Raw genomic sequence first — 144,179 nt, forward strand, 5'->3', positions numbered from 1 at the left:
CACTTCTAAGCTATGTCACATTTCAAGATATAGAATTATTGGTAATTTTGCCCAACACATGTTGTCTCCTCTTTTATTCAGAACAATGAAGTAAAGAATAGTTGCGACATGGAGAAAGTGTGACGTTCTAGTGCCATACAATACTGCATAACCACAATATTGAGGTGACAATATTATTTTAGACAGGCATGTTCAGATACAGAAATGGATCAGAGGGAATATGAGGGACACACTATTTTGATGTGAAACATGTAGCCAAGGGTATGTATATATTGCAATGTTTACTTCACTGAATGATACCATTTACTAAAACTTTTATACAAAGCAAATAGAGTAATATAACAATTCTATGTTTAAGGTTATATCAAACTTGGACAGTGAACAGATCACTAGGAATATTATCAGCCCGCCATTAATATTTCTGGCCCCTCCTCCCCGGCCCTGTATAAGCACACACATAAGAGAGACATTAAATAAAGCAAAGCAACTAGTACTTGAAAGATTTCATTCAAAACGAAGCTAGCACATACTATTTTATACCACATATTCGAAATCATATATCGCAACAAAAAGTAATATTATTGTTATTTATTCATTCATTCAACTATGATTTATATATATATATGTTAAAATGAATGTTGAAGAATCGATGCGAGGGTTGGGGGAAGTGATCGGGAAGCAGGAGTCAGTTGATAGACAGCTATTGCCACCTCTATGCAGCCATGTGTCTATTATGATTGAATAAGAATCTAAAAGAAATTATTAAACTTGAATACAATTATGTTATTTCATGTATCAAGGTTTTCTGCTACTTATTTCATGTTTTCCGAGTCATGGCCTTTAACATAAAATTAGATTTTACTACAGCCAGTGATACGAAGCTAAATGAGTCACGAGTGAACATGAATATACAGTAAAGTTTTTTATTTCATAGTATATAATCTGTTCAAGAAATTAAGCCAGTGTGGGCTTAAATTTGCACTGTCTAACCTCAACAAGCAGAATCTTCTTAAGTTTCATCACGTTCGCCATCTTCAAGGCATTCACCTTCATCACACGACGAAAATGAGCATAACAAATTTTGCCGTAAATTCACTTTAATCATCACTAATTTCAGCCATCATCACCACAAATCTGATATTGAGATAATTTCCGATAATACGTCACTTTCAGAAATCTTATTGTCACCGGAAGTATAAAAATATTTCCGGAGCGTTTTTAGAATAGATTGATAAATGCACAGATTATCTTCATTTTTTTCTCTGTGAGTTAAAATATGCATTTATAATGCACATATTTCGATAATTAAGCAAAAAGTAAACATTCTGATTTATTGCGTGTAGTACATTCTAATAGGCCTTAGTTCGATATGATATTTCATTGTCATATTATATTGCGCCAAATTGTATTATTTATAAAATTAAATTTTCCAGGTTGTTCAAGAGAATAACTATACATTATATTTCTTCATTTCTTAAAGCCATAAACTATGGAATTAAATATTTAGACTGCACGTTTCTTTTATAATTCAGTTCATTATAGTTTTAGAAATTTCTCAGATGACTACACTCTGTATCTCTCTACATTTTATTAAATTTTGTTTAGCAGGCATACCAGAACACTTTGCGATACTATTCATTTGGATTAATTATACAGTCAAAGAATAATTTACTTTAGTTGAATATTGTTAAAAGTTTCTGCAGAGTTTCGCTTTCCTAACACTATATACAACGCGAATAGTGGCATTATTAATGACATCAAATTAGATGTGCCAGAAATAGAAGATATTCACGCTATATGGATATATTCCCATCCTATTTGATTCCATGGATTTTTTTACAAGGTACAATGTGAAGTTATTTAAGCTCGGTGTGGTCAGTACTCACTGCCGAGTAAAATGTATTTGCTGGCATTTTCAATGCAGTACATTCAGATATTATAAGGATAGATTATTTTACGAGATTTTTCATAGAAATAAAAAATAACAGTCCAGTGTGTTCCGGTCATGTTATCATGTTCACGAAATCATGTTATACATTACTACAAGAGCAAACGATGATTGATCATTTAAATGCATAGACTGCTTACAGATTGTACGTTTCATTTCATATTACGAATATTATGTGACATTTAATCACATCCCTATATGTTGCGTGTCCTCGTACATTTTATCTAATAAGTACACTTAAATGAGATGACATCAATATATAACTGATTTGTCTTACAAAATTTATCACAGACCAAATCGTTCATGACACAAGGCGCAGGTTTTGTGCGTTTTTTGTGGTTAATATTCGACAATATGATATACGATTACTTCAATCAGAGGATACTTAGAAGAAACAAACAGCACAATGAGTGTCACTGTTTGAGTTTATCTTGAGATTGATAATTGCATGAGTTGTGGAACATACGTTTTACCGGACTTCAATCTTTTCATCCGCAGATGAAAAGCGCCCGGATATTCTTGGTCTAAAATACTACCTAATTTGTAGGAAAGAACGTGATTGTGGCTTATTAGTATATGCTCTAATTGTTCAATATATTTGCGTGAATTACAAGTTTTGTCCAAGCTCGGTACGGTATATGTTTCTACAAGATATTTTCCACTGGTATAGACAATACCAATATATGAAGCTTGATAAAACAGAAAAAGACTTCGAGCAATATAATCACCTTGGTTGTGTAATCATGTTGAAAAGTAGCAGATAAAAAAACCTAAATATTATGTATATCTATACTTTTTGATAACCTCTGATATATTCTTTATCTATTTCTTCAATTCTTATGCATTACACTATCTTGTACAGACTATATTTGTTTACAATTTACCTACGTGATCTGAGTCTATTAAGAACGTAATATCAAATATGATCTATAACTATATACTTACATATGTGTTGACAAATACTAAATAATCATAACAAGTCTTAATAGCGTCTTTGGTTTAATTTGTCATTGACTGAAGGGTTTTAGAGGTTTCTAGAAGAATGCACTTACTTCCCATTAGTTGGGTTAAGTCACATGAATTGGCAATTGTAAGTCAAACTGAGGTGTATGATCCATCACATGATGCTCATTGTGCAGTACAGTCGTAATAGACTAAGTGTATCAGAAGAGAACTGAACAATAAGATTCATTGCTATTCTTGTTTCTTGTGTACCATTTTTCAGAGTCTGCAGACATATTTTGTGTTGAACTTTTTATCATTCGAGTGGAATAACATTAGTTTGGACTGTTCAGTGGAAATAGAAAGTACTTATTATTTGGAAAATACTATTATTCACGAACTGTTGTTAAGTATTCTAAGCAGTTCTCGATAATGCCAGCTTGAGAAAATCATGAATATTAGTGGGCCAGTACATATCTGGTTTTGAAATTTATTCAGAACTTTTTAACTAATTTACAACCTTCATATAACCTTAATAGGCTTATTTTGGATCGACTTGATAATACTATATGTTCCTCTCATATTTGTACTGCTAAATTTGCTACTTAAAATCTTTGTTTTTATAAAGCATGTTGGTTGTGCTTTCTTATGTTACTTAGTGTATGACAATATAGGTGTAACATCAGCAGAAAACATCTATAGTCACCTCACTAGTTTTAAAAGACTGTCAAACAGTATAAATGTGTTGGAATAAGGTTACACCTTCGCACTTTGCTAGCAAAACAAAGCCAAACACTCTTCGCTGTTTTCGTCGCTATTACCCGAATTGCTGTACCTTTATGCAAATATCCATATGTAAAGATTAACGTCAACCGCTGAGATATGTCAGGAGTAAAGTGTTATTCAATTTGTATTTATTTTTCTTGAAGCTTAAGAAGCATGTTTAATGATTTTCAACAAAATTAAACCCTATCTATAAAACATATCACAACCAATTATTTACACTGATATGCACTGAGGAGGCAAAGCAGTTAACAAGATTACACCTTCTAATTTTACTAGCCCAAAAAACAAAAAAAAAGAAAGCAACACAATATGCTTTGTAAAACAAATAACTAGATGAATAGAAAAGTCATGTCATTGTCATTTTAAAAGAAAAAAATCTGCATTCATTTTTCAAGTTTCAATGTTCTTTTCTCTACCTGGTCTCTGATCTCTCCTCGTTATGTTCGCTTTCCTATTTCATGCATGACACCATTGCACATCATTACTGTGGTCGAATGTACATATTAGGCCACACGATTGCATTATTGGCGGATTATGAGCTTCTAAATCAAATTTTATTTTCAAAACTTATCCACATCATTGGATTCACCAGTAAGAAAAACAAAGATTGGTTTGGCGAAAACAACAAAGAAATCAAAGACCTGCTTACCAAAAAGAAATTAGCGTACCATGCCCATCTCGCACAACCATTCTGTTCACAGAAGAAACCAGCCTTCCACCTTATCTGCAGCTCCCTCCAGTGCAGTTTCAGAAACCTATAAAATGAATGGTGGACAAGTCTTGCAGAATGAACCCACTGACAGGGAGTAAATTCTCAATCGCTGGTGGTCACAGCACTTCCACACCCACTTCCGCACGAACCGTATAATCCAAGAGGCAGCTATTGATCGCAACCCACAACAGCCACATAAAATGGAACTTGATGAAGCACCCACACTCCAAGACACTAAAAGCCATAGAACAACTCAAGACAGAAAAGGCTGCATGAAAAGATTGTATCCCACCAGAGATATGAAAACGATGAGGCATAGCATTGCACACCAAACTGCTGCGAACGAGGGAAACTTCCACAAGACCTCCGAGATGCAGTCCTCATCACCTGATACAAAAACAAGGGCAGAAGCTTGACTGCTCAAAATAACCTGGGATAACTATGTCAAACATTGCAGGCAAAATGCTTGCTAGAGTATTGTTCAACAGACTGGTGCCCACCAGATGTACATGCTCCAGAGAGTCAACGTGGCTTCAGAGCCAATAAAGGTACAACTGATATGGTGTTCATGGGTCACCTACGGCCGCCATCTCCAACTCCATGAACGCTTGAATCAGTGCTGCATCCGCATCATCCTCAACATGCACTGGAGTGACTTCGTCACAAAAATTGAAGTCCTCAAACAATCAGGGATCACCAGCGTTGAGGCCACGCTCATGAAAATACAGCATGGCACGTGTCCAGGATGGAGGATCATCGCCGGTATGGTGAGATGTCAACTGGCCACCATGATAGATTGGTACCTCGAACAAGATATACAGACACCTTGAAAACGAGCGTCCTGTGGCATCGATTACCGTCAATGGGCATCAGAAGCTTCTTGAAAGCTGGCGACGTACTGTTCACCAGGCTGCTGAAACTTTTGAACAAAACAGACGGGCCATTTTGGAGAGAAAACGATGGCGAATAAAACACCGGGAACCATCGGCAGCACCGATCACAACCCATACATTCCCCTGCAGCCTCCACGGACAGATGTGCCTGCATTAAATTATCAAATGTTTGGTAAGTTACATGATAGGATCTTTATTGCCAAATAACGTGTTACGACTTTACAAAAAGTAAAAGAAAAGAGTGAAGAAAACAAGCTTTGTAAAAATTAACAAATAATTTATTCTCCTGAACAAAACAAGGTAAAAATGAGAAACAGAGGTCGAATCCTGATGAAACCAAAAACGGAAGATGATGACGTTTATTGTAACCTGTGAAGTCCTGAGGTATCATCAGTCTCTTGTAAAATGGCAAAAGATTTTTTTCCAGTTTTTGAATTCTGTATAAATTTTAATAACTGTCCTAGTCCAATAATTAATATAGAGCACTAGGATTTCCAAGGAAAACAATTACATGAATTCCAAATAATATAAAGACAATTCAATAGGTATGATAGGCCGAAAACAGGTCAAAACATAAACAATTTGATTTTTCGAGTGTTACGACACGACTGACTACTCTTCTCCAAACACCAGTGATTGGTCTAAATACAAAGCAAAATGCATGCCAGGATGAGGGTTACATGGTCATCTTTCTAAAACAAAAATAAAGTTGGTACATGAATAACATCACGTACTGCCAGGGAGGCTTTAGCTGAAAGCAATGATTTTTACTCTGGGAGATAATAGAAAAGAAAAAGTAGCAAGCTACAAATACCTGTATCAAAGATCTTACTATTGTTTTAGTTACATTTTCCACAATGAAACTGCCTCTGGAAATCTTGTTGACGCACACATTATGGTAAACACGCATTGGTTACCTGACTTGGGCATACGTAATGGACCGAAACAATCTACAATTATTCTGCTAAATGAATCATCAAACACAGGAATAGGTTGTAGATGAGCCTTGAATATTTTCTGACTGGCAATTCCTACCATTTGACGAGTATGATAAAATCTGCTGTATTTACAAAAATCACTATTAATGTTTGGCCAACAGAAGTTATTTAAGATATTGTGATAAGTCTCATAAAAATCCTTAAATGGCCAGCCCTAGGAATTACAATGGCTAAGCTATGTATTTCCTCACTGAATGATTTTGGAACTACAATAAATAACTGACCACTCGTTTCTATCAGGTACCTCGGGATTTCTAAATATTCTCACACAAATGTCATTTGTGATGAAATAAGGGACAGACACTTCAGTTGCTTCAGATTCACTAATGGCGTTTTGAAACTAACAGGAGTCGTTTGTTACCTGGCTCAGAATAAAGCGAATGAGTATTTAAAAGAGGATCACTGTGATTAATACCCTTTGATTGATCCAAACAAAGGAGTGAAAGTGACCTTATCGAAATCCTGACCAATACATGATCCAGCTAAAGGAATACTTTCCTGATCAGCAGCAATTCAATGTCACTACAGCAAAGTGCTGACTGTGATCTGGTTTAGAATACATCACAAAGGGTTATGAGTTGAAAGCAATACATATGTTGGATCTAATAAATTCCAGTCTGATTTTATTATGGATAATTATGAACCATTCATGCTGAATGTTTCTATGTCACTCTCGAATTATTCAGCCAAACCTATCCCTATCAAACTTGTAAGGGACACATGAGGTTCTTAGCAACTTTTATTATCAGGTAATTTGTCTTCCTTAAAGAAGTATTCTTCTATTGAGATTTTTCTTAGTCAGGTAATAGATTGCGGTTTTGTTTAATGTTTCTCTACATCGTGTTAATTTGTCATTACATTTAGTCTCAGGACCCGGGACAGTCCGATCAATCTTCTTTACATGTTGAGGGGACTTATGTATTGCTAGGCAATGACCTAGCTAAATATTAGGCTGTGGTTAATCAACCTGGAACTGCCAAGCCTTGTTATGGTCAGGAATCGATCCTATTGAAAACGAATTCCCTGATTTATACTCAGGCTGTGCAGTTACTAGAGCTATGGCAAAGAAAGTTCTTGAAAATGCTGCTGATCAGGAAAACATTCCTTTAGCTTGCACGTGTATTGGTCAGGCTTTCGATAAGTCACTTTCACTCCTTGTTTGGATCAATCAAAGGGTATTAATCACTTGTTGTTAAACATGGAAAAGATCACGAGAACTCCTGTTTGCTGCTCATTTCGCCCAGGTGCATGCACGTAAATTACAGGGGCAAGGTAAAATGGATGGTCAGGGTTACCAAAATCAATTGGACGTTTGTCCATGAAACATTTGCAGATAGTTACCGGACATCTGTCTGGAAATAGAGGGTTAGCGTACATTCTTGGCTTTTCAATTCTCGTGTTTTGTATGTCCTCTCCTGTCCTTGTCTTCGTCCGTCTCTCGTTAAACTAAATATATTCCAGGTTAAGTTCGCAATCTTGATTTAATGATATGTCTCACAACTTTATGTTTCTGTGTTCTTCTCCCCCTCCCCTTCCCCAAAGTGCAAAGTATTATTAAACCATAAAGTGTTCAGTAAACTTGACGGTGTGCTGGGACCCAAAAGCAAATATTTATACAGTTTCTTTTATGTCATCATCAGTTACGGCATCAGCAGTTTTGGGTTTGTTTCCTTTTTCTTTCTTCTTCAAATCTTTCTGTTTACTTTTTAGGGCCTCTCATGCTTGGTAAAATTCAGGGGCATAAACTAAGCTGCAACTGTATCTGCTTGTTTCAGATATCGTTCAAAACTTCCCATCATACCGAATAATAAATAATAATTAATTATAAAAGCCATGTACCTAGGTTAACAAACCTCTCTCTCTGTTTTTTATCATTTGTCATCCATGTTGGCGAGGGCCTAAATTGATTCATCAGTCAAGTTCTTTAATTTATAAGGTAATTTACCTTTTAAAACTATGAATACAATTCTTGTTCATTACATACTAATTCTTTGGGTAATTACTTATTCATTCTTGCACTCATTTAAAAATTAATTTATGTTTCAAACACATTGAATTTATATAAATTGAGCTACGCATCATTTTATTTGCTCATACATTATTCTTCAGTTTCAATTGTGTGTTATCAGTCAGTATGTATGCCCTTTTTTACCTCTCAATGTTGTCGGCTCATATTCACTTCGATCATTCTGACGAAATGAAAGAAAAACTCTCGAGAGAATGATGTTCATGGCAGGTGCCGGCACTAGATGTATAGGGCTAGTCTCCTTGTTTTTCTCAAGATATTCTTCTAGTAGTTTTATGTGTTCTAATGTTTTGCGTTTGGTATTCATATTTTCTTGCTCTAAAACAAAATTTGTGACAAATTGTTCGTCCACTTCTGTAAATCTACTCTCTTTGACCGTTTCAGTGTTTTATATTTCCACTCCTGATTTTGTTATTTTCTGGGACACATTTATTTCATTTGTTTCCCAGTCGTCAAAAAGAAAGGAAAGATCATCTGACTCATGCAGTGGTGAATTTTCTGAAATTACTAGTTCATGTTTTGCATATTTTGCGAAACTTCCATCGTCCAAAAAGCGCACTGTATACATGGAATACGTCACCAGTGGCAGGTAAACACTTACGATTTTTGCACTCCTACCTTTAAGAGTCAAAATGTCTCCTAGCCTTGTAGTCCATTTTCTTTTTGTCTTATATTTATCGTTTTCTTTCTAGATCTTCTTTTTGTAAGTTATTTTTTCTCTCTACTCCTAAACTTATTTTGTTAAATGTCCTAAAGTGTTAGCGTTTGTTTGATCAGAAAATACGTCCCTGATAAAGTAGTCCGTAGCGCGTGGACATCTTGACTGAGACGATTGGTCTGAGATGACTTGACTGAGACAGGAATAGTAAGGTTAACAAAGCAAGCAGATTTCTCTGTCGATTGGGTGAGAAAGACAAGGCTCTCTACATAAAATCCTGGCACAATCAGGGTGGAGTTCCTTACAACCATATATCAGCATATTTCGTCTTGAAAACAATGAACTAAAAGTATATTCAAATTGATCAGAAAATTTGCGATCTTACCATGATTTATGACAGCAGAATCAAGAACTTCGTAAACAAATTTGACATTGTGAAATCATGTAAAACAAATTGACAGATTGGAGACTTTGTTGTTGTTGTCGTAGGGTTTAATGCCATTTTTCTGCACAAGATAGTCTAAAACATGGCGGCCAGTATAACTGGTGGAGGAAGAACCGTGGAAAAATCCGGGTAGAACCACCAACTCACGAGAAGCTGCTGGCAAGCTTTTTCACTTACCCACATCAGCTGAGCCCGAGACTCGAACACAGGCAGACAGAGATGAGGTGGTAGTGATCCGGAACTGTGAGCGCTTTAGACCACTCGGCCACTAGATTAAACATATAAGTACACACACACACATACACGCACACACACACACACACACACACACACACATATATATATATATATATATATATATATATATATATATATATATATATATATATATATATATATATATACGACGCACACACGCATACAGCACACTCATGCATACACACACACATACATACATACATACATACATACATACATACATACATACATACATACATACATACATACATACATACATACATGCATGCATACATACATACATACATACATACATACATACATACATACATACAGTCAAGGCGAAAAGTAGATATTTGTTATGATGAGGTACCACACGTTGAGCAGTATGTTTGATTGCTCCAAGAGGAACGCAGTGAAAATTTAATACAAAGCCGTAAACAGATAGTCATCTAACCGTCTCTGTTAAAACCAACAATATTTCCTGACGTGAAAGAATCGAAGAACAGTTTTTAGGATTGTTCTCTCCGGAACTCTGTTAAAATTTTATATAATGTAGTTATTTAAAGAAATTGTAAAAAATTATATTGCGATTTTTCAGTGATTTTGTAAAAATGGATACTATTAATTCAAAATATTCTCTTTTTGTGTAAATAAATGATAAAAAAGAAAATGCATTCACATTAAATGGCTACAGTACTTTGAACTAATAAAACTCCTTCGTGACGGCAATATTTGTTTTTAATGTCAGCTAACCGAACTATGGACAGCGTTTCCCGAGTGAATATAAAAAATAAAGTTTCTAGAATTGCTCCCATTCGGAATTCAGTAATAAAGTCATCAAACGAACTACTGTCATCATAAACATTATTCTGAAAATGTGTCAATATTGCCTGAGGAAACACCAATGGAAAACTGAATATAAAATATTTCCCTTAACATCGTATTACTCAATAACCATGAAGTAAACTAAGTCAATTCTAGAAGTACGTAATATATTTCCTGAGCTAAAAATTATTCAAATGTTCGAATATTCGTTTCAGCTCAGATATATTTTAATCTTTGCTTTCCTTTATTTCTGAAATTAAGTTTTCTGAAGCAAAACTCAATTATTGCTCTAGTGGATCTCAAGTGAATCCGTCTCCAATACTGCATTGTTCAAATGTCGACACGATCGCTTGTATACATCACCCTGGAAAACGTTTTTATACAATAACACCTATTATATATGTTTGATCTGTATTGTGTGCTTGACCTTTGTCCATGATGGAGGATAAAGTTATGTCATGTATCTGATTTTTATCTTGTTTCTAGGATATAAATACTTATATCTTATTTTAAAGTCTAACCTTGATTATGACCTTAGAAGGCTCCTGGAAGTTAAATTGTTTATGGTTTTGTGTACATTTTCATTCCCATGATTGATTTTTGTTTTCGAAAATGGTATTTCGACATAGGTCAAGTGGGGATGTATATAAAAGAGGTTTATCAAAAAGTCTTCATCCCTTCTTTAAGTTCAGTCTGTATAATTATTTAATATTATGTTAATATATAATTGGATAAGAATCATTTATTTAAATTATTCGTTTGAATTACGAAGTGCTCATTTGTAATTTGGGCAGAATCTCTATTTCGGGATTATTGTGAATTTTTCAAAGATATTCCGTATTATGCCTTGGTGAGGTATCAACACTATTCTCACATTTGCTGATTAAAGATAAATTGGTACATAAGTACATCCAATATTGAAATTTATTCAGAACACTATATTTCTGGACATGTGATAGATCTTTCATGATTATTTTGGATTTAATCTATAATACTGCACATTCATCTTAAATGATCACTTTGCTACCTAGAAAATTACGTTTATTTGCTTATTGTCATAAACTTTTAAATTTTGCTTCTTTTTATTACTTATTTTAAGACAATTCTGTCGCTTTGCTTCAGACAATACTTTGACTTAGCTTAAGTCAAACCTGTTACTTAGTTCAAGATTATACGGTTAATTCGTGTAAGATAATATTTATTTTAAGACAATATTGTCACTTAGTTTAAAACCATGATGCTTCTCAGTTTTAGACAATAATGTCACTTAGTTTAAAACCATAATGTTACTTAGTTTATGACAATACTGTCACTTAGTTTTAAACCATAATGCTACTTAGTTTAAGATAATACTGTTATTGAGGTTAAGATAATAGATTCGTAACTCCAAGATATTTATTATTCTCCAGTAAGAAGATGTAACATATTTTGCAATATAAAATGAATCACCGGTACCAGATACCCAACGGTAATTGTAACAAAGTTAATAGGAGACATATAAATTTTACACTGTATATACATCTCCAGTGACATACCTATTACCATAGATCCTTTGGCAAATCACCTTCTCATTATTTCTGTATGTTGTCATACTGTATGTTTCTCGCTCGTTTAACATTTCATTTGGATCCTCGTTTGCTCAGTTGGTGTGCCGCAGTTTCGATCACATGGGTGCGGGTTCTTATGACCAGGCCGAGTCGGTTGCAGTAGCATGACCCAGGGGTAGATAATTCGCTCAAATTACACCAGTACGATATACACTTTATTGTGTTGATGTTCCGCTAAATGTTATAATATAAGATCGATATTTAATCAGTTAGTTTCAATTCTAAACAAATCTTATTTTAAAGATACCTTTTAATGTGTAATTTTCATACATATTTACATGGTATATTATTATGTTCTTTTTCAAAATTCGCAAAATATTCAGAATGGCTTAAACTCAATATAAAAATGAAGGCTTGTCTATCGAATCGTCAACGTTCAACATAATAGGAACATAACGAAGTACATAAAAACGGGTGTTTTACGATTACTGTCGACCTTGTTTAAATAGATGGAGGATCAGTCGAAACAGATGCGACATCATATAAACGAAACGACAATCTTCATTCCCTATATAGAAATTATTTTTTTGTTATAAAAAAAAACTTGACACTAATGCCTGAAATGGATGCGGCACAGGAAGTGACGGGATGAACAGAGACTTATACATATTACTTAACCTTAAAGTGAAACACAGCTTAACAGACTGACTGAAATTCACGCTACATGAACTCATAATTCGTGCCTCAGGGGTATTTTTCATTTCGCTTTCTATTACATCGCAAAGATCATTCATCAATTTTCTTAAAATACTTTATTTCTGCACGCGACCGCCCCGGTGGCCTTGTGGTAGAGTGTCCGCCTCGGATGCGGGAAGTCGCGGGTTTGAACCCCGACCAAGTCATACCAAAGACTTTTAAAAATGATACTAATACCTGCCTCACTTGGCGCGCAGCATTCAGAGATTAGTGTTAGGAAAGGTCGGCCTGGTGTCAGGATAATGTGTCTGTGGCATGATGCATCAGTGCTAAACATCACTATAAACTGTCACACTGTAGACATCGTAGCGATATGACTGAAAACTTGTTAAAGCTACGTTAAAAATCGAAATCACGCATACGTACACACACACACATATAAACACACACATTTATGCACGCAATGATCTTCGCCAGTTATATAGAAATGGGAACCAGACGTGCTTTCTTCGCGACAACACAATCGTTCTACGGGACACAAACCGGTCTGCGTTGTGTACCATTTAAAATGTAGGTATTGTTGATACGAGCTCATGGCTTAGAAGAAGAGTATTATGAAAAACTAATGACCTGGCTACAGCTACAGTTAAACAAATATCCTCATTAATTGGTCAAGACCTAACAACTTAAAGGGTTAATCAGAGAAAACTATTATATGCATTAAGTCGATGGTGTTCATTTTGTTTTTCATCACTTCATTTCACCAGCTAATGTAAAAGTGGTTCGTAACTGGCCAATGTTGCCGACAGAGGTTTCCCATGTTCTAGTACATACATTCAGTGGACTGAAGTGTCTCAGAAGAACTTTAAGATATACTTTGTCACTGAATCAGCACTGTATACAGGCTGTCCGATCTACGCTATAATTGCATACACATTTAATTCTATATGGTTCATCTGACGTTCGATAAACAGTCCATAACAATTTAGATGTTTACGTCACAAATGTCAGTGCGTCGATTTTCTTAGCACAAAATATAACTTACTGCTGAATCCCAATATTGTTTGAATTCCGTATGCAATTTAACCACAAAAATTAATTGGAAATCGTCAACGAAGAGGTATGAAGAGGTATGTACAATCGCAATCATGATTTGTTTCGAGTCAGGGAAAGAGTTGTTTTGATAGGTGTAGAAATACATCTTTATTTCAAAGCATCAGCGTGCAAACAAGAGACCTGAAATCGTTCTCTACTCAGAACAAATAACTTCTGTTGCTTTCTGTAGGAATCAACATTTCTAATAGTGTAGGTGTCTGTAATCCGAAGCATCAATGTATATATGCAGTCAATAATATCTAAACGATTTGTTTACAAAATACTCGCAACAAATGAAAGCTAATACAATCCATAACTTGAGGGGGAATCTGAAGTAACAGTATGTATTGTGCTCTTTCAAATGGAGGCAATACTGATATTAAATAAATATTATCTTGCAATAGGGCTACAACCATGGATAGGGATGAATGTCTATGGAAATTAATTTCTTCATATTCTGTTATTAACGGCTTGCGTGATTAATGCTTTATTTTTCATGTTAATTCATTCCTATAAATGTTAAATTCAGCTACAGGTAATTTTACGTTTATCTGGAGAAGCAGTTTTTTAATGAACAAGATCTGTCTTGATTGTAAACGTCCAAAACCTGGGACCGAATTATATATATATATATATATATATATATATATATATATATATATATATATATATATATATATACAGGACGTGCATATTAATATTCTGGCTTCAATTCAAACATGCATTACTTTCTGCCATGTCGTATCATGATACATCTGGTAACTGTTAATTATGCTTTTATTATTTTCTCTTAACACGAAGCTGAAACGAATCTAGTTCTAAATAATAACTACAAATTCATAAAATGTTCTAGCATTTGCTTATCACTAACAGGTACTAACTCTAGTTTTTGGTAAGGCTGCTGCATTCTTGTTTGTACCTTGGTCCAAAACCTGTGACTGAATAGTGTTGATATATACAACAAAGCTGTACAATGGTCGATGTTGATGAGTTTGCATAAGCCACGAACATGATGACGTGTTCTATCAACAGAGGTATCTGAAGAGATAGCGAAAAATAAAAGAAAAACAAACAACTCGGGTCTTTAAAAGAGGTGCACATGGAAAAGCTGTGGCACGGGTTAAAAAGGAAATCACACTTCAGACAAATCATAACGAATACAGTAATGATGTAAAACGTCTTTGATACAATATCTCCTCGTGTTACATCGTTACGTTGGGGACTCGAAATGTAGTGTTGGAGGACACTCTGAAGCTAAAACGATCTTGATTTCACTATCCATTTCCTTTTTGTTGCTCCAATCAGTCCATTAAGATGTATCTGAACCTGCACTAAAGAATACCGTCTTCTCTTTGTTATCTTCAAAATCATTTGTTTCAATTCTCAATTTAATTTATTAAGTTCAATAAAATTGAAAACCGTACCTTAGATCAACTATGAATTTATTGTATTAGATTAAAAATTATACCATGAGATATAGGACGAATTATTATCCGTTTCCTCCATTATTTTCGTCTTCAGTCTCCCGTTTCCTAACTGAAGATTCGGTAAGCTGAATGCGTGTTTGTGTGTGTGTGTGTGTGTGTGTGTGTGTGTGTGTGTGTGTGTGTGTGTGTGTGTGAGTGTGTGTGTGATCTGGAGTTTTAACGGAGCAGTCATATCGCTAAGATATATGCAGAATGGTAGGTTTTTATGATGTCCAGCACTGGGGCATCATGCGCAGGCATGTAGAATGATGTGTCACCCAGTGACATTATCTTGACACCATGCCGACTAGTCCTAACGCTAGCATCTTCATGCTGAGCGCCTAGCGAGGCAGTTGTAAATATCATTTTGGTTTGACTATACTGGGAATCAAACCCGCGATCTTCCCATCCCGAGCGGTCGCAAGTTGAATGCAAAATATTACCTAAATAAGCATGTTCTTCATACATGGTAACCTATGTGCAATGAAAAGTTCAGAAACAAGCCACAGAACATCAAGCCTACCACAGGAGAACAGCAGTTCCCTTGTAGAACATATCGCATAGACAAGGTTATAATTTTCCGATTGCGTATCGGACACAAATACTATCTAGTTCACACCTCTTAAAGGATAAACCTCGACCAGAGTATGTTAGTCTCCACTAACCGTGGAGAACATTGTTGTCCAGTGTGTTGACTTCAACCCTGTAAGACAGAATTATTTTTGTGTGAACTCAGTGAAACGCTTTTCCGAAGATGCATAACCCTTGAAAGCAATGAAGTTTATATTAAAAAATTTATACGTTTTCATGGATTTTGTTTACATATTTTACCTTTATCGTTTACATACCCTGTGCATAATTTTAACAACTTTATCTGTTTTATTTGGTTTTCATGTACTACACCTTGTTATTTATTTTGAAGGGTTTATCGTTTAGTTTTTGTGTAATTATTTTTGTGTACTTTGTTAGATCTTAACATACATGACACTATATAGCCATTATTGTGCTGAGGTTCTGGTAAATGCTAGTATATACAATATACAATATTTGCACGTGTAAGTACATTTTAAAACTAGTATTGTTTGTTTTTTACTTCATAGTAACTAATATTGGCAAATACCAATTCTGTCATAGTTGCTGGAGCTGGAGACATGCCTTTCTTCTTTGTGTATAAGTTTACTTTAACACAGAAACAAAATGAAAACAGAAAATGCTCTAGTCTGCTAGAAACTAATGGAATGTAACAAAGTTTGTAGAGCTCTGTAAAGTCAACATCTATAAATAAATCAGCTCAGTTCACTTCAACTGTATTCTTCGTCCGAACACAAACAACAATGTTCATTCGGAAAACATGGGATATTTCTGCGAGACACAATTATGCCTCGGATATATATCGGTGTGGTAATTTGCCAAGAAAGTATTGGTTTGTTCCCCTGTAATATATCACAAGAGGAAACCGCAAAATTTTCAAAGAATTTTGACTTTTTCGATGATTGGATTGAGCGGTTGTACATTTGGACCCAATGGGCTATTTCTGCGAGACAAAATTATGACAAGGATGTGTGCCGAAAATTGACATATTTAGTTAGCCGGAAATTTCATCGCAAGAATGAAACAACCATGGTTATTTTTTTTAACTTGATTAACATTAAAATTAACGGAGAAATTGCAAAGAAAGAAAATAGTTGTATGCATTCTTTACTTCCCCGGTTAATCTTTGTTTTAAAAAGTAAAAGTGGTCCGAACGGTACCTATTGATATATATTCTAGATTAGGACTGACTGAGAAATTTTGAATAATTAGGTGCTATATCAAGTTAAAAGTTTAATACAGATTATTAAAACTTAGTGGGAAATTTAAAAATCTTGACCGTCCAGGATAGTTGTTTTCCACCCTTCAGAAAGAAACACATTTACATTGTGTCGTATTATGCTCTATATTTGCGGTTATTTGGAAAGTTTTTTCTTCCTAAAGATTGTTTACCTCTTTCCAGGTTTTCATTTCTGCAAATATAGAACTTGCCATTTTAAAGGCATCAAATGGACAGTTTTGTACTGAAGTCCTTGAAACACCTCAAAGCCGAACTCTCAGTATTATCAGAGTTATAATGACTGAATGTTTTTGGGTGACCCAATTTTTCTTCTCGTCATCTATATGAACTAAAGGGGTATTTAAACATTATGGAGTAATTCGAATGGACTTATCGCGGGATTATAAAAGTATCTCGTTCTTCAAATTTTTCTTCTAACAAGGACTGCATGTCTATTAATGTGCTAGGGTGTGAGTTCAGTAACGAACGTATGTTGTTCAGCTAAGGTATCATTAAAAAAGTAAGAGCTTTCATTAATGTGAAAATGCTAACACACACACACACATTCTCTGATGATCTATCATATATATATATATATATATATATATATATATATATATATATATATATATATATATATATCCTTCTCACTCTCATCACATATATTTTTCAATTTCCGAAGAACATCAATAAACGTATTACTTTTAAAACCCAAATCATTTGTTATATCCCAAATGTGTCCGTTTTTCACGCATTACACTGAGCATACGCTATTTTCATATTTAAAAAACTGGATTATGTATCTTATTTGAGAAAGAGAATTCAATATATAAAATTTGAGGCAGCGTTTTTATATGGAATAAAAAGACATTTATTATTCAAAGATAGTCGGACTTGAAATCCAAAGATGGCAGGTTTTAAATTGTTGGCTGCCTTGTTGTGTCCTTGTGAAATACACGTTGTTGCCATTTCATACGCATGATACAGCATATAAGTGTGCTTTACATGCTGCTAAAAGCAAACGAGAACAGCAACAGATCTTCGTTTCTGGAACGGTCAGAAGAGAAACAGTACCCTAAGTGATTCTTAAGCGGCAATTGTGTTGATCATGACACAAAAACATTGTTTAGACTATGTTGAATCTGTCATTGATAAATGTGCAACATCAATTAAAGTAATGCATTCTGCATATGTTGAAAAACAAAGCACTGGACTTAGTTCTAATGAATCGTGTTTCACAATGAAACCTCAGACATATGTTAAAAAAGCTTAAATATCCAAAAGGCTCTGGGAAAACGCGTTCCATACCGGATTTGCCCAAATGTAAATATGTCCGAGTTTACTGCATTCTAGGATCCATTAGTATTCTATTAATCAATTATGGTTTCACTAACATAACAGTATGTAAATATATATTTTGATTGCTATTGATGTTTGTTAGTCGGTTTGAAAGAAAATCGGTAAAAGTGTTATTGATAATTGTAAGTTTTTTTCCCAAAAGTGTATGGTTTGTGTTCGAAATTTCGGCAGTGAATTTGATTGAAGGTATTGATCGGTATAGTGAATTCGTATAGTTTTTCCATCCTGTCGTTCTGTTTTATTTATACGACATCAATGAAACGTACCTGCTGAAATGGTTTATGGCTTACATAGTCGAGAAATTGACTTTCTAATCTGCCCGCACAGGTATTTGCTTATGATGGGACCATCTTAGTCCTCATGCCTGTACGGTTATCTGGAGCTAATTCTTGTCATTAAACTCGAAGTGGATGAGTTTAAGAACCAGCCCCAGGATTTTGACGAATAATTCCTTGGGAAGCGTCTTCTCAGGTTTTGTTTCCTAATCATCTGTACATGCATGTATTCCATCATCATGCGGAATGCTGGTATTAAATGATTGTAATCAAATGAAACAAGAATTGTGTCGGGTGGTAACGGTTCACTGGCTTTTCTTTACACGGGATAGGTTCTTGTGTTACGAAAGTAGGAGGGAAGTGTACAGATGTAGGGCGTAAGCATTCAGATGTTTTTTTTTTTTTTTTGTTTTTTTTTCGGTTGGGTGACCGTTACTAGAGATAATAGGCCGACATAAGTTTCCTGGCTTGTGTATTCTGAATAGTAAATATGGTCTCCCTGCTCTAGGGTTTTCAAAATACGATATTCCATGGTTTCATAGTTTATATGTCCCTCATTTATTTTTTCATTAACGATAAGCTTATCAGTCTTAGGAGATTCATGTGTTGGGTCAAGGTTTAATTCCTGGTAGAATTCGATATCAGTAGGTTTATTGTTTGCTTCCTTGATACGGTATTCTCTGTCCATCAGACCCCTTATATCTGGTTTGATTATGATGTCTATTCTTGCTTTAAGTGACTTAAATGCTTCCTTTTCCTCTTTGTTTAGGTTTCAGCATTTACGTGTTCGCGATCTGTGGTTCTCTTTTGATCGATGAAATGAAAGCATCAAGGCTAGCAAATGAACTCTTAAGCGAGGACCAATCAATAAAAGGTGAGTTATTCCATGATGAATTATGAGTTCATGTAGCGTGAGTTTCAGTCGTTCTGCTAAGCTGTATCTCAATTTACCGACAGCGGTCTTTAACGTTATGTAATCTGTATTAGTCTATGTTCATCCCGTCACTTTCTGTGTCACTTCTACTTCAGGCGTTAGTGTCAAGGTTTTACAAAAAATATTTATCTAAATAGGAAATTGAGACTGTCATTTAGTTTATAAGATGTCTCATTCGTTTCGACTGATCCTCCGTCTGTTTAAACAAGGTCGACAGCTAGTCATAAAACACCCGTTCTTATGAATTTCGTGATGTTCCTATTATGTTGAACGTTGACGATTTGATAGACAAGCCTACATTTTTATATTGAAATCGAGACTTTCTGATTATTTGGCGAATTTGAAAAAGCACGTAATAGTATATACCATGCAAATATGTATGAAAATTACACATTAAAAAGTATCAAAATATTTCTTTTCAAAATTGAAACTCACTGATAAAATATTAAACTTATTTTATAACGTTTAGCGGAACATCAACACAATAAGGTGTATATATTATTATGTTGTCACATTCTATTAGTTAGGGCACTTCAACTTGTGAAGTTCTATACATCCATTTTCGTTAAGAATTATTTCCTGTGGTAGACAGGGGCACATCGGCATTTGGTCTGCTTCAATAATCTGTTTGCTCGAGTTCAAATGAACTGTGGTAATTTGAGTCATTTGATATCTCAAGAAAGGCAATGTCAGTAACGTCATTCAGATTTTAAGGCAATCTCGCATATTCTTCCATGATCTGCATGTCGAACCCATCGCAATACAAATCTTTAATATTCATAACTTCGAATTTATTCATTTTGAGGGAAACCAATTTATTTTACCAGATATGAACTTCCATAAATGTGCTGTATTATTCAGCAAAGATTTAGTATGCGTTTCCCAATTACAATCTTGATCCAGACAAACATTTCGGCTATATACGCAACTTCAGGCTTGTGTATTATATCACATGGTTGCTATGAGAGTTTGAAATGGCGATTACGGTGACACCCCATTAGACACTGTTAGTCATAAAATCAAATTTACAGATAATAATAATAATAATAATAATAATAATAATAATAATGACTGTATAGAGCCTAATCTTTAGAAGCTATATGCGTTTACAATACTAAACAACACCTGTTACATAAAAATACATATAAAATTATATAATTACAGAAAACAAACACCAATAAATTAGAAAACATACAAAACATGCTGAAAATATTTAAGATAGGTAACGTTATTAGGTTTTTTAAGTTTGCTCCTGCAGTCGAAATAGGTGAGTTTTAAGAGCACTCTTGAATGGGATCACTGTGTCTTTGTGCGTAAGTTCATTGAGTAATTCATTCCACGTTGCTGGGCCTGTTAAGCAAAAGAACCTTGTTCATATGACTTCGTTTCCATGTGGGAATAATGAGTATACGATTGTCAGAAGAGGAGCGTAATCATCTTGATGGGTGTACAACCGGGTGAGGTCGGATATGTATGTTGGACTGGAGCCCGTCAGTCATACGTATCGCAGAGAACAAATTTTGTGTTTGATTCTGGATCGAATGGATAGCCAGTGTAGGGTACAGAGCGATGGGGAGGTATGTTCTGATCGTGGTACTCTAAGTATGATCCGAACAGCTGTGTTTTGAACTTTTTGAAGTTTCTGAAGTAGATATTGAGATGAAGCAGAGAGAATTGAGTTACAATAGTCCCGTCTTAAAAGTACTAATGAGCACAGAGTTGTTTAGTATCATCAACTGACATATATTTGCGAATGGAGCTGATGCGTCTCAGCTCAAGATATGCAGTCTTGCTTATGTTCATGACATGTTGGTGCAATGTGAGAGTACTGTCCAGAGTAACACCCAGGTTTCGCACTGACTGTTTCAATGTAATGTTGGTGTTGCTTATTTTTTATATTTCTTTGAAGGTAAAGGATATGAATGAGAAAGTCTTTGTATTTAGTTCAAAATGGCATCAGTTTTATCACATTCATCTGCAGCTTGTTACATGTCGCCCATGATTTCACATCAGAAAAGCACTTGTCTTCATCTTGGATGGTAGCATCAACTTCAGTTGGATGGCTAGATTTGTATATTTGGGTGTCGTAAGTGTACAATTAGTGAGACAGCGGATGGTGATCGATGAAACTTGAAAGCGGCTGGGTGTATAGAATGAAGAGAACAGATACAAGAATAGACCGCCTTTGGAACACTACAGCATATATCAACTTGGCTGGAGTGTATTCCATCTGCGGACATAAGTTGTGTCATGTTGACCAAGTGGAACTTGAACCACAGTAATGCTGTATAATGAATGCCAAATACACGCTGGAGACTGTAGAGTAACATATCATGGTCTAGTGTGTCAAATAATGCAGACAAATCAAGGAGGGTGAGGACTGTAATCTTTTCGCTGTCCGAAGCAGAGGGAATGTCATTAATAACATTTAGAAAAATAGCTTTAGTACAGTGGCAATTCAGATTGTACATTGCTAAAACAACTGTTTGAATTTAAATGTTTTTTCGTTGAAATCAACGGCACCAAACGATTAGTAACAAGAAGTACTGTAATGCAAGAAAACAAAGAGATCAAATGATAAAGATCAAATTATTGCAGCTTATGAACATTGGCATAATGTTTTTATTGCATTTGTTTTATGAAGATTAACAGCTATGATTAATAAACACATTAATAAACACATATGCATCAAGCATGATGACACTCTCCCATAACTATACATGCTATGGTGAGTAATTATATCTCCCAGCATGAGCTGCAAACATTTTGTGTCATTGGCTTAAGGTTTGTGCTTTATGCTTTTGTTTAATGTCTTCATTCATCTTATTCCTTTATAATCGTGTTGTTATTGATTGAAAATGGGTCAGCGTTTAGATATTATTGAAAATTCCGAATTGAAGCTGGTCTTTTCTTCTTTACATTATTTTCATATATTACATAATACAATAGTTTAGCACAGCAAACGTGATATTGTTTAATATAGAAACACAGTATAGAACCGCTGTTTGAAGCACGTAAACTGTAACACGTGTTTCATTTAATGGCAATGGATGCATGACATCCACACGAGAAAGGTTTTGTACAATCAGAAACAGGTGTCTGAAAAAATAGAGACAGTGCAAGGTATATAGTTCTCACTCCGATTCCTATCATCGTCCCATCATTCCATTTAAATTTTAATGTTTGTTGATGGGACTAGAGATGCACAGTTGTATCTAAGTTTTATTCTGAAATGTAAAGGAGTAGACTAATTTCACAGTGCGTATCAAGATTTTCTACCAGTTCATTAAGCTACAGTCAATAAGATCAAAGGATGCAACAGTAGATTATCTAAAAATCTTTTTAATGTTATATGTCTTTGATTGGCTTATATAATATCAGTCTATTTAAAAAGGAAAAAATCGGTTATTAAAAAAAGCGTGTCGATATTTTTTAGTTAATACATTTTTATTTATATAATATTTTTGGCTTTGTACCGCTCACTAGATAAACTATAGAATCAAAGATGCGTTTCAGACACACCTTGTTTTTCTATTATCTGTACAACGCCATAATTCCACGTAAAACTGGCAACACAATCAGCATGGACCGAATAATGCACCGGACGACCTTTTTAGAAAACGATCAATTCTGCTGTCATGTTATGGAAAATTTGAATACTTAATGCGCCCATCCAATTCAAGAGACTACATAAATGCTTGGATCATGCGTGAAGTGCAGCATTCCTTTACAGACACTGAAGCCAAAATTTCACAATAGAAAACTATTTGTGTGAAGGAAAAGAATCCAAAGGTAAACTCTATGCTGTCTGTCTGTGTTTGTGTTTCTCTCTTTAAATATATATATATATATATATATATATATATATATATATATATATATATGTGTGTGTGTGTGTGTGTGTGTGTGTGTGTGTGTGTGTGTGTGTGTGTGTGAGAATATATGTACGTCCGTATGTGTGTGTATCAAGTAGATTACAGCAATACTCTCATATAACACAGTTAATGACTGAAAAAACATTTGTCTGTTTTTCTTCAAAATAATCGTCATTTGGCACAAGGTATACATATTAAAGGTACAGAATTTACGATTTAATACGGGGTTTGAATAGTAACCGCTTAATGTCTATGTTTTCATAACTTCTTGAGATTCTATACATTAAATCACATATATATTTAAACCATACTTCTGTTTTGATATATGTAAATAACACAGCTTAGCATTTTACAAATAATAAGAACAGAGCAAACTTTTAATGTAATCAGTTACGAGTCTGGCGTTCGATTTCATTTAAAAGTAGGAATGAAAACAATTATTGTATAGTCTTGATATATACACTATTAATTGTATGTCATTTGATGCTGATTTAAATAATATTAGATAGGCAACAGTTATTTGTCAATTTAGGCATTATACATCCGTTTAATTACAGTTCACTGTTGATTAGGTACCCAAAAGATCCGTTCTCTAATCGTTTACTGCTATTTTAATTATTGTCAGATACCCGACAGCTCTTTTCCTATCCACTGCAGCCCTTTTGCTATTTGTATTAATTTTAAATAACTGGTAGCCCTTTTGCTATTTGCATTAATTTTAAATATATGGTGGCCCTTTTGCTATTTGTATTCATTTTAAATATCTGGTGGCCTTTTGCTATTTGTATTAATTTTAAATATATGGTGACCCTTTTGATATTGTATTAATTTTAAATATCTGGTGGCCCTTAAGATATTTGTATTAATTTTAAATATCTTCTAGCTCTTTTGCTACTTTGTATTAATTTTAAATAGCTGGTGGCCCTTTTGCTATTTGTTTTAATTTTAAATATCTGGTGGCCCTTTTGCTATTTATATTAATTGTAAATATCTGGATGCCCTTGTGTTATTTATATTAATTTTACATAAATTGTGGCCCTTTTGCTATTTTTATTAATTTTAAATATCTGGTGGCACTTTTGCTATTTGCATTAATTTTAAATATCTGGTGGCCCTTTTCCTACTTGTATTAATTGTAATCAATTGGTTGCCCTTTTGCTAGTTGTATTAATTTTAAATAGATGCTGGCCCTTTTGCTATTTATATTAATTATAAGTATGTGGTTACCCTTTCGCTATTCCAAAACTATTGCATTCTGACTATTGAGACGGTTATTCCATCGTTAAATGCTGCCACTAAATGAAACGTGAAAGAAATATTTAAGACATTCAATTATGTTTTGAGATTTGATCTATTATAACTTTATTCCTTGATGAGTGCGTGAATGATTAATGAAAAGCTCAGTTTGTGAAAGAAAACTAACTAGGTTGAGTGAAACAGGAGCAAGAACTTTAAGCCTGATTAATGTATTTCGTAAAGCAAAAAGTATATCTAAATATTTGTCGAAATATGCAGAATATGTTGGATATAAATGGTGAAATTTGTTTCGTGTCTTGGTACAATATATAACATTTTAACGCGTGATATTTCAAAAATGTTCTCTGTCTGTCTGTCTCTCGTATTGACTTGTAGATTAAAACGTGATCATTAATACAATTAGCTTTCAATTATATTTACGAAAGCTTCCATTTATAATTGTCAGCACTGAGGACATTGCCGTTAAATTTCATGTCTTTCATGTTTAGCATGTTCGTCGCAGGAAAATTGTGACATTTCAAAATTTTTGTACAACATAGTACGTAATTATAACAAACGAATATTTTCGTTTATTGATAATATTGACTTCATTTCCTTTGAGGGGCCTCGAGTGGCCGAGTGGTCTAAAGCGCTCTTCGTTACGGATCACTGCGATCTCACCTATGTCTGCGGCGGTTCGAGTCTAAGATTCAGCCAATGTGAGCATGTGAGAAAGCTTGCCAGTAGCTTCTCGTGGGTCGGTGGTTCTTTCCGGGGTTTTCCGGGTTCTTCTTCCACCATTAATACTGGCCGCCATGTATAGCCTATCCTATCGTGTGCTGAAAAATGGCGTTAAATCCCACAACAACAACAACATTTCCTTTGATTCGAAGCAATAGATATGTCAACATCATTGCAGAAGCATAACCTAATCGAAGTTACATTTTGTAAGTAGGATTGATTTTTTTAAAGCGACGTCAGGCTTGAATTTAGTAAATTCTGATAGAGAGAATATACAACAGATGGATTCATTAGAGTTAGTTTTCGTGTTATATGGGACACGAACACATGTAGGCATACTGGAGTCGTTACAGTCAGAGTGCTTTCATATTTTAATTTTTGATCCTGAAATAGGTTGACCTCATCATATCCTCAATGAGAGTGTCCCGCGCCGTGACTGACCTTGATAGCTGATCCGAGCTGATCTGATTGTGGGATTCGAAGTCGCGCACTTTCGGATGCAAGCTCGGCACGCTTGCCGACGAGACAGTGCAGCACATAACCATGAATGGAAAATACACGTTCTTTATTATATTAGTTTAACATCATTGATTCCCCAATTAAAACAGTCAGTTGGGTGATTGGATCAAACTCGATTCAATTTTACGTTTATTCAATTTTACAAGCAGTATCGCTACGTTGAAAGATGAAAAGATTTTGAACGTAGATGCTGAAACCAAAGCTGAGATTCTTTGTGATGGTACACACACACACGTACAGACACAGACACAGACACACATATGTGTATATATATATATATATATATATATATATATATATATATATAATGCAATGAAAATAATATTTTCATATGTTTAAAGACGAGAAACCTCCAAGAAAATACATTCATGCTAGTCGATAAGCATTGTGGGAAGTGTAGTCCATGGAACATTTTTGTCATGGAGTAAAGCCTCGAATTTGCCGATTCATTTCTTTGAATTCTTCAACGATAGTCACTCTGATATTTTTTTGTTTAATATTCAAAATTACACTTATCTTGACCAGACATTTTAGACACATGGTATCACACCAGACGAAAAATTATTCATCAGTAAAGACCATTTTAATGATAGTAGATAGATAAACCAAGGTATAAAGACCTAACAATGAAAGACTTCTACCCGCTTTAAAATGTATTGCTACCCTAACATACTTCTTTCATTTGTATATACATTTTAATGCATCCAAGCAATCTTACGTATGTACGTCACTAAAATGGAACAAAACATCCAGTCAGAATGAGTATGTTGAATGGTATTATAAAATGTTCATTTGATTCAGACCACGGTAAATTTTCGTGCACGTAGTGACGTTGGCGGAAGAGACCGAATAGCACATGCTTGCTTTGTCATCCTAGTCAAAGGTATAGACGTTGAACTTAAACATGTTATTACTCTTTCGACTTTAATGCTATATTCATCGAATGCAAGTAGTTTTCTTAATTAGTTTGCAAATCTCATGGAAAAATCAAAGAAAAGAATAATCTGAAGAATGATTTTCCTAAGGACTACAACAGGATGCAACATCAGCGTGATGGCCCAATCATTTTAGTTGTATCTAATAGTCAGGTGATTTGTGTATCGTGCTTCCAGGTGTTTTCGTATTTTATTTTAAGTCTAGGTCTTTAAACAGATATGATGTATAGTGTGTATTCCATCAGCGAGAATGCAATGGTCATGTATATACATACTTGGTTATGTATAATTTATTTTCGTGTTTAAATTTTATAGAATTTGTCGATTCTATTTTCAAATGTTTATATAGAAGATGCTGAAACATTTTAATCAAGTAGATTTCGTAAATAATAGTCTTTATATATCCAAATAATTCGATCTTATTGTAATCAATAAAGCTACACACATAGTTGTCATATTTTGTTCTGGTAATATTTAATAAAATGTTATCACTTCTCATCTTTGATGTTCGTATGATGAATTGGATGTCAATAATCTCGTTGTGGCAGCGGTGAATGTTCTGGATTCGGTGTGGGAGCCAGTCGGAATTGTTTTGATTCACTACGGTCTCACACTATATCTTACAACGTCATTCATAACAAAGTGGCAGAAAGAAGGAACTATACATTAACTTCTATTAAATCCATGGTTGCATTGTAATAAAAACCCTGGCATTATTACTATAATTGCATCAGTTATCTATATTAAAAATACATTCATATTTTTTCATGTTAAGGTACCGTTCTGGAAAAGAAATTAGAAGGGGAATTTAACTGTAGAATATAACAAGAAGAACGAATTGTTCTTTCAGTTTTGAATAGGTTTAATTTGAATCATACGGAGCAATAACATAGAATGTGTCAATGTTGTATATGCGTTAATGTAACAATTTACTTTCCTCTTCAAAAAGTGTATACTATGTTGACAAAAAAAAAGGATTGTATCAACCTTTCGACTCTAGTTGGATTGAAATAGTCATGTTGTAAAGGCTGATTCATGAACACATTAATATAATACACATCAAATTACTTGAAACAGCTGAACTTTGGATTCAAAAGACGCATAAACGCAAAGTATGGTTCCTACAGCTTAATATATAGCGAAAGCTGAAATCAATAAAACCAAATCCGTTTTTGCTTGCAGCTTCATACCAAGCTCTACTACTCCATCATTGTTTTAGTAAACGTTAGAGACGAGGAATTGATTGATTTAACATATGTACCTTCTGTAAGGGCATAAATCAAGGCAGAGTTATTATTAAAAAAATTCTGGTACCAAATATTCAGGATACTGAGATGAGTATTCTAGCTAACTGGCATTACCAACAAATATAACTTGATATGCACCGAGTGCGAAATCATTCTGGTACAAGATATTTTTTACAGAAAACTGACAAATGAATACTGCATTTGCTCAATTACCATCTGGAAGTGTGGTAATTCAACAAACCAGTTACCGTCTATATCCACATAGATTTGAAAATGATTCCCAAAGAAACAGAACAAATCGAGTTCGAAACATCCATGAATCTTGAGATCGATGATTTTTTAAGTATACTAAGCACGCCATTATGTCTAGTCCTATTAATGATATTTCAGTTACGGTCTGGTCAATTCATACACATTTGTATGTCGTTTGAATTATAATGAAGTTAGGTAAGGCCGGGGAATCCAAACACCATCTAAGGAGACTCTGTTTCCTTTCATTGTATTTCATTGTATTTATTTTAACCTTATCAACCACAACTGTCCATGTCAAGTAATGCCTGACCGAATGTTTCTCCAAACAAACACAAGGAATTCTTAGTCATATAGCTGCGTAGATCTGCTCTTCAGGAAGAAGCCACCAGCCATATATGTTCCTCACATTTAACTGTTGAAAATTCCGAAATACTATGCCAATATGACGGCGATCGCAATAACAACATTCTTCGACATTGTAAAGAATTAAATTATACAGTCTATACAAGTTGTTATTGTCGTCCCTTCTACGTCATTGAGGTTATTGCTTCTGCTACTTTGATTTAGTTATGCCAAGTTGAAAATGACCACGCAATTTTGCCGTCATTTTTGTGAAACTTTAAACTTGATGGCAAAGAGATTACACACTATTCCCTGGGCTAAATTCCCTTTGGTTCGTATGACGACCATAATTCATGCCTTGATTGTTTTTGCTAATTCAGCCGATTATCTTTCAAAAGAATTCCAACGTGAGCCAACGTTTCGCGCATATTTGCAACATGCGCCACAAATGACTTTAGGACATCCTCTCCTCCCGTAAACATGCTCGTAAAATTTATAATAGACTTTGAACCGGCAAACCTTGCAACATCTCTCATGTTGGACTTTGTGGTATGCAAATAATAACCATGGTAATATCTCATCTCATTCATTATTGTTGTCTGCACATAACTTTTGCAACCCTAATTACATTGTTCTGTTAAAGGGTTCTACAGTTGTATTTGCTAGCAGGGGAAAAGGCTTTGTTATAACACCACGGATACCCAACAGATCATACAGATGTTTCAATAAAGTGTTAGTGAGGTTGGTCCTACTTTTATCAGTTAATATGGCCTTTGGAATACAAATTCGGCTAAACAACTCCATCAGTGCTTTAGCCAGAAATGTTGCCTTAATATCCTTCAGAGGAAAGGTATTGTAGCAGCATGATCAAACACCGCCATAATGTCCATATGTCCAGACGTTGTTCTAGAAAAAAACATAGCAATATCAACTGAAAGTTTTGTTTTTGAAACAAATCTGTTATGACCAGGGGGTTAACCATTTAGTGTTTGATTGGTTGTTCTTCGATGCTTGTTTCCCTTGCTACGTTACATTCTTAACGTTCGTATTGTTAGCGCAGAGCTTACATTATCTTGTTTACGAAGACTGGTTAGAATGTTGTAACGAATGTACACATTTTAGCCACATCAATTTATCTAAGGCTTGTTCAAAATTATGTGTCTGATCTTGCGGTAATGCTGTTAGGATCAATTCTCTAAGAGGAATGATAACTCGGTCACAACCAACCAAGAATCTCTGTATTTATTGATCAATCCTGGCCATCGTTACGCAATACATCTAAGTAGTTTCCTTCTTCACACTCAACAGCTCAGCTTTACGGTCGTTTTATAAAAAAAGAGAAAACAATTAATTAATTCAAGAACTCCATGTACTTAGCCCAAGAGTTCCTTCCTTGTCTAGCCTTATCTATCAGAAATGTTCTTAGCTGTGATACTTTCAAATCCTCGGACCATTTAGCCTGCTTTACAACTACTTCACATTCAGCATGAAAGGCCCAGATTTCTTATACTCGTTCATGACCATATGCTTGAAGTTTTACCTAACACGGCAATGAATGAAAACACGTTTTCATTGTTGTGATGTCATGTGATTTTGATTTTTAACGTAGCTTTAACAATTTTTCAGTCATATCGCTACGATCTCTGCAATGTGGCAGTTTATAGTGATGTCTAGCACTGGGGCATCATGCCGCAGACATGTAGCATGATGTCCCACCCAGTCACATTATCCTGACACCAGGCCGACCAGTCCTAACACTAACCTCTTAATGCTGAACGCAAAGCGAGGCAGCTGTTAGTACCATTTCTTAAGTCTCTGGTATGACTCGGCCGGGGATCGAACCCACGACCTCCCGCATCCGAGGCGGACGCTCTGGCCACAAGGCCACCGGAGCGGTTTTTCATTGTTGCATTTTCTTGTTACTTTTACTTATTCTAGTTAAATCTATAATTGTTTCATTTCCAAATCATGTTCCATTCTTAAAGATTCTCTTTTGAACTTAAACTTGGACTTTTTATTCATAATTCAAGCTCATTTTATTATAACTCTAACTCATTTTCATTCTTCTTTGACACAGGTTTTCGCATTATTGAATTGGGTGTTATCAAGGTGAAGGTCCTTGTACTGACACTGTTTTTCTTCTAGTTCATCCTATAGCATATTTTTCTCCATCAACTTTGTTGTGACCAGAAACAGACATATGGGTAACCTATATGCTCATGCTGTCAGTTCTGTCACTGTATCCAGACCCAGTTGTCTAGACTTTTGTATTTATTTATCGCATTTCTGGGCTTATACATGTACACTCGTGGTAGTGATGCACAACATACTTTTATCGTTTAATAACTGCACGTTCCAAACTATGTATAACCTGTCACTGCATGAAACGTGTACAACTTAGCTCGATCCACACCTCCCAGAATTGTCAAATAGAATCCCATCATAATAATAAATAATCCCCCTCAAAACATAAATGGCTTTTAATGGAATCTCTTTCAGGTTCAATGAACACGAAACACACAGAAGGCAGTTCTTTGATAACGGTAGTTCAGTCGACTCAAACTGAACATGTTGCCTCGTGTTCTGTTATCATCAGCGTGTCAAATACATGACATAGTTTTGCCAATCTAAACATTTGTTTTCCATCATTATTGTAACCAGATACCTCCACACATTAGGATAGAGTGTTTGTGCTTGCTATCACTTTCAGGCATTTAAAAGCATGTGCAGAGATAGATATTTTATAATGGTCTCATAATATTTGTTACAATGCTTATTATTTATGGCTAGTTGACTTAAGTGCTTTAAAACCCTTGAGAGAGGTTTACAGACTTTTCTAAATAATTTATGCTAATCGATTTGTATAGCATTTTCGTACATATATTAAAGTGTAAATCTGAGGGGGGGGGTATTATAAAGGAGAATATAAAAGAAGCACGCTAATAACAGTAATACGTATTCTGTCACTAGTGCATTGCTTCTAAGACTGAAGTCTCCATTCAAAGCTTATGATTCATCCTTTCAATCATCATGCAAAATTCTTGAGAACCTTGAACAAAACGAGCACTCACCAATATGACTGTACGTCATAAGCTCATGCAGATATATCTCCTTTTCATGGACTTTGCGCTTGATTATACCTGTGTAATTTCGCTCCATAGACATGCCTTCGTTTTATTTTTCTGCACGTATTTTGGCAGAATTTTCTGCATTTCTGTTATGTATAAATGATATACCTCCAGGTCTCTTGTCAGTCTTGTGGATTTTGTTGCGCTGTGCTAAGTAACAAATGGAGCCATCTTTAAATTATTCATTTCATTTCCGGTGTCAGAGAAAGTAAATCATAACTTTTCAAGTTTCTGATAGTCGTTTCCCTCAATTAATTGTATTACAGGAATATGTTTTACAGGAATATGGATATACGATTTTACTGTTCGGGAAACGTGTTTTCCTGAGTTCTAATATTTCTTACTGAAATATTGTTCATAGTATTATTTACTGAAATATTTTTTGGAGTAATTTTGAATTTCAGGGGCAAATGTTTCAAAGTATATACATGTTTATGCATACTAGGTCCTTTGGGATACCCACCTACTTGATTAATTTGCAAACAATGTGTATAGACGTACGGCTATCGGTGTTTTTTATAGTCTGATAAACTTTGATATATTTTGCTGAAATAGGCGAACTTTCAAGGGGAGGAAGAAAGGATGTTCGTTCGAAAACAGCAAGACATTCCTTGTTTATCTAAATGACGCTAAAGGTAAAGCTACCTCGAACGTCGTGTTTTACCATTTTAATAACCGTCTAAAGCTTGCTCTACTGGAGTCCTAAACACTCCTCTGAGTAGGATGCTTCAGAGGTGCTAGACGATTTGAGGAACTATCAACGTTCCGGTGGCCTAGCGGTTTAAGATTCCGCCTCGGATGCGGAAGGTCACGAGTTCTAACCCAGCCGAGTTATTAACAGCTGCCTCGCTAGGCGCTCAGCGTTAGAGGTTAGTGTTAGGAATAGTAGGAATGGTGTCTGGATAATGTAAATGGGTGGGACATGAAGCTGCATGTCTGCGGAATCATTCACCAGTGTTAGATATCACTATCAACTGTCACATTGCAGACATCGTGGCGATATGACTGCAATTTTGTTTAAAGCTACGTTAAAAATCTAAATCACACACACACACACACACACATCAACGCCGGAGACAAATACCAGCTATCCTATTGTCTATTGACATCATCAGTTTCAGTCGTATCTGTGCTGTGTGTCCTACAGGTGATCAACCTAGGCTTACAAACTCAAACATCGACAGATGTTCTGTATTTCCATCGTATAAATAGTTCCAGCAAATTCACATATTTCTAAAAGTTGTGCGTATTATATCTTTAAATGCCGTAGGCGCTGCAACCCTGTTTTGTTTCTGCGAACATTTTGCATGATGAGTTGACGCGCTTGATAAAAGAAGTTTCCGGGCATGTTTGGCAACAGTTAAATTTACGATGAAGATCAAAGAAATGAATTCATTTTGAAAACAAAAAAAATTTCATACTGTTTCTACGTGCTGTAAATTTAATTAAATTTCTAATCTGTTTGTGGACTCCATGTATGGACTCAGGGACATTACAGCTGAAATGCCGACCTGTTATGCTTGCCAGTCTGCCTCCATGGTCATTAACATGATTACGAGTCCGAGATCGGTACCGATGCTGATTGTATCTCTCATTTCTGCCAGGTTTAATGAAGTGTTGAAGTGTCATAAAATGATAATTGACATATATCAATACATTACAAAAAAAAAACAGAAAGTGTCCAAGCAATGCTAGATGTATCTGTCTGACAGCACTGTGTGTAGCTGGGCGAGAGTTTCAACTTTTCCATGTCAATTATATACGTACGAAAACGGTAATGATTAATACGTATCAGATGACAAGTATCCACAGACCGTAAGGCAGTAATGATTTATGCATATTTGATCTCAGCATCTGTTAGTATCAAGAGACCATAAGGCAGTAATGATTTAAGCGTATTAGATTCCAGCTACTGTTAATATGCACAGTCCATACAGCAGTAATGATTTATGCATATTAGATGCCAGCTACTGTTAATATCCACATACCATAAGGCAGTAATGATGTATGTGTATTAGATGCCAGCTACTGTTTATATCCACATACCATAAGGCAGTAATGATGTATGTGTATTAGATGCCAGCTTCTGTTAATATCCACATACCATAAGGTAGTAATGATGTATGCGTATTAGATGCCAGCTACTGTTTAATATCCACATACCATAAGGTAGTAATGATCTATGCGTATTAGATGTCAGCTTCTGTTAATATCCACATACCATAAGGCAGTAATGATGTATGCTACTGTTAATATGTACAGACCCTAAGGTCTGGATTATCTTACTTTTTTCGGACCTGTATTATGTAGACGAAATCAAAAGAACAGAGGAAATGTTTTATAATTAATTTATGTTATGAATGATGGACACACACATGGACAGCCGTCACATATGGCCATGTACCTTCGATAGCATAAATCTCTGCATATGGCCATGTACCTTGGATGATAACATATTGTTCAGCATAAATTATTTTCTTACTTCCATCTTAGATCGCGTGACCTATCTGTGTGAAAGTTCCGTAGCATGTAAACTCAATATATATATATGTTTATTTTCACTTTTTTATATTTTATTTCCAATTTCAGAAAATGGAACTCAAAATTGTGTCTATCCTGGCAACCATCATTGTATTGTTCCATGTGTCAGGGACACGGCCTCAGATCATTGATTTCCCAGAAGTAGATGATGATCAAGTAGGGTCACGTAAGAACCATATAAAACATACACATAGACAGACACGCACACACTAGAGGGGGATAAAGAAATAAGACTCATTAAAAAGTAAGCCTTTGAAGTCTCCTTATGCAATTTGCAAAATACGACAAGCAACGTTCTTTGATATTATTTTTGTAATGGTGTTGTAAGTCTATTTGCAGAAGATCTATTCATATAATTAATTTGAATCTAAATATAAACTCATGCTGTATCGTATTATATCTTCCAAGCCAAAGATGAACCTGAATGCAAAATCATGTTCAAATGTACCATACCACTCAGGCCATATTTAAACTTGAATACAAATTCATGCTGTAATGTATTATATCTTCCAGGCGAAATTTCAGCCTGAGTGCAAGGTCATGATCCAATGTACCATACCATACCGGTCTAATTTACACCTGAATACAAACCAATGCCTCAATTCATTACCTTCTGGCCTATAAAATTATCCATCTGTATAAGCATGAACTCAAACACAAGCTCAAAATTCAAAGATATACAATTAAATGTTGAAGTAACGTGATATTGATATTTTGGATATTATACATGAACTGACGCGTCTGCCTTTGCACAATCCACTGTGTTACATCACTATAACTTTGTTTTGTTTATAGTCAAACTCTTGAGTATGAGTAAAACCCTGAATTTGAATAAAACCTCGAGTCCAAGTAAAACCCTTAGTCTGGGAACAAAAGTTCTATCTCAGAATAACAACACAGTCTGAGCAAAACCCCAAATCTGCATCAAAACCTTGAGTCCGAGAAAAAACTTAAGTCTGACAAAACCCTAAAGGAGTACAGACCATGAGTATGTGTCAAAACCTGAGTCTGTGTAAAATTCATAGTCTGATCCCAAAACCTTGAGTCTGAAAAAGCTTTGAGTTTAAAAGAAACCTTAAGTCTGCGAAAACCGGAGTACAAAGATGAGTCTGAGAGGACACCTTAAGTCTGAGTAAACGCACAGAGTCTGAGTAAGAGTCCAGAGTCTGATTAAAAGCCCCGGACCTGAGTAAAAATTGTATACCAAAAGATATTAACCTGTTGGGGTTGAACTCTAGGTATTAAGGTACATTTCAGTTATTATGCACCCTTGTAAAATTTTACAGATAAAACTATACATTAAGTGTCTACTGTTAATGGAGATTTCACAAAATATGATTACACCAAATATGTACAAGGTTCATAAGTGTTTCCGTTGTATCTATATACCATACAAAGCTATCCAAGGGATATAAATGTTTCTGTTGCATTAATATACCATAGAAAGACAACCAAGGGCTACTAATGTATTCGACCTATACAGAGACATTATTTGAGGACACGATATTACCATCTTTAGACGATGCAACAAAACTCAAATATTAAAGGATTGCGTTTTCAAGTCACAATACAGAAGTAGACTCATTCTGTCATTTAATTCATTGAAGACAAAACAGTTTTCTTCAAATATCGTCTGCGTTGTTGATCAGCTCCATACACATTACTAGCTATTTTGTGAAGTCAGGAGTCAAGGTCGATTTATTGTTAGTTATCATCGGGATTCATATGACATCTTATAGGCCGTGCGGTTTGGACAATATAATGATTGTCCAAGTTGTAATCGTAATTTAGATAAGGAGATCACTGAATGACCACTGAATGATCACTGAATGATCAACTTGATATGATTTATATTGGCGCCTCTAGTGGAGCACAACATCCTTTTTTGCACCAGTCTCAATATTAACATAACCTACACAGCACGGTACGGTATATTTATCAACCAAAATTTACTTTTAATGAAATGTGCATTCATCCATTAAAGTTTACCTGCACGACAGGACAATATTGGCTGTATGGTTCCGATCTATGTATACTTCTTATTATGTTCAATGGAATTCAGCAGCATTTAATTGTGGTAATAATGTGTGAACTTTTTGTATACTGTCATACGCCCATGAGTATAAATATTACCGATATTACGTTTTAAATCTTCAATTGTTTTTTCAGTTTTCATATTTTGGTATTTGTATTAAAATGAACGACATTGCACTATATTTGTTAGAAAATAAATGATGTGATCCCAACTTGTACATTTTTATATCCAGTGGTAATTGCTGACAAAGCCTCATTAATATTTAGCCTAAAGTTCAACGTAGAGCAATTTATTGTGGGTTGCTGTGACTTATATTAGATGACCAAATTCGTTACCGAGATGATACGGGTAATTTATTTTGCTCTAAATACCCTTCCTGTATTGCTGTGCCGTAAAACACTAATACCAAATGACTGACTTTTTATTTGTAACATTTTGCACGAACTGAAAGTAGTTCTGGAGAATATTACGCCTAAAACTCGGTAATTTTAACATTTTTCTAAGCCTTAAAATGTATCTAAGTTGGGCATGATGTAATTTTGTGAAATGGATTCTCAGTTAACTATGCATCTCGAGGTAATTTATTATCCGTATATTGTGTCACAGCTCATTGCAAAATGGAGAACAAAATGTTATTTGTGTATGTCACTATTGGTGGGCTTCTCAGAACTATTAATATATTATTTTTAGTTGTTTTAATGTATTTATTTATTTATTTCAAGAAGGAGATTATGGCCACTAACAAACGACCCAGATATATGGACCCAATTGACCTCTTGACCTTTAAAGACCAGCTCCTTTACAACATGAAAGAGGTAAGAACAATGGTTTTGTTACACATCTTGTCAATACTGAGTGTTGGTAAAGTTTAACTATCTCAAAGAAAGGTCAGCAAATAATCCCTTTGAAATGTGATATTCTGAATTATATATGAACATAAAACGAACAATTATACAATGAAACTCACTTGGCTTTTGCAAGATCGTTAGACTGGTTCTGTGCTACTCACTTCTAGAGGAACAGTTTGAAACATGGAACATAAGCAATCTGTAACACTAATGTGAGGGTTAGTTCCACTAGTTCTCACTTGACATATCTATATGTTGTACTCACATGTTACATCTTAGCCAGTGATGTGTGCACATTTGTTGTTACATACTAATAAAGGAAAATTATTGTGGTTTTCTAGGATGGCAATTCTGTTGTTAGATTTGTTTCTCTCGCTTGATGTTTCAGAAATTGACATCTGAAAATGTTCAAACAGTGCGAGGTAATGTTTTGAATCTATGTTTTGAATCCTAATTTATATAAAACGATTATGTGAAGGACTGATCACATTTGAAAATGTACATCTGCTAAAATCTAAGCTATTTCATACAACTATGTAAATAGGATCATTTGACTTTTACTTCTATTCTTGTCTGTCGAAATCAGCCTAGACGTACATTTTTCATGTATTATTTATCCCTGTCCAATATTATAGATAGTACATAATTGCCATTGCCATTACATTATTTTAACTCTAGTTTAGATGTACATTTATATCCTTCATTATGGACTTTAAAATCTCTATATTTCTTTAAAACACGTTTGTCTTACATATATATATATGTGTGTGTGTGTGGCAATTATGAACTATCTATAATATTGGACAGGGATAAATTATACATGAAAAAATGTACGTATAGGCTGATTGGGGGGTGCGTGGCCTGGGCCTGACGTCCCGCTTGCCAAAGGAAAGTGAAGCGTCTCTCATAGCCTCTCCTTCCCAGGTGTAGTGATCGCCGCAGGACCACTGTCTCGCTCTGCGGGGCAGGAGGTTACTTGCATATGGCCTCTCCTACACTATTGTGTCCACAGCAGCACCTTCACGCGGTGCCCCCTGTTTTAACAGAGCCTGCTGTGTTGCGCGACCGAGTACCCGGCGGTATAACTGGGTGGGCAGACTGGGCTCATTAGCCTTGGCAGGCAACCAGTCTAAGAGAAGGGAAACTCTGACCCCAAACCCGGGCAGATGAAGCTCGTTAGCCTTGTCAGGCAGTTCATCTAGGAGAAGGAAACTCTGATTCAAAACCAACCAAGTCTCATCCATTGGATTATGGCTCCACTGCCTTGTGGATATCTTCGGGAGAAGGAAAGGCTACGGGAGTAAACCCAGACAGAAAATCAGGAGTGGAGCCCCTAAGGCGGCTGGGGGTCGACTACGACCTCCTTCCGGCAGCTCCTGCATCCAAACTGGTGCCAAATGTCATGCTCAGCATTCCTTTAGACCCCACCAGCAAGGACGAGAGGGGGATCCTGACGTCTGGGCAGCCCAGGATCTCCATATTCCACGCCCAGGCTTGCGCCCTGGAGAGGACACTCCAGTCTCGCTACTGAGTGAGGAAACAACACGGAAGCTGACAGTTTACGGGTTATAAGTCCCACCCGATTGGCGTAGGGAAGGGGCGCCACGGGTCAGCTTTGACGGCGGGAGGGATCATCGTGTCCCACTGGCCAACTATCGCCCGCCTCAAGCCGGGCAGCCCCCGGTCAATAAGGTGTTGACCCGCCATCGTCTGCCTGCTCCAGTGGGTGTCTGGAGCTCAGTGTGTTGTTCAGCATGACAAGCAGACGGTAATTCCACACCAGACAAAAGAAACAAGAAACCAATAAAGAAGACTCCAGCTCTTCGATTTGCAAGCTGGAATGTGCGCACCATGTGTACAGGCATCTCCGACGACCTCAGAGAAGTGGACGACACCAGAAAGACGGCCATCATCGATAGAGAACTCACCAGACTAAATATCAGCATAGCTGCCCTCCAGGAAACCAGGCTCGCCTCTAGTGGCTCCCTCAGAGAGGAAAACTACACCTTCTTCTGGAAGGGTCGAGAACCTGAGGAGCCCCGTCAGCACGGAGTGGGCTTTGCCATCAAAAACAATCTCCTGGCCTCGGTTGAACCTCCAACAGGGGGCACTGAGCGTCTCTTGTCCATCCGCCTCAGCACTACTTCAGGTCCTGTCAACATCATCAGTGTCTACGCCCCAAAACCCTCACGTCATCAGAAGACGTGAAGGATCAGATCTATGGGCAGCTGGACGAACAGATCAAAGCATGCCCCAAAAATGAACCACTATTCCTCCTCGGCGACTTTAATACCAGAGTAGGTGCGGACCACGAGTCCTGGCCTACCTGCCTCGGATATCATGGCACTGGAAAGACCAACGAAAACGGCCAGAGACTGCTGGAGCTATGAACCTACCATGGCCTGTGCATCACAAACACCTTCTTCAAGTGTAAGCCACAACACAAAGTGTCATGGAAACACCCCAGATCTCATCGCTGGCACCAACTCGACTTGGTCATCACCAGGAGCTCTGCCCTTAACAGCGTCCTCTCCACCAGAACCTACCACAGTGCAGACTGTGACTCCGACCATGCCCTTGTGAGCAGCAGAGTGCGACTACAGCCACACGTGCTACACCGCACAAAACCAAAAGGATGTCCTCGCATAAACACTGCACAGATGTTAGTCCCTGCCAAGGTGGAGGAGTATGTGTCTGCCCTGAACAAGGCTCTCCAGGACCTGCCTGAGTATGACGCTACAGCCAAGTGGAACGCCATGAAGGGTGCCATCTACAGTACAGCTATGTCAACGTTTGGCAAGAAGGAACGACCCAGCCAGGACTGGTTCAATGCACACCTATCAAGGATGGAACCACAAATCGAGGAGAAACGAAAAGCCTTCATAGCTTACAAAAAATGCCCTAATGAACGGACGCTTGCTGCTCTCAGAAGTGCCCGAAGTAACACCCAACGCATTGCTAGACAGTGTGCGAACGAGTACTGGCAACAACTGTGTGAAGGGATCCAGCGCAGTGCCGAGTCCGGACACATCCAAGGCATGTACAGTGGCATCAAGAAGGCTCTAGGCCCTACAGTGAAAGGGGTCGCTCCCCTGAAATCCCTGACGGGAGAGAAGATCACAGACCGTGAGCAACAGATGGCCAGATGGGTGGAGCACTACTCAGAACTATACTCCAGAGAAACGTCAGTCACTGATGCAGCCCTCAGCAGCATAAAGAATCTGCCCACCATGGAAGAGCTCGACAAAGTGCCAACCTTAGAGGAGCTCAGCAAAGCAATCGACTGCCTTCCAAACGACAAAGCACCAGGTAGTGACAGCATCCCGCCCGAAGCTATCAAACGTGGAAAACCAGCATTGATTAAACCACTGCACGAGCTACTTTGCCGCTGCTGGGAGGAAGGAGTAGTCCCCCAAGATGCGTGATGCCACAATTGTGACCCTTTACAAAAACAAGGGCGACCGCAGTGACTGTAATAATTACAGAGGGATCTCGCTCTTGAGTATTGTTGGTAAAGTGTACGCCCGCATCATACTCAACAGGCTGCAGTTGCTGGCAGACCGTGTGTACCCGGAATCACAGTGCGGCTTCAGAGCAGGCAGGTCGACGACAGACATGATCTTCTCCCTACGACAACTCCAAGAGAAGAGCAGAGAGCAAGGTCAACCACTCTACATGATGTTCATCGACCTCACCAAGGCCTTTGACTTGGTCAGCAGGAAGGGCCTTTTTGAACTTCTGAGTAAGATCGGTTGCCCCCCAAAACTCCTCAGCATGATAATCTCTTTCCATGCAGATATGAAGGGAACAGTCCTGTATGATGGATCATCCTCAACTTCCTTCCCAATTAACAGTGGTGTGAAGCAGGGCTGCGTGCTGGCACCAACACTTTTTGGGATCTTCTTCTCCCTGCTCCTGTCCTACGCCTTCGACACGTCCACGGATGGCATATATCTACACACCAGGTCTGATGGGAGCCTGTTCAACCTGGCACGACTGCGCTCAAAGACCAAAGTGAGAGCTGTGCTCATCAGGGAGATGCTTTTTGCAGATGACGCAGCTCTTGTGGCCCACACCGAGGAAGCCCTCCAGAGACTGGAAGACCGTTTTGCTGTTGCCTGCACGCACTTTGGTCTCACAATCAGCTTGGAAAAAACAAATGTCAGCGTGCAAGATACCACCATTGCCCCTTCAATCAAAATCAACGGTGTCACCCTGGAAGCAGTCAACAACTTTACCTACCTAGGGTCAACCATCAGAAACACTCTCTCGATTGATATGGAGCTGGACAGAAGGCTTGGAAAGGCAAACACCATCATGGCTCGATTAACAAAGAGGGTTTGGGAAAACAACGCGCTGACAGAGCACACCAAGGTCCGAGTCTACCAGGCCTGCGTTCTCAGCACCCTTCTATATGGAAGTGAAACGTGGAGTACCTACATGAGGCAAGAACGCCGGCTCAACTCCTTCCATATACGGTGCCTAAAACGCATCCTGAAAATCAGCTGGCAAGACCGTGTTCCACACAGCGAGATCCTGCAGCGTGCAAGTACCCCCAGCATGTACTCCCTGCTAATTAAACGCCGCCTTCGATGGCTGGGTCACGTCCGACGCATGGAGGATGGAAGGCTGCCAAAGGACATCTTATATGGACAGCTGGCCACTGGCATGAGAAGAGTCGGACGCCCCTCACTCCGTTTCAAAGATGTGTGCAAGAGGGACATGAAGGCATGCAACATTTCACCCGATGGCTGGGAAGAGCTGGCTGAGGACCGAGGCACCTGGAGACTGATGGTAAACAATGGCATATCAGTCGCTGATGCGAGGAGAGGCCAGTTGGTGGCAGAGAAACGTAAGAGAAAGAAGAACGCAACAGCAACCACAGTAATGCAGACTTCCCAGTATGTCTGCACCAACTGCAGTAGGGACTGTCACTCACGTATAGGCCTGCACAGCCACAGCAGACATTGCCAACAGAGACAGGTAACACCCCAAGGGCGCTATTCGCATGGTCTTTCGAGACCGAGTCGCCAACGATGATGATGATGATGATATATATATATATATATATATATATATATATATATATATATATATATATATATATATATATATATATATATATATATATATATCTGTGTGTGTGTGTGTTACATTTTCATACAAGACCTGTTCGTTTGTAATCTGCAGAGTTTGACATTTGTGATGCAATCATGTTAATGTGGTCAGTTTCATGTCATGCTTTTCTACAGTTGGTTAGTTTCAGTGATGTTTCACTATGATCAAGTGAATAACTCTCACCAGTAGAGCACATGTTGCTGTTTTATGCCCAGTCAGAACATTAGTGAAAATGGCATCAACTGCAACTGTTAGGATGGCAATTTGCAGTAAATTGTATTAAAAACAATGTTTTCTTCTTGTACTAAAAATGTGTACCATTTCAATAAAGATTGTGTTATTCACACGCTTGCACAAAGAATTGGTTTGAAGATGATATGAACTGGTATGGTGACGTGTTACCTGGATTAATCCACATATAACACGGAAAATATGAGACAAACAGTTTCGTCCTGGTGGATCATAACGTGTTAATATTTCGTTGTATAAAAATCGCGATTTCCGTTGCTGTTTGAGAACGCACGGAAAGCCTTCACATCAATGTGACGAACTGTCTGGTAACCGTCCAAAGGTTTTGGCGCACACAAAATGTCCCTGTGCTGCCGAGAAAATACATCTTCCGGAGGCAATGGGTACAATGTGGTCTTTCGAACATTTGTCTCGTTTAATGAGTTGACATTGAGAGCATGATGTAATTTAGTAAATACTCATGCACATTCTGATACATTTTAGGCCAAACATGTTTTTGTTTGATAGCTTGATATGTTATTTGGACACCTAAATGACAACCACGTGCTTTTGAAACGTGATAACACAGAAGAAAGTCGTGTCTCAAATTTGTTGGCAGAGCAGCTTGTTTTATGAGTATATCTGAGGAAGTTTTGTGTCTTGCTTGAGGCTGGAAAACTTATGTAAGACACCATTGATAAGTTCATACTGCCTTGCTTCACACGGAATAGATTTCGCACGATGAGTATTTTCTGGTAATATTCCATTCTCTAAGTAAAAATCTATATCCTTAAAATAAGGGGCCTCGCGCTGATATTGGGCGATAGCTGATAGTTCTGAAGAAGGATAACTAAGTGGGCTATCATTGGAGTGTACTGCACAATAAGATTGTGATATATTCATTAGTGTAATATACCGTAATTTCTGTTAAGTATTGCTAAATAGACTGAACAGCTTGCTCTTATTGAAAATTGTTTTTCTATTTAATCCGGAGATTTCTTCGATTCCTGGTGGGTGTTATCAGTTTGTTCGTAGTGTCGACGTGAGAGTGTGTTTTACTGTCTTAAGCCACACTTGTGATTTGGGATCTGAAATGATAGTGAATTTCTGATGTGATAGGTAAATATGATATGTCCTGATACCTTCCAAACAGCTAAACATTCTTGTTCAGTAACTGAAGAATACTTTTCAGCGTCTGTTAGAAGCTCTGTTATCATAAGCAATGTCATCAGTTCCTATTGAAAACAAAAATATACCTTACAGCGATGCCGCTAGCATCACATGTTAGTCTAAATGGTTTGTTAAAATCAGAATAAGCCAAAATAGACACTGAGTTCAGAGCTGTCTTAGGAGTTTCAAATGCTTCTTGACACTTATCTGTCCAAGCGAACGAAATGTCTTTTGTGAACGATTTATTTAATGCTGTTGCTATGGTAGAATAACCGTAAGCAAATTTTAATTGCACAAGGCCAGAAAACTCCTAACGACTCTTTGTGTATTTAAGAACAGAGAACTGTGAAACTATTTATTTTAGATTCATCTACTTTGATTCCTTTGTTGAGAATGTATGACCAGTATAAACAACTCCAGATACTGCAGATACACATTTCGAAGGCTTGAGTGTCAAGTTATTCTTCATGTAAGGAATGAAAAATTAGTCAAGATGTTTGATGTGGTCTTCAACTGAATTGGAAAAAATGATAATGCCATCCATTTATGCAAGACACGTTGACCATGGTATAACTCTAAGAACATGACCTAAATGAACACAATAAGTAGCGGGTGCATTTCTGATTCCATATGGCAATAAATTTTATTGGTAAAGACCACGTGATGTTATAAAAGAGATATTATGTTAGGTCGGTTGCCCAATTTTAATTTGTCAGAAATCTGAATTTAAATCGAAAGTACTGAAAAGACATGGCTGAGTTTATCCAAAACTGCATCAATGACATCTTCTAATCCTGGAAGAGAAAATGTCATCGGTTGCGTCACCTGATTATGTTTTTTATTGCCAATAACGAATCGACATTTACCATTTTTCTATTTGACCTTTTCACCTTTTACTTATTGTGTACATTTATGTATTATTTTTTCGAGCCTCAAGGACTCGGCTCAAATGACCCATAGGGTATTGTTAGGATGGAATTTTTCGGTAAATTCTATTTAAGTCAATTTTTATTCTTGTAATATAAATGTGTACTATTTCAACAAAGACTGTGTTTTTCTATGTGAAATCAAAACAATCCTACACAAGGTATAATACTAAAGTATGCAAATTAAGAACACTGAAGCAGCAGTGTTAGATAAGCAAATTCCTTTCGGTCAAGTATATCACTAAGGATTCACGTGTTCATGGAAAAATCTGATGACGTATATAGACCCAGACAATAGTTGGCAAGAAAAGATGCTTCATTTTGAGATTCTGGCGAAACCCAAGAAATAATACGTATCACCATATTTGGTCGCGTCTTAAGAAATTGTGTATAAGAAACGAGAAAAATTGCTTGGCAAAATTAGTCCGTTTCGTAGGAACTCAAAGAGGCCTGTATCATTACAGGTAAGCTACCGTATGCGTACAATTTTCTATACAGTATTGGGATTATTAATGTTAAGATGGTAAAGAAAGAGTTCACTCTATCATCGGTACATTTGCAACATTGAATTTTTTAAATATTTTTTAACTGTTCTTGGAAAGTTTAATTGTTTGAAGAACTTATATTTATTTGTAATCATATTATTGACGATTGTAAAAGGCGACGTTTGCTACCAACTTCATACTCAGCAATAAGTAATTCAGAAATAAAATGTTCTTTAAATAATATAGTTTAATATTTTGGTATTTTAGCTTAAATTCAGTAAAATTTATTTCTACTAAATAATTGCGGTAATAATCTGAAATATTGAATTTTCGATTCTTTAGCTATCGTGAATTTATTCGATATGTAGCTACCTGTATTATATTCTAAAAGGCAGAAATTATACAAATGTATGATGTTGGGAAGTGAACTAATATTGTAGTTTTATATGTATATATTATATCCTAAATTTAATTGTATGTAGATTGATATTGGAACGTAATTTTATATGTCGAGAATTTAAATAAAATTAGTCCATTTCGTCGGACGTCAAAGAGGCTTGCATCATTACAGTCGTTCCCTCCGTACCTCCGCATGCGATATTCCCCATGGTTGGTAGCCGTATCTACACGGTTATGAGTGACACCTCCTTTAGCAAGGCTAAGAGTTTATGAGAAAAAACAATCTCATAAAACATGCATAATTAGCGCTTCGCCACATGTTGTCTTAAGTAATTAACAATGTATTAATTCACTACACACCCTTACTTTAAGAGCCGTCATCATCTGGATAAATAATAATAACAATAATCTTTATTTGTGAAATAGTTCACCGGTCCAAATTACATGTATGCGTTAATTATATGGTACAACATCTTTAGGATAACACAATGGCTGTCTAACTTTTATCACTTTTGCTAGATGCATAACTAATTATGCAGGATAATATAATTAGCATTGATTCTCTGGATAATGGTATACAACATGATCTGATTTACATTACAATAAACTAATGAAAGTAAAAATCCCTTTATCTTGCTATAATACTTGGGACAAAATAGCAAAGTGAAACTCATCTTCCGTTTCTGCACAAAGAGGGCACAGTCTTTCAACATAGGAGATAATTTTATAACTGCCTTTATCCTATATTTACATTTAAGGGATAGGTTAAATTTCTAACCATGTATAGCAAGTAAGACTGTAAAGTGTTCAAACAATCTATCGACAACTCAGATCGTTTGAATCTTGCTATACAATCGCAATCTCTCTATTGAATTTAACTCTCCATTTTGCTCTTGTTGAAAACCATATTTACTACCTTGCTTAAACACAATGAAAATGAGTTTCTCATCACCAACCCCATGATTAACCACAAACGTCTTCCATTTCGCATGAAAAACGTAGATTTCTTACCTTTACTCACCCAACAAACACAGTGTGCGCCCCATGTCAGTTGTAGTTGATCTGTGTGTGTGATGTAGACTTTTAACGTAACTTTAACAATCGTCAAGTCATATTGCTAAGATGTACGCAGTGAGAGTTCATAGTGATATCTAGCACTGGGGCATCATGCTGCGGACATGATGCATCATGTACCATCCAGTCACATTATCCTGACACCAGGTCTATCAGTCCTAACACTAACCGCTTAATGCTGAGCGCCAAGCGAGGCAGCTGTTAATACTATTTTTATAGGTCTTTGGTATGACTCGGCATGACTCGGCCGAGGAATCAACCGGGTATCGAACCCACGATTTTCCGCATCGGAGGCGGACGTTCTAACCACTAAGCCTATGGAGCGATCATTATTTGCAGTTTATACCGTTGTTTTGGGAATCTATTGCCAATCATCTGTAATAATTTGAAACAGTGCTTAAGAATTCCTCAATAACTTAATAATTGTACTAGAATTCGGACTGACTCATTATAAACAAAAACATTTGGTGTCTTTTTTATATCAATGATATATTTAAAAAATGATGTATGTACAGCTTAAGTGTCATTTACTTTGTAGGAAACGAAAACGTCCGACCCATAATTCAAAATTAGGGACAATATGTGTAATATAATTGTTGTTGACAGGTTGCCACACCTATCTGATCTAGTCTTCAAACTCTAAAGTGCTTTCGCCGCTTGTGCTGTTATCGTTTTCGACACATATACCACAATTATGTCGAAAAGAATATACAGCCAAGATATATATAGTAAGATACTGTCTATATCACTCAGACACCAAAATACCTTTCATATCCTCACAAATATCCTCCTTTTTTAAAAACTAACAACTTAGTTTTTTTCCTGGTTTATCTTTAGTTTCCAGATGTTACAGTACTCTTTTAGTTTACTTAGAATCCGTTGAAGTTGACTAGCAGTTTTTTTCAAAGCAACCTAAGTTATCTGCGCTGAACAGAGCAAAATACTTTATAAATGATTGTGTTAAGCTATTATTCTGCTCCGAAATGTGTCATTACATAATTTAGAAATAATGACAATAAAGGTGATGATAAAACAACCTTGCCGTACCTCATCTTGGCAGATTAATATTTCTGTCTAGCCATTTAATATTTTTGTACAAGCATAGACATTTGCATATATAACGTTTAGGTTCGTTAGTGTTTCACTCATAATATTTTCATTTACTAATTTATGATAAAGTAAGCCCCTGTTAATACAACCTAAGGCTTTTGCATAATCATCAAATAGAAATACAAACATTAAACCTACCTCTTTATTTATTCAGATATTTACATATCAACGTGCTTAGAGTACATATATTCTATACAGTGGAATATCCACTTCTAAAACCATCTTATTTCTATCCCAAAATATCATTAACCTCGATCCATCTGGCTAGTCTCACATATAAAATTGAGTTACAAATTTTGCTGAAGACCAGTAAAAGGCTAAACCCTCTATAAATTTCGGACATATTTATATTTGCCTTTGGTGAATGGGTAAAATACTCGTTGTGGTACAACATTTCGGGACATTTCCAAGATCAAATAATTTATTGAAGATATACACTAAGAGACGTACAGTAATGTTTTCATTTTCCTTTTAAAAGCGATTGTAAGTTTATCAATTCCACATAAATTCCCCTAGTTTATAAGTTGTATAGCATTTTCCACTTCTACTTCAGTTATATTACCGTCCAGATTTTCATGGCAAATATTTATGCATATTAATCAATACGTAATGGTACCATCCGGTGATGTTAAGTTCTCCTGTCTCTGTATTTGCATATTGTAATGTTTCCACAAGCATTTGGAATACTTGTATGAAAGTGCATTTTAAAGACCTACCTTTTCGTTTTCTCTGTATTAGCTGCGACTGTGCCTAGTTGTATTTTTGTACATAATTCTATACATTTCTACAGTGCTTTTAAGCCAAGCTATATCATATCAATATTTCACAAGTTTTTATGTACATCAAGTGCGCGATATTTTGCTGCTTTACTGTTTGCATCATACCAAGTCTGCTTGTTGGTATCATTTTAATACACTTTCACTGTCTGTGCTGATTTACAAATACTCTCCATTACAAAATGAAAAGCAGCATTGAGTTGATTTTGTTCTATCAGTGTGAATATAGTATTATATTTTTCTGATAGTGCAGGAATTACATTTTGGACAAAGATAATTCTTTGCGTTTCATTTCTCCGTTATATTTATCTTGGATAAATACCTTAATTATTTTCATTGTGATGGTAATAGGATCAGCTATAACCATGTGAACTATTATTGATTGATGAAAGGATTCGATATTATTACCAATTCTTAAAGTAGTTCCACATGAATATAATGGTCAATCTGATAATAAGTTGTCTATGGTTGTGACAGACGTATCCTATAAATATGTAAAGTTTCCAATACCTTTATCATGGGGCCCCGAGTGGCCGAGTGGTCTAAAGCACTCTCCGTTGCGGATCACTGCCATTTGACCTCTGACTGCGCCTCTTCGAGTCTCGGATTCAGCCAACGTGGGTAGATGAGAAAGCTTGCAAGTAGCTTCCCGTGGGTCGGTGATTCTTTCCGAGGTTTTCCCGGGTTCTTCCTACACCATTAATACTGGCCGCCATGTATAGCCTATCGTGTGCTGAAAAATGGCGTTAAACCCCACAATAACAACAGCAACAACAACAACCAATACCTTTATCATCTCCACACCTACCACTTGCAATCCTCATTACAGATATAACTGACGACATTTAAATAAATTCTCACCATAGTGAGTTACCTTTTTTCTATCCTTGTTTGTTTTTCCTCTTAAACCTGTATCCTGAAGATGGACACTATTTGTATCAATCATCTTATTAGTATGATATAATCTGGTTTTGTGTAGGTATAGACATTGAGATCTTCACCAGTAGTAAACAAGTTGTTTGGATACAGAACTTTATAACGTACTGATTCGCCTTCTCTGAGGGTAAAACTGTCTTCTTCTGCATGTATTGACGATTATCGGGTAACATATTTACTACACCAGGTTTTCATGAGCGGTTGGTATACAAGATGAAAACTGTATCCAGGTAGTACTTATCATTGACTCTCGAGTTGATAAATATTAACATTATATATTAAATGTTCATTCACATATACGGCAATACCTTAAGTTCATTTATTCATACTGCAATAACGTTTTTCATTAACCTCTTTATTTCTGACACTTATTTAACTTGCAAAACAACTTATGTCATTTTTATCATTGGCCACGTCTCGACCAGTGTCAAACTATCAAAATGATTCATACAAATAACGAAAGCAATACAATCATGTTACGTGTCTAGGATCTCATAAACAGCAACAAGAAAAAATTGAAGACAACAAGCTTTGTGAAATTTAACAAATAATTTATTTCCCTTGAAAAACAAGGTAAAAATGAGGACAAGAACTTATGGTTCTAAGAATCAAATCGAAATATAATCCAAGAATAATCCTGGAACTAAGAATTAGAAGTCCTAACAATAAAATGTTCTAATAAAGTTGAGTTCCTGTCCCGATGAAAATCCAAAATGGAAGGCAATGACCTAATCTGTAATCAGTATAGTACTGAAGTGTCCACAGTTATTTGTTGAACCACAGAAAATAACATTCCAGTTTTTAATTTGAGAATTTGAATAAATTTCTTTGTCCAAGAATTCTGTATGAGCACTTAAGTATTCCCAGGAAAAAGAATTAATAATTCCATAAAATATAGTTTTAACTCAAACTGATCAGCAAGAAAAAATTATGTCCAAGTGTTAAAAAGCCCCACTGAAATTAATTCTAAAACAATCATTATTAAATCTTGCTACTGCGAAAAACAGACGCCTGGATAAGGGTGAACACTCCGGTAAAATCAGACTTAAGAAATAATTGCTACATGTTTAATGTCACGTACCCCCACTACAGTCTCAATTTCATTCTATGAATCCCCCACTAAGAATGAATAAAAATGTTATTTACTTCCAATCATGAAATAACGTCATGAATTAGGTCAGCTTTTAGATACAAAGTTATAATATTAGGTTTTCAAAAAACTGAACTAAATTTCTGGACAATATCAAATGCAGTGAAAATTACATTAGAATAGCATGTAACGGAACAAAAAAAAAAAAGTTTGGAACTTACAAACAATCAATTCAATCAAACTAAATATAAATTAAATCAAATATTCATTTCAATCCAAATTCGACAGTTCATTTGATAGTTTTCTAGTTAAATCTGAAATATTCCAGATTCAAAAGATAGTTTCACTAGTCCTTTCCACATTATATATATATATATATATATATATATATATATATATATATATATATATATATATATATATATGCAAAACATGATATGGTCAGACCCTTGTTAATTATTTATACTTACAATATCCTGCAGTGCATCATTAATCACATACCCAGTTATATTAATAAGCCGTTTGTCATATTTCAAATAAGGCTACTTTAACTACCCCGACTGCCTGGATGAAGAAGGGAGAGATAACTGTTCGTGCTTGACATACCCTTTCTGGGACCTTCAGATTCCCCATTATGTAGTTCAGGTAGCTCTGAAACATTTGGATTTTGTCAGTGCCAGCTGCTGCTCTTTTATTTTCACTTTCTTCCACATAGGTCTTGTTTTGGGCCGTCATGTTAATTTCTCTCTACATTTAAAACAATTATTTTCATGTAGTTAGAGCGTGAAAACTTAACAATTTCTGGCCATGGTCTCCGTTTCAAAAGTAGCATGTACGCTCTTTAGATTTCAATTTTTTAATCGTCTTTTCCCAATAGTTGCTTTATATATTCTCTTAAAGTGCTTTCCATGTCTTTCCTCTTTTCACTTTTGATTTGCGTGATTGTATTGCTTGATTCTCAAGTTTTTTTTATCGTTCTTCAAAACGTTTTATTGAAAGAACTACCATTGATTCATTGAGATTATTCAGTTTTACTTGCAACTTGCTGTTGTGCGCCTTTAAAACTTTATTTGACCTTTTTAGCCTTTTCGTTATATCTTAAAAGCTGTCGATTGTATCGTTTAGGGATACCACTCATGATCTGTATGAGATTGTCTGATTTGTGATGGCTTTCAGAGAGGATTGCTGTTCTGGTTTCTCTTGCTGCGAAAATTGTGACTGTGTAAAGTGAGGCGTTGATACCCTGGCTGAAAAGAGGTATGCATCGATACCGACTGAACCGTGCGTTTATATTTGAACCAGTCCGTATGTTTAAAGTCTCTCCGTGTATCGGTGCCGTATCCTCTCAGACTCAAGCATGCATGATTTATTGGTGGCCTCCCCAGTCTGCCGGCCTAAGCTCTGGGTTTGATTCGATTCCATGGATAACTTAAATACAAAAAGTAAAATACGGATCAATAAAGAAATATTGCCTACCCTAAGCACAGACAGTGCTGAGCGTATCTTCACCGGTTACAAAAAGTATCCTTTCTGACCCTTCAAAGCTCGTTGTTCACTCCCAAGCTTAATTTATGTCATACGCTATACAACTGAATGTACTGGCGTGACATATGTACATGCATGCCTTCAGCGTGTATAATGTGCTTAATGTATAAGATTAAACAAACCTTAAAAGATCAGAACAGAAGTATTTAATAAGATGCTTGTTAATACATACTTCAAACCATATCTGTAAGTTTTTTCAAACTTAATTCATTCAAAAAGAAAGTGAATTTGCTAAATAATAAACATCAAAATCATCAGTGCGTATCCTAACCAGCTCACGTAGCGGATGGTACTACTACTACTACTAATAATAATAATATGTTATGTATATCAATATAATGATGTGCTCTGATAGAACACTCTGTAACTATTATATTAGCCAAAATATCTTATTCTGCCAACCAATGACTAGGAAAAGAATATCCCGACTTATAGTTATCCCGAATATGCTAAACATGAAAAGAAGGTCCACGCTTTAAAAATATATGACTGACCTACTTCTCACGCCCATTGCCACTATATTGCAAGTTTTCTTTTCTCCAAACCAAACAAGCGTAATAAAACCTGTTAGAAAACTAATACTAGTTTGTGTACTTTTAGCTTGACGAGGAGGGCATAATGAACAAGGAACTCGTGGTGCCCAAGTCAGCGACAACACCCGAAGACAGGGTAAAACGGCGGGGCTTATATAAAACATTGTGTAGATTTCGAAGTGCGACCGACATGAGCTTTGCCTCCTGCTGGAAATATGGTTAGTTGCTATTTCTTAAGCCATCTACATAACATCTACATAAATTAAAACTACTGTTGACAATTCGTCTAGAGTCAACGATGTTTACTTACTGATAGACCACACAATTAGTATGAAGAAATAGCATATGTTTAACTTGTGTAAAATACGTTCAACGAATGTTCCCACTTATATGTCAGACATGTGTATATGAGACACACATGTTAAACATATTTGAAGACATGTGAAGTGTGCATAACGATCACATTGTTCACTTTAAAGGGGTTTTGTATAGCAGAATACGGATATATGTTTATCGCATGGCATGATGTCATGGAAATCAAATTAAAAATTCTACCAAATCCAGTTAGACTGTTTAAGTCACATCATGTTCCTTTCCAGATTGCTTTGGCTATGTTTGTAAACAATGGCCAAAATGTACTTAATGCTATTTATTTATTGAGATTTGCTACTATTTCTATTTCTGCTTGGACGTCACATTTTACAGGATTCACGAAATCTATGAACTGCAAGATTGTTGAAACAATACGCATGAATGTTTTTGATCTACAATGAGAGTATTGAATGTGAAAATATTTTCTGTTTTGGTTTGTCATTGAAAAAGGCACATTACTCAAATTGACTTGGCACTAAATAACCTACTGATGCTACGTGTGCCGTTAAGCACCACAACCAAACATTTCTCTTTATCAAACAGGTGCTGTTGACATTTTACTGCATATCGGCAGGTATATTATCTTTGTGACAGGTTATGCACCTGTGCATATACATGTTAGAGTTTTCAAATGGATTATAAAATGCAGCCTTATTTTTAATACTAGCTGAATGTGTTACCTTGTACCCAAGTATTAATCGTCTCGAAGGGAACTAGTTCTTTGGCTTATTGTAACTTCAGCTGATACATATGTTTCGAACTTTAAACGTATCTTCATGTTTGACATATGTACAAAATGTTATCAAAGCTTCTATTCAGACAGAGGTAGCGGCTTAGACTTTATGTAGAAGGATCTGCACGGTCTGGAGGAAACCACCAATGTTGAAGGGTCGACCAAGTCCCATACAATGTGGTAGAACTTAGCACAATTTGTATCATCTTTGTGTTATAATATTTTCTAGTAAACTGTCTGGTCCCAGGAAACATTTTTGGAATGATAAATTATCGTATCATCTGGATGTGTACACAAATTATGAAAATATAACAGGAAAAGGAATATTCAGTGACACTGGGGTCTCTATTTTACTCTGAGAACAATGCAAACATTATCCGGTCAAAACGTAAATAATTAGTCATGTATCTCTCAAATATCACATTTATTTCTACGTTTACATGGGCGATACAAGTCAAGTTTTATACAGTAGCCAATTTAGTCATATAAAGATCTCCAGGATTGGAGTTCATAAAACTCTGCGATTAATCTTGAGATTGGTTTCCACTCTGCTAGTCAAAATGCTATTAAATAGTAAATACCGTTCTGATTGGGTCGAACTGTAGCTAATAGGTGAATGATTTTCAGGCCTGATCTCCATCATAAATTATGGATTTGGCTTCGATAGCATTAAATATTGTTCAGTTCATCAATGACATATCCGCTCTAAAGCAATGAATGGGAATATTTAATTCCTTATGCATACATTCATTATGGCAGTCATAAGTGTACAGTGACGTGATTATATCCGCATGAGGAAACTTTGATCTCAATATTAAAACAAAATCTTTAAAGGGCAAAAAAAAACCAATATGCATTACATGTTTGCTTTTTGCACTTTTAGATAAACTGGTGTTTAGTTATGCATATCGTGTTGCCGTATTTTTAGCACAACCTACTTACCAACAGCCCTGAACCAAATACACAAGTACATAAACGAACAGTGGCAATGTGTAATGGTTAGTTCAGAGGATTACTACATGAATACAGATAAATGCTGAAAAGTACATCGAGCTAATATGGAGAAAGAATAAACAAAACGAATATTGCAAATGAGCATAATACAATTGATTTAAAAGAAACAAACGGAGGAGAGGAAAGGGTGTGGGTAGAGAGTAAAGGGATTACTATGCACGTCTAAATTGGCTCAAACAGATTAAAGTGTGACTCTTCTTTTATGACAGACTTTGAACCTTGAATTCCTCAGCTGTGTACATATATCACATATATCAATAATAGCTACATTCACGTGAAAGTTATGTATAGAAAGTTTAAACTCCATAAATGAAAACAGCGTGACATCATTATACAAAAATTGTTAAATCATATATACATACATATATATACTTACCGCATATATTTCATCTTGTGGTGCCACCAAACACGATATATTTTAACATTTGGTTTGCCACTCGTTGAAATATCACATACACACACACGGAATATATATGTGCTTTTCTTTTTTAACATATGAGAAAAATATGCAGTGGCACAATATATGTTCACTGCTTCTTTTATATTTAGAAGCTGACTACTTATTAAAAACAAACTTATATAATTTAGCTTAATATTCAGACGATTATTGTTTTGGTAAGCCTTATCTTATGTCTTTTGTATAGATGAAAGAGATCTTACACCATTTTAGTGTTTAATATACTTCTCATGTCTTGTCATTTCTTTTTCAGGAAGGTAAACAAGCTAATCCTGGCGGAGCTATTTGAATCAAAAGTGGCCGTGTACTACATTAATGTTTTTTTTTTGTTTTGAAGCGAATAATTATTTTTATAAAAGCTTTCAAGCAATTCAGTGGTTATGTTTATGTTACATATTTACGTGCTTTTTTGTTTTTGTCACTGTAAAAGTTTCAAATTTGGAAAAGGTCCCATTTAATGTTACCAAGAGTCTCAGAGGTTGAAATAATACATTACTCGGGCTGTTTTGCATGTGTTTATTTTCAATCGTAAACCTTTTCCTTTTGTTTAAAAGCAAATGAACCCTATTTGTGATAGTGTTACCATGAATAACCTGATATATCTATTCCCAATAAGGAATCTTATAAAAACAAAACGGAAGGTGGATGCATTCGTTACCTTTCTATGATATGAATTTAATTTCCATTCACTGTGTTGATTTCGGACATTCACATCGTGTTCGATATTGACATGACCAGGTAACTAAGGTTGACATGACCAGGTAACTAAGGTCAGTTCTTAATATATGATAAATACGGTAATTGGTTTCGGATATGTTAATCTCTTTTCTTTTCCCCAAGCAGTTTAATAAATTGGATACTTTCAACATTTGCCGTTCTCTTCATGTCACGTTGAGATACATTTCTTCGTGCAAAAGATGGCGTTTTATTCTCATCACCAAATACAAGGAGCAAATAATATTGCATAGAACTTCAAATCAGCTACATAATTGTGTGTAGTAGGACAATGGGTCCAAAATACATCCTTTCTGCTACTTACAAGTTTCAATAGATCTGAAAATCGTGAAATTTTCTATACCACTAGCCTATTAGGGGCAACAGGCAGAGGTTCTGTAGTGAGGTACAAATGTTAGACACATTCCCATCAATATTTTGAATGATACTTGAAAAGTCTCATATTATTCAAATCCAACCTCTATGTGGATAAGATTCCAAATAACAGAAATAAAATGCAACAATTATAACTCATTTTCAGCCATTTGGAATAGTTTTAATGGAATACTTGATTAATCTATGCTGTATACAGATGGCGTATATCGTTAGTGGATGAAACATTCTCCTGCACACAACCTAGACACTTTTATGTAGAAGTAATTACCGACCTGAAGCTTTCAGTTTGTAGCCGCGTATTATAAAAGTAATGACGTGACTTTCATTAATTAATATACAGTACCAATTATTTTCTGCACGAAGAGGTTGCATGTATAGTGTGAGAATAAATACAAACAATCAAAAAATTCAAATATGACCGTGCTAAATTATACATTGATTTGGGCAATAAAAGACCTGGTATAAAACATAGTATGATGAATATTAAACATTTGATAGATCCAAAACAATGCATTCCTATAATTCGATTAGGACAAAGTGTTCGACAGTTTTTTTTTCGAGAACATAAACAAATTATGTTCACGTATGTGTATTCTAAAGAAAATTGTTAATATTTGTAGGAAATTGAAAGCTTTTATTATAATGATATTTGGATGATAATTGAATATTCAATACAAATTATCTTTGTACATGTACACAAGGTTCTTTCTAATGAAGGTCTGTATATGATTATTTTTTTAAAACATCTTATTTCTGTTTTATTAGTTTTGACTCAAACCGAAAATGGTTATGCAAGTGAATTTAAGTGGATCAGTTCTTAAATCGTTCAAAGTCATGTTAAAAAAATTAAATTTAACCTGTGTGTAAGAGAATATCTACTTTGTCGTTTGATAAATATTACTGGGTATAATCTACATAACTAAGTTCTTCTTCTTCTCGGTATTATTCGTATTATTATTATTTTTGTTATTATTATTATTATTATTATTATTATTATTATTTCACTGTTTCTAGCGAAATAAACAAGAACTCTTTACCGACCGTGTGTTGGTTTCCATTGTTGAATTAGTACTATGAATATCTTATCTTCCCGCCATTATTACAAGTAGCAACTCTGGTTCAGAACATATCATTTGTCAAATGTTTGTAATTCATGTATGTTTCATTAATAACTTTGTAACAACAATAATTGCAATTGCATCAGTTGACAAATGAAGGGAGTATTTGCATTGGTCACAATAAAAAACATGTGATCAGATCCAATTGCCTTTATTTCTGTATAACCAATACGGAGAACTAACTTCTATAAATAGAGTCACGTGCTATGTAGCTAGTGAACCACTGGACTGGAAGGCACACACACTACATCTCTTTAAAACGAAACGAAAACATTGGTTTTACATTTTATTTAGAAACGAGGGTAAACTGATTCGACAGAATCAAATAATACATTTTTGTTGTTTTTCTGGATTTAAATCATTTTGTGCTTGACTAGATTTGGAAAATATAGTCTGGAAAACTCAAAATCTGCCAAGGACATTAGGGATACAGTACATTTACTGCAGCTTGTTGCAAATAATTTTAAACAATAGGTGAATGGATATAGGAAACGGATGGAAGCGGGTTTCAAAGACTAACTTTATATCAATTGGATTCACAATCATATGATGAAAAACGCCAACATTGATAGTTGCAATGTGGGGATGGAATGAAGATCCGCTTCACACACACACACACCCCATCGTAACTGTCAGTGTCTATGTTTTTCGCTGTTTGACAATTGGACCCCATCACTTTTACAATGTACCTATATTTTTATTTTCATTTCTAAGTAGCCTCTGTAGGTAGCTTAAGCTGTTAATCAACACCAAAGTAGATTTTAAGAGTCGAACAGGAATAAAATCTGGAGCTTTCTAGTGCAAATTACTTTGTCATGCGTCGCACCTATATAACATCCTGTAATATGGCAATGAATTTTTACTCGATCATCACGCAAAGGTTGTTTACAAATTTAACATTAATCTGTCGTATTTAAATCCGTTTCTTTTTCGCTCGTCAACCGTTTCATTCTAACGATTCTGATGACATTTGAAATACGATCCGCTTCTCCAGGCAACCGTTTTGATAGTCTCTTTGCATGATCCGTTCCTCGATAAACTTTACTAGGAACTATAAGCTACAATCAGCTGCACAAACATTTTTATAAGCGACGCCACAAAGAACGTGATTTTGTGCTTTCATTTAACTTGATTTATCAAGAGTATTTTCTGCGCCAAGTACAGGTTGACGAATACACTCGAAATCGAACTTAATTAAAAACGAAACTTTCATTTTATGTCTGTAGTTTTTGAAGTTTAAGATTTTATCTTTCTCACTGGGCATTGTTATTACTTGAACGTCAACGAAATATTGGAGACGATTTATTAAAGTTTAATTCTGTTTCAACACCGTGCAAGCAACTGTAACAAAAACATTTTCTTTATTTGTGCTTCTTGTACTGTTTTCCAACTAACCGGTTGAAGGTTTTAATCCGAACGTAATGATTTTCATAAAACAGCAGATTAACAGTTGGGTTGATGTTTTTGAAATATACAAAGAATACATGCTTTTTCGATTATCAACTAATACTACAACCCCATTGGAAACATCTGTCGTCGATGTTCTTAACGTTGATACAGCATTTTTGTTTATTTTAGTTGGAAGATCAACGTATGGATTACCTCTTATCCGATTTTATTTCATTGTATGAAATATTATTTCGAAAATAGCCTCAAACTTCTGACCAAAGCAAGATGCAGTATATTCTTCAGTCTTTATCCAAATGTCTTGATGAATTTCATCTGATAATATTTTAAGATCTGTTCCGACTAGCACAGTTTAGATTTCGTTGCAATATATGGATCAACAAGTTCTTCGTCAGAATCTGTTTCAGTTACATTTAACTTTGATGACATAACATGAGCTTGTAACAGGACCTTACATGCCTTATGTTCGTTAAGTTCGCGTTTTACAGTTGGATCAGATAAAATAGATTTGTAAAAGAAATGTTTCTTAGAACAGTTTGATTGTCACATTTAAAGCTGTTGTCGAATCCGACGAATGCCGAAGAAACTTTTATTGGGGAAAATGTTCAAAGTTAAGCTACTTTTCTCAATATATCGCAATTTCCACATAATATTTTATAGGTTTATTGTTCCTCTAATTAAGTATAAGATAAACAATCAAATTAATGCTAAATATTTATCAATTAGAGATTAGTATTTACTATACAAAACACGTCATGGAAAAATGCGATCTTCTAATCTTAGGGAAAGGGCTAATGAGCAAAAGATATTCTACGAATATCAAACATATAACGTTTTGTCAGGAAATATTTTGGCCGTTGTTATTAACAATACAACCAGAGCATCGTTTGGTGTAAAGACACAGACATGGTATAAGACAAAGGTTAAACAGAATGCCCATAACAAATACCTTGAAATGCTTAGATAAAATTTCATCTTCACGCTGTGCTGCGGCGACGTTCCAGATGGAATGCGAGTGTTTCACGTTAACAGAGACGTTACTGATGATAATATTACAATTTTAAGTTAGGAAAACAAATTTTAACCGCATCAGTGATTTGATCTATATGAATCAAACGATCAAGGTATTATCAGCAACATTAAAACGAAGGAGGTTACTGGAAATTTACAAAACAACGGGATATTTAAAAATATTGGTTAGAAGAAATAAAACTGATTTTGTTCATTATCTTTCAAGTTGGTTTCTGTTTGAAGTTGTCCGTGGCTCAAGTCCACTTGGTCTAATTGTGGATCACACCAACAACATAGAACTGACAACAGGCTAGCAATTCTTAATTTAACAACAACAAAATAAAATAATAGAAGAAGCTTAACAAAAAAGGTGTTAATTTTAGAACTGCTATGCCTAGAGTTTCAACAACGTTAGAAACTGAGAAGAAATATAATTTGTTTCAATGACAACTGCGTGAATACGTTTTAAGATTAAATTTAGTGCAGTTCGATTTGTATCTCATGCACAAAGAAATACCGCTACATCACAATCAACGTTAGACGAAATAATTTTCAGATACATAAACTAAATTAATTTCTGATTTTGTGAACAGGTGAACAAAATATTGACTTAAGAAACCTAAAAACTCTGCAAATGCCTGGATTTACTAAGCTCATTATTTCACATGGCCTTTGACTTCATCACCCTGGTGAAATAGCAAATGATACCAAATTTGAATCAGTAGTAGGATATTGTAGAGTCATGTAAAATAATAAAATTGCTACAGCTGAAATGAAGAGAGATATTATAATTTATTACTTGACAGTAGTTGGGATCCCAGTCATAAAACAGTTGCTCACACACCTCAGATGTTTGTCATGCTAGTTTTATAATTTTAGTTCAGCAAACACCGCCGGCTCCCCCTTCCCCCGTGTTTTGCCATCTCAGGTAAAATCACTGCCCTGCCACTCTCTTTAAATGCTATCAACAGCTGTTACCTTTGATCTTTTCACACCAGAGACTCTTCCCTCTGTTGGAAGTAATTAAGAAATGAAATATGGTTACCAAGCCTAAATTTAGACCTTTATGCAAACAGGCTTTTTGTTATGTTTTCCTTCATTCTTGAAACACTCAAATTTGTTGCAAAAACTATCAAGAAAGAATATTATTAAAAAATGGTATACCTATTAAAATAACATGTAGACAGTATTGGACTCGCATTTCTGTGCTACAGAAAACTGATAACAGAATAAGGACAAAAGCTGTATGTATGTATGTATGTATGTATGTATGTATGTATGTATGTATATATATATATATATATATATATATATATATATATATATATATATATATGTATTTATGCATGCATGTATGTACGTACGTAGGTACCTACGTACGTAGGTAGCTACGTACGTAGGTACCTACGTACGTGTGTGTGTGTATGTATGTATGTATGTATGTATGTATGTATGTATGTATGTATGTATGTATCTATGGCACATCTGCAGAACCATGTCCACCACATAGAATCAAGTTAATTTGGTAGCAATAATGTTACGGTACAACTTAATAAAGAGCAAGTATTCAAACTTCCACATAAAAGGAAGACATGTAGACCTATCAGCTAAAGATGAAACATAACATAATTACCTAATGAATCAGTTACTCATATCTTTTTATTAAAAAAAAATATTTACTATATATACACATTTGCGCCCACCTATTTTATTCAACCTGAACAATAGATAATACCATAGTTTTCACTTGAACTGTTTACCGATGTGTGTAGCAAAGAGTGTATTGATTGCCCATAGTTTCTTGTCTCACAAAAACGGTTGCAATGACATACAACCTTAAGGCATTATTGCAAAACAGGACAAAAGGACTAGATTGTTGTTGGAAAACTTTATTGCAAACATATAAATTATATAATATGTATACTACTTAAATTACTACTACTACTTCTACTAACAATAATAATAATAATAATAATAATAATAATCTCAGTTTAATCTCTCTTTGTCAGATAGACAGTTGAAAACCAGCAAATCAACACATTTATTTAAGACTACATTATTAGAAAAGGATTTTTTTAAAAAACTTTTTAAAAAATTGTTTTGACTAATCTTGCTAAAACAGCTTCTTCTAAAAGGTGAGTGTGTTTGTGTGTGATATGGATTTTTAACGTAGCTTTAACAACGTTTCAGTCATAACGCTACGATGTCTGCAGTGTGGCGGTTGATAGTGATGTCTAGCACTGGGGCATCATGCTGCAGACATGTAGCAACATATCCCACCCAGTCAGATTATCCTAATACCAGGCTGACCAGTCCAAACACGAACCTTTTAACGCTGAGTGCCTAGTGATGCAACTGTTAGTAACATTTTTATGTCTTTGGTATGAATCGACAGGGGTTCAAACCCGCGACATCCCTCATCCGATGCGGGCGTTCAAACTATTAGGCCACCACAGCGTTCCTTCTAAAAAAAATATTTTTTGAAAGGTAAACAAATGTGTAAATAGAATGGAACAAAATTCTCTCAAAAACATAATACCTTTTATACAGTCAATTTTGGTTAGTAATTCAAGATAAAATCGTTTTTTATTTTAAACTGCGGAATGTTAAAACCAGCTCTGATATTCTACAACAATAACAGGATTTTCAGTTTAACTGCTATGTTGGACATGTTGGAAAACACTGGCATCATTATCATTTGGGACCAACAAGATGTCTAGATGTCTAGAGAAGTCTTCTGATGGAATTTCATGTTGATATGAGTTTCTATGTAAAAGACGGTGGTCAATCTGGATTTTGTAATGGCAGCATTTCCAGCTTGGAAACATATGAAATCATAGGACGTATTGTAGTGAAAATACAATAGAGGTAACACGATTTTCAAGATAGCTAAAGTGCTGACCATATAGGAAGTCAGATTTGCACCATTTTCATTTTACAACCAACTCGACTTCATAGTCATTATGTGAAAACCCTATGCTGATGTGACCATTCATTCAGGAAAACTGATACTAGTGTCATGATTGCCACTGTAGTCAACTAAAATCAACAATGCATCATTCGAATTTTTTTTTTAAAACTCCCATGGCAATTGATTCCTTTCAAAAGGAGAAGCCATAACAAGATTTTTACGATACTGCTGTGGCAGCCATATTGGACATCAGTACAGTTCCATTTTTGGGGATCAACTGGACATCACAAAAACACTTTTAGTGGAATCAACATGCTGAAGGGATGAACCATACAGGAGAAGTAGCAATAACAAGATTTCAAAAATGTCTTTCTGGATGCCATATTGGATGTCCACCCAGCACCATTATTTTTTGGGACAAATAGACCATGGGGTGATTGTGTGTGTATGTGTAAAATTACAATGCAGCCGTCTCGGTGGTTGAAGAGAAGTAGTAAGAACAAGATGGAGTTAACATATGGACAGACAATGTAAACCATCATATATAAGCACACCTGGTATGTGTCAAGTAGCGCTAAAATTGATGATATGTCCTAAAATCGTTACTTCCATGTAACGAATTACTAGAGAATGACAGGTATGAAAATTTAGCCATGTCTCTGTTAGGGTCATGTTTTTCGTTCACATTTCCCCTCACATCGCCTCTCACTCCTCTAATTTCGTCAATCATAACATTATTTTTGTCATTTATTTTTTTTAAATTTGTATTGCTGAAGGAGTGGGAGTGCTAACCCAGTAAGATCAAAGTTTTATCTTAAAACCCAGCCGGGCAGGTACTTAAGCATATTATGAAACCTGGTCTGTACCTGATCATTTCAAAAAATTAAAATATAAATGTTCGTGGGTGCTGTATATTGCTACTACATACAAATAAATTACTTCAGTGAAAATGTTTTTAATAGGAGTCTGGTCTTAGGATGACAACTTTGTGTACACTCTTTAAATTTTATGATTAGATAACTAAAACATTTGCTCCATTCCATGAATTTACATTTCCTAATATAAGTCCTCTGAGTTAGAAAATAAACATTAAGTATGTACTATTAAATTGCCTGGACAGTTATTGCAATAAAAGAGTGTAATATGATATCATCAGACCTAACAGACGAAGAGAGCTTAGAAATGTTTAAAAACTTGCTGCTGGAATTTTTAATTATTTCACAGTGATGAAGTCGATAATAATAATAATAATAATAATAATAATAATAATAATAACAATAATAATAATAATAATAGGTATAATAGGAATAATAACGAGTGGTGTGATGTCTAATTTGGCCTCTTATTGTGTTTCTACTGTCGCAATACAGCAAATTCCTATTTATAATGCTACGGAATCATTTTTATTTTTATCTAATGGGGCATTATTGATTTTAAGCCAAATTTGCAGCCCAGTAATAGTCAATATATTTTACATACATAACTGATATCGCTAATCAAATATGCCGTTTAGAATTGTTTAAAAATGCTAAATGAATACGAATTCGAAAATCTAATATAAAATATTCATCCTCATTTAAAAGAAAGTAATTCACTAATTTATGTTAACCTATTTGATTTTAATTATATTTTTGGAAATTACTTTATAAAAAGGTTGCATATAGCATTAGTGTTCTTCTTTTCCGTCACTTAAACAAAGATGTTTTTGGGGAAAAAATGATCGTCTATTGTCTCCCACTTATGTTTGGGCTTCAATTTCCCCTACAGTCTCACTTCTCTGAGGATTTTTTTTTCTGTTTCATTGCAGAAAGGAGAGGGATCAAAAGCTAGCTCTGGTCGAATATAACGACATACAACTTTATCTGGGCATTTTTTTTCAGAAGACACTGCCTTTACATTTCGTGAAGCACCAACAGGAAACGTGCAAAACAACGACTTAGTATACAACAGCAGCAAAATGGCAATACAATTTGATACAAAGGACATATAGGTTTTCTGTTACTTATATTTTCTGGACATGTTACAAAATTTACAGTTTTTATGAGACAAAAAATAAGAAGGAGAAAGTCGAACCTAAAATAAGAAATTATTTGAAAAGGCCAAATAGTATTGTGACTTGTCCCATAAATGGCCATAGGCACGTGACACAAAACTCTGGAAAAGATTTGTGCGATTTACTTTCGTTTGGACAGTTTGATTCTTGCATGATATCACTGTTTTGAGCAATGTTTAAACACTTTTTTCAATCAGGACACAGTCTAGATAGATATTATGTTTGTTGTTGTCAAAACTGTATTTTGACACTTGCTGTAGATTGGGCCCGGAGTGGCCGAGTGGTCTAAAGTCTCGAGTTCGGCCAATGTGGGTATGTGAGAAACCTTGCCTGTAGATTCTCGGGTTCTACCTCCATCATTTTTACTGGCCGCCATGTATAGCCTAGCTTGTGCTGAAAAATAGCGTTAAACCTTACACCAACAACAACAACAACTTACTGTAGTTCGCTTCTCTACAAACAATTGATCTCACAATGGTAACCATTACTGTCAACAGCAATGTACATTTTTCAGTTTTGAATGCCACAATTCTCAGGGATCTCTCACTGCTTTGATCATGCAAAGGAGGCTTACCATGGCATTGAGGATGATATACTTGATGTACAAATGACATCTTTCTTGTTTCCAGATATGATTTCAAAATAAAGTCAATAACTGTTCGCAGCTAACACGAGTAACTGTTCCAACCAGCAAATATTAAATGTTATGTACATGTATTCAGGAATTATCATAAATATAATTAAGCATGTTCTCATACAAATTTCATGATTTATATATGTATCAGAAATGCACTTATATGATTTTTCATGCTTTATTATTGTGGTAACAAAGTCAATGGACAAGTACTAAGGACACATGAAAAAGGCAAAAGACAATATGGAATTGTTTACCTGTTGCTCATTTGACACCCCTGTAAGTGGATAAAAAGACTATAGTAACTACAGAATGTCAAGTTTGTATCGATATACATGGTGATAGTAGAGGTATAAACAGCTGTTTATAAAATTGTAAATTTAAATATCAATACTTTATATTAAAATATAATATTACTACAATGAGTTTGATTTGCTGTCTAATATGCATGTCTAGTCTAGGTAGTAATCTTGTTCAACTGAGTTTGGAGATATACATATTAGTAATATGATTGTGAGTCCGCCAACGTTTTATCTGCTATCTAGTAATAAACAGTACAACTAGTTCATTTCATCAGCTTTATAGACTCATTTTATTCAAAACAAATATAGGCATGCATAAATAAATATTTTATACATGCCAAGTGAGAAATATGAAGACTACATGCGTATACTAACTTATTTCTCAATTCAACATTATTCGTGAAAACAAATATCAGATGTACCACCAAGTCACTAGGCGCACACCCCCACACCCCCACCCCCACAAACACCCCATATATATATATATATATATATATATATATATATATATATATATATATATATATATATATTACACTTGTTTCTCAGTTCAATACTATTCATGATAACAAATATCAGATGTACCACCTATTCACTAGGCATACACACACATATACTTTAATACAAATACTGCTATCATACAGGTTAGCGAATTTTTAAATCGTACTCTACGAAGATTCGAACCCAGGTCCGCAGATAAACGGCACACATCGCCTTGCCTGCAAACACGAGCCCATATTCCCTCACGACTAAGCACACATCACAAAAAATTATATTACTCAATTGGTGTTATATGCACTCGTGTGTAGCAGACACACTCACATGACGACCTAATGACTAGGTCGTCATGCGAGTGTGTCTGTTGCACACGAGGTCATATATCATGATGACTTCCAATCTACGTTATGCTGACTCCAGCATTAGGAATATATTCTGGGCTGTTATCAGCTTATCTATGCCAGACTGATCCCAGCATGAAGAATTTATCTGATTTTAAATTGCATTTGCATGCATCCTAATCAACTCAGCTGACCCCAACTAGGCAATATAGCAATATTCTCACAATTATGTGTATGATTGTATTTTCCACTTTAAAAAAGAGTGCAGGATTGCTTGCGCCTTCTTCACACCTGACCCTTTATCATGACTTCTGAATGTATTGACAATTTAATGGAAGCATAGTGCACACAAAATGTTAAACACTTGTTGAAATTTTATATTCCCAATAATCAAATTAAACGATTTTTGCAACATATTTACATATTACGTTGAGGAGTGGTTTAAGTCTCACAAACATGTTTAAAACCGATCAACATAGCTACATGAACAGCATCTATAGTTCAATTAATACTTGAAAAAGCTGTTGGTGTAAATTGATTTGTGTTTCAAAAACTTATATTCTCATTATTTTGTCTGAAGCTTAAATCAGTTCTTGCTCAAAGTTGAATCGAGAACTATGTTGTTATTATGTGTCTGTCTTGATTAATCTTATCAATAAAAGTGGACTTCATATTGTGTTCTCTTGATACCTAATCAATGCACAAGCTTTATTCAGCACAGACACTATATATTGCAATTAATATAACCGTTTTAACTACTGGTACTGGTTTTTGAAAGTTGAAATGTTTTTAAATGTCAAAGAAAGTTAAAGTGAATATTTTTGTGTAAATCTAACATTTTATGCTATATGTTGTGATATGAAAATTTTCAGTGCTTGTTTTATATGTTGGAAAATACAGCATTATTTACAGTATGCCTTTTTGACATGGACTACCCTTTCTAGCAAAGAAATGTGAGAAAAAGAATCCGTCATTGTGCAATAGTGCAGGATTGAAAATTCCATCTTTGGATTACAAATCTTCATTACACTCTCAGCACATCATTCTGTATGACTTAAAAGTCAACGCTTCGAATAGAATTTTTCTATTCTACACAAATTTATATGATAGGATATATCATTACTACATTTTAACATGGAGATGAGCACTTTTTTTCTTGTGGAAGGTAGTCACAGTTGATAATCAGGAGAGTAATATTACTATGTGTGTGATTCGGATTTTTAATGTAGATTTAACAATATTTTAGTCATATCTCTATGGAGTCTGTACGGCAGTTTATAGTGATGTCTAGCACTGGGACATCATGCCTAAGACATGTATCATGATGCCCCACCCAGTCATGTTGACCTGACACCCGGCCGACCAGCTATAACGCTAAATTGATAATTTTCTTTCTTTATTTTATATTTGTGTTGGTCTCCAATTATTCCATTCTGTTGTTACTTCGCAAACTGCATGATCATACCAGATATTGCAAATATTGAAAACAATAGTCACGTGTATTTACATCCCTCCACCATTCCATTTTTTATTCGACAAGTGTGGTTACGAGATCGTCCAACTCTAAGACTTTCTAACAGTTTTGGATCTCTGTGCGATTTTGTGTAACCTCTGTGTCGCCGTCTGTGGTAGCATTGGTTCTGAGGTGGATACTGATGTTCTCGTGAATGACCAAAGTTTTGCGGCCAATGGGTTTGCAGCGAACTTGGGTGGGGATCTAGGTGTCCTTCAGCAGATTGGTAGGGGAGCGTCATGCGTGGTGGTTCTTCAATGATTTGACAGGGATGGGACTGAAAATAGTTTTTGGTGGTTGACTGGGTCCCATGAGTTTTATATTCCATTTTTTAAATATACTAATATCTCTATTTGAGTGAATATATATATATATATATATATATATATATATATATATATATATATATATATATATATATATATATATATACATATATATATATATACATATATATATATATATATATATATATATATATATATATATATATATATATATATATATATATATATATATATATATATCCTGTGGATGATGCATCATCCGTATATGTACAAATTCTATTCTTTATTTACCCTTGGTGAATAATCGTCACTTATAATTTTGTCAATCCGTACCTTGTTAATCCTATATGATATATAACCGTTGTCAATTTGTGAGTTTAACTTCTAAACACTGGTCAGCCATGGTGATAGATCCATAAGTCAATCATATTTTGTTATATTTTATATTTATTGATGATGTTGATTACCTGTTCAAGTTACGTACTATGTATGATTCGTCCTTATGTATGAGTTGATTAACTCAATGCTAATCATTTTGATTAAACAATTGTTGGATATTATGCTCAAAAGAATGGTGCCAGAATAATGATTGTTCAATTACATTATAAATAAACTTATTGTTAACGCAAATGATTTTTACAGTCGCTGATATGATTTCACCACAAGCAGGATCATCCTGTTACAACTGTGCGTAGTTGTATCAGTGTAGTTATGCATACAGGACAGGATGGGAACTAGCCTAGAAATGAGTGAACATAAAATAGAGTATGAACGAGTTTGGCTGGCGATGATTGGTTTATAATGTTCGTTATCGTTTAGGAAAAAGAATCTTTTCAGAGATTATCCTACTTGTACGTGACGAAAACAAAATAGAGACGTTCCATTGGTGGAATTTCAGTCCTTGAACAGTAGTTTTGAATGCTCATTGCTATAATTAGCACCTTACTCTTTGGTGCGGAATTGAAAGCACACGTTTCAAACAAATGCAGATGCAATTACCAAAATTGTCAAGGATATACAACATCCTCACAGTTTTGTTATCTGCTTCATCAATCAACATTTTCTAAGCGGATTATTGCCAGGGGACCATGACATTGTCATCCATCACAAAGTAGACTGCCATTTAATGCTTATCGATTGCAATTTGTAGCAGAAAATATTTATTGCAAAGCTTTCATTTGTATTTGTAAATTGTAATTGAGAATGTATCCGTTTCCAAAATATACATAAATTTGCGTATCCTGGTCATCGTGTGAGAAATAAAATGTCTGCGATGTGGAATAAAATTGGTTAAAGAATATAATGAAAGCAAAGAATCACAAAATTTTGCACAAACTTTCTTCTAACTTAAAAATTTGCAATAAATTTATACCTTAAACACATCCTAATTAAGTTTATGTAATTTAAATATGTCCCTCACCTCCTATTTCCAGTCACTGATGAATTCATTGATTTCGCATGGTTCAAATTTTTAAACTGGTCTCAGAATGCGAAACTATACGTCGCGAAAAGGAATAAAACATTAAATTGATGGAAAATAAACAACAAGTTTGCAAATTCTACTCAGGACATATTTCAGATAGTAAAATTTCCGGAAATATAGCACTGGGAAATTTCCCCGTATGTTCCGTAATTTAATTGTTTCCCTGAATAACTGATTCCATAGGAAATATGACTAAGATGTTTCTGGAGAACTAGGAAATATTTTTTTAGGGTTTTTAAGGTGTCTGTCACCGATACTTTGTATATATGATGAGGAGTGATATTTAAATCTTGAAAATGTTGTTAACTTTATGTTAGTAAGCTGGTTATTACCATCATCGACTGCAATGATGCACAGTCAATTTGTTTACAGTAATGGCTGTTATACTGACAGAGCATATTACTCCAATGCAGAGATTGTTTGTTTTGCTAGTGATTCTCAAAACAATGTGAGACCATGTCCAATCATTTCTCAGGAATTTACTGACACTGAGAGGGTGCGGATGGGTGGGGATGAATGGATGCGCTATGCTTTCCATGTTGCCATACGATTCAAGTAGATTCTCTATTATAATCCCGAAAATGGGGACATAACCATATCGACATTACGCGACACTACACACCGAAAGGGGGGAAACATGTATAAATCTAAGACATATCATGGAGACAATATTTACAAGGAACCAATTGTTTCTCCTTTTCCTTGAGAACTTTTGATTTATTTTCATTTATAACGTTGAGAAACAAGTAACTCATATTAGACTCGACTTAAGGACATGACGACCCTGACAATTTAGCTTAATGGGACAAAATAATGTGTACAACAAATGCAAAGCAAACACATCGTTACGTAAAAATAACAATATATATATATATATATATATATATATATATATATATATATATATATATATATATATATATATATATATATATCCATGGCAACACGAGAATGTTTGAAGTATAATTTAGAGTTAGTGATTGTACGGATGGAAACCTAGTATCGGGAATCTAAACAAGGACATCCTTTCTAAAATTAAGATGAACCCCATTTGAAAATACTTTTTGTTTCTGTTCGTGTATAATTTGTTTGTAGTTTATAAAGTAATAATAGCGATGCGGTGGCGGGGCATATAATAAAACATTATAACACTTCGTGGCGTTATAATTATTGGGATTCAGCTTAAAGGGTCAGCTCCTTTTCTCTGTAATATTTATCAAACGACTAAATGTATATTATCATACACACAGGTTAAATTTAGTCTACGTTTTAACAATTACAAGCGATGATCTACTTCAATTCACTTTTATAACAATCTAAGGTTTGAGTCAAAACTAATCAAAAATAAAATCTTTTCCAACAAATAATTATATGCAGTCGTTCATTATCAAGAACCCTTGCGTATGTGTACGAACATAATTTGTATTGAATATTCAATTATCATCCACATATCATTATAATAAAAGCTTTCAATTGTTTTAAAATATTACCAATGTCCTTTAAAATACACATATTTGAACATAATTTGATTCATTTCTTGGAAAAAGACCGTCGAACATTTCGTCCTAATCAAATTATAGGAATGCATGGTTTTGGATCTATCGAATATTTTATATTCATCATACTATGAATTTTTTACCAGGTTTTTATTGCCCAAATCAATCCACAATTTAGCACGATTGTATTTGAATGTTTGAAATTGTTGACATTTATTCTCACACTATACATGCAACCTCATCGTGCAGAAAATAATTGGTATATTAATTAATGAAAATCACGTCATCACCTTTATAATACGGGGCTACAAACAGAACTTCAGGTCCTCAATTACTTCTACATAAAGGTGTCTACGATGTGTCCAGGTTAATGTTTTCATTCACTATTATTATATATATCTATAGTAATTAAAACTTCTGACAAAGATCATTAGTGATTAGGCAGATCCATTATTATACGCCAGCATAGACCAATCAAGTACTTCATTAAAACCATTTTTTATAACCATTGATTCAGAATATGTTAAGCTAACGAGATAGCTGGAAACGAGAATTATATTTATATTTCTGCTTATGGAATCGTATCCTCATAGAGGATGGATTTGAATAATATGAGACTTTTCAAGTATCATTCAAAATATTGATGGGGATGTATCTAAAATGTGTACCTCACTACGGAACTTTTGCTGTTGCCCCTTAATCGGCTCGTGATAAAGAACATTTCATGATTTTCAGATCTAATGAGACTTGTAAGTAGCAGAAAGGGTGTATTTTGGACTCAGGTGTCCTACTAAACAAAAGTATGTAGCTAATTTTAATCTCGATATTAATGCAACATTATTTGCTCCTTCTATTTCGGTACCACTCAGGTAGCCTAGTGGTTAGAGCGTCCGCCTCTGATGCGGAAGGTCGTGGGTTCGATCCCCGGACGAGTCATATCAAAGACTTTTAAAAAATGGTATTAACAGCTGGCTCGCTTGGCGCACAGCATTAAGAGGTCAGGACTAGTCCGCCTGGTGTCAGGATAATGTGACTGGGTGGATGATCATACTACATGTCTGACTCATGATGTCCCAGTGCTAGACATCACTATGAATTATTACACTGCATACACCGTAATGATATAACAGAAAAATTGTTAAAGCTACCTCAAAAATCCAAATTACACGTACTCACTCCTTGTATCTGGTCGTCAGAATAAAAGGTACCAGATATGCGGCCACCTTTTGCAATAAGAATTAAATCTCAAACTGACATGAAGAGAACGGCAAATGTTAAAAGTACCCAAACCATTAAACTGCTTGGGGAAAAGAAAAAAGAATAACAAATCCAAAACCAATTTACCGTATTTATCATATGTTAAAAACTGATTTTAGTTACCGTGTCATGCCAATATCGAACACGATATAAACATCAGTCATAAACAGTATGAATGGAAATTAAATTTATATAATAGAAGGGTAGCGTGTTACGTGTTTAGGCTTAAATAAACAGTAAAACAGACAGAGTGAAAACAACAAGCTTTTTAAAATTTACAAATAATTTATATTCCTGGAAAATTCTGTAAAAATGAAAAAAAGGAGAAGAACTTACGGTTTCAAGAATCAAATATAAATAATATCTAAGAATAATCCACGAATTAAATTACAGAAGTCTAGTAATAAATGTTCTAATAATTTCAAATTCGAATCCGAATGTAAAATCCAAGATGGATGACGATGACGTATGATGTAGTCAGTACTGTGTGTATCTACAGTTCCTTGTAGAAATACAATTAATGGCACTCCGGCATTGGAAATCCAAATTAAACTTGTAAACAATGTATTTCCAAACTCTGTGTAGCACTCTTCAAATATTTCCAGAGAATAAAGAATGAATCCTTTTGAAATCCAAATCATCTGAAGATAATTAACTCAAAATCTGGCAGCAAAAATGAAAATGAATTGATACCAAGTGTAAAAGCCCTAAAACTGAGATCTCTGTCTCTAAAACAAATGTTATACTGTATCATAAGACGCAGTTTCTAAATTACCCCAAGTTGTGAAATCACAAGGGGTTTCACGTGATCGTGTTTATATCAAAGTACACAGAATATGGCCTTGATTAGAGCAATAAATTTTCTCTAAGAAATAAAAAAAATTAAAAAAATGTTGTTTACATCTTAAATCTAACCCCATCATAACCTTGGAAACAATACTTTTAAAATAAAATAAAACTTTGTTTACTAATATTGAATCACGGTCAGATTCCAGGTTGGCACCTGGTGTTTATGAAAAGAATGATTCAGGCCAGCCAATTTTTGAAAAAATATATCATCTCTAGTGGATAAATTTACATTACAATAGCATATAAGTTTTTTTTAAACTGACAAACAAAGAATTAAATTAAATTATATATATATATATATATATATATATATATATATATATATATATATATATATATATATATATATATATTAAATCAGATATACCTAGCAAACGACAACAGCCAGTTTCCATTTTTGTAATGCGATCACTTATTGGCAATAGGTATATCAGGTACTTCCGTACAAAGATAACAGAATTAGTGTTAATTTGCTTAAAATCACAAATAGGAGGTTTGCGTCTGAAACAAAAAAACGTATAAAGAAAAAATCGAGTAATGTATTATCTCACCCTCTGAGATTATTCGCAACATTAAATAGGGCCTTTTCCGAATCTGAATTTTTTACAGTGACAATAAAAAATTCACGTAAATATGAAATATAAACAAAACCGTTTAAATGCTTAAAAGCTTTTATAAAAGGTAATTATTAGTTTAAAAACAAACAGACGTTAAATTGATACACGGCCACTTTTCTTCAAATAGCTCCACCAGGATTAGCTTGTTTGCCTTCCTGAAAAAGAAATGACACGACATGAAAAGCATATTAACCACTAAAACAGTATAATATATCTTTCATCTATACATAAGCCATAACAAAGTGCTTGCCAAAACAATAATCGTCTGAATATTAAACTAAATTATAAAACAATTTTTTAAAGAAGTAGTCAGTTTCATGAATACCTCTGTATTTAACACAAGCAGTGAAGATATATTGTACCACTCCAAGCCAAAAACAAAAATACACATTCACAGATTATATATATATATATATATATATATATATATATATATATATATATATATATATATATATATATATATATTGACGATGATATAAGACGTTTTATAACATGACTGGATGAACGAAAGTATAAACAATAAATTGTGATGACATGTACGACACATTTATGAGAATAATTAATGATCGAAAGTAAAGAAATATTAAGCTTGCTGAAGGAAAGAAATGTATATAACTTAAATGACGTTATATTATACAGCTCCTTTCCTTCATCGAACTGTTCATCTTTCCAAGGAAGTATTAGATAAAGAAAATAACAGAAAAGCATCCTAAGTGGAAAGGTTCAGTGGAACATTTAAGTCCGGAAGGTGGGCGTGTTTTAGTGAAATGTAAACCATAAAATATTCATATATATTATCAAAATATACTGAGGAATATAAACTGTCATAAGAAACATCTATCCGTTTGAAGAATAATAGTATAGCAAGAAATCAAAAATATAAAATAACTTATCTGTTTACCTTACATCAGATGCCTTTGGAACATCCCGAATAGAGATTAGGTGAGACAATTAGAATCCCAAAACAAATCTATATTTGGTAATGGTTATCTTAATAATTTCACGAAAAATTGTTTTACAATCAGAGAAGTAATTTCAGGATATCCATATAATTCTGTATATTTAATTCGGGATAGCATATTGTGGCAATAGTTGCGAAGAAGGGATGTCGTGTTAAGACAAGCAAGCTGACGTCTGCAAGGATCAGGACATTATAAAAACTGAAAGTAAAATAGAACGTCAGAGACATATGGAAAGGATATAATGAATATTGTAATAGGAGTGAGGTGAAATAAAGATGTTGTATCACTAATTATAAATAACCATAGTTCATTGGTTATGTCGCTTAATGTATGATCTATTTCTCATGTGTATGTTGCTGGTACTTCTTCTTCCTGAGGTTTCAAGCCTCATCTGGCTCGACTCTTGTTCGTTTTTCTAAACGCATTGCTGCAATACACAAGCGTGTGAAACTTTTTATTGTAGTATTGTTGATATTGTGAATAATGTATATAAATTCGTTGGAAAATTCACAAGTGTACACATAAAATTATGCCGACCCATGTTCAAGCGATTCACCTGATGAAAGTTCATATTCAATGGATTCATCCTATTCAAATTCTATTTGCCTCTCTCTCACTTCACGGATTTCCAATTAATATTGTCCGTAATGAATGAGAGAGAGAGAGAGAGAGAGAGAGAGAGAGAGAGAGGGAGAGATGAAATTCCGCACGATGTTTAATTCAGTTTAAAACAGGGATGACATTTTTTCTCTTAATTTTCCAATGTCACTAATGATTAATAGGTAGAGATTTTCAAGAACATATAGAAGCAATAGCCTACTGTGAAGTCAGTATTTAAGAACACATCACAATTCGTTATATCAACAGTACTGGTGTATCAAATTGCTTTTTATATATACGTGTCAGAGCGGAAAGTGTTTACGTTTTATTTAGAGGGAGCGCATGTGGATTTGTATGTCATGTTGCCCACAGAGGGAACGCGCTGAAAACTTGATGCAAACTGTTAAAAATGTAGTCATCTAACCGTCTCTGTTAAATCAAATAATATTCCCTGAGGTAAATGTAATAAAGAACAGCTTATACATATGTTGGCTCGGGAAACTCGATGAGAACTTCATATAAATTAGTAACCTGCCATCACTGAAAGAAGACACTATTCTTCTATTACGAATTAACTTCGATTTCCAAACATAGATATAACAATAATTCCAACATTTTCTCACGTAGTGTAAATAAATGAAAAACAATGGTGCATTCAAATTTACAGGTACATTACATGCAACTGACTGAACGCCTCTTGATAGCTGAGTTGATTATAATTTTATCTAACCCAACTATGGGGAACCTGTCTATATTACCCGGTGGATCAATAAAGCTGATCAACTTGCTCCCTATGGGAATTCATTACAAACGTCGCAAAAAGCAGTGACTGCTGTTACACAGGCGTAACTTTGAAAATGTGTAAATATTTAATGAGTAAACAACAAAGGAAGCTAAATATCTATTTATTCCTAAGGGAGATTTCCGAAACTCCATATTAACTATCCTTGTGAAACGTCGTACCAAACAATGATAACCAACCTCCCCATTTCACCAGTCTGCGTACCTGGAGTTCCGATTATAAGGTCAAAAGTAACTGACAAATATAGAAACAGACATCAGGAGGAGGCATGCAGGGACTAATAGACAAATACTGCCTATCACAATTGATATGCAAGCGCGCAGATTCAATATAACAGGATTCATTATTTCCCGAGGGTAATGTAATAACGAAGAGTAAATCAAAAAGTTCCTTGGTAGAACTTCTTCCAAACCAAATATTACTAAGTAAATATGCAGTCATATAACTTTGCCATCCACTAGGTCTACATTTCAAGGGGAACATTTAATTAGTACGTACACAAAATTAAAGTAGACAACACAGGAAACTGAATGAGTATATCATTTCTCAAGATAATAAATAACGTTACAAGAGCAGAAATGAATACCAGAATGTTCGACTCTGAATTTGTTTTGATCGGATTTGAATTATCGCCTATGATAATTACGGCTTCAAATCCATCCCTTTTCTTTGTTTACGTTGGTATTTATTGACACCGTTCACCACCCCCTCCTGTCAATCAACATTGAAAACAGAATAAACGCAGTCTTCGAAATCTAATTAGATGAGACTTTGGGTATATTTAAGTATTATTTGTATTGAGGATTCTAACTAGATGTCATTTCTTTGTTGACCTCCAAAACTCTATATGACCATAAATGTTCCTGTGGCAAGACGGACTGGCTTTTCAACGACAATAAAATGCCCAAATTGGACTTTAGGAATTTATGCTAAGTAATAAGAACTGCATATTTATACTTAATAAACATTTTTTTAAAGTGAAAATTATCCACGTGCATTGTCCTCATGTATAAGATGTGCATAGCGATACACATGAAATGGCATCGGGGATTCTATGATTAGCGTAATATGACCTTTACCAGCGCCACATGCCAGATAATACGTTTCCTGCTTCCACCAAGTCTGGAATTATGATAATACCGCTTTGTGTTAAAAAGAGGGATTCCCAGTAAAAGCAGAGAGAAGCAAGTTTTATTGTAACAGGGAAATCATTAACCCCTACAACTTGGCAGATTCTGCTAGAGAATCATGTGAACTGGCTCATGTGCATGCTAGTGATGGATTACAGACCTTTACGGAAAGAAAAAAAAGTGCCATATTAAACGCATGTTGATAATATCATACCTGATTAATGATTTAAACTTGAATAAAAACCGAAACATGGGACTATATTAAACTCAGCTCTTATAGCAATGATGATTGGACGGGGAATTGGTGTGGGTGGACCGGTAACGATATGCGTGTGTGACTACGGCTGCTCCCAGGCATATTGGAAGTGCAAGATGAAAACAAATGTTAATTATTGTTTTAATATTACATATTGCAGTTAGAATTTCAAACAATAACAGCATCTTCGTGAAAACTAATGCCATTTAAAATCTGATATCGAAAATAAATATGAAAAAGATTATCTCTCTCATATATATATATATATATATATATATATATATATATATATATATATATATATATATATATATATATATATATATACATATATATATATATACATATATATATATATATATATATATATATATATATATATATATATATATATATATATATATATATATATATATATATATGTCTGTATGTACGTATCACTCACTTCATCCGTATCGGAATCCAGCAGGATGTTGATTATCATAAAACTTTCTATACCAATTCAAATTTTTGTTTCATGATGAAATCTCTTTCTGCGGTAGTATTTTAAATTCATCGGTTAGATTAAATATCACACCTTCCTAGACAACTCATCCGTATATTAATCAAACCAGCCTACTGTATGCATTATATAATTTATTTTATTTTGTGTTCACAATGCAAGTATAGTACAGTCACATTGCAAACTACTTTACATATAGATTTACTTGCTTCGTAATTTAGGAAGGAGCATTTACGATGTTTGTAACGATGTTAATTGGAGGCGAATGAATGTTACATTGTATTGATATTTCCAATGAGATACCTGTTACCGTAGTTCCTCTGGCATATCATCCTCGCATTAAATCTTCACGTGGTCGTACTGTATGTCGCTTATTTTACTTTTATAGGACCCTCGCGAAGTAGGTCAGTAGGGTTCGGGTTCGGATCATGCATAGACCAGGCCGTGTCGACCGCAATGACAAGTACCTGAGTTAGGTGTTTTGCTTCAATTACATCGGCGCGATAAACACTTTCACGTGTGAACAAACAAAACAAAGGACAAATGAAAGAAAGAAAAAACTTTACGTGCCTTTCTAAGTCGCAAAATAAATAGACATCTACAGGTGTGTCCATCGAGCCGCCAAACAAATAGGAAGGAAACGAATGCGTAAGGATGAGTGCCTTGCGACTACTAAACAGATGGAGGATCAGTCAAATGGGAGAATGCATCAGACATACCAAATGACAGTCTTAATTCGTTATTTAGGGTTCCGGTGATATTTTTTATAAATTAGCCATTGTTAAATTTTTTAACTTAGGGCACTGGTGTGACATTTTCAGTTATCACATAGTTTGTACACATTTGCCTATATCGTGTGCAGTTTCGTATATTTGGTATTATAACATTCGAACATATCACTTTCTTTGATTCTGATGGGTCCAAATAAGTTCATGAAATTAATGTGCAGTATTCTATTTGCTGATCGGCTGCGATTGTGGGAAAACTTTTTTAACCCAGCCTTCTGGAATGTTTTGTTTTCAATAAATACATCAGTGTCAATTTTTTGACTTGACTCAAGAAACTGAATTCGGGAAAAATGGTCTCGTCTGTCTGGATATGGCCAATTTATGTCAGTTTTTTATGTCATAAATAACATTATCATCATATGAAAATCAACATAAAACCCCAAGACAAGAACAACAACAAGTAAAACAGTATATTGCTCATTTGGTAATTGGGGTTGAGGGTGGGGTAGGGTAAGTGGAGGGGGCATCTATATATGTAACATAGAAGCAACCCTATATACAAGCGTGGTTTAAATGTTAACTTAAAAAAGTAAATTAAATCATCTTTGTTCACATAAGGATGTGGACATAAAGTGGTCTCCAAGCTAACAGAACTTTATCTAATGACATCATCTTTACACGGTAAATATGTGATGCAAATATGACTCAGAAAGAAATTTGTTTACGTCTTCTGTACAGTCTACTGTTCCAAATCAAATAATGCAAATATCCGGTCACAAATACTTTGTAGTAAATATCAGAATATTTTTATCTAGTAAACCTTTCAAATGAATATTGCAACAATGTAATGTTTAATTATGAAAGTGACACGTATGGTTACATAAACATTGATCGTCTACTGCACTAGCTGGTACTGCATCAAACAATCAGATATCACGCTCATTTGAGATTCTGTTTTGAAAATCGAGTTTGTCTTTGTAATATGTTCTGTCTATTCAGAAGGACGCTTGTTCTTGAACTTACAATTTGTAAGAAACGTATACTCTACTTTCAAACGTTGATACTGGTTCAACTTTGTTCAACTTTGTCTGGGACTATATCTTACGCACAACAATGAATGGTGCTACGTCTGTTAGAATGAACGAAATTATTTGTTCTTCTTTCTCTCTAAATAATTTCTACTGAAATGAAAACTGTGTGGTTAAAACAATCTCAAATGGGTAATGTTTTAATGCTGAATTTGGCGAGGAAAAGCTGGACATTATTTAACCCGTTCATACATTCATTATTAAATCATTACCCGTTTGAGATCTTCTATATAGTATTGTTTAAAATTAAAGATATGGATATAATTGTGAATAAGGTATTTCGAGCTTGTGCTGTTTTTGAAACTGGTGTGAGGCATATACACCTCCAACAGTTTCTCTACACCATGTAGAGATTTAAATAGGAGGAAGAGTTAGCCACCAATAGCAGCAGACATGCGGGTTCGAGGCAAATAGACTATCTAAAAACGGCTTGGACGGCAACTATCTGAACTGCGTGAATTGTATAGTACATATTGTTTTTTCCCCCAGAATTATCGGCTGGGAAAAGAGCTTGTGTAACACTGGTCACATAGTGTTAAATAAGACGTACAGAAATTAAAAATGCAGGTTTAAATTTGAGTGTGGGTTGTATAAACTTCCTTTTCGATGAACTGCCATTGAGTTTTCAGGTTAAATTATTAATATTGGTATGCTTTGATTTAGTATAGCTTTCCAAAACTTTGGTGATGTCGATTGGTATATTGTACTGGAGTCCGTCAGTGAAACGTAGGGTACACCGAAGGGGGAGGTGTGTTCGAATCGTGGTGCTCAAAGAATGATCCGAACAGCTCTGTTTTGAACTTTGTGAAGGTTTTGAGTAGATATTGAGTTGGCTCAGACATAATTGAGTTACAATATTCCAGTCTTTAAAGTACTAATGGACACACAAGTGTTTCAGTGACATCAGCTGAAAGATATTTGCGACTGTTGGTGCAATGTGAGATTACTGTCGAGAGTAACACCTAGGTTTTGTACTGACTATGTAAATTTAATGTTGGTGTTGCTGATATTTATTGTCTGAGGTAACGGATTTGAATGAGAAAGTCTTTGTGTTGTGATCATAATGGCTTCAGTTTTATCATCATTCATCTGCAGCTTGTTACATGTCATCCATGATTTCACATCACAAATGCACCTCTCTACACCTTGGGTGGTAACATCAACTTCAGTTGGGTAGTTATATATGTATATTTGTGTCATTAGCGTACAATTGGTGAGACACTGCATGATGATCTATGACACTTGAGAGCGGCTGAGTGTATATAATGAAGAGAAAAGGTTCGAAAATAATCATCTGTGGAACACAACAACATACATCACCTTGGCTGGAGTGTCTTTCATTTGTGTCTTGTTGACCAAGTAGGACTTGTGCAACAGTAACGTTGTATCATGAATGTCAAGCAAAGTAATATTTTCGCTATCCAAAACAGAGACAGTGTCATTAACTGCTGTTAGAAACGTAATCTCAGTACTATGGCAAGGGCGATATGCAGAACGTACATTGTAAAAAGGACTGTTTGAACTCGGATGAGATACAAGTTGGAATAAAACAACTTTTTTCTAAGATCTTATATATGAATGGGAGATTAGAAACTGGGCGGTGGTTCCTTAAATCGTTATGGTCGAGTGTTGGTTTATTTAGCAGAGCCTTTACGATGGCAATTTTGAAAATGAATGGGAATTCCCCAGATGAGAGAGAGGTTCTAATAACATCAATTAGTGAAGACAATATTGGATCTAAGCACTCAAACATCAGTGATGCTGGAACCTGGTCAAGTTCACATGACTTTTGTGCGCTCCTCATCGCGATTGTACGTACTGAATATATAGAGACAGGTTCAGATGGGTATAACGGTTTCCGCTGAAATCCTGTATTGCAACTTATGCTGACGACAAGTCCACTGAAAGTGTTTTATCAAGCTAATCGCTAATGGTTTGTACTTTGTCACAGAAGAAATTTGCAAACAGGTCCGGAAGGTCGACTGGAGAAAAGGTAGTTGGAAGTGGTGCATGAATTTGTTCATTGACATTTGCTTGTCAGTGATCTTGAAGAGTTCTTTGCAGCTGTAATTTTCCGTGATCTTAGTACTGTAGTGGGCTGAGTTCGCTGCATGGATTATCTTTGTGGCGTTAGTCTTATCGGTTCCATAGATTTTCTTATGAATAGTGAGTCTAGTTGAAAACCAAAGCCTCTCAGCTTTACGGCGGTCTCTTTTAGTAATGCGAAGCTGGTCCCTAACATTGCTTTACCCCGGAGAACATTTTTGAATTGATATTATGCGCTTGGTTGCTGGGGCATGTTTTTCAAGCAATGAATGCAGGTAATTTCTGACTTCTTCTGCTGTAGGAGAGTAAGACAGTTGTTAGTTTTGCTTGTATGACATGCAATAGTTTGATTCTATCTATCATACGGAAGATCCTCTTAGAAGCAAAAATGGTGGAGTGTTAGGGAATAATACGTCAAGATGGCATATAATGCAAAGGCGATCTGATGCACGTTCGTGGGATACCAGTGAGGACCGTTGAAAATTGTCATCCGGTCTATGTAGAATCCAGTCTAAAATGTGTCCATGTTTATGGGTGGGTTGGTAAACTGACTGTTTGAGGTGGAAAACATGAATGGAATCTAGGAGTTCTGTTGTGTGTGGGTTTCCATGACAGTCAAAGAGAAAATTGAAATCTCCAAAAATAATCAGGTTGCCACCCATCGAATTTCCATACTCCATGAGATTCGGAAAGTGCTCCAAAAAGAGAGATTCAGTCAGCTTGTTTTTTTTTCCTACTAGGAAGAGGGCGGTAGAGATATGAAATATTTAACTGACCTTTGTTTCAGTGTGAATGTGGTTTGGACTAGTTCAAAAGAGATGAATTCATGTTTAAATTTTAATTCAGGGAAAACTGGTTCAGGATTATGCAAGAATAACATTGCTTTTGTTTTGGTTGGATTAAGATCATAAAATCAAAACACCTTTGCGTCAGTTTGATAATGCAATAGACCACGCCATTAAGATGGGTAGAGCGGCTGTGTTGTAATCATGGTGTGGCACGCAGTATGATGCTATGCAATGGGGGTGGGTGTAGTTGCGATAAAGGTCTCATTGCAGTTAAAACGGTTCCATTATTAACAGTCTTATTATACTAATACTTGTAATATTGTCATTAGCAAAGAAAATTCGTAACTATTCCTGAAATACATGCTATCAAATGGAAAATTTGCTTGTTTACATTCCATTTTTTTTTTGTTCCTCTCTTGTTATCGTATGCCGCGTTTAGGGAATAAGTTGATGCTTTGTTGTATAATTAGTTATTTTTCAGTATTTGTGATACATAGTTATTGATATTATTTTGTGTGAGACACTCGTGACACTGGGTAAATTAGTTGTTAGCATTTTCCAGGATAGTCATTTGCAAACCCATGGGAGGATGGAGTGCTTTCGAAAGCATGACACAAGGATGAGGCTTAATTTGTCTGGTGGTCTTCAAAACAGGGAACTAATAAACCAAAGTATTACATCATTTACATTTTACCTTGAATCAATTACAGCGATACAAAGTAAGTAGTTAGAGATTAAATCTTATGATGTTAATTAATAAAGTATAGAAAACTAAATTGTCAAATCTGGTAGAATAGATAGAGAAATAGATGGATGTACAGTATGCACATAATGACAAGTGAGCTGATAATAACATAATAATTGACTAATTTTGATAACCTGTCAGTCGACATGTGAAAGAATTTTACAGTTACTGGCTCATAGCCGATCCCATCAAAATTCTGATAGTAAAAGTAAGCAGACCATAAAGCTATCACGTTTTGCGACAAAAATATCACCCACGTCTCAAACTGCACTCGTGAAGGACGTTGAAACTAGATTCTAAATGATTTATTCAGTTTTTCCCACAGCATTTGTTTGTTTTCCATACTATTTAAATAATCTGATACTTCAACGAAAACAGGGGTTTTGTTTACTATCCATGTGGGCTCTGCGTCGGCGTTTGAGACAGACGTAGGATTTTGTCTTATTGGTACAAAAATAATTCTGCATCAAATTAGCAATAATAATCTCTGTTGTCTACACCTACACTCCGGATTGACCGATTAGATTATGTCTTTAGGAAACGATCAATTCCGCTATCGAGATACGGAAAAACTGTAGTGAATAATTAATGCTCCCTCCCGACTACATAAGTGCTTGGATGATGCGTGAAGTGCAGCATTCCCTTGCAGACGGTGAAACCAAATCTCACAGAGGCAACAGTTTGTGTTAAAGACAAGAGACATATGGTATAAAAGTCAATTTCTCAATTTATCTCTCTCTCTCTCTCTCTCTCTCTCTCTCTCTCTCTCTCTCTCTCTCTGTCTGTATGTCTTTCTCTCTCTCTCTCTATATATATATATATGTATGTATATATTCGAGATGCATGTACAACGTTGTACATAATTATAACAAAAGAATATTTTTATAATAATAATAATGATGACCCATTTTATTTGTGTTTGTATAAAATAGATCACCAAAATCCTCTAGAAATGCATTTAGTGGCCTTGTAAACATATTTTTCAAACTAATATTGAGTTGACACAAAGTATGCGTATGAAATGTATAGATAGCATTTTCAAATTCATTTTATATTGAGTTTGTGTAGTAACCGTTTCAAGTCTGACATATTTCCTAATTTGTTGGAATTCTAAGCATAATTTCCATATCGTATTATATAAATTAGGTTGATTTGTATTCATTTAATCCCAGAAAGACATTGTTCTATAGTATTATTTTGGCGTTTAACTGAATTTAAAAGAGAGAATTCAAACAATTATTTTACATTCCTGTTATATGCAACAATACTTTTATAACTTTTTCTGCCAGTTTAACTAGTTTTAGATGCCCAAGTGCTGTTTAGTACTGTCTTTTATATTAATTTTAGATACCATGCACCAGTTGAATTACCGCTTACTGTTTTTGTGTATATCAAGTATAGATACACAAAGATCCCTTTATTTACGGTCTACTGTTATTTAATTAATTCCATATACACAGTAGCAACTTTTCAAGCAACTGCTGATATTTGCTATACTTTAAATATTGTATTTCTCTCTATTGAGACTATTTTATTTCTTATTGCTAAGTATTGCTTTTTTTCACAGATTAATAGTAATTGTTGAACTATTATGTTCTGGCACGGGGCGAGAGTTTTATTTTCGGCCGAAAAATTTAGCCTTGAAAGAAAAAATAAATATTTAAACCAATGAACTAGAAACAATATATTATGATCAGAATTCGATCGATTATGATTTTATTTTAATCCTTGATGAGTTCGGAACGATCAGTAAAATATCATTTTTTTATCCACATTTGTATGGAAAATATTGCAAAACTCAGTATAAGAAAGAAAACTTATTATCTTGACTGAAACAGAAGCAGAACTACACATAGTATGTACTTCTAAGAGATTGTCAGAAGTAGGGTGTAGTTTCTCGCATTTTGTAACGTGCATAAGGGAGAGAATGTTTGCGTACCTTTATGTTACTTGCATATAAGTTGCCTGAACTTTCTTTGGATATTGTGCATGTATAAATGGAGCATGATCTAAGCACACGGCTAACCAAAATGGCTGCTCCAATGAGCTCAAAAGGTCAGCTTGAATTAGTCTAAAGTACACTATCTTCAGCAGGAGTTAAAAAAGACGAAACGCATTTTGCCTGACAAGACAGTACCTGCTCCTGAAAGTACAATAAATCAATTAAAATACATCAAAGTTATAAAGCAAAACATGAAACTGTAGAGCGCCATCGTTTATCACTTGATATGAAAACCATACCGCTAGAGATTACTCACTGACACATACATGAATTCGTTTCTGACTCATACAAATCTGCTCTAACTAAAGAATCGGAAAATAAGAAAAACATTAAAAAAGGAATTGCATTTCACACGTGTGTGTCAATATAGGGGAATGGCGGATACCAAATACACTACTGCGTTATTCATGTGTTGAGTTAGTGCAATAATTCATTTATTTATAATGCATGGATTCCCCATCTCGAAAATAGTTTTATTCATTATAATCTGTAACTAAATTTTCATGTCTATGATTTGTTCTTTATAAAATCGTAAAAAGTTGTCATATAAATTCTAATAATGATGTATCTAAATTTTCAAATCCGACTCTATCATATATGTATGTATGTATGTATGTATGTATGTATGTATGTATGTATGTATGTATGTATGTATGTATGTATGTGTGTGTGTATGCATTCATGCATGCATGCATGTATGTATGTATGTATGTATGTTGTGTGTGTGTGTATGTATGTATGTATGTATGTATGTTCTCTGTGTGTGTATGTATGTATGTATGCATGCATGCATGTATGTATGTATGTATGTATGTATGTATGTATGTATGTATGTATCTATGTATGTATCTATGTATGTATCTATGCATGCATGTATGTATGTGGTTAATTATCGACAATACAGAAAATATTTCAACGTAAATTCATAACGGCAAGAACAGAAGCCTTGCATGGAATCCCAGCTCGTAGAAAAGACATACATAACACCTTGAATATTTGCACTTGCTACTCTCTATATTGGGACCTGCAAAACGGATTAAATGACACATGCATTATATATTACAGAGTGTCAGATTATTTAGCTGACATGATTCACGAGAGAAATGGAACAATGGCGCTAACCGTTCACTTAATAAATGAATAATATAACGGTAATTTCTATTTCAATTCTAAGCAGTAAAAAACGAAAATCATTATTTTTCAAAACAATCGTGTACACTAGCTTCGTTTTCCAGCTGCTTAACGTTGTCGTCATCCTCATGCACATTTTGACAACTTGAAAAGATAACGTTAATGCCTTATTCGAGGTATAAAGACTTACAGTTGTATTTGCTTTATATATTTCCAATGTGGTGGAATTGTTTTATGTTGTTTTGTTTTACTACTTATGTTTATGTTTGCGATGCTAACCAGGATGTACAGACTATGTTATATCTTGGTCAGAGATTCAAGAGTTAAACCTCTCGTTTCGCACATTCTTTTCCATGAATTGTTCATCAAACGTCACTGTGATGTTTGTTGTTTAAGATATAAAAATGAACATATTAACATCAGACATAATACCCGCACTTTAGAACAGAAGACTGACAATATACATAACTATGTATTTAGCTACCCACGATATTGATTAAAATTTCCCATGTAACGTCCATTTAAATGATACCAAGTATACTCAGGTGTTAATCTAAACAGTTCCTGTGTGTTACACAAGCTTCGTGGAACGTGTTATCTTAACAATACAAGAGACAGAATTACAAGTATGTTTTCCATTATCCTCTGAACTAAGCAATGTTATATGTTCCCATTTTTTGCATCGATAATAACGCTTATTCTGATGGTTAGATCGGTTATTCTTCTGTGTTTGTTTTGCTTGCTGCTGTACCTTCGAAACATTGGCGCTGTTGGAACTGAACTTGCATTACTGATTTTAGGAATATTAGATGGATCCAATCTTCTTTAGCTTCAACAATTGATCTTGGGGCAAGGCTTATAGGACACATTCCTCATGGAGACATAACTGGGTCACGAAGAACAAATAATCAATTTATGTGTTGATGAGTTCTGGCCATCATACCGCGATACCAAATTGGCCATGTATGATGGCAACCCAAACTGGAACATGTTCATACTGTTTTTCTCGATAGATTGAAATAAATGCCAATAAAGTAACTGGTAATACAGTACTAGTTTTTCCACGCGTGTTTTATTTAAACTCTTTGAAATACGAATTAATAAGGTGTCCGTTGCTATAATTTTCAACCGCTGCTTTAAACTGATATGTGAGATGTGAGATAGAGAGAAAAAGCAAAATGCATAAGGTATTGAAACAGATGCTATTCAAAATAAAATAAGGAATAAGAAGAAAACTAGTATGTGGAAATCAAATTTAATACTTATTGAAATAGATCCTTCATTTGAGTGAAATTGTTGTCAAAAAATTGAAATCGTCACTTTTTAGTTTATTCATGTATTATTTTCTAAACGAAAAACAAGTCTTTAAAATTATCTTTCTTGAAGACCCATTGTTAATGAAACACTGTACATGCACTCATTATAGCAGAATATTAAAGGTCAAGCTTCAGTGAGATTTAACGAAGCCACTTTACCAACATCGTGTCAATCAGATATCATGATACATACAAACTATTGTCAGATAAATAATCCACAAATTGCAGAATTAAACAAGTACAGATTTTCCAACACTATTGGTAATTAGGTCAGATTTTTATGTCATTTTCGCGTGAGCTGCACTTATCCATTCAGCATGAATTGGTTTTACTAATGGCTTAGCCAGGTTTACTAATAGAGTGTACTGATTCCTTTTTCCGTGATGGTCTTGCTCTCATATATAGCATATAAGTTGTAGAAGTGTTATTTTAATTCTTCTTTGTACTCTTTGTAACAAATGAGTAATTCCAATGCCTTTCAATTTAGTTAGCATCTTCGCAGTTTTTTTACATCGGCTTCATTTGATGTTGAGTACTGAGAAGAAAGCACGGTGTTAGTGTTTGGTCGTGGCAGTTGTCTTATTTGTGCCTAAGTTGTGGAATATATGTTATTCTGACGACAACATGGCGTTTGTATTAAGTTTGTCAGATCTTATATATGAGCTTATGTATGTGGCAATATTGTTTTCATATTAAAGTGACCAGCCGTTGGCATAGTGTTATCCTTTTGTATTGATTTTATGCATTCTTGAGGATAAAGCACATGCTTAAGTACGTACTATATGCAGGGTTTGGCAAAACCACAAATGTAACTGGCAAGAAAAACGTCATTGATAAAAAACTTTGAAAGTTGAGCCACATGAAAAAGAGATACCCTAGTACCATCAACCTGTCACACAGAGCAAGCAGCTCTGAAGCCTAGTACCATCAACCTGTCAAACAGAGTAGGCAGCTCTGAATCCTAGTACCATCAACCTGTCACACAGAGTACGCAGCTCTGAATCCTAGTACCATCAACCTGTCAACAGAGTACGCAGCTCTGAATCCTAGTACCATCAACCTGTCACACAGAGTACGCAACTCTGAATCCTAGTACCATCAACCTGTCAAACAGAGGACGCAGCTCTCAATCCTAGTACCATCAATCTGTCAAACAGAGGACGCAGCTCTGAATCCTAGTACCATCAACCTGTCACACAGAGGACGCAGCTCTCAATCCTAGTACCATCAACCTGTCAAACAGAGGAGGCAGCTCTCAATCCTAGTACAATCAACCTGTCAAACAGAGTACGCAGCTCTCAATCCTAGTACCATCAACCTGTCAAACAGAGGACGCAGCCCTGAATCCTAGTACCATCAACCTGTCAAACAGAGGACGCAGCTCTGAATCCTAGTACCATCAACCTGTCACACAGAGGACGCAGCTCTGAATCCTAGTACTATCAACCTGTCAAACAGAAGACGCAGCTCTGAATCCTAGTACCGTCAACCTGTCAAACAGAGGACGCAGCTCTGAATCCTAGTACCATCAACCTGTCAAACAGAGGACGCAGCTCTGAATCCTAGTACCATCAACATGTCACACGGAGGACGCAGCTCTGAATCCTAGTACCATCAACCTGTCAAACAAAGGACGCAGCTCTGAATCCTAGTACCATCAACCTGTCAAACAGAGTACGCAGCTCTGAATCCTAGTACCATCAACCTGTCACACAGAGGACGCAGCTCTGAATCCTAGTACCATCAACCTGTCAAACAGAGGACGCAGCTCTGAATCCTAGTATCATCAACCTGTGAAGCAGTGTATGCAGCTCTGAATCCTAGTACCATCAACCTGTCAAACAGAGGACGCAGCTCTGAATCCTAGTACCATCAACCTGTCAAACAGAGGACGCAGCTCTGAATCCTAGTACCATCAACCTGTGAAGCAGTGTATGCAGCTCTGAATCCTAGTACCATCAACCTGTCAAACAGAGGACGCAGCTCTGAATCCTAGTACCATCAACCTGTCAAACAGAGGACGCAGCTCTGAATCCTAGTACCATCAACCTGTCAAACAGAGGACGCAGCTCTGAATCCTAGTACCATCAACCTGTAAAACAGAGGACGCAGCTCTGAATCCTAGTATAATCAACCTGTGAAACAGTGTACGTAGCTCTGAATCCTAGTACCATCAACCTGTCACACAGAGGACGCAGTTCTGAATCCTAGTACCATCAACCTGTCACACAGAGTACGCAGCTCTGAATCCTAGTACCATCAACCTGTCACACAGAGTACGCAGCTCTGAATCTCTAAACATTTTCTCTTTAGCATTGTAACCAAATACATCCACACGTTAGGACAGAAATGTCGTAGTCGATATTAATTTTCAGGCATTCAAAAGCAACGATCGAGACAGAGAATTGATAATGGCAGATGTAATGTCATCCGTCATTGCTATATTTATTAATAACGATTCATTGAGACAGGTTTACAGACTTTAATGATGTATTTATTTTCATCAATGGATGTAGAAATATCGCAGATATATCACTGTAAGAACTCGTAAGAGGGACTGAAAAAAGAACGATTTCAGTTTCGTTTATGTGGATATTCAGATCAAGCAAATTATTTTAAACGTTCAGCATTACGTGTCTTAGAGAATGTAAATAGAACAAGCACATTAACAGCACTATTGTCCAATCTGTCACTGATCACCGATGCATAGCTTTTACTACGGAGTATAAAGTACCCCCTCAAAGCTTATCATTCCTACATCCTATTAAGATGCAAAGTTATAAAATACATAAAGAATATGAACACACTCCAATCTGACTATAGGACATAGCATTGCGAGTCTATTATCTTAGAATAAGCAACAGAAAAGGTGAAAGACGACAAGCCTTGTACAATTTAACAAATAATATTATCCCCAGAATACAAAGTCAAAATGAGAAGAAGAAAAAAACAAATTACGGTATTGCGAAAGAAATCCCCAAATAACTCAAAAATAACAGACATAAGTCCTAGTAACTGTAATTCAGTAAAAAACAAGAACCTATCTTAAAACTGAAGTTGATGACGTGTCTATGGTAGCTATTAAAGTGTTGATGTACCAGCAGTCTTTTCTTGAATTACAGAAATATAATTCTAGGTTTGAATTCACGGCCTGAACCTCACTATATATCTACATAGCAGCGTCTGAATCGTGTTGTGAAGCTCAAATGGAGTAAGAGAGCGTCTTTGTTTCTATGGAGAAGAAGCTACCGTTCACATAAACAATTTGGCAAGGCGGAAAGTTCTTGTACCTATACAACTATGTTTAAACCAGAAAAATAGTTCTTGTGTTATGGTCGGAACAGAAAACATGCTGATAGTGTACCATAGACGACAACATGACCCTCTCTTTATGTCGAAATTTGAAACCTCTTACGTTGGAAATTTTCAGAGGGAACCTCAAAAGGAATTTTCTCGCGGACAGTCTGTCCAGAGAGGTCAAGGTGGTACTAGCAGAAAGGTCTGTACATCAAGCAGTAGCTAGTTCTCTATTCGTGATGCTGCGAATAACCTTAATGGACTTGTTTACAAAGAGACTGAAAAACAACCTCCCCATTTATTTTACCAATTCCCAGATCCGAATGTCTGGACAGTGGACGCATAAAGTCTAATGTGGGGTCCAGCGTCTGTTCGTTTAAGCTTTTATGCCTAAGCCACGACTTAGTTTACTAATAATATTTTAGGAACCTAACCCGTCCCTCAACATATTTTGGATAGTTTAATTTTTAGAAAGAAATTTGTGTGTACATGCTCAATAACACAATTAATATCTCAAATCAATATAACTATTACTCCAAAAAATACGTAATAACAGTTTCAATTGAAATCTAATGACAAAACGAATGAATTGCTTATTCTTTTGTATACGAATAAAATAAACCATTGTATTAAAAGCAGCCACACATACAAAAGCTAAAAAGTTATTTCCGAGCGATGTTTCAAAATGCAAAATGTAGGCTGTTAGATTACCTCGATGACATATATTTTTTTTTGTTCTCCTCAGAATTGACATTTAATTATCATTCTTTATAGTATGTATAAACATCCTTCAAATATTTCTGAAGATCTATTAGTTCTCTGCAATAATAGTTTTTTTTAGCATAAAGGATTATGCTGACCTTAATATCACAAAATGAACATTATATATATATATATATATATATATATATATATATATATATATATATATATATATATATATATATATATATATAAAGTTGCGAACTATCAAAGAACAAACATCATCAGATGCATACCCTTCAATGCTTGCAATTTCATATGCGTTGAATGTTCTCTGAACATAAGCACCAATTAATCCGTAACGTCTGTAAGCTGTTCACTTGACATATGAATACTAAGCAGTCAAATCAATTAATCACTTTGAATAAGATAGTAAGTATTATGAGGGAGACAATTATGATGTCAACATAACTTAATTATTTTTCTCCTTGTAAATACCTGAATATTATTTTAAAAAACACAGACATTATGTCCCGATATGCGAATGTATCGGGTTACATTACAAATTTTAATAAATGTTTAGGGTACTAGAACAGTGTGATCTATTTAAGAATGTGATCTTAACAAAACCCGAACAGCCTGTTGCGTTTGAGTCGTCTGAACCACCTGTGTCACAGGACTGTAAGGGTGATAAACCTTTATTAAAGCTAAATCTACAGTCAAATTCATTTTCGCCTATAGCACCAAGCCCATCCACCTGTTTGTAATATGACTGTGGCACTGTTCATGCTGGGCTTAGATATAAGGAAGTTTAATTTGTGTTACATACGTTCCTGGTCTAAATGTAATGCACAGTTGACGTTGAAAATTTCTGATATCAAATATCCAGCGTGCTGAGATTAATGTCTAGCCAACCGTGACTACCAGCAGTTAAAAATTTGACATACACATAGAGTGCAATTATCATGATAACCTTATTACAGCACCAAACTATATGTTACACTTATAGACAAGGCTAAATATTTCCACAATATCTACAATAAAAATGTTCTGTATAAATAGTTCAGCAAATATATATATATATATATATATATATATATATATATATATATATATATATATATATATATATATATATATATAGATATACGTATAAAAGCTGTAGGTCTCATTGCTTTTGTGCATTAGACGCTACCTCCCTGTTTTGTTTCTGAGGGCTGTTGTACCCTGGGTTGATTCGTTTGATGACATACGTTTTGTAAGTCCTTTCTGGTATAATGGACAATGGCTACATTTACGTTGAATGTGAATGGAAGAAATTCATAACAAATCAAAGTTGTAATAAAATCACAGACTTTATGCCTGCACTTTGCAGCTGCAAAACCGACCCATTAGCCTTTCTAGATTTCCTGCATTGCATTCACAGATTTACAAGATCGACATCCATTACAGTTTCTGGCTATATAGCACATTTCTGTCCGGTTTTAAGAAGTGTTGAAAAGTCACGAAATGATAAGTGACAAATGCCAATACCGTAGAAGATACGTCATAAACTCTATATCTACCGCTCTGGCAGCATTCAATAGTAACTGGTGGTCCGGTTGAAACCCAGTTTTAATGCTTTGAGCATTGAATCCGGATGACATTCCAGGATGAATGTCAGGACGAAATGAATACAGTGTAAAGGTCCACTTACTAACTAGTCTAGTTGGTTCAGACTGTTTAGACAAATGGTATGAGTTCCTGACACTACTACAGACGAACTATGTACTTCCTTCATAACAGTAGATTATACATTTTTTTAACCTTATCGGTTTCCAACACTCGGAATTGCGAATCCGTGTGAAATTCCAGGAAGATTGTCTAGGTAAGAGGCGAGTAATCTAGCGGTCTGCGTATACGAGATCACTTACTAGCTAGTCTAGCTGGTTTCGACATTCTATTTTTGTTACTTGTGTTTTTGTGCTCCTGACCGTCGGGCAAACGAACCCGATTCAATTCTGCATGGCGAACGTTAGACTGTGTACCCTCCTAACGTTAGAGTAAAGGAAACAATCTTTTTCTTACCTTGTATAAATGACACGACGATATTATAGTAATTTGAGTTCCAAAAGGCAATTGTCCGATATTATAGATTGTCACTAACATTTACCAATACTTGTATGGCTGCCAAACACGTTTATTGCTCTAGTGGCATGATGTATGCAAAATCGTCACCCGATATTCACTAGAAATATTGACCAGTATCTTTTCCGTGCATAGAACATTTGACTTTGTGTATGTATGTATGTATGCATGTATGTATGGATGTATGTATGTATGTGTGTATGTATGTATGTGTATTAAACAAAATATCTAATAAACAACAGAACAAGGGTGGTGCGAAACCAGCCCAAGCACTTGCAAAATCTATTCTTTCTTTCAAGGAGGCAATGCCTAAAACGACAATTACATAAACATAAATATAACCGAACACAAAAATGAGTAATATACAAAATCTACACTATGTATGATATAGATAAGTACAATTAAATACAAAACAAAGGTTAACTGATGTTGAATGTTGTCGAGTTTTCGTGCTTCCAAGGCAGGAATGACTAACACAACGGACCCCAATCACAATGTTATGGAGGACAACAATGAAATGTTTGCGCTATCTACAGCAATATTCATTTCAGATACAATATTTTCATCCACTGGATCTAATATGTTGTTGAACCGACTCATTGGTAAAACTTGCACAAAGTTATGATCTAAAGCTATATTTCAACATTGAGTTTGTAATATTTCATAGATTAGTGACCCATGTGTTTGATAAAAAGAATGTACGTATGTATGTATGTATGTATGTATGCATGTATGTATGTATGTTTGTATGTATGTATGTATGCATGTATGTATGTATGTATGTATGTATGTATGTATGTATGTATGTATGTATGTATGTATGTATGTATGGCAGGAAAATGCGATTTTGGTAACCTGTACATTCTTAGTTACTTATGCATTGGTGAAGGGCCGGTTTGTTCATCCTTATTTAAGCCACTGGGTTTGTGTGGACACAGCTGGCGAATCCAATAAGCTTCTTTGGTTTTCCTAAAATTCTGTGTTCCATATTGAGTTATTGGCGTTCCCGGTCAGGATTACAGGAAAGTATGACCTGGAGAAGAGAAATGATTCGACATTGGGCTCCTTTCCACTTCATTGGTTAGATTATCTGATCTGTGAAGATTCGTTCTAATGTTCAATTTCTTCGTTTCCCCAAAGCATTTAGAGCTGAATATCCTGCATATAATGAGGTATATCATATTTATTTTCTTACATTTTATAGTATATTGAAAATATTAAATGTTTCATCAGTGAATGTGTTTGAAAATGTGTTTTTCTTTCTTCCTGTATTGGCACTTCTTGCATTGTTTGTTTCCACAAGGCTCCAATTTCCCATCTATTGTCTATTAGTTGGCTTTAAATTTGCTCTTTCTCTCAAATTTTGAGGCATGCTAAATGTTACTACTTGTTTGAGTGGAAAGATTAATATAATCGGTTTACACTTTTCAGTGATTGAGCAATGTCTGTATACATCTATATAAATATCTACAAGGCAAAGGTAATTTTATGACTAAAACAATAATAATATTGAATATTTCTAATAAATGATTTATTTGTCTTATGATATCTCATCATTTTATAAATTTAAAACATCTTTCGTTGCATTTTGTGTTTTAATTATACGCGTATTTAAACTTGAACCAGTCATAAATCATGACTCATTATAGCCACCTCACCTGGCGTAAAGATCATAATCAAGGTAAACATAAACCACTGACCACTATACATGTGCATGAAAAGACGTGTACTTAAGTGATGGCACTGACAATCATTGCTAAATAACAGAAATAAAAACGTTTCATTTTCTATGGTAAACGTCTATGCATTCTGGAATCTCAACTACGGCGAAAGTTTTTATTTATGCATGTTACAATCCAGCTACTGTTAATATGAAAATACCATAAGTTCTTGATTGTTCAGCTTGTTATTGTTTCTGTAACAGCCTGCAGATGAAATAAAAATAACCGATGAACTATCTCGGAACTAATTCAAGTTATGAATAATGCACTGACAAATGGGCAGCGGACAAAAGTGGTCACGTACATTGAATACTATCAGTCTCTGTATGTGGTCATATTGGTCTAGTACCTTGCATAGTATCAATCTTGGTGTATGGTCATATTGGTCAATTACCTTGGGTATTACCATTTACAGTATATGGTCATATTGGTCAAGTACCCTGGATATTATAAATATTTGCTAAAGTCATATTTGTCAATTACCTTTGGTATTATCATTCACAGTATATGGTCGTATTGGTCAGGTACATTGGATAGTATCAATCTCTGTATATCAGTGGTGCACCGCCTTTTTCGGACAAGGGCCATTTTCTAAGACCAGTCAAGGGCCGCAAACACTAATTTCTTTAATACAATTACTGTTTACGGGCCAGCTTTCTGTGTTGTTTTAATTTGCCCTGAGGGCTGGACAGAACACGTTCGCGGGCCGTATCGGGCCGGCGGGTTACGGGTTGTTCACCCCTGCTGTATATGGTTATATTCTTCTTTTATATTGTACAATATCAATCTCTGTATGTGGTCAGATTGCTCAGTATAAATGACTTTCTTCCTTCCTTTGTAGTTAACGTGACCTATGTATGTGAAAGATCCTTGCTTTTTAAAGACAACATGTATCTTTTATTATTTACCCCTTTTTAATTTTTATCACCAATTTCAGAAAATGGAATTCAAAATAGTGTATATCCTGGGAACCATAGTTGTCATGCTCCATTTATCAGTGGCTCGCCCTTATCTCCTTGATACGCAAGAAGCAGACAGTGAGCAGGTAGGATCACAGGAGAACCACATAAAACACACACACACAAACACACGAGAGAGAGAGAGAGAGAGAGAGAGAGAGAGAGAGAGAGAAATATAGAGAAAACTCAAAACGAAGGATTTGAAGTCCATTCATGATTTTGTTTCGAAAACGACAAATGATGAAACGGAACGTCCCTTTATATACTTTTATACTTTTAAATATAAATGTGAGTGTTGCGAGCTATTGATTTGTTGGTCGTTAAGCATAAAAAGGACGAGTCTGCCTTGGTACAATTCATTATGTTCTTTACCATAACTTTGTGTCATATATTGTCGAAATATTTAGTCTTCGTATAAACACTAGGTCTGAGTAAAAGCCCTGAGTCTGATGAAAACCCAGATTTGGAGTAAAACACTGATTTGGAGTAAAACATTGATTTTGAGTAAAACCCTGATTCTGAATAAAAGCACTAGAATCGAAGACCATACCATGCTAGGTTTGACTTTGACTTTATAAATACTTTTTCAGCTACTCAAACCCTATGATACACAAGAGAAATCCTGGGATGATATGGTAAGTTTAACTAAGGTCACATAATATGTAAGAGTCCTTGTACAAATATAATTATTGTGATGGAACTGAAGAAATAGCTGCTTTCCTTTGTAAGTATTTATCATGCAGATATATCAAAAGGATACGAGTGTATCCGTCGTATCCTAGACTTTAATTTATGGATAGTGAAGGTTTAAAGATACATCTTTGTGTAATATATGCTTTCATGCATACGATCTGTCATTTTGTCATAGAATGGTTTCACTGCGCGAGTAAAATTACAAAGTACACTTATAATAGAAAAAGAAAACTTTTTGCAACACAACGTATAGGTTTTGAACATTTTTCTTTCCATTCTTACATATGATTGAAAAGAGGAATTACAGCGTTGTACGACCGAATGAAAATTTAAATCAAATCACGAAAATTGAAAATGAATGAATTTCCTAACAGAACATCATTTTTAATTCCAATGAAACACACGTCGTATAAAATCCATTGTCCTGAAGACCAAACTGGTATACACATACACACAAACACAACACGCATACGGTAAGGAGGATGTATTGAGGTTTATATTCAGTCAAGGTTACTGTAGAACCATACCAGGCCATCTCTCTTTATTGAGGAACTGAATATCAATGTTTTATACAGGAAGAGATAAAAACTCAAAATTAAGGGATTACTTATTCGATACTACGATACAGAAGTAGGCTCATTCTGTCATTGCAAAGATGTCATTTAAGTGAGGATTAGAGACTAGAATGTTAAACAAGGAAGTGAAGGCGATTTGTAACCGTTATCTCTTATCTCTCTCATATTCTATTATATTGTTATTTATTTTTGGACTCTATTGACATTTAGTAAACTGTGAGATTTGGACAATATAACAGCTATCCATATTTTCTCTGTACTTTAAACAAAAAGGTTTCTGAATGGTCGGCTTGCTGTGCTTTGTACTGGCGCCTTAAATGAAACACAGCTTATTTGTATACCTCTCTGTATAAGCATATGGCACATAGAATGGTACAGTTCTTGCTAATTAACATGTAAAATTTAATTGTAAATGAAGTATGCAGGTATATAATAAGGCTTAATAGTGCGTCAGGACAACATTGGTTATAAGGTTGCAATCTATGTCGAATCCTAGCTCTGATTTCCATTATTCTGCGTTCTTTAATAATGGGAACAATGTTTGTGTTTTACGTTCTGTGTCCATATGTGTAAATACAGTTGATGTTACAGTTTTAATATTCAATTGTATTTTCATTATTTAGTTTTGATAATATGTATTAAAATGAACTATATTTCCCTGTAGTTGTAAGCAAATAGATGATGCGATTCCAACTTGCACATTTTTTCCAATGATAACTATTGATGAAGATGCCTCATATATCTTTATTCTTAGTTTTTACGTAAAGCGCATTGTGCTTAGGAGTCTCTACGACGCGTTGGGTAGCTTACCAGAGATGGCTTGGGTTCAATTCATATTATCGGATTATCACAGCCGTTATCGTGGTGTGTTCTTGGTTTTAAAAAATGCTGAAAATAACCTACATGCCTTAGCTGTGCCGCAAAACACCAAAACCAAACAAACCAAATTAATGTCTTTTTAAGTTGAGATTTTGTTCTGAACTGATATTATTCACTAGAAAGAATAGCATGCAAATCAGTTATATTATCATTTTTTAAAAACCTTTATGATCTTTTTTTTTTTACATATATATACTGCAATTGGGTTAATCGAAATTTGGAATTACCTGTACCCATATAAACAATTATTGTGTGTGTTCCTTTCGTTGTGAGTATCAGAACTATTGATTTATGTTTGAATGTATATATTTAGTGTTTTATATAGTGGATATATATATATATATATATATATATATATATATATATATATATATATATATATATATATATATATATCTGTGTGTGTGTGTTTATTTCAAGGATGAGATTACGGCAGCTGACAAAAGACCCTACTATACGAATACAAATGACCTCTCAGCATTTCAAGACCCGGACCTTTACAGCACGGAAGAGGTAAGAAAACTGTTTGTATTATATATAACACAACAGTTTTAAAAACTAAATAGTGCAAACTATAAAGAATCTTTTAGAAAGACCGCCAGCAAGCCATTCCTATTAAATATCCCTATGATGAACTATGTATGAACAAAACACATTACATCATCAGAAAGTTAATACTATGAAAATGATCCAGTGGAACTGTGTTATCACTATTGCCTGTTACGAGATAGCTCGACTTGGCCTGTATTTCTCATTTCGTGAGAAGCAGTTTGCAATATTTTACGCGATGCATACTTCTTTCAACTTAGTCAAAGTAAGGTGTATATTTGTTGGCACGTACTGTTAATGAAAGATTATTGTGGCAAATGGGATGTCTCTCATGCCGGTAGATGATTTTATGCTTCGTATTTCAGATACTGGAATTTGAAACATGCCCAACAAGTGAGAAATAATGTCGTTTCAGAGCTATTTTAATATGCTTTGAATCCTATTTTTGTCAAGGGAGTGTCTGAGGGACAGGATAATTTGAAACTGAAAATTTAGTTCCACCATTTATAACCTTGGTAATTCATTGCTTTTGTCAAATGCCTATTGCACATATGTAAACGGGATACATTTGTATCTATTGTTTTACTCTAGTCTGTCGAAGGCTGCTTAGACGTACAGTGTTATAGAACCTTGGTCTCTTGAATCCATGCTCAGTAATAGACGTAGTTCATAATTTATATCACCAGTACAGTACTTTGTCACTTCTATCCAGTTTAGTTACACATTAACATAACAGTATGTCAGTTTCTTTTGTTAATTCTTAAATGGGGATTTTAAAATCGTTATTTTCGTTATCATACATTCGCCTCTTTAATATACAATAATACGTTCATTTGTGTTATACAATTTTAAATTTATTATATCACTATGGCACATCAAAATGCCGCGCCTTTCTACAGGTTTGGTTATTTTAGTGACGTTTCAGCACGAGCAATCGAATGAATCTCCCCAGTAGGGCACATATTGGTGCTCTATGGCCAGTCCGTTAATTATTAAATCTAGAGCATTTAATTATAAATATAATTAGGGTTTTCAACACATTTGTTTTAAATACATGTCAGTTTCATCACTCGCCGCAGAGCGCTACGTACAAAATACCAGTAACCGGACGAAAATAGTAATCATAATACTATTGACTGAAGAAACATCAATGAGCGTGGGCCGGTATGTTTATTGCTGCATGCCACGTGACAGACAAATTTGTTGTAAGGTTTAAAGCGACAACCATAATAAAATCAACTAAGGCAGTCTATAACTACCTTGTTGTTGTTCTCTATTACGTAGACGTTTGCGGTGTTTACGCTAATTTAATTGGTAGTAATATTCTTTAAATTACCTTACAAGCTCTACTGTGCTTAAGCAAGTGGAAAGTCGTGCTCTATGTTAATATGAAACAAGTAAAGAGTATGCCTAGCTAACCTTTTGTGCAAATCAGTCTAGAATTTCAAAACGCATTCAAAGTTTACATCTTTCAGCGCATTCTTGTTGAAAGCAATACCAATGTTTTCTCTATCTCCTAGGTTACAATTTTTAACAACTTCCTTACCAATTTTATGCATGTATCATTCTAGTCCATTTCAAACTATCGGCTTCTTACTCCTTGGAATGTGGCAGTACACTTTAAACTCATTCAAGTACACTATTAACATAGCTTTTCAATCCACTATTCTCCTTTCTAAGTATTATCTGTTATTTTAAAGTCGCACTGGATAACAAAATAATTGATACCCATTAAGCTATCGCAAAAAGGACAACCGATTCAATGCTTTTACAAAACGGTTCAAGTTGTGTGTGATCTTATAGTTTCAAATAATGGCTGATTTCTTAATAAATCTAAGCCTGTAGCATTTCCTATTCGATGTCGCAATATGAAATAGAGAGTTGTTTAGTTTAAAAACCTGATCGGGTGATGCAAAATAATGTTGTCTGTGTCAAATGTTCTATTTGAAATATGATTTGTGAACAAAAAGTACTTTTATCGAATTGTACATTATTAACTCAGCTCGCATCTGGGACTTTTCATATGCAATACATGAATAGTGTAACGTCAGAATTTAATGAAATGACGAAACGCATAAGCACTACTTCTATATAAATTCATTTCACTCAAACAAATACTGCGTGATAAAGATAATCTGAAATAGGCGATGATTTAATATTAAATTCATGAAACATTTTGAAAGATTTCCTGTTCATTCTCGCCAGTGCTTGCAGAAAATGATAATTATTGAAGTCATTTAATAAATTCAGAATGTATTTCTGTCCTATTTGAAATACTTTTTTTAAAATAACATTTGTGTTGATTGATATACCAGTTTGTTTGTTTTACAACGCAGTTGTCGTTTTAAAAAAAAAAAGCTTGGTTAGGTAAAGTTTCATGTTTTGCAAAGCGAATAACAACAGTAAGAAAGAAACACGCCTAATTAATTCAATTAAATTCGAACATTGTAATTTTAATAATGAAACAGGTGCAGTAACGTGTACTCTGTAGTGATGAAAACCATTGAACACTATAACTAAGAGGAGATACTTGAGTTTTATGTTGATAGCAAAGTCATCATTTGCACTTTTTAATTTGCACCAAGGTGCGGAGTATATCAATTTGGAAACATTTTGTACCCGCAATCTACATAAGGGAAGAGACCTGACTGGCCCATGTTATACTGTCATGAACGCTTGAGAACTGAATTAGTCTCATGTTGGTGTAGGTTGAGCTTGCATATTTGTTTTAAACTTCAGCCAGCTAAGATGTGGTTAGTTGCATATCAATGCAGAATCAAATTGTTCAATATGTATGTTTGATCATGCCAGCATTGCATGTGTCATAACAAGACGATTTACGATATAAAGTCAACGTATTTTAGTACATAATTAAAACAAAAACAAACATTGTGTTTGATGCTGGCCACTTTCGTGACTTTGTAGTGAACATGAATGATATTAGTGAAACAAATATTTGCTATGTATTTACAGCATACCAACTATTTCGACAAAGTCCATAGCGTAAACGTGCTATGAAATTGAACAATGAGATATAGCGTATAATACAGAAATTGTTTGAGGCTGCAACCGCCATAAACAGAAATACAGCAAATAGAGCTTGCTGCATTTCTGGCAACCGGACAAGTGTGGGTGGGACAAAGAACAAAAATGTCCAAGAAAAGACAACATCACTGTTGGTCAAAATTGCACCCATGCATTCTGTACATCTAAACAAATATAACATTCTTTGTAAGTAACGGACATAAAATGTATTAATACCGATGTCACAAAACAACGTTGTAAATGTAAATGAAATGGTCTCTCCAACTTCCACACAAAAGGTAAATGGAGTTTCATTTTAAACGATACAATATTAGTAAAAATAATTCAGTGGAAACCTTTGTATTGAAATCTCGAAATAGTATGTTTCCCCAGTGGTAGCGATGGGAGTGAAGAACATATATTGATTTCCTATCTTAGTGAGAGCAATTCTAATTAAATATAGAATTTCAATAGGTTTCCATTTGAACTAGTATGCTTTTTCTTTTCTTACGTTAAATGTATGAGATGAACTTGTAATATATCCCTGCTCCCTTATAATAGTTTATCTTTTCGTGTTGTGGTGATTCCTTTTTTCTTTGCATTTCTATTAATGTTTTTCCAATTTGATTCGATTGTGTCAAGAACTCCATAGTACACAACAAAAAATGTTTTACAAGTTTTGAACTCGTTGTACACAAGGAACACACTATCTTACTCATCCATGTTATAAAATGGAATACAGACTTTCACAATATTTATTTAGAGGGAATATATTTATTATAACAGTGACAGTGATACAATTTGTTAATCGATTGTGGTGAGATAATCATGGACAAAAAGTATCGTTACAAAATATGTTAAACATCTGTAAAATTCTCTGGCGTCTTTTAATTTCAAAGAGAAAACTAATGTCCATTCTAACCTCAAGTGTGTCTAGAAGTAGTTTATATGGCGAATGGTTGAGAGGATCAATTATTTTTATCTTTATCCGCGGGATCGTATGTGCAGTTGCACTACAAAAAGACGGAACGGATGGCATGTTCAGCCCTCCACCTTAATATTCACTTACTAGAGTGTTCCGTTCAAATGCGTCATCTTTTCCACTTCGAATATGCTTCATGATTTATTTAAGAGTTTCCGGAAGTACCATAAAACAGTGAGTGAGCATAGGCAAATCTAAACATTTAATTACTTCGATATATCCAATCATGACAGTTTTTTTTAAAGTTGTAATTGTTTCAATTTTCTATTTCCTCTAAGTTGTTGCAGTAGTATTGCTTTCCGTCAAATCAAGTATAGTTCAAAGAGGTGTAAAACGACTAGAACGGTTCCAACTAATTGCTGTTCCTAATTCTTTAGCACAACCCCGTTTTGCAAAAAAACATATGTCCTGCTCTTTGTTAATGCTCACGCCCATCCCGAGCAACAGGAGAAGCTATCTAGAATAATTAAAGCAGTGTTGAGAGAAGTGTCATCGTCAGTGTTGAGAGAAGTGTCATCGTCATTTATTAAGAGTATTGGAATATCAGCGTATTGGCCTATTATATATTCAGGATTATTAATTTCTTGTATGATTTATATCTGAATTGTCTTTAGTGCAGCACTTAATACCTATAACGCTGTTAAGAATATATGTGGGGAAAGGGGTTAACCATATTTGAAACAACGCTGCATAGGAAAAATCTTGGATCAGCGACGTTTATTTAGCAAAGGCTTCGCCTATCATCAGTGATGATAAAAGGTTTGAGACCATTTCAATGTGGATTCAGCGAAGATGTTTCTTTAACAGTCTATTCTCCTGAATCAAAAACATGTCGTAATTAAGAAGTGGTAAAAGTGCTGAGATGACATATTCATCTGTCCTTTTAATAATTAAATCTAAAACGAGGCGAGTGCAGTCACTGATATGTCAACTCCTCAGAAAATCTCATTGTGTTTCACTTATTATATTAGTAAAACCTTCTTTGTTCTACAAATATAAGGTTGTGATATGATGATGCAATATATGTGATAACTACTTGCGTTTGGGTAACGGATAGAATACTGTTTTTGTTTGCATAATATAGTGCTCTAAGTCAAACAAGTCCCAGAATATGCCAGATTTGTTTGCAGATCTCAGCCGTAAACTGTCAAAGCCAGGTCACTTCTCATTTTATCTGCATTGAGAAGATTATCAATAGCTGTAGTCGTTAGTTATTCAACCATCAAAATAAGTTTAAATAAAATGAGTCAGTATACCATAGTACTAACATTCTAATTACAGGTGTCTGACAACTCCTTAAATACCGTCTCTGTTCTCGTACGTTTTCATTAAAGACAGCATAAAAAGTATACACCCATGACAAAAATAATATAAAATAAAAAAGTCTTTACAAAATGTTTGTTTCTTGTCGGAGAACAGATTTGTAAGAAATCATAAAGCAACAAAGCGGGAAAGACTTGTTGTGGGGGTTCTTTAATACAACTTTAGAATCCCGAAATGCATCACTGAAGGCTATGCGACACACTAACAAGAAAACAAGACTAAAACAATGAAATAACTAAAACCAATGAATAAATAAAAACAAATTAAGCACAATGTTCTGTATGTCAAGTTTTGAGAGTCGCAGAAAAGCCAGCCGCATGTGTTGCCTTATACCAAACGCTCATTTTTCGACTAAAGAAGGGCTGCATTTACTTTGCGAATTATTTTAATTCAGAGATAATCCAATGTGAGCACTGCTATATCACGATATAGCTATTCCAATAGAGAAAACGATATCAAGTTTTATTCACCATTGACAAGGAAACAAATATTTAAACATATATAAAAGGATTATATTTACATGTTATAAATGTACCTTTCAAACGCCTACCAACCTCTGCAACTGTGTGTTGGAAAGCTTGATTAATTTACAATCCAAGCAAATATAACCAGGTAATGGAGAATTGTTTTAAACGTTAATATGTATTTGTGTACTTTAAGATAGCCGAGAAGGGCAAATTCAGACAGAAACGTCCGGTTCCCATGTCACGGACAGCACCTGATGGGGGAGTGAAACGTAAAACAAGATCACTGTGCGTGCTTCCAAGTGGGACCACCATCATCATTGTCAAATGTTACTATCGTGGCTAGCTGCTATTTCGTAGGTCATTTACATTGTTTCACTTCTACTGTTAAATAACGTCTAGAACCAGTAATTTATACCTACTGATATACTACAAAATTACAGCGTGGAAAGAGAAACATATGTTTGCAAATGTAAAATATATGTTTCCTTATATATGTCAAACATGGGCCGAGTACCATGCATGTCACCCATGTTAAGCGTGTTTGAAACATGTGAAATGTACACATGCATCACGTTTTTCACATCAAGACGATTTTACGTAACAGAATATGGATATATGTTTTTCCCATTTCTTTGATATAAGGTTGAATATTTTACCAAACCTCACTATTTGACGATTACCTGATACAGGCTATTAATTCAAAACAACAGAAAGTGACTATTATTGACTTTTTAATGTGTTTTAACTATATGTTCGTAACCAATGGTTAAAATCGGGTTAATACTATTTATTTTGTGAAATTTGCTACAATAGTATGACTACTTGGACTTCACATTTAACAGGATTCATAAAGTCCAGAAGCTTCAAGTTTGGTTAAACACTATGCATAAATCTCTTTGATCGACACTAACAACATTAAATGTAAATATATTTCCTGTCTTAGGTATATGCGTGTTTATTTTTGCGTGTGTTACATTATTTAAAACACATCTTGCACTTATTTTCACAGGCTTTGTACGAACATAAAATGCTTAACTCAGTTCAATAAAGGACATAATGTTACCTGAAAAGGCAAGCATTCTAATTGTGAAAGTCCGTGATCTTTATACGATGTATTAGTAAAACATCAGTGTCTGTCTCACAATGTCAGGAGCCATGGTATCTCGATGGCTAGAGTATCTAACTCGTAAAGAAAATAGCGTGCATTCGAATCCTACCATCAAAGTAGCAGATACGCCTACTCTGGTGTGTCTTCGAGCGGGTTACGCTACTCCAATTGCCTTGATGCTACATGCTTTACATGTGTTGCTCTTATTTAATCACTACAACCAAATCACACTTTTTATCAGTTTATCTTACCGGTACCCTTGTGATTTCTCATTGGTGTCGGCAGTGGTTATGTTGTCTGCGTTTGTGAATGAATATTCAAAGGTACATCGAACACCTATGAGGAAAGTGTAAAAGTAAAAGAGAAACGTTAATTAAAAATAAGTGAATACAACTGATTCAGTGACGAGAAGTAGATGGGATAATGGCGGGAGGTAGAGAATAAGCGTTGAATTTCCAGATCTTTTTAGCTCGAAGAGATTAATTTGTGTGTTCGCCACATATCATTCCTTATTTTATATGCCTTCATCCACCAATGATGACTTAGCTTATTAAAAGTATGATATAAAGTTTTGTGTCCGTAAAATAAAATAGTGTGCCAAGATTATACGAGAATCTTGAAATTTAATATATATATATATATATATATATATATATATATATATATATATATATATATATATATATATATATGCAATTGTAAAATACATTCACACTGTTTTTGTGTGTTTTCAGGTAGTCCTCAAATGTTGTGCGTTACTAAGAACAAATTGTTTTATAATTTAGATTGATATTTAGAGCACTACTGGTTATATAACCGTTTTATTTCGTCTTTTATTTAGATGAGATAAATCGTTTTCGTGTAAAATATGATTTTTATGTCTTGTAATTTCTTTTTAGGCTGGCGAACGAATGAAGTTCGACAGATATTGGACGCAAAGTGACATTTTATTAATTTACATTTCAACCTAATAAGTGCTTTCTTTATAGACGCTTTCTATCTTTAAAATTATAATGATTTTATTTTATATTCACGTGTGTTGTGTTTTATTGACGTTATAGAATAGCATTGTCAGTTCTTGATAACTACATTTATCACATAAATATGTATGATAAATATGGTGCTTGTTTTTAGATTTCTTTGTATTTTCATTTCCGTTAGCAGTTAAATGAATCAATATGTGCAGCGGGTTGATTGAACATAGCCTCTTCTCACCATATCAGGTCGACATTTACTTCATTGAGCAGAAAGTGACTGCATATCTAGTGACTTCTATTGTGAATACCGCATACATTAAGCAAATAATGGTTATATTAATGTGGCAAGTCGTATCAGCTGCAGAATTGTCAATACTAAGACAAGTCGAGTTAAGATACCATTGTGGCGTCTGATACTGTTACTTTTCCTTAGATTGAAATCATCAAAGTTTTAATACCATGAACCGATTTAGGGGCAAAAGACAGAAGTTCTGTAGTACATTACAGTTGCTAGATACAACAACAAATACTGGAACAAGGTTTTAATTAATGAAATCCAACCTCTTTGTGGATACATTTCAAAACGCAGAAATAAAATGCAACATCTATAATTTGCTCACTCATTCGTGAAAATGTGAGAGAAACTTTTAAAGTGGTATCAATTAAATCCAAAATACACCTGATAAAGTTCTACAAAACACCAAAAAGAATGAAGACCTCAGAATAAATGTCATTGCCGGAAATATACTGGTCCGCAAAGAATTGTAGTAGGCAATAACCCCTTTGAATCATTCCCTATCGTTCCAGAATAATATTATTGTAAAATATCAGCTCACTTTATTTCCACTGAATAGTCCAAACAGACGTTTTCCTCTCAGATCATATCCACGTACAACACAGAGTATGTCTGCAGACTTAATATTAAAAAGTGCGACGAGACATGAGAATGACGCCAAAGTAGGAGTGAAATCTAATTGATCAGTCTCGCATTGCATACACTTCCTATTACGATTATAATTCACAACATATTCTCACATGCCATATCATACTACTGATTTTAATGTTTCAAATACCTAGTCATTTGACCTAACTCATCCAATACGAATTAATTTAATTCTTCTACAATCGTCCTAAACGATCTGTCCAATGGGAAAAGACCTAATCTCGCGAACATGACTACTAATACTTCTACTATTAGTGACCGTCAAGACGATTGTACGATAGATATATATATTAATTGTTAGTGAATTAAAACATTCCCTTGGAAACGGTGTACAAGCTTTCTGTTTAAAACTAATTAAGGACCAGAAGCTCTCATTTTGTTGTCATGTATTATTAAAGGGAAGACTGAAACTTCATTATTCAAAATTCCAATTCTTTTCCAACGATAATGTTGATTGCAAGATCATCGTATTAAGTAATACATTGGTTAGGGCAATACAAGACTTGGACAAATTCTTAGTAAGGTTTGTCTAAATATCTAAATTATGATAGAGAGATCGCCTAGTAGTCCTACACTTATGTTAGTACAAAGTGTTCGACGGTCGTTTTTAAAGAATTGCAAAAACTAATGTTTTTTTCTAATTTGCGTATTGTACAGAAAATAGTGAATATTTTAACAAATATACCATGGTAAATGGCTGATAACTGACTATCCAATAAAATAGCATTCTTTATATTAAATAAAATGTATAGAATTATTTTTACTTAAATATTTTCTTTATAATCATTCTTTCGAAAAGATTGTATCTTCTTATCATTATTGTTATTATTGCTATCATTTCACTGTTTGTATGGAAATAAACGCTCTAACGATTGTGTTTTGTTTTGCATTTATATAACAGTGCTATTAATATCTTATCTTTCCTCCAGTATTACACGTAGTAGTTTGTGAGTCTTTAGTTGATTATCATGTGTTTTACAATCAAGAAACACAATCATTTGTTCGTGTATTTGATCCATTCACCATGCCTAGAAGAGACGGATATTGCTTTTTCCTTTAAAATCATTAAACATAGCGTGAAGTTTGAACACCATCAGTTTGGCATATGTCTTTCCGTTTTTTGAGAGTTGACACTGAAGTGGACTAGCTAATCTGTATTCGTCATGCTAAGCTTTTTTGCTTATTCGTGTCTATATATAGAAAAACAAATACTTTAAATAAAGACAATAAAGTAGATTTGTTGAAAGGAAGTTTATTCCTTTGCATCCCTGTATACTATTCTTGAAAATTGCTATCCTTTAAACAACTGATCTGGCTTGGGGCATCACATTCCTATTATTGAAAATAGCTGATAACTGCTATGGAAAAACACAATTGTTGACTCATATTTGGATAAATATAAGTGAATTTGAAAACATGTTTTGCTGTTTTGCACCAAATAGAAATGATAATAAAAGCGTAATCCTCGTCAGATATTAAATAGCCATTTAACGAGGCTATTTCATTAATTGAACGAAAAATAATGAAGGGTCGATCACTTACGCATGTGGGATGCCAGAAATTGCGAGGGCATCCTATGCAACATACGAGGGGGGATTATTTTTTAATAACCAAACGCCATTTTATTATATATTTGAAACATACATATTAATCATTATGTTATGTTATAGGAATAATTAAACTGAAACCAACAATGATTTCATGTTGATCAACCGTAGCGGCGCAGGATGTATTTGTTGCATGGATGATATTAATACACTTCAGATTTTTAAAATCTCCCAGATACATCTTTATAAGAATAGCGTTAAGATAATTGTGGTACATTTGTACAGTAAATGTTTAAATTATTATTTTATTTACTGATGGAAACTGCACTCTTACAAAGGCTTTACGGAAATATGATCCGTGTAAAATACAAAGGGATATATTCTTCCTAATGCGCATGTAATTCTTATTCGGCGCCTGTAAGCAGACGTCTTACAAGTTGGTAACGTAATTGACAAAACAAAAACACGCAGCCTGGGGAATTCATCGCTTGGAAGATCTAGCTACGTAAAGAGCGGTGAGCTTATCGCACACACACACAGATATATATATATATATATATATATATATATATATATATATATATATATATATATATATATATATATATATATATATATATATATATATATATCTTAATCCAATCTGCTTACTTCTCTCTTCACTAACCGCTCCGGTGGCCTAGTGGTTAGAGCGTCCGCCTCGGATGCGGGAGGTCGTTGATTGGATCCCCGGCTGAGTCATACCAAAGACTTACAAAAACGGTACTAACAGCTGCCTCGCTTGGCGCTCAGCATTAAGAGGTTAGTGTTAGGACTGGTCGGCCCAGTGTCAGGATAATGTGACTGGGTGGGACATCATGCTACATGTCTGCGGCATGATGCCCCAGTGCTAGACATCACTATAAACTGCCACACTGCAGACATCGTAGCGATATGACTGAAAAGTTGTTAAAGCTACATTAAAAATCCAAATTACATCACATCACACTCTCTTCACTACATCAATTAACAAAAACAGCGCTTTTCTCGTACCCGGCTGTCAAGTATAATATAGTTTTCCGAATATCCAGTACTGCCAAATACTGAATGCACATGACCTGTTCTGATGACCTGAAGTTAAAATAGAGAGTGAAAGAACAGTCTAAACTTATTATAAAGTATTGTTATGTAATACATCCTATATCGGATGCAGTAATAACAGCTAAGGGAAAGATCGCGCTGACCTTTTGGAAGTACAAACTAAGCATGCACATTTTGTGGAACTGGTGCTATTCACCTTAACATACCGTCAAGGTTTCTCTCAGATATGTTACCTCGTTGTAAAACACAGGCCCATTATTGAACTGTGCGAAACTCTCAAGACAGCCTTACTTGATTTTAATGTTGTAACTTTCTGGCAGGCCTACTCTCCGATATTGTGATACATCATTGTCAGAGTCACCTATAAATCAATGATCCATTGTCCTACCCTGTTCTCTTGACAGCAAATGCGAAAGATTTCGTTGATAATGAAAAGTAACATTTCCCAGTACATACACGGTCACAAAGGTATTCGTTGCTCTATAATGAGCCGAATATAAATTCATGCTGCAATGTATTATACCCTCCTGGCCAAAACTGAGCCTGAATAGATAGATGATCACGCTCCAATGTACCATACCTTACAGGCCTAATTTAAACCTGAAGGAAATCGCATGCTGTAACCGTTCTGTAATATATTATACCTTCTATACATAATTTGAGCTTGAAAACAAGCTCGTGCTCCAGTGGATTATACATTCAAGGCTCTAAATTGACAAATCCTTGTGAATTTGAACTCCAACGCAAGCTCAAATTACCAATTAACATGACTAAATCCTGTACTCACGCGATATTGAATATTTGGGGTCTTAAACATAAAAAAGGAGTCTACCTTGGCTCAATCCACTTTGTTTCATCATTATACCTTTATGTTGTTTATAGTCGAAATATTGACTCTGAGTACCAATCCTGAGTTTGGATAGAAACCTCGGTTCTGAGTAAAAATGCTAGATCTGAAAACCATAACTTGGTTAGGTTGACTTTTAGTTTTAAATACTTTCTAAGCTACTCAACAACTGTGAGACATAAGACAAAACCATGGTACGAATATAAATTAATGTTGCATTGCCGTAGCTGAGCCTGAATGTAAACTGAACTAAAGGCACGTCATATGGAACAGTTTTATCGCTAATATAATTTTTTATTTGAAATATAAAATATATTATTTTTAGGATCTGAATCAGAATAGCGTAAAATGTTATTGCATTAGGTAAATGCTGTATATTTTGCACACTTGTAAACTTTCGTAGATATTAGAACCTTCAAGAAGCTTCTAATGTTTACGACGTTATCCCAAAGATGTACAAGGAAGATAAGTGAATACGTTGTACACATACATCGTATAAAAAGATTCAATGGATAGAGGTGCTTACGTTGCATCTATAGGCTTTAATATGCGGATAGTAAAGGTTCAATAACACATCTTTATGTGATTAATATTTTTAGCCATAACTGTCATTCATTTTGTCATAGAATAGTTTCACAGCGTCAATGAAATTACGCAAGGCCACCTCTTATAGATTGAACTAATAGTTTGTAACTCAACGTTTAGGTTTTGAGTCTCTTTTTCCACTCTTACATATGAGTGGAAAGAATAATCACAGTGTTGTACGATGGAATGAATATTTAAATCAAATCAAGAAAGGTGAAAAGAAAAGAACTTTCAAACAGAACATCTCTTTTCGTTTCAATGGAACAAACGTTGTATTAGCTCCATTATCCTGGATATATAGTTGACAAGACATACATACACACAAGCACAACAAACGCACGGGTACTGAATTGAGGTCATTTGTTCAGTCAACAGCCCTGTGGAAACATGATCAGGCCGTCTCGCTTCTTTGAGGAACGGAATATACAATGCCCCTTATACGAAGAGATAAACACTTAGATATTAAGGGATTGTATTTTCAAGGCTACGATATAGATGTAGACTCATTCTGTCACTTCATTCGTGGAAACCAAATAGTTTTGTTCAATACTATAAGTATTACAAAGATGTCAGTTGCATGAGGAGTAATGACTAGTTTGTGAAGGAAGTAATCAAAGGCGGTTTGTAACTGCAGTCTCTTTTCCCCTCACATGCTATTTCATCGTTAATGTTTGCAAGTCATCCGTCTTAAATTAACCAAAGCTGGACGATGTATAGACAAAAGACATTACATCTTCAGAACGATTGTACTTCGAAACTCATACATAGGAACCGTGATATCACTGTTGTCATATACTACTTATACAAGATCACTATGGCAATCAAGATTATTGTTCTGTCGGTATATGTCGTGGTTTTTTTGCTTGCTTTTTCAGATATTGGGATCCGAAGAAAACAATTCTTAAAGTGAGAAATAATGTCGTTTCCATGCTATGTTAATATACTTTAATCATATTGTATGTCAAGTAGTTCTTTTTTTAAACTGAACGTTTAGTTTCCATCACCTAACTTCTAGGCTAGTCGTTGCTTTTGTCAAGTGCTGAGTGCAAGTATGCACATGTGATATGTTGTTACTCTTTCCATCACTTTTTGTCTGCCGAAAGCAGCAGAGACGTACAATTTATAGAGATTTTGTCTCTTTAATCCCTTTCCAGAAATGTAGGCATTTGATAATGTCTATCCCTGTACAGTATTTTGCCTCTTCTTTCGAGCTTAGTTACACGTTAACATAAATGTGGGACGGTGTCTTTTCCTATTACATCAATAAGGATTTTATAATTGCTATTTTCTTTATAACACATTCGACTACTCATCTTACAATAGTCCATTCGTTTGTTTTATACAGAGTTTCAGATTTATAATGTAATTGGACCAATGTGGCAAATCGTATGTCATCCCTGTCTACAGGTGGACATTTTCAGTGATCTTTCTGTACAAGCAAGCGAATGACTCTCTCCAGTATGGCACATGTTGGTGAATCAATAAATTAGTAAATCGTTCGTGTTTAATTGCATACATTATCAGCGTTTCACCATTTTGTTAAAAATCTTAAATAAATGTCAATTTAAATCAGTCTCTACAAAACCACACATACAGAAACACCAATATCCGGAAATAAGTATTAACAATAATACTTTAAAATAAAATAAGACTCAAGAGGTATGTGCCATTATAATATTTATGCAAGTGAATGTCACTTAGCAGACAAATTTGGTGTGCTGTTTAAAGCAACAACCATTATAACAAAAATATCTAAGTCAGTCTACAGCACTGCCGTGCATTTGTTCTCTATTATGTAGTTGTTTGTGGTGTTTATGTTAGTTCTTTATCTAACATTACAATCTCTTCTGTCTTATAGCGTGTGTAAAACTTATAGTATAGTCAAAGAAGCAATGATTTTACCTGGCTAACGTTTATGCAATTCAATCCAGAATTTCGACCCATAGTTTACGTTTGCATATGTCAACTCAGTATTGTAGACAGCAGCAATAATATATTTTGAGACTCTTAAGTGAGTTCTTCGAAGAACGTCCGTAGCAATTTTACCTATGCAGTGTTCGGTCCGTTACAAGCCATCGGTTTCTTACTCGTTGAACCGTGGCGGTAGAGCTTAAACTCGGTAAAGCATACACGATTTGCAGGATTTTTATATTCCAACATATAGTTATCCAACACATGCTCAGCATAAAATAAATACTCTTGCTTTAAAAAGATCTGGCTGACCAACTTCTCCCATCACTGCTACCCTAGGTCAGAAAGTTTACTTATTTTTCAAGCCAAGCAAAACTAACTAGGCAATTAATGGTTTTGTAAATCTAATACTTGTTGTTGATAGCATTAAGGTAGTCGAAGACAGCAAGACAAACCAGGAACTCCTGGTCCCCAAGTCGGCGACAGCGCCCGATGGCAGAGTAAAACGGCAGACTTCCTTAGTCATTTGACCTTGGTAGAAAAATGGTAAGTTGCTATTTCTATTGTTCTTTTACACTGATTCACAACTACTGTGAACAATACGTCTAGAACCAGTAATTTCTTCTTACTAATTGACAAAATAATTATACTGTATAAATAGGAAAATATTTTGACGTGTGTAAAATATGTTTAACGTATTTTGCCTCGCATATGTAGAACATGTCTTACGTACCACTCATGTTTTCCGTATGTGAGTCCCCCATCTTAGGCATAACTGAAAACATGTTAAGTATACACGTGGATCACGTTTTCCACTTCAAAGAGGTTTTTCATAGCTTAATAATAATATATGTTTTTGCATGTTATGGACAAAAGATTCAAAGTTTCACCAAGCCCATTAAAGCTGAGTAAAATGTAGTCATCTGAGGATAAATGCTAAAACTTATTATTTCCAAGCCAAAGAAAGGAGCTACTTGTGACCTTTAATGTGCTTTGACTATTTTTTAAACAATGGTTAAAATATAGTGTTTGTTTATTTACTGAGATTTGTTGATATCTTTATGACTACTTGGACTTCACATTTTACAGGATTCATGAAGTGCTTTCTTCGAATATAAAATGCTCAATACAATTCAAAATGTGACAGAATATTAACTAAAAAGACAAGCAGTTAGAAATAAACACTGCGATCTTTATAAAAGGTGTCGCACCATTTTACGTACTTCTGTCTCTTTGTCCTGGGCAACAGTGCCTCAAACGTTAGCCTGTCGAAATCGCATATAAAATGGCGCCTGTTCGAATCTAACAGTCAAATAAACCGTGTTGGCAGCGCTGATGTGTCTTTGAGCACTTAACTCCGATTACTTTAGCACTAAGCAACGTACCTTTGTTGCATTTGGTAACCTGCAAAACCAAACTCCTCTTTCTATCAGGTTATCTTACTGGCACTGTTTAGATTGGTTATACACTGATGTATATACATGTTTGAGTTAACACAGATATCATAGAATAAAACCTTATTCCTAGTACTAGGTGAGTGAATATTTTACCTTCTACCCGAGTCGTAATTATCTTTTTTGTGATCTAGTTCTTATGTTTATTTCACTTAAATCCTATACCTCTGTTTCAAAGTTCAAACTTGTTTTCTTATTCGTCAAGTAAACAACACGTTATCGCAGCTTCTGTTCAGACAATTAAGACAGCGGCCTAGAGTATATGTAGAAGAAACTGTATGTATACCACCATCTTTCAATGGGCGACTACCTACAACAACATGTGCTAGATGTCTGCATAATTTTATCCTATTCGCGATGCAATATTTTGCTGTAATCTGAGTGTTCCCAGCTGCGTTGCTGGAATGATAGATTATCATAAGAGCCTAGATTCATACAAATGTTTGAAAACATAACAGAAAAGGGAATGTTCAGCGAAAGTGGATCTCAATTTTACTCATAAATCATGTATCCGCACAGAAAGTAGAATATAAAGTATGAATCGATAATGTATTCAAAATTCATTTCTATTTTGACACGGACGATACTTGTCTATCTTTTATATAGTAGCCAATTTAGTCATAGCAAGACCGTCTGGATTGGAGATTTCAAAGATATGAGATTTACCTTGAGATTGGTTTCCACTCTGCAAGACAAAATGGACTTTCGAAAGTAGAGACCTTGGTGATTGGTTCGAGCTCTAGCTAGGACTTGTAGCAACTCCAGGCCGGATCTCTACCGTTAAGTCTAGGCCTGGATTCACTCTCATTAAATATGTAACCGCTCTAATAGTTATACTTGTAGACTAATATAATGTGTCCGCATGAAGAATATTCGATCATAGCATTAAACCAATGAGATTAAAAAACGTCATCCATATTTTTGAAATATTTGGTTTCATTCGATATGAAGCAAATAACATTATGCATTACAGTTTCGCTTATTGACTGCATGTATAAACTTGGGTTTAATGATACATATGGTATTACTGATTTACTGATGAGGAAGGGAAGAGAAGAATGGGATGGAAGCAGCGAGTAACGGGATCAATTTGCAGGTCTTAAGTGTCTGGAATAAAAAATAATTTTACAGTTTTTGTATGTTAAATCACCTGTGACTAATTTGTGTTAGTATTCTATAATCTAAAATAGTCAAAGTGACAGACTTATAATCTTTAATTGCTGAACAACAGTTTGGTCGTTCCTTTTCTTTCGTTTATGTTTGTTTCATCAACCAATGTTGACGTCGCTTTGCTTCATTCAATTACAAGACGCCATTTAATCAATGGAACGTGAAATATTGAAATGTCAGTTGACGGTCATGTGGCGCAGGATGCCTGAGATTGAGGGGCCATTGTATGCAACATAAACAAAAGGCCCGATATTATTTTAATATTCAAACACCATTTCATTATATACTTGAAAACATGCACATTAATCATGCTTTTATTACTATAAGAATAATACAACCCAAATAAAAAATAATTTCGAGTTGATCGGCCCCTGCATAGCAGGATGAATTGGTTGCAAAGACGATAATCAGTTTTGCATATCATAATCTTAAGATCACCGAAGAAAATGCACATGGGTTCATGTTTTTTGTACATATTTAGATTATTCACGTATTTACTGACGGAAATTACGCTCTTACAAAGATTTTAAGGGAATATGCACGCAGTTGCAGAAAAAATTGTAAGTTCTTTCAAATTCGCTTTTAATTCATGTTTGGATTCTGCAAGTTACGTCTGTTGCATTTGTGTGTGTGACGTTTATGATTTGGAGTGCATAGAGAGGCAGCTGTTAGTATAATTTGTATAAGTCTTTGGTATGACTCGGCCGGGGTTCTAACCCGCGACCTCTTGTATCCGAGTCTGACGCTCTTACCACTAGGTCATCAAGTGGGTAATTTTCATTTATGAAGTCAAAAGCTAATGACAAAACAAAACGGAACAATTTACTGATTTTATCACTAAAGCCAAAGATTTCCATAATTTCATCACGTTTATATCTAAACTTTGCAACGCAAACCATGCAGAGAGCCGGAGATTACTCACCAGTGTAACAGTAACCTCAAAGCCCAGTTTATATTTTTAGCAATATGAGATAAATGGCACCACTATGTGAACAAGCTACATATGCCAAGATGGTTTGTGTGAAGTTTGTTAAAACTTTTGTTAGCGTGTTATGAGAAGTAGTTACATAAATTCATTCTAATATTATTGACGATGGCCGAGTTCGATGGCGGATAGGCATCATTTTGTATTCAATTAAGAAATCTTAATGCAATTGGTTTTTATCTGTCAAATTTAGTCAACATAGGTTCAGCATATTTAGAGAAGTCGTTTAAATGTTCATCCAATTTAAGTAACGATGGATATATGATAGTGAATTGACATCATTTACGTGATTCTCAAAAGATTTATGCCAGAATAGTACTGGTTACATTCCGCTTGGACCAGTTGGAGTAGATGCTTAAATGTTTTTCAAAGTTTGTTAAAGGTGGAAATATTGGATTGTGAATCGGTGTAGTTTTGTTTCTTCAAACTGCAAAGGCCGTCATGCTACAACGCTCTCTGCTAAAGTTGTTTAAAGCTGGTTAAATGGTTTCGGAGCAAGATGCAAATAACCATTGCTAACAGACAGTGCCGAATTACCAATTTGACAGAGTAGGCTCAATCCTGTGAGCCGCACGCCTTTTAGGGTACCCGCGACAATAATTTTTTAATGTTTATTTATTAACATAAAAAGTTAATTTGTTTAATAACCTTATTAATTGTGAATATTTGTTTTGTGTAATAAAATTGGTTAATTAAAATTTTGGTTGGTAAAATAAAAAACGTATTAGGAGATAATTTGCGAGGGAGACCCAAGATTTCGACTGCCTAATAGCCTCCACAGGGTTTAATGCGGTACTGCCGACAGATAAGACTCGACAACGACGTAAATCATATTGTTCCAGAGTTTACAACAAAAATTGTCTAGAACTTATTCCACACAGACATCTACCCCAAACCAATCCACAAACACAACTATCGTGTCCTATTCAGATGACATACATGATAAAGTAATCAGAAAATATAGTACAGTCAACCACTGAATGCGCACGATTTTTTCTAACTACGAGACATTAAAGAATAGATCAAAAGAACAGACTAAACACTTGAGAATGCAAGGTTATGTTAAATATCTTCTATCGCAGTCAATAATAAAAGCTAAACAGAATAGCATGCTGTCTTTTTAGGTACAAATGAAACATGCGAATGTTGAACTACTGAAGCTTATTTTCACACACGAGATAGGTCTCAAATAGGTCGAATCATCCTTAAACACTGCCCCGCTATAAAACTGTGCGACACTCTCAATACAGTCTTCCCTGTTCAAATAGATGTAGCATGTGGCAGATCCCCCCCCTCCCGGTTCATGATACATCGTTGTCGGAGTCACCCATAAAGCACAGATACATTGGTATATTCAAATCACAAACAAAAGATGCAAACTATTTCGCAAATAATGAAAACTAACACATTAAAGTTAAAATCGAAAAGGTAGATCTTCAGAGGCCTAAATTTAAATGCGAAAAGAAAATATGATTTATCTCGTCACATGCGTGTATGATGCCTTCAGAATGTTGCAACGAATAATCATCTTAACACAAGAATAAACCTTCACAGGTCTAACCGGAAGAGTCGATTGTTGGACGAATGCCAAGTAGCGGTACATTTCTCAACCTCTAGCTACTCTTTTAATAATAATAATAATAATGTTCATGTCATTGCCTAAAATCTCCGGTGGCGTCCAGCTGCGTCGAACGAAAAAACAATGTACTGAAATGCCAAATAATGCCACCAACACAATGCTTTTATTCTGGAAAAACAATAATGGGCATCTTCATGCACATAATCGATTAATATTAGTAGTAGTAGTGGTATTTAGGTTCAAATAATATCGAAAGTCAAACGAAATCTGCACACGGACCATTCATGCTTACATAAATGTCCCAAAAAATGTGAGGCTATGCTTAGATTGCTTTCCGTCGCACTAATTAAATAATTTGCTGTTAGAAAAATTGATAAGAAAAGTAGAGTTTTTGCACAAACGTGTTTGAGTCCCTATATATATAAGAGTATGTTGTGAGTGTTTTTGTTTATGATAGTGTTTGTGTTTCGTGGTTGTATCTTCCTGCATGTACACACACACACACACACAGACACACACGCAATTAAAATTATTGTTTCAAAACATGCATCACAATCTCCTCAAATATGTATGCACAAAGAACCAGTTATAATTAGGGGACAATTGACTAAGACACATATTGAGATATAGCTACATTCTTTAATTTACAAATGTATAGATTATGATAAATTCACATTATTAAGTAAAGGTCATGATGCAAAACAATTATTGGATCTTCATGGATCATATAGCACGTGTCGTCCTACCAACCCTGTGACAAGAATAGTTCATTAGACACACACTTAGCAGGCTGCTTCATGTTCTATTACCGTCACCATGTAAAACAATTACATATTTAGGCTAATGTAATTATTTGCATCCCTCATTATTTTAACCAGACACCTCATCACGTGAGGGTAGAAAAAAAGCATATGCTTGTTAACAAGTTTCCAGAATTCTAAAATAGGGAAAACGGTATCGTAATATTCATTACAAAACGTATTAGAAATGCTTAATTGATTCGATTGCCCAATAATCATAGGTCCAGACAGAAGATTACAGACATTACTAAATCAATCGGTCTCGTCGATGTATCGAGAAAATGTATTCACATAAAATATCAACTTTGTCTGTGGTATACAAACTAGGAAAGATGATTTTCATTTCCATATTTCAGATAAAATTTGGAGATATTTAAAATAATAATAATACAACGTTTACATAAATTTATAAACGATCACAGTATACAATCAACTAAACAATGCTTTGAATCAGAAAGATGTCAAACTCAATCTTTCCTGCCATATGCACTCTACATGCAAAGCTGGTAGTTATTTATATGAAAGTCATTGGGTAATTTTTATAACTTTAATGTGTCATATTTTCCACGTTCACAGTTGACTCGGCATATATATTTATTTGCAAAAGAAAGAAACAGAGACAAAATATCAACTGTACTAAACGCTGCCGAGGCATTCGTACGGCATAAATCACTGCATAAATCACTGCATATTCACCAAGAGAACAGAATGGAGACACATTTAAAGGGTGAATTAATACATTAATATATATTTGTCACCGTTAAAAAGGTCGACATATCTTCTAAGTATGCGTTCAAGGCAATATGGCGTAGTTAGAAATATTTCATTTCAAATATGTTTGCAAGATACATGCAGAAAATGAATATATTTTGCTCCACACAAAATTCACCTTTTTGCTTCAATCTCCGAAAGCATTGGAATTATGGTTCAACTTATTTTGTCAAGGGAAAAAATAAGTCGAATTGATAACTTGCACATGCGCTGTGAGATGCAGACCAATTGAGAATTGACTGGAGCGAAAACAGAAATACAGACTGTTGTTATCCTGAAACGTAAATGTTATTGATATCCTAGACAACAAAACTAGCTCTGTAGCAGGGACACATCTGCTTGCATTTATCCGCTGACAACGACGGAGAGTATATCATTAATCACTTCCTCTATTACGCCAATATGGCTATAACATGAGTAATAGAAAAGAGCGGAAACCAATACAGCTTTGCAAAAGTCAACATGTAATTTATTTCGCTATAACACAAAGCGAAACATTTTAATGGAATTTACAGTATTTTTATTTAAATCCCGAGCAGTCATAAAAGTTATAGCACAACTCCAAAGTATAGAGTACTCAGGATGAATTCCAGTTGTGTTCCAAACGAACTCCAATGTTGAATTTGCTCATTTGTCAATAACCTGGAATGTACTCATGTGCCAAAAGTTTTGATGTATCGCAATTATACAATGCATGATCTCTATGAATGAATTCACATTAATTCCAAAATAGTGATTTATTTCTAAATCCACGGGCACTTTGTAATTCCAATGAATAATTTAAAAATAGGACAAAAGCATCATTAAGTAGAATACTGATTCCTCTAGACGCTTGTTAATATTATTGACAGGTAATTCTGATGTTAATAATTTTATATACCTCCCCAATGTTGCAATCACCATTTTCTGAAAATATTCTGTCATCTTAATGGTATTTTCTATCAAATTCTTAAATAAGGTCAGGTCCTTTAACAAAAGTCTTGAAAAGAACACGACAAACATCAGGGAAACAATGTTTTTCCTAAGAGGAATACCACTGTCCTGAACTCATATCCAAGTAAGCATGTTTACCTACAAATAATATTTATCGTAATATATAATACACAATCCTAGACGGTAATTAGCTATTTAATATGTTCTTTATGCATTCGCAGGCTTAAAAATTTACGCTGACTGTAGCAATGCTAGGCACATGTACCTCGACCAAATAGTCTTTTGCATCGAACCTCAACGTGTACAAATTTATTGACGATCCGACTACCTCGGGTGATTTGTGGTCTCTGCTTGTTTTGTCACATCCAGACTTTATAATTTTGTCTCGAGTCGCATTAAAGGGAAACGGAATTTTACATTTCGTTTCCAGTGACAATCTCATTTAATGTCTTTGATCATTCTTTGCATAAATGGTGAATAAACTCTTTGGGGATTTTAACTCGAGACTGTGTTTTTTTTGTTTTGATCAGCTGTCAAAAAATGCTAACCGACTATTACACAGATCTGTTTTATCCTCAAATGAGTCTTCAATATATTCGAAACAGCTGACGAAATGATATCCGTGATGATATAAACATATTCAGCTATCTAACAAATATTTCCATTTATTACCCCCTTTGAAATGGCCACTTCAGCTAACATATCTATCATAAATATATTTTCTGCGTGCAAACATTTACCAGAGCCTTTTAGAAAACTTTAAATCTTCAGGCGCAAACAATCTTCCTCATGTGATTGCTACATTTGCTACCCACTATAACGAAGCGTAAACCTGTAAAAGGTGTTTGCATGTTTCAGAAGAGTTGTTTATATAGTATATAAAAATACAAAATATAATCCACAGAGTTTAGATAGAAAATATTTAGTCAACATACGTAAAATATATTTATATCCAATATACTTACCCGTTAAAGATAAGAAATAAAATCCAAAAGATCAGAATTTAAGATATGATGAAAGCTGAAAATATTTTTGGAAACAATGTTTGTGCAGGATATATAATAGTAATAGTAAAATAGTAAAATTAGCTCAATACGATAAGAAAATAATGAAAGTAACGACAATATTGATGACTTAAAGGGTTGTAGTGATGCTAATTTAAAAACGGCCAGACGTAAGAACATAGCTCCAGAGATATCGCAATGCATGATCCATTGTACTATCATCAACGAACTGCTTGGGATAATCTTCATAGTATTTTCCTCACTTGCCTTTTCTTTATATGTCATTAGAGAATCAATACTAAACAACATTTGACAAATTATTTTCATTTTCTTTAGTGAAATATTTCTTGCAATTAATTCAAGAATTATGTTTTAGATATTACCATAAAGGGAACAATATCCATGTGAAGTTCTATATGACTCCCTGTTAGTCGTTGGGGTGGGATGCTCCCAATATTTATTTGAATTACTGAGGAATTCCCACCCTGGCTCGTTTTTGTAGGAAGTGAAATTAGTGATAGAGAGAGGTAAAACTCCGATCCCCCAGTCAGCAATACCGACAATTAAATTATTAAGAACACAAGGGTGAAATCCAAAAGAATAACAATTCAATACATAATACAAATTAAACGATATTAAGTTCTCAACCAGTCTGCTTCCTCTCGACCATGTGACAACTATTTCATCACGTGATTTTAATGTGAGATGGCTTTCCCCTGTACTTGGTTTCTACTCATCTGAGTTTACTACGCCAATTGTTTTCCTCCTTCCGGCGTTCTTCGATCCTTCCTGTCCTCCTCCCCTTCTGTCTTCCTTTCTCCTCCTCCTTTTCTTTCTCTCTTTCCTTCAACGAGGCTTGTTCCCCCCGCCTAATTCTATTCTCTATTTCTCCTTCCGGCGTTCTCCGCCTATTTCTATCCTGTCTCTCTGAGACTCGGAACTTCACTACTGTCCCCAAAAGCTTCCTACGAAACACACAAGGACGTTAGTATTTGTGTTAGCCATCTCGCTCACACTAAATCAACAATCAATCAATCATCAAATCAAGGTTATCTACATCTTTGGTCACGCATTCGTGCACATCGAAAAACAAACATGTTCTTATAAAAACAACGTTGCAATGAGAGCGGTATCCTACTTATCATACAGAAATCACTAGATTGCGTCACATCAATATATATATATATATATATATATATATATATATATATATATATATATATATCATTATTCTCAACACTATCACAATAATCCGACGCATTTCTGTACTTTACACTCCCACAAGTGTACACAAATATTCAAATATTAATATTATTTAAATTTACACACTGCAGTTTAATTCACAATGGCAAAATCATAATATCAAATGAATAAATACACTAGTTTACTACGAAGTAACTAAATAGTGAAATACAATATCAATTCTGCCGAGCGAGCAATCTACATTATCATAGCTCATTTCTCAAGTACGCATGTAAATTAAACAATACAAGCGTAATTCTACGTGCTAACGATTCTAGTAAGTAAATATACATACTGCACTTAATTACAATTACAATGCCGTAACATTCTGCAGAAATCGAGCAAATAACTCACTGACCTTTACGAAGCTTTCTGTCCTTAGAATGTACTAAGAGTTTTCCCGCCAATCACGAGTGGCTCCCTCGGAGTGAGTATATTCTGCTTTACCAGTGCGATGGCTTACAAACCACTAATTCGTTATCAGTTCAAAGGACTGTTAAGTTCTGGTTCGAATTGATGGCCCCACCCTTCCTCAGTTCTGATTTGATATCAATTCTACCCCAGTCTGTCCAGTTAACAGACGAGCCTCAGGCCATCTGTCAAGCGAAGAGATTTACAATAGCATCGAGGTTCCTTTGTTCTTAGAACAAAGCTTTTAACATCCATATGCTAGTGTTAACACCTAACGAAGGGTTCTTGTACAAACAAAATCACCGTAACATTGCAGGGTCGAAATACTCATTGCGCAAACCCATTTCTTTGTTCCTGAATTACGTAATCGCGGGCAGGCAAACGTGACAATCCAGGAAAAACAGCTACTACCAGGTTCAGTAATTTACCTAAACTAGAGTTACCCAACTGTTAAAAAAACTTAAACGAAACGCCAGTGGATCAATATCTTGTTGCTACTTTTCTTAGTACCCTAATGTTTGTTACTATTATTGGTAATGCAATCTATAACTGGCAAGAGAGAGTGGAAGCCATGATAATAGGCATGAAGGGATTGAAGAAATGATAACAGTGGAACGAAATACCGAATTGTACAAAGTTATTTGTCTCTCATTTTATAAAACATTTTGACAAGAACAATTGTGAGTGGAATGTTTCTAAGAAAAAGCCGAACTGTATATACTCTACGTGATATGTTATATCCTGGGCATGAATTTTTTGGTCAAAAGTGGTTCATCATCATTGAAGACCTGCAAATCCTAGAAATATAACTGATGTGAAGTTGCCAACAGATGACGCATTATTTATCAAAGATGACAAGCACAAAATGTTGACGAAATAGTCTAGATGGTTCATTCTGTTCAAATAGCATATGTTAAAGTTTATACAACAGTCAACAGAGATTATGAAATTAGTCATATATGTTAAATATATCCAGTCACACAAAGTGCATTATTACACAATTTCTTAATATCTAACTGGTAAAAACAATTTGCAACTATAAAATACTTCACTCTAATAAGTGACCAAAATGATTGTTCAACGGTGAATATGAAGGAGATCCGAAATGTTTGTTTGAAATATTCTTTTGGGAGGTATGTAAGGACAATAATTACAATCTGTTATATTATATTATTTATCTTTCTTAAGTTAAATCATATTGAAAATTAAAATGAAAAAAATGGCTTGTTGATTAGAACGCTTGTGGTGTTAAGACTATGTCGTCTTTAACTAATTAAAAGTAAAGAACAAAACCCAACAAATTTGATAAAATTCGAAAAAAATGTTTTTTTCCCTAGAACACAAAGTGAAAATGTAAAAGAGCTTACAGTATTGTAAATCAAATCCCAAATGGCCATAAATGTTTTATTATAAATCCCAATGTATTCCAATTTTATTGAGTTGGTGTACCAAAATAATTGTCAATATTAATCGTTTTAATGTGTCTTTTGTTTTGAATGTGCTAACGTGCCAATGGCATGGAATGTGGCGATGTGTTAACATGACTGAATTCACCGAAATTCCAAATGAATAATTTAGTCCTAGACGTAGTAATGATCATTTTGTGATCATGTCAAGAAATAAATCCACCCAAATTAAAAACTTAACACATCAATACGAATGATTCCACTCCGGATTTTTAGTTAGGAATTAGTAATTTTTCAAGTAAATTACATTATTAAAATAAAATTTAGAACACAATAATAGTTACCTTTCTAAAACATTTAAGTTTAGGAATTTCTAAGTGGGAAACTAATATTCTAGGCTCAGATTGAAATAAATATGTTTTCATACATTAATTATTATCTGAATATATAATTTATGCCCGTAGTGAAATATTAGCTATGTATTATGTTGTTTACAATATAATTCTCAATAGTCAGGTAGACCATTAACATGATTTTACACTCAGACCAATTCCAAAATACATATATACATAAAATATAATCATGGAGAGAGCCGATAATCAAGTATACATACATACATACATACATACATACATACATACATACATACATACATAACACCTCTCCTCCTAAATACAAATCAAAATTTATACAATAAATGTATATTATATTAGTCTAATAAACATATAAATAAAATTATATGATATCAGGGGTTCAGCAATTATGGAAAAGGTGTAGCAAAATTTCCTGATAGGCACGGAGAAATGAGAAATAGACTTGACCGTAACTTGTATAGGTTTAATTTACCGCGTCCCAAAATCTGTCCTTACAATGTAACTCAGTCACTGCAAAACTCATAATTGTCTAAGTTGCATCACTAAATCTGTCAAAGAACTTAATAATATTTCCAAGTGATCTTTCCAGGTGGCATTATAGATGATGTAAGCGTCACAACTATCTTGGCCAGATATAAAGGTTAGCAATTTTTAATGTACAGTGCGAAATGTTTCCTCAGAAAATTTAATATTCAAGTTGTGTGTCACACATTCGACATCGATACTCTTATTGCAGACTTGGCATTTATTCCCTCTTTAATATTTTATATATGCTGCCAGATTATAATGAACACCAATAGTTTAAACCGCCATAGTAGTATATAGGGACGATAGGCGACAATGGGAATTAGCATTACAGACACACACACACACCCCCCGGGACCATATAGCGACTATGTAAATTTAACATTAACCACCCTGGGACCATATAGCGACTATGTAAATTTAACATGGGCGAAAAATCGTGGGACTGTTTAGCGACAAGGGAAATTAACATGGGAAATAGATTTTGGGACTGTTGAGCGACAAGGGGAATGGAACATGGGAATATATGGTGGGTCTGTATAGCGTCAAGGGAAATTGAACATGGGATTTTTTTACCAAAAAAATGGCGGGTAGGCAATGGAAAGTCAGTCTCTTTTCGAGAAATAGGAGTGGCCCTGAAAAGGGCCTTTGGATTTATGTTAATATGCCCTTAACGTAAAGGGCATTTGCGGCATCTTCTTGTCCTCAGACTGCGTCTTACAGCAGGGACATACATCAGAGTCCTCTTGAGGCATCCTTGTCTCTCTATGTAGACTCTTCGTATCCACAGACTGCTGCTGGTCGTATGACAACTGTCCACTTGAATCGGACATACATGAGCATGTCCGTCCTAAACATCATTGAAGATACGAGGGTGGAAGATTCAACGTCAGTCCACATCTTGCGGATACCAGAATAGGTGAGTGAGTGATTGCACTGAACTGCGCTTATTTATAGGGAGAGGAAGGATTGAAACGGATTGAGTTCGTTCACCAATCCAAACACGCGTGACGAAATTCAGTCAGTCCGCATCCAATCGGAAGAGAGCAGTCTGTGACGTCACGTAGTCTATATACATTCGCTAGCGCTTGTGCGCTGTCAATCTATGCGACAGTGATTCAACATGACGGAAACTCAGAAAACGATCCATTGGGGTGCACCAGTAGTGGAGACCACCCAAGGGAACCGGGACTTACTTTCAGAAGAGGTAAACTGGGATTTTGTGGATTTTCTCACCTCACAAGAATTTGTTCCTGAACCTTCGTCACCATCATTACCTCACGTAGAGAATTTTAGACAGAGACAGAAAGAAGAATTGGAGAAATTTATACAGAGGCAAAAGGAAGCAGAACAAGCTTTTCTCCTACAGCAACAGCAGCAACAACAAGAAGAAGAGGTAAGAAAAAAAACAGCACGAAGAAGAAGCAGCAAAGACACAAGAGGGTGAAAGTCAAACCGTCCCGGTACTGTTGGACATTTTAGCGGAGTTAAGAAGTCTGAAACAAATGTATCTGACTTCTTTATCACGACCGAAGAGAATACGACCTTCCCGAGCTAAACACGACAAACCTGGGACTAAGCCTACCGTACCACCCTTAGTGATTTCAACCAAAGCATCATCAGAAGTAAGCCTCGGCCGTGGCAAAGGCTTAAGGCATTTACAGTTGATTGCTTGAACTCACCCTTGCACCAAGAAAAAAACGGCCCTTTTCAGGGCCACCCACGTCTCTCGAAAAGACATACCATTTCAATTGCCAATAATTCAAAAAAATCAATCCATTTTACCCCTATAGTACGTGTCTGTGTATGAGTGCGTGAGTGTAGGTTCTTATTTTAAAATCAAAACTCAAAGACACTTACCTTATATCAATAATTTATTCTTTTATCCATAGTTACAATCCAATTCACAATTCACAACATAACACTCTCAAAAGTTCATAGACTTCTTCTGTCTCATTATTTACTCTCTCTGTTTTTTTCAATTTCTTCACTGGCTTTTCCTCTTCTTCCTCCTCACTTTCTTCCCTTCTTCTTTTCTTCTCCTGTTCCTTTTTCTTCACCTGTCTGCTTTCTTCCTCTTCTTCTTCCTTTTCTTCTTTCTCTGAAGAATCCCTCTCTTCTTCTGACTCCTCTTGTTTCTTTTTGGGGCAATCTGGAGACCAATGTCCTTTTTCTTGACAATAATAACAGGTATCTTGACTTTTGTCTTTTCTAGCCCCTTTTTTCTTTTTTGACGGTCTGGACACTCTGAAGACCAATGCCCTTTTTTCTGACAGATATAGCAAGTATCTTCACTTTTATCTCTAAAGGAAGGAGAGTAGTCCAGACCTGAAGTCTTGGCACACATTCATGCCAGTGATTTTGAAGAGGACATGACTGAGCCAGAATCCAAGCCCTCTCAACCAGGGTCACCACCCTTAGTTAACCCTGACAAATACTATTCCATTCGAGAGACAGAAAAGCGCTCCTCTAGAAAATTTAGAACCACGGCTTACAAATACACGGTGAAGTTTAAAGATTTCAAGTCCGAAGTACCCTTAGAGAAAGCAGAAGGGTTCATCACTGGGGTGTGGGATTCTTTACTCACCACACTCAAGCGACAATGTCAAGCCAAAGAATACGATCGCTTGAGACTTTCGATACAACACGACGGTTTGAAATCCCCTGTTTGGATCGAGTTTAGCAGCCCTGCAGAATTGACTGCTTCCAAAGTCATGGACAAGATTCAACACGTGCAACAATCCAATGACCAGTTTGACATCACCGATGGAAAAGCCACACTAGACATGACCCACGTCTCTCCTCCTCAAGGGACCTGACAACGTAATAAGGTCTTATTGGTGAACGACCTTCGCAGCATTAAGCGTAGCCTCGTCCAAATTCACAATTCTCAAGACCAGATGTGTTTAGCCCGAGCCATCGTGGTGGGACGAACCAATGCCAACAAAAACGACACGACAGAATGGAAAAGAGCCTGGAAAACTATTCAACGATCGGACCGAGCCAAACAACGAAACGAAGCAGAACTCCTGTTGCAACAAGCTGGCCTATCCAAATACACACCCTGCGGCATTCCTGAAATGCAAAAATTGCAAGATGTCCTAGCTCCACGCTACACCTTGAAAGTGCACCCTCAAGAAGTGCGTGGGCCTCTGTTGTTTCGAGGCCAAGACTTTAAGGACGGAAAATACATTCATGTCTATTATCACGATGACCATTTCGATACCATTACCAGTATCACTGCATTCCTGTGATACGGTTATTACTGTGAGAAATGTGACCATGGCTATAATAATCGAGAGCAACACAAACATTGAGGATCGAAATGGTCAGGATGTTTGGCCTCTTCACCCTGTCTGAGCGAAGGACAAAAACCAGTACATTGTCCTGCTTGTCTGCGCACGTTTGTTAGCCCTGCCTGTTACCAACAACATCTCAAGACGCAAGGTTCACAGCAGAAATGTGCTTGTCAACTCCTGAGATTGTGCCCTAGCTGTAGACCAGGCCTATGTACCAATACTGTCAAGGCACACGTATGTCGAGGAAAGAAAAAAAGCCACATTTGTCACCACATCGTGGACTTGGAACACCAAGGCTACGTGCAAAAATACCAACCCCAATTAGAGACAGAGGATGGTCGCAAGAAGAAAGGCAATTTCATCTTTTTCGATTTCGAATGCATGCAAGAGACTGGCATTCACATTCCTAATTTCTGCGTGGCTCATCGAGCGTGCGACAAGTGCATTCAAGAACCTATCTTCAGTCATTGCCCTCACTGAAGCAAGATTCCTGGAGGGCGTGAAAAAATCTTTCGAGGACCGAACACGTTAGCCGATTTTGCCCAATGGGTCTTAGACCCCATCGACAAGACGTGGAGCCAAGAGGACATCGAACGTTACGGAGATTGTCATCGTCATGCCACGGTGATGGCTCACAAGTTTTCCGGATACGATGGACAGTTTCTTTTGAGGTGTTATACGGAACAAGGCACCGAGCGTCCTAAAGTGACTTTGAACGGAGCCAAAATCATTTTCATGCAAGTGGGAAAAGTGCAGTTTAAAGATTCGATGAGCTATGTGGCTTGCCTTTGAGCCGAATGCCTAAAACGTTTGGAATGACAGAAATGACTAAAGGGTACTTTCCACACTTTTTCAATACGAAAGTCAACCAACACGCCGTTCTACCCCATTTGCCTGAGGCTAAAGGTTACGACCCCGACAACATGGGTACCGAACAACGAGAAGCTTTCTACGTTTGGTACCAGGCTCACGCCTCGGACCCTTTCGACTTTCAGGAAGAAATGCTAAAGTATTGTCGTTCCGACGTGGACATTTTACGTCGTTGCTGTGGAAAATTTCGAGAACTGTTCATGGAACACGAAGGAGTAGATCCTTTGAAAGAAGCTTGCACCATTGCCAAAGCGTGTTCCTTAGTGTACAGACAACGATTCATGCCTGAAAACATCGTGGCGGTCATCAGTCCTCAAACGACCAACTATGTCAAACGTTAATACTCGGTCAAAGCCCTACGCTGGTTACATTACTTGTGCGAACAGGAAGACAAATGGATTCAGCATGCCCGCAACGGAGGGGGCGAAAAGACCATCGGAACGCATTCGGTCGATGGCTGGGACTTAGAAAACCCCAAGATCGTGTACGAGTTTAACGGCTGCTTATTTCACGAATGTCCCGTCTGTTACCCCGATCGCAACACACAGTTTTTACAACGAACCATGGAAGACTTGTACCAGGCCACTTGTCAGCGATGCCTAAAGTTGGAACAGGAAGGATACCAAGTGGTGGAAATATGGGAACACGAGTACAATCACCGTTTGAAAACCGATCCCGAATTTAAACGCCTCGTGGAAAGTTACCAGTTCATGGACCCGCTGAACCCGAGAGATAGTTTGTACGGAGGAAGGACCAATGCTACCCGTTTGCTGTACCAAGCCGACGAAGAGAAAGGAGAAGAAATGAAATACTTGGACGTGTGTTCGCTGTATCCCTACGTTTGCAAATATTGTCGGTTTCCTGCAGGGCACCCACAATTGTTCACGGAACACATCGACCTGAACCACATTCGACAATACGAAGGTCTGATCAAGTGTAAAGTTTTGCCTCCCACGAACCTATACCATCCCGTCTTACCTCACCATTGTCAAGGCAAACTGATGTTTCCATTGTGCCGTACTTGTGCCGAAACGTGCAACCAAGACCAACCTTGTCAGCACACCCAGGAAGAACGGACCTTGACGGGAACCTGGGTCAGCGTAGAATTGTTCAAAGCTCTGGACATGGGATACCAACTGTTAGAAGTGTACGAAATTTGCCACTTTCCCAAGACACAACAATACCACAAGGGTGATCCCAGTCAGAAAGGCATTTTCGCCGACTACGTGGATGCCTTTTTGAAACTGAAACAAGAAGCCAGCGGCTATCCTTCCTGGTGTCACACTCCCGAAGACCAAAAGACATTCAAAGAGAAATACTATGCACAAGAAGGCATCACTTTAGACCAGATCGAGAAAAACGAAGGCAGGCGATCGTTTGCCAAAGTGATGTTAAATTGCTTGTGGGGTAAAATGGCACAACGACCGTGTTTACCCAAGACGGAATATTTGACAGAACCTTCCCGCTACTTCCAGATGATTCACGACAAAAGTCAAATACATGAAACACGTGGACGTCGTTCGCGAAGTTTTGATTTTGGTCAATTACGAAGAAGATCTGGACTTTGTATAAGACGACCCCTTTGGAAATGTCATCATTGCGGCTTACGTGACAGCTCATGCTCGCTTAAAATTGTACGAAGATTTAGAACTGTTAGGGGAACGCGTCCTGTACTTTGACACGGACAGTTGCATTTGCATCCATCACCCGAGTCAACAGCACCCTGACATCGAAGGAGACCGTTTAGGAGCCTGGACAGACGAGCACCCCGACGACAAGATTCTAAGTTTCGCCAGTGGTGGTCCTAAAAATTACGGCTACGAATACCGGGACACACACGAAGTGCACACGAAGTGTAAAGTGAAAGGACTGACTCTGAATTATCGTACCAGTCGAGTGGTCAACTTTGGGGTACTGAAAGAAGCCTCGCGGTCTGGAAAAGATCAACACTTTAAGGTGACCACCCATCAGCCCAACAAGATTGTACGTTTACCCACTCATCACATCGACAGTCGACCCCTGGAAAAAGTCTATCAAATCGTGTACCAGAAGCGAGTGCGACTTCCCAATCATTTCACCTTACCGTATGGACACGTCTGTATTGGACTGTATATAAAAAGGAACCCTAGGCAAGATCGATAGTTCATTGTGACTACGAAGACCAAGCGAACAAGATGAATACGTTCAGAGAAACAAAAAACAAGTTCAGACAAGTACACTTTAAGTGTGGGGCTTCTGAAGTAGAATGCGATTGTGAGCCTTGCGATGGGAACGATGCTGTACGCTGTGACCTGAGAGATGCCGTAAAGCATCATGGGAACTTTGTTTTCACTACCCCTATCATGGAAAGAGATGCTGTACGTGCCAAACCTGAGGGATGCGAAAGCGATGCCACTCGTCCTCTTGGACACTTTACTGGGTTTCGTTTGAAAGGGGAATGTTCACCTTCACGTTTACCTCCCTACGGATGTCATCTAGCCCTGAGCAAACTCCTGTCCATGACACCCAACCCTCATCGAAACGAACCTGTGAAATACGAATATTCGTTCCCTGTGCGTTTGTCGGAATACTGCGACTTTGAAAATCGTCTTCAATCGTTCAAAGGAAAATGGCCTAAGTATCTGGGAGGACCGACCCCCGAAGAATTAGCCAGAGCCGGATTTTTCTACTTGGGCGAAGGAGATAAAGTCAGGTGCTTCAGTTGCGATGGGTCACTTCACCACTGGGAACCACAAGATTCGGCCTACGTAGAACATGCTCGATGGTCACCGAATTGTCATTACTTACCCTTAGTGGGACCGAGACATTGAAGTAACTTACCATAATCTGTTTATGGATACTTTACAAGAGAACATTCGCGCTTTGCCTGTGGAGTTGAGAGAAAGGATTTACCGAGATCTGGTCAAAATACAAGTGAAACGTAAAGAACAATTGCATTCGTTACGTCACCAATTTTTAAATCACTGGTACCTGAATGCTATAAAAGGAATGATTCAGTTGAAAGTGTTCCATTGGACAGACATTGATCAACAATCCCCTGGGATGAAAAGGATTGGTTTGTTATGGATGATTCTATCTACTACAAAGTGAACTTACTGCATCGAATTCCAGAGGAAGAGTTAACGAATTACCGACATCTTTTACACAATGTCAAGTTAGTGAAAGAGGAAACTTCTGAACGAATTGTAATGTGTAAATTAGTAACTAAACGATTTAAATTCGACACTGAAGTAAAACCATGTCTGTGCAAACGGTACATTTCTTGTATCAGACAAAAGAGAATTTAGTATGACCTATTCATGGATACTTTACAAGAGAATATTCGTGCTTTGCCTGTGGAGTTGAGAGAAAGGATTTACCGAGAGCTGGTCAAAATACAAGTGAAACGTAAAGAACAATTGCATCCGTTACCTCACCAGATGTTTCATCACTGGTACCTGAATGCTATAAAAGGACTGATTGAGTTGAAAATGTTCCATTAGACAGACATTGATAAACAACCCCCTGGTTTTAAAAAGGAATGGATTGGTATGGAGGATTCTATCTACTACAATGTAAACGTACTGGATCCAATTCCAGAGGAAGCGTTAACTAATTACCAACATCTTTTACGCAATGTCCACTTAGTGAAAGAGGAAATTTCTGAACGAATTGTAACGTGTAAATTAGTGTTTAAACGATTTATAGTCGACAATGAATTTAAACCATGTCTGTGCAAACAGTACATGTCTTGTGTCAGACAAAAGAGGATTTAGTATGACCTATTCATGGATACTTTACAAGAGAACATTCGTGCTGTGCCTGAGGAGTAGAGAGAACGCATTTACCGAGAGCTGGTCAAAATACAAGTCAAACGTAAAGAACAGTTGCATCCGTTACGTCACCAGATCTTTCACCACTGGTACCTGAATGGTATAAGAGAACTGATTCGTCAGAAATTGTTTCAGTGGTCAGACCTTGTTCAATACTTCCATGACCCCGATGATCCACGTGTTGATTATTTTGGTTACTTCGAGATTCACCTAGTGCAACACATTGAGGAAGTCAAGGTAAAGGATTACCGACATATTTTACGTGGAATCTACTTAGCTAAAGAGGAAACTTCTAAACGAACTCTGACGTTTCGGTTACAGTATGCAACATTTAAATTCCCCATTGGAAAACGAAGATCTCTGGCTAGAAAGTACGTGTGTTGTTTCCGAAACAAAGAGGCTATAAAAACAGGCTGCCATGCCACGACTTTTATCACATGTAATCCAACAGATTCCGTGGAAGGAACTCAATGACCATATTCAAACCGTGGATCATTACCATCGATTATTACTAGAACTGTATCCATTCAATTTGGGTCGACAAGTGGTGTGTGTCTTAGTGACTTGTTTTCTGGGATTTCGTTTACCAGCCGATTCTTTGTGGACTCTTTACGAACAGTACTTACCACCCAATGGCCTTAAATGGTCACGAAAAACTCCTTTTACTCAAAGCCTTGCGGTTTCATCTGGATACTTCTCGACCTCAACGGGAAAAAAAGATTCGTCAACTTTTAGCTACCCAAGACGTGTATGACGATGTGTGTGTAGCTTGTGACTTACACCCCCATTGGACAGATGTTCGTGACTGGAAAAAGGGGGGTTTTGAGGCTTGGACCCAAGAAGTGGCCCAGTATGCACAAGAGTTGTTCAAGGAAAAAAGTTACTTTTCAACCTGTGTTAGTGACGGTGCCAGAAGAACCCGTCACCGAGAACAACCACTCGCTTCAGGACAGGACTGTCATGGACATTCCTGAAAGGTCATTCCGGGAGGACACTTGTGTGACCGTACCTCATGTAGAGACTGTAAGAACATTACACACTGTCCCTAGGACATCTCGGTTACCCAGAACATGTCGTACAGAGACTTTTTTATATTCCACTTTGATCGCTTTGTTCTGTTTGTTATTCCTGTACATAACTATTTGGGTTTTATGTATTTTTGTCTTTCGTATTCATATTTGAAACATTCAATAAACGTGTCCTGAAAAAAGTATATAAACTCTCGTCTTGTTTGTTTTCGTGTCACAAGTGACATTCCTGACACTATGGCTACTTCTGATGTCTCTGCTCCCTCCTCCTCTACTGTCAAAGTCATCGACGAACACTTAGATCGTGCCAGTTGGGAGGCTTTGTATCTTCGCCATCCTTTTAACATGCTCATTGCCGGACCTAGTGGCTCAGGCAAAACCGAATTTGTCAAACGTTTGATCGAACATAAACATCATTTGATCGATCGACCACCTCAACGCATCGTGTGGTGCTACAAAGAGTGACAATCGGCGTACAGCCTCTTGCGAGAAAGTCAAGGCGATTCCATCGTGTTTGTGGAAGGCATTCCTAAAGAAGACGACGGCATCGTCTCTGACTCCCGTCAAACCCATTTGGTCATTTTCGACGACATGTTAGGAGAAGACGAAGAAGAAATTAAACTGTGGTTCACGCGCAAAGGGCATCACCGTAATGCCAGTGTCGTTTACATCACCCAAAATTTGTTTCAACAAAGTAAAGCCCATCGCACCATCAGTCTCAATGCGCATTACGTAGTCTTGTTTAAAAGCCCTCGAGATAAATCGCAAGTGCAAGTCTTAGCCAAACAGTTAGGAACGCCTTGGCTGACTCAGGCGTACGACGATGCCACTCAAACTCCACACGCCTATTTACTCGTCGATTTGAAACCTACGACCCCCGATGATTTGCGATTTCGTACCCACCTGTTTCACCACGGGTGCCAAGACGGAGGGCCTGTCCTGTACACGTCTCCGTCCTCGACTTAACTTCATTCCACAAAAAAAAATCTATAAAAACCTCAGACCCTTTTCGTTTGTCTCACACACAGTGTGAACATAACATCCCTTCAATCCCATCTTCCCGTCAAATTGATTCGTACCTTGTACGGCATCAGTCGAGAAAAAAAAATCCACAAATACGAGCTCGTGTCTTCGAAGCTTGTCTCAAAGAAGTCTTACGTTGGTTCACGGTGACGGCACGTCAATTACTCCAAGGGATCATTCAGATTCCTCATCAAACCAAACGTTTTTTCGATCGAAACAAAGTCGCTTTGACCCAACTGGCCGATCCCCGCATTGACACTCAAACCAAAAAACAAATCATTTTGAAACCTGGAGGGAGCGGTACTCTAGGAGGTGTCATCATTCGCTCTCTCTTAGGGATCCTAATCCTCCCAAAGTTCTCCCCAAGACAAAAAACGAAGTCAAACGAAGCTCCAAGAAGAAAAAGAAAAAGACCCGGTCTCCAAAAAGACCCGTGTCTGCAAGAACTTCTCCAGTGGCGGGACCCTCCTCTTACCAGACACCACCCCGGAAAAAGAAAAGAAGTCCCCAGAAAAAGAAAAGCCCACAGAAGAAAACTAGTCGCAAGAGAGGCACTTCGACCAGGACGCAACCTTACACTCGCAAACCACGACCTGCCACAGCGGTAACTGCGTCTCCGGTAGCCTCAGGTTCAATCACTTCTCCGTTGATGTCACCAAGAACCGAACAGTACTTGGAGACGTTGATCACACCAAGAACTTCTCCGTTGATAACCCCAAGAACTTCCCCAGTCGCAGGACCCTCCAGTTTAGCGGCAGTGGCTGCGGCTCACAAAGTACCTTCTCCCAAAGTCAAAGTCCAAGAAAGATCGGGCATGTTACAAAGTTTACTGGATTTGTCCAAGCAAGAACTGGCTCGATTTAGTCCGTTGCGTACCCCTACACGACGTTTCATGTCTGTCCTCAAGCTGATACGACGTAAAGACAATCAGTGGCGACGCGTTCCAGTATAAAAAAGGTCTGTGACTAAGTCGGTGTATCAGTGTTTTTGGTGCTGAAGACTCAAAGATGTCACCCTCCAGAAAGCATCCCTCTTCTAAACCCCAAGGAAAGAAAAGGAAAGGACTGCCTCCACGTTTAGTCAAACATGGGGACATGTTATCTGTCCTGTCCAAAGCTTCTCCACCCCTACGAAAAAAACTCATTCAAACAGCCTCCAAAGACGTCATCGATACCGTGTGCGAATGTTGTTTGAACGTCTTGAAAGGCACGATCCCTTTGTCCAAACACCAGAAACAATGCTTAGGTAAACATCGTCACGTTCTGCGCCAAATGGTTCAAAAGAAAATCCCCCTCCGTCAAAAGAAGAAGATGTTGGTCCAACGTGGAGGAATTTTACCCCTCTTGCTAGGTCCATTGCTGAAAGGAGTCTTGGGAACCATGTTGGGAGGACTGATGGGAGCAAGATAAAAAGGCCCTCTGGAGTCCCAAGATCTCAGAATCGACCCTTGACATCCCATGGAAGGACGAAAACTAGCTTTAATGCCTTACAAACGATGGATGGAATACCATCGGTGGCAAGAATAACGCACCCCGCATTTACCTCCCAATCCTAATTTGAGCGAAATGTCCCAGTTACAACACGAACTGCAGTCCTTGATGGATCGCCAAGATTTGTCCGAAACAGAAAAATCGCAAAAGTACGGCCAACTCTTGCAGCGACTGCAACTCTTTCACCAAAAAGCTTTAGACGAAACAGCTCTACCCACTCTGAAAGATTTTAAGACCTTGATGAAAATTCCAGCACCATCATCACTACCACCACCACCACCACCACTACCATCCCCAGTGGTCGCCAGAAATGCTACCCCACGAAGGTCTGAGGAAGAAGAGATACGAGAAGTGTTTCAAACACCTTCAGCAGCTCCCATGTCTAGTAAGATTGCAGCATCCTTGTTGACCCCGTCCCCCACACCCCAACGAGAAGAAATGAAAGCTTGGGTTAAAAAAATGATGTCCACTCCTCCTTCGACAGAAGTGAAAAAGAAAGAAGGGAAACCAGAAGTGAAACAAGAAAAGAAGACCAAAGCCATTCCATTGCCACCTCCACCACCACCACCACTACCTTCGAGTGCATGGTCGTGATCCTGCCGCTTATAAATTGGAAGACATGAACGGAGAAGTACTCAAAGGAACGTTTTATTTGCCCGAGTTACAACGTGTGACCAAAAAAGAAGACGACGTGTACGACATCGAAAGCATTCTCGAACGTAGAACCCGTAAAGTGGGCAAACGACGTGTCAAAGAAGTCAAAGTACGTTGGAAAGGATACCCACCCAGTTTTGATTCTTGGATCGACGCTTCGCAAGTCATCGACTATAAAAAGAAGTGACCATCATGCCCTTTTACACAGACGCAGCTACGTCGACCACTCCTTCACCCGGTTCTTCTCTGCAAGATTTACAGAAACAACCCTTGTGGGTGTGGTGTGGAGAACGTGTGCCTAAAACGCAAATCGTCTTTTTCTGCCAAATCTTCGTGGTGTATTGTGTCATCGGAGCAGCCATTACCAATTTGAGTTTGCAACAAGGAGACAAACAATTGTGGACCATTTTATTGAGCAGTTGCATCGGTTACCTGCTTCCTAATCCCTCCTTGAAATTCTCCTCGAACGGGAACCACGGAAACCTTGCGTCCAGTGCCAGTGCCAGTCACCACTCCAACAACAACAACAACAACAACCCCATTTTGAGCGGAGACACGCCTCTGACGTCCAGTAACCCCTCGGACAGCCACAGAACTCTGGAATTATGAGTCACCAAAACCAATTTTACTTAACCTTACCTAGCGACAGTTCCATGGAGGTATTTCCCAACAACACGTTGTGCTGTTACACGGCCAAATTACCTCAGGCCATCCCATTAAATCACGAAGCCCATTGGGAAGTGGCTTTAGTAGAAATCATTCACCCGTCCCAAGTCCTCAATGTCAGTAGTTAAGTGGGATACTATAGGGACAATGGGACTTAGCATTAAAAAGACCCCTGGGACAATATAGGGACAATGGAAATTTAACATGGAGAAAAATCGTGGGTCACTTTAGGGACAATGGGAATTTAACATAGAGTTTGGGACTGTCTAGGGACAATGGGAATTTAACATGGGAATAGAGTTTGGGTTTGTCTAGGGACAAGGGGAATTGAATATGGGATTTTTTTTTTTTTCTTTTTTTTTAAAAAGTTTTTTTTAAATTTAAATTTAAATTTAAATTTAGAAAAGGGGTAGGCAATGGAAAGGCTATCTCTTTTCGAGAAATATGGCTGGCCCTGAAAAGGGCCTTTGGGTTTTCTTCTGCCTCTAGTTTCTTCTTTTTCTCCACCAAGTTCTTATTTTATCTCCAACACTCTTTCTCTTCTTTTCTTTCTTTTTTTTCTCCTGCTCTTCTTTCTTCTTATCTTCCTCCTCTTCTTTCTTCCTCTTCTCATTTTCTTCTTCTTTTTCAATCTTTTCGTTCCATTTGCTTATTCTTATTCTTTCCTCTTCATCCTCCTTCTCCTCCTTTAACTCTTTCATGACACCACTAATTTTGTCCTTTACCTTTTTTAAGTTATTAATTTCCATCTTTACACGATGGGGACTATAGGAATAATGGTCTTCAACCAGTCTTATCAACATCTGCTCCATCATTCCTAAGTTGTCTAAAACGTCTTGTAAGGTTTGTATTTTGTCCATTTGGTTAGAAGCCATCTTCTTTTTTTATTCTTTGCAGAATGGTTTGAACGACGAATACTGTGGGTTCTTATACTTAAGCGCGTACGTGAAGGAAAACATCCCCTAAAACGTAAAATTGATCTTACCTAGATCATGACCAAACAACGCGCGGACGTGAAGGAAAACATCCCCTACTTTTTCATTTCATATAATAAAACCCAAACTATACTCTGCACATACGCTAAGAAACAATAAACAAATCCATAATCTACTATCCACACAATCGTACGTGAGCGGGTACAAACCCAAACACACAAACACAAACACACAAACACATACGCTAAGAAACAATAAACAAAATCCATAATCTACTATCCTCACAATCGTACGTGAGCGCTTACAAAACCCAAACTATACTCTCCACATACGCTAAGAAACAATAAACAAATCCATAATCTACTATCCACACAATCGTACGTGAGCGGGTACAAACACAAACACACAAACACAAACACATACGCTAAGAAACAATAAACAAATCCATAATCTACTATCCACACAATCGTACGTGAGTGGGTACAAACACAAACACACAAACACAAACACACAAACACATACCCTCACACTATCTTAAAAAAGAGTTAGTGTTTATATTCACACTACTCTACCTACACATTGGCAAATTGATGGTTATTTCTTTTCTAGAGTATTGGGTAGCCCTGAAAAGACCTGTTTTTTTGGAACTTCATGGACACCTGGTTAATGGTGGCACCTTCCAGGCCTGGCGCCACATACACATCTTATCCCCCAGTTACTTTTTACTTTTTTGGGGGAGAGAGCAGAGGCAGGATATGTCGCTTCAGAATCCCAATTTTCGCTCCCTGGGATTCTGAAATTTATTCTTCTTCTCTTCTTTTCCTTCTCCTCCTCCTCCTCTTCTTTGTTTCTTCTCTCCTCCTCTTTGTATCTTCTTTCCTCTTCTTCTTTATATCTTCTCTCCTCCTCTTCTTTTTTTCTTCTTTCCTCCTCCTCTCTTATCCTTCCCTCCTCCACAATGGCTTCCGCGGCCAGTTCATTCAACAGTCGCCTGGCATATTCCAGATGCACATGAAGTTCCAACAGTTTAGACAGTCTCGTGTTCATTTTTGGTGTTGATCAATCAACAAGGGTAGATAGACTGCCCAGCGAGTTTCAATTTATAGTGAAACCGCGGACGTGAAGGAAAACATCCCCCTAAAAAAACATAAAATTGATGTTACCTACATCATGACCAAAAACAACAACGCGCGGACCTAAAAGAAACACTCACTCACTTTTTTATGCTACCCATCACTATTTTAAAATTTTTTATAAATCACTTCATTAGACTATCCACATACGCAAAGCAATCTAATCTAACTCCAAATATACACCTCAAACACCAAAAAAACATGATTTTAATCTACTATTCATACCAACTTACTTAAGCACTTACTAACACACAAACACATACCCTCACATTTTTTAAAAAAGAGTTAGTGTTTATTTTCACACTACTCTACCTACACACATTGGCCAAATCGATCGTTATTTCTTTTCTAGAGTATTGGGGTAGCCCTGAAAAGGGCTGTTTTTTTGTTTGCTATGGCATTCTTTTTTTAGTTTCTAAGAATGCGATGTCCTCTGAGGATAGACTTTCTGGCGATAGGTCTGCTTCTTCGGAAAGAAAAGAAGAACTCTTTGGTGTCGATACGGCAATCGACAAAGCCTCTGTCAGGTTTAGGTTGCTGCTGCTGCTGCTCTTGTTGTTGTTGTTGCTGCTGTCTCTGAAGTCTGTACTTCTCTGTCCATTCTTCTTTTTCCCTGTTCATTTCTTCTCTGAAGAGCTCTTCTATCAGGTCTTCAGTGATTTTTAACATTCTCACATTCTCTATTTCTTCTGGCTTCGGTATCAGACTGTGTCTGACCCTATGCAAATTCACGTAGGCTTCGTTGAGTTTAGCTAGTTTGGAGCACATCTTCTTAGGAGGATGAGTCGACAATGGATGGTTAGACTGGAAACAACCCGGTTCTTAAAGTTAAAGCGCGCACGTGAAGGAAAACATCCCCCACACGGTTTTTGAGTCGCAACGTTTAGTGAGTGTCATGAGAGGGATAGTAAGAAATGAAAGAGCATCAATCCAACATTCTTATAGCTAAACAAAAGACAAAGGCATTTTTTTCAAAACACAACATTTTTTATTCAAAAATCACTTAACACCAAACAACAACACTAACATTTTTAACAATAATCCAACAATATAACATCAAACAATTTTTTTCAAAACACAACATTTTTTTTATTCAAAAATCACTTAACACTAAACAACAATAACTCTAACATTTTTTAACAATAATCCAACACTAAAAGTTTCTCCACTAGGTAAAGAGGGATAACAGTCTTCCATGGTTTCTAGTAATCTAGGATGACTTCTCTCAAACTGTTGATTTCTATGGTATTATCGAATTCTGCATACAGGATGACGTTCACCGTTTCATCAGGGTCTCGGTCTTTAAACTGAATTTCCACACGAATCTGGCCGGATTTTATAGGGTGGAAATGTCCCTCGTCGCTGCCTTGGTCTGGAGTGAAATCGAAAGCCCACAAAGCGTAGCCTCCTGCATAATCCTCGTACGTAATACCGTGACTGGTATTGGTTCCTAACTGTCCGGTGGCTTCGTACAGGGACAAGTACGATCTCAAGTAATTCTTCTTGGTAAGGTCAGGTTCGAAAGGTCGGGTACACAAGGTCTTGCCATCGCGACTGACTTCGATTTTGGACACGCCAAAGTGTTGAAAGTAGAAAGGATTTTTTTCGGCAGCTCCGTTGAAGGCTGTATTCTCGACGATACCAACGATCAAACGTTTGGGTAACTGTCCTTGGAACAGATGATCTTCGATCATGGATCGCTGTCCCTTGGGAATGGTGAAGGTTTTCACTTCCACGCGTCGTATGGGATACTTGGCGGTCGTTCTACTCAACGTCTGACTGATGTCGTTTCCCACTTTAGGTAACACTTCCACACGGCGTACGTAGAGTCTGGCTTCTAGGATTTTGGTTTTGTAACCGTCACTATCAGCCATCAAATGGAAAGCGGCACTGCTACGATTCAGTCTCAGGCGGACATCCACCCCGTTCAGCAAATACTTATCTTGCAACCACATGTCCAAATGCAAACGATCCATCAGTTCTAAACTTGTGTCGGCTCCCGTGATTCTCTTT

General features: G+C 35.8%; 2 protein-coding genes across 4 annotated transcripts; both read left to right on the forward strand.

The window, feature by feature from the left end:
- The first annotated feature begins 23,072 nt into the window (after window positions 1-23,072).
- Window positions 23,073-57,466, forward strand: LOC149773769 (uncharacterized). Its single transcript, XM_089946029.1, has 5 exons — window positions 23,073-23,447; window positions 34,520-34,627; window positions 37,229-37,321; window positions 52,812-52,962; window positions 55,574-57,466. The coding sequence occupies exons 2-5, from the start codon at window positions 34,523-34,525 to the stop codon at window positions 55,579-55,581; spliced, it is 357 nt and encodes a 118-aa protein (XP_089802155.1). The 5' UTR covers window positions 23,073-23,447; window positions 34,520-34,522; the 3' UTR covers window positions 55,582-57,466.
- Window positions 57,467-84,366: 26,900 nt separating this feature from the next.
- Window positions 84,367-109,505, forward strand: LOC149773770 (uncharacterized). Of its 3 annotated transcripts, none has more exons than XM_089946034.1 (6): window positions 84,367-84,563; window positions 97,091-97,198; window positions 97,703-97,747; window positions 99,680-99,772; window positions 105,798-105,957; window positions 106,614-107,597. In XM_089946034.1, exons 1-5 carry the CDS (start codon window positions 84,561-84,563, stop codon window positions 105,945-105,947), a joined length of 399 nt encoding a protein of 132 aa, XP_089802160.1. In that variant the 5' UTR covers window positions 84,367-84,560; the 3' UTR covers window positions 105,948-105,957; window positions 106,614-107,597. The 3 variants fall into 3 exon arrangements, with proteins under 3 accessions (XP_089802160.1, XP_089802158.1, XP_089802157.1); XM_089946032.1 differs by lacking the exon at window positions 106,614-107,597 and adding an exon at window positions 107,612-109,505 and having other exon boundaries at window positions 84,368-84,563; window positions 105,798-105,961; XM_089946031.1 differs by lacking the exon at window positions 106,614-107,597 and adding an exon at window positions 107,612-109,505 and having other exon boundaries at window positions 84,431-84,563.
- Window positions 109,506-144,179: the final 34,674 nt, after the last annotated feature.

The sequence above is a fragment of the Sinohyriopsis cumingii genome, unplaced genomic scaffold (assembly GCF_028554795.1).
Source record: "Sinohyriopsis cumingii isolate HCF-2022 unplaced genomic scaffold, ASM2855479v2 utg000576l, whole genome shotgun sequence".
NCBI classification, from domain to species: Eukaryota; Metazoa; Mollusca; class Bivalvia; order Unionida; family Unionidae; genus Sinohyriopsis; species Sinohyriopsis cumingii.

Coding starts and splice junctions, on each gene's coding strand:
- LOC149773769 (XM_089946029.1), top strand. CDS start 34,523: ATGGAACTCAAAATTGTGTCTATCCTGGCAACCATCATTGTATTGTTC. Junction 34,628..37,228: donor CAGAAGTAGATGATGATCAA/GTAGGGTCACGT, acceptor ATTTATTTCAAG/AAGGAGATTATGGCCACTAA. Junction 37,322..52,811: donor TCCTTTACAACATGAAAGAG/GTAAGAACAATG, acceptor GTGTACTTTTAG/CTTGACGAGGAGGGCATAAT.
- LOC149773770 (XM_089946034.1), top strand. Junction 97,199..97,702: donor AAGAAGCAGACAGTGAGCAG/GTAGGATCACAG, acceptor ATACTTTTTCAG/CTACTCAAACCCTATGATAC. Junction 97,748..99,679: donor AGAAATCCTGGGATGATATG/GTAAGTTTAACT, acceptor GTTTATTTCAAG/GATGAGATTACGGCAGCTGA.